This window comes from Coregonus clupeaformis, chromosome 1 (genome assembly GCF_020615455.1).
Source record: "Coregonus clupeaformis isolate EN_2021a chromosome 1, ASM2061545v1, whole genome shotgun sequence".
NCBI lineage: Eukaryota > Metazoa > Chordata > Actinopteri > Salmoniformes > Salmonidae > Coregonus > Coregonus clupeaformis.
Genome location: NC_059192.1, coordinates 40,441,437 through 40,567,155, shown reverse-complemented (window position 1 = coordinate 40,567,155; position 125,719 = coordinate 40,441,437). Strand labels below are relative to the sequence as shown.

General features: G+C 42.3%; 2 protein-coding genes and 1 pseudogene across 2 annotated transcripts; all 3 read left to right on the top strand.

Moving 5' to 3' along the window:
* Window positions 1-31,326: 31,326 nt before the first annotated feature.
* Window positions 31,327-89,853, top strand: oga (O-GlcNAcase). The gene is made up of 18 exons (XM_041879022.2): window positions 31,327-32,031; window positions 41,181-41,232; window positions 43,030-43,127; window positions 43,290-43,420; window positions 43,608-43,779; window positions 43,883-43,981; window positions 45,360-45,644; window positions 46,494-46,652; window positions 51,071-51,258; window positions 51,530-51,784; window positions 52,283-52,486; window positions 72,000-72,174; window positions 81,202-81,287; window positions 82,507-82,611; window positions 82,912-83,003; window positions 83,095-83,287; window positions 83,655-83,814; window positions 84,211-89,853. The coding sequence occupies exons 1-18, from the start codon at window positions 31,860-31,862 to the stop codon at window positions 84,345-84,347; spliced, it is 2,763 nt and encodes a 920-aa protein (XP_041734956.1). The 5' UTR covers window positions 31,327-31,859; the 3' UTR covers window positions 84,348-89,853.
* On the top strand, window positions 47,310-49,470 carry LOC121581298 (annotated as a pseudogene).
* A 1,157-nt stretch (window positions 89,854-91,010) lies between the features above and the next one.
* npm3 (nucleophosmin/nucleoplasmin, 3) lies at window positions 91,011-93,875 on the top strand. Its single transcript, XM_041898519.2, has 5 exons — window positions 91,011-91,191; window positions 91,486-91,571; window positions 91,863-91,982; window positions 92,276-92,369; window positions 92,723-93,875. Exons 1-5 carry the CDS (start codon window positions 91,107-91,109, stop codon window positions 92,818-92,820), a joined length of 483 nt encoding a protein of 160 aa, XP_041754453.1. The 5' UTR covers window positions 91,011-91,106; the 3' UTR covers window positions 92,821-93,875.
* Window positions 93,876-125,719: the final 31,844 nt, after the last annotated feature.

The following is a 125,719-nucleotide window of genomic DNA, read 5'->3' as shown; positions in this document are numbered from 1 at the left end:
GGTTCCCCGAAGGGATGGTGCCAGGTTTCCTCCAAACGTGAAGCTTGGCTTTCAGGCCAAAGAGTTCAATCTTGGTTTCATCAGACCAGAGAATCTTGTTTCTCATGGTCTGAGAGTCCTTTAGGTGCCTTTTTGCAAAAGCCAAGCGGGCTGTCGTGCCTTTTACTAAGGAGTGGCTTCCGTCTGGCCACTCTACCATAAAGGCCTGATTGGTGAAGTGCTGCAGAGATGGTTGTCCATCTGGAAGGTTCTCCTATCTCCACAGAGGAGCTCTGTCAGAGTGACCATCGGGTTCTTGGTCACCTCCCTGACCAACCCCTTCTCCCCCGATTGCTCAGTTTGGCCAGGTGGCCAGCTCTAGGAAGAGTCTTGGTGGTTCCAAACTTCTTCCATTTAAGAATGATGGAGGCCACTGTGTTCTTGGGGACCTTCAATGCTGCAGAAATGTTTTGGTACCCTTTTCCAGATCTGTGCCTCAACACAATCCTGTCTCTGAGCTCTACAAACAATTCATTTGACCTCATGGCTTGGTTTTTGCTCTGACATGCACTGTCAACTGTGGGACCTTTATATAGATAGGTGTGTGCCTTTCCAAATCATGTCCAATCAATTGGATTTACCACAGGTGGACAAGTTGTAGAAACAGGATGCACTTGAGCTCAATTTGAGTCTCATAGCAAAGTGTCTGAATACTTATGTAAATAAGGTATCAGTTTTATTTATTTATACATTTGCTTTGTCATTATTGGGTATTGTGTGTCGATTTGATGATGGTTAACATTTAATCCATTTTTAGAATAAGACTAATGTAACAATGTGGAAAAAGTAAAGGGTTCTGAATACTTTCAGAATGCGCTGTAGCTACCCATCTTTATTTTGGTTTTTGTTTTTGTTTCTGCAAGCTTACACCTTCTATTGAAGTGAAGATTTGTATGAAAATATTAAAAGCAACAAAAAAATGTAAAGGAAATGAGAAATTATGATTTAATAGCAAACGTATTTAAATGTATAATTGGATTTACCACAATGTATGTTTAAAAAATGGAAAAGACGTTGAAGTGAATATTCCCTGATATTTGGGAGACGGTGGAACTACATTGCTGAAATGTACTGCAAACCTAAATAAACCTTATACTCAAAACATTAACCAGTTTATCACTGACTGACGAGACCTGTGAATCAGTGGAGGGTCCTCAGAGGTAGGGGAGGACCATCCTCAGTGAATTTCATAAAAATATTAAAACATTTATCCTTTTTAGATAACTATACTAAATATATTCACGACACAATAATTGATTTAAAATGCTGTTTTTCAATAAAGGCCTACAGTAGCCTCAACAGCACTCAGGAGGGTAGCGCCATGGTGGAGCCGGAGGACAGGTACGTTGACTTAAATACAAAACCTAGGAGGCTCATGGATCTCACCCCCTTCCATAGACTAACACAGTAATTATAACTTCCGGAGGACATCCTCCAACCTATCAGAGGTTTTGCAGCATGATCTGACATGTCCACCCAATCAAAGGATCAGAGAAGGGATCTATACTGAACAAAAATATAAATGCAACAATTTCAGAAGATATTAGAGTTACAGTTCATATAAGGAAATCAGGCAATTGAAATCAATTCATTAGGCCCTAATCTATGAATTTCACATGATTGGGAATACAGATATGAATCTGTTGGTCACAGATACCGTGAAATAAATAAATAGGGGCGTGGATCAGAAAACCAGTCAGTATCTGGTGTAACCACCATTTGCATAGAGTTGATCTGGCTGCCGATTGTTGTCCCACTCCTCTTCAATGGCTTTGCGAAGTGGCTGGATATTGGTGGGAACTGGAACACTGTCATACACGTCGATCCAGAGCATCCCAAACGTGCTCAACGGGTGATGTTTGGTGAGTATGCAGGCCATGGAAGAACTGGGACATTTTTTTAGCTTCCAGGAATTGTGTACAGATCCTTGCGACAAGGGGCCGTGCATTATCATGCTGAAATACGAGTTGGGCCTCAGGATCTCATCACGGTATCTCCTGTTGAATGTTCTGATACAGAGCAGAATTCTTGGTTCCTTAAATTAGGGCATGTCATCCAGGTCCTGAGGCAGCAAAGCGTCCCCAAACCATCACACTACCACCACCATGCTTGACCGTTGGTATGAGGTTCTTACTGTGGAATGCAGTGTTTGGTTTTCGGCAGGCATAATGGGACCCATGTCATCCAAGAAGTTTACTCAAGTTTGCCAAAAAGCACCTGGATGATCATCAAGATTCTTGGAAGAATGTTCTATGGACAGATGATTCAAAAGTATACCTTTTTGGATGACATAGATCCCGAGTGGCACAGTGGTCTAAGGCACTGCATTGCAGTGCTAGCTGTGCTACTAGAGATCCTGGTTCGAATCCAGGCTCTGTCGTAGCCGGCCGCGACCGGGAGACCCATGGGGCGGCACACAATTGGCCCAGCATCGTCCAGGGTAGGGGAGGGAATGGCCAGCAGGGATGTAGCTCAGTTGGTAGAGCATGGCGTTTGCAACGCCAGGGTTGTTGGTTCGATTCCCACGGGTAGCCAGTATGAAAAAAAAAAAAAAAAAAATGTATTCACTCACTAACTGTAAGTCGCTCTGGATAAGAGCGTCTGCTAAATTACTAAAATGTAAAATGACATGGGTCCCATTATGAATCTACATGGAGAGCTAGGCAGTTCAAGCCCCCTTTGGTGCTGCCATAGATTTACGTTAGAAGTGCCCATTCAAGAAGGCTCAAGGTCATTGGCCACAGATAAAATGATGTTATATCTACCGTAGCTGTGATTAGACTGATCATGTCAACATCATACTTTCAAAAGCTTAGCTAGCAAGCTAGACAAGTAGTCCTCATCATGAATCATGTCGACAATCTACTGGCAAATTATTTTCAATCCTTGTCATATGAAGAGAAATTATAGATAGAACGTATCGGTGCTCATCGGCCATTAGACATAAACATTACACAACAAGTTTGGAAATCGCAAATTCAACAATGAGTGGTTTGGAAGGAATCAGTGACTAACTACTATTTTGCTTCCCCTGCCTGCTATTCGGTAGAAAGGGTGTGTGGTCTGGTTTAAGGATTTAAAACATCTGTCTAAAAGGTTCTCTTTTCCAAGCTTAAAAGGATAAACATTCACACGCAACACAATTGGCCAGAAAAGGTCAAATACAGTGGGGAAAAAAGTATTTAGTCAGCCACCAATTGTGCAAGTTCTCCCACTTAAAAAGATGAGAGAGGCCTGCAATTTTCATCATAGGTACACGTCAACTATGACAGACAAAATGAGAAAAAAAAATCCAGAAAATCACATTGTAGGATTTTTTATGAATTTATTTGCAAATTATTACATTTACATTTACGTCATTTAGCAGACGCTCTTATCCAGAGCGACTTACAAATTGGTGCATTCACCCTATAGCTAGTGGGATAACCACTTTACAATGTTTTTTTTTTCTGTTTTTTTTTTAGGGTGGGGGGCGGGTGGGTAGAAGGATTACTTTATCCTATCCCAGGTATTCCTTAAAGAGGTGGGGTTTCAAATGTCTCCGGAAGGTGGTGAGTGACTCCGCTGTCCTGGCGTCGTGAGGGAGCTTGTTCCACCATTGGGGTGCCAGAGCAGCGAACAGTTTTGACTGGGCTGAGCGGGAACTATGCTTCCGCAGAGGAAGGGAGCCAGCAGGCCAGAGGTGGATGAACGCAATGCCCTCGTTTGGGTGTAGGACTGATCAGAGCCTGAAGGTACAGGGGTGCCGTTCCCCTCACAGCTCCATAGGCAAGCACCATGGTCTTGTAACAGATGCGAGCTTCAACTGGAAGCCAGTGGAGTGTGCGGAGGAGCGGGGTGACGTGAGAGAACTTGGGAAGGTTGAACACCAGACGGGCTGCGGCATTCTGGATGAGTTGTAGGGGTTTAATGGCACAGGCAGGGAGCCCAGCCAACAGCGAGTTGCAGTAATCCAGACGGGAGATGACAAGTGCCTGGATTAGGACCTGTGCCGCTTCCTGTGTAAGGCAGGGTCGTACTCTCCGAATGTTGTAGAGCATGAACCTGCAGGATCGGGTCACCGCCTTGATGTTAGCGGAGAACGACAGGGTGTTGTCCAGGGTCACGCCAAGGCTCTTCGCACTTTGGGAGGAGGACACAACGGAGTTGTCAACCGTGATGGCAAGATCATGGAACGGGCAGTCCTTCCCCGGGAGGAAGAGCAGCTCCGTCTTGCCAAGGTTCAGCTTGAGGTGGTGATCCGTCATCCATACTGATATGTCTGCCAGACATGCAGAGATGCGATTCGCCACCTGGTTATCAGAAGGGTGGAAAATAAGTATTTGGTCAATAACAAAAGTTTCTCAATACTTTGTTATATACCCTTTGTTGGCAATGACACAGGTCAAACGTTTTCTGTAAGTCTTCACAAGGTTTTCACACACTGTTGCTGGTATTTTGGCCCATTCCTCACATTTTACATTTTACATTTTAGTCATTTAGCAGACGCTCTTATCCAGAGCGACTTACAGTTAGTGAGTGCATACATTATTTTTTTATTTTTCATACTGGCCCCCCGTGGGCATCGAACCCACAACCCTGGCGTTGCAAACGCCATGCTCTACAAACTGATCTACATCCCTGCCGGCCATTCCCTCCCCTACCCTGGACGACGCTGGGCCAATTGTGCACCGCCCCATGGGAAAAGGTTTGTTGACATGTGGATTGATTTATATCATATTATGCAGTAAATGTGCGGTGATTGGTTGAAATCGTGAGCCCTCTTTTTGTAGTGCGGTGATGGGTCACAATGTTTTTAGTTTTATGCAGAAATAGTGCAGTGATTGGTCAAATTTGCAAGCCCTCGCATAATATGCAGGCAATTGTTGATTTTGCTAAAATTTATGTGATCGCAGAATCCTGGAGGGACTGACTATACCCAAGAAAAAATGAAAGAGTTTGCACCACTCAACACTGGGACTGACCTGGAGGGACAGGAGTCTCTCAACTGTTTGGTGATAACAGACTCCTGGTAGCAGAGGTCCGTAAAGGACTCCATGATTGAGTGGGCGTCCTCCATGCAGATCTCCTCTAGAGCAGTGATGTTTTGGTGCTGTCGCTGGGCAACACAGACTTTCAACTCCCTCCAAAGATTTTCTATGGGGTTGAGATCTGGAGACTGGCTAGGCCACTCCAGGACCTTGAAATGCTTCTTACGAAGCCACTCCTTCGTTGCCCGGGCGGTGTGTTTGGGATCATTGTCATGCTGAAAGACCCAGCCACGTTTCATCTTCAATGCCCTTGCTGATGGAAGGAGGTTTTCACTCAAAATCTCACGATACATGGCCCCATTCATTCTTTCCTTTACACCAGGGGTGTCAAACGTACGGCCCGCGGGCCGGATCAGGCCCGCAAATGGGTTTAATCCGGCCCGCGAGATGATTTAAAAAAATAAAAAAAATAAAAAAAGAAGAAGACATTTGTAAAGTATAAAAATGCGCTGCAATTTTTCAATAAAATAAACTGCTGTTCCAATTGCGTCCACTGGATGGCGCAATAGCAATTGTGTTAAGCAAGCAAACTGTTTATACCGGGGCAGAGCAAGTAGGTCAAGCACGTGCAGCCAATGAGCTACTTTGTTTTGCCCGCGATATTTATTACGGCCTCTACTTTTAACATTATGTGCTTTGGCACCCTCATTGCCCCTGTCAAAAAAGAGAAAAGTGGACGCAGAGTGTTCCAAGAAAAATGGTCATCCTATTTAATCACGGAATTTAATGGGAAAGCTGTATGTTTGGTGTGTTCAGAGCATGTTGCAGTGCTGAAAGAATATAACCTTCGTCGCCACTATGTGAGTCTTCATGCCGACAAATATGACAACTTTCAAGGACAGCGGAGATGAGAGAAGGTGAATGAACTGTTGGCGGGTCTGAAGAAACAGCAGTCTGTGTTTACTCACAGCCGAGACATCAGTGACGCTGCAGTGAAAGCTAGCTACCTCATTGCTAATGAAATCGCAGTGACTTCAAAACCATTTAGTGAGGGTGAATTTGTAAAAACATGCATGATGAAGGCAGCGGAGATTGTGTGCCCTGAAAAGCGGCAGGCTTTTGCAAATATCAGCCTGACAAGAAACACAGTTGCAGACAGGATTTCCGATCTTTCAGTGGATTTGGACAGCCAGTTGAAGCAAAAAGTAAAGTCATTTATTGCGTTTTCGGTTGCAATTGATGAAAGCACGGACATTACAGATGTTGCACAACTGGCCATTTTTTCATCCGCGGAGTTGATGACACATTGACCGTCACCGAGGAGTTTGTGGAGTTGGTGCCGATGACAGATACAACGACAGCAGCTGATATTTTTACCGCACTCGTCGGCGCGCTGGACAGGGTCGGAGTGGACTGGTCCCGCGCTGTCAGCCTGGCTACAGATGGTGCGCCCTCAATGATCGGGAAAAAAGCAGGCGTTGTGACAAAGTTCAGAGAGAAAGTGCAATCTGCAAATGGAGGACGTGATTTTTTGACTTTTCACTGTATTTTGCACCAGGAGGCTTTGTGTTGCAAGTCATTAAAGATGGATAACGTCATGAAGGTGGTCATCCAAACTGTTAATTTCATCCGATCCAGAAGCCTGAATCACTGTCAGTTTGACAGCCTTCTCAGAGAGAAAGACCACATCTATGGCCTGCCATACCACACTGAGGTAAGATGGTTAAGCCGAGGTGCTGTGCTGAGGCGTTTCTTTGATTTACGAGAAGAAATTGAACAGTTCATGGAAGAAAAGGGCAAACCAGTGTTAGAATTTCATTCCGCAGAATGGATGCCGGACCTTGCATTTATGGTGGATGTTACAGAGCACCTGAATAACTTGAACAAACAGCTGCAAGGGCGCAACAAAGTTGTCACGCAGTATTATGACAGCATACGTTCTTTCAAGTTGAAGCTGTCATTGTGGGAGACGCAACTTGCCGGTGGTGATGCAGCTCACTTCCCCTGTCTGAAAAATGTGTGCGCGACCCAACATGTGGCAGACATGAAGCGGTTCAAAGATAAAATAACGGGACTGTTACGGGAGTTTGAGCAACGCTTTCAGATTTATGTTTATATGTTTTTATGTTGATGTGCTATTGTTTTTAATTGATTTTATTTTATTTGTATATTTAACCTATTCTTGACTCTGTGGTTCTTGCACTTGTTTGGGGAACAGGATTTCATTATTTTTATCTACATTTCTGCCTGAGAAATGACACCCTGATATAGTTCTGTGATCTGTGATATACTTCTGTGAATCACTGAGGCATTGTGTGTTTGTGTGTTCTTTGTCCTCAGAACTTTCAAATAACTTGAGGTGTTTTATGATTAATAGTGATGTTGTGCTTTTGGACACTGTCCTCAGGCTCCAGCTTTATGTTTATATGTTTTTATGTTGATGTGCTATTGTTTTTAATTGATTTTATTTTATTTGTATATTTAACCTATTCTTGACTCTGTGGTTCTTGCACTTGTTTGGGGAACAGGATTTCATTATTTGTATCTACATTTCTGCCTGAGAAATGACACCCTGATATAGTTTTGTGATCTGTGAAACAGTTCTGTTAATCACTGAGGCATTGTGTGTTTGTGTGTTCTTTTTCTTTAGAATTTTCAAATAAACTTGACGTGTTGTATGATTAATAGTGATGTTGTGCTTGTACTATTTTGGACACACTGTCCTCAGGCTCCAGCTTTATGTTGTATGTTGATCGTATTAAAACAAAGAAAACAATCTGAAGTTGTTGTTTTTAAGTTATATATACCATGATTTTTCCGGTCCGGCCCACTTGGGAATAGATATTCCTCCATGTGGCCCCTGAGCTAAAATGAGTTTGACACCCCTGCTTTACACGGATCAGTCATCCTGGTCCCTTTGCAGAAAAACTGCCCCAAAGCATGATGTTTCCACCCCCATGCTTCACAGTAGGTATGGTGTTCTTTGGATGCAACTCAGCATTCTTTGTCCTCCAAACACGACGAGTTGAGTTTTTACCAAAAAGTTCTATTTTGGTTTCATCTGACCATATGACATTCTCCCAATCCTCTTCTGGATCATCCAAATGCACTCTAGCAAACTTCAGACGGGCCTGGACATGTACTGGCTTAAGCAGGGGGACACGTCTGGCACTGCAGGATTTGAGTCCCTGGCGGCATAGTGTGTTACTGATGGTAGGCTTTGTTACTTTGGTCCCAGCTCTCTGCAGGTCATTCACTAGGTCCCCCCGTGTGGTTCTGGGATTTTTGCTCATCGTTCTTGTGATCATTTTGACCCCACGGGGTGAGATCTTGCGTGGAGCCCCAGATCGAGGGAGATTATCAGTGGTCTTGTATGTCTTCCATTTCCTAATAATTGCTCCCACAGTTGATTTCTTCAAACCAAGCTGCTTACCTATTGCAGATTCAGTCTTCCCAGCCTGGTGCAGGTCTACAATTTTGTTTCTGGTGTCCTTTGACAGCTCTTTGGTCTTGGCCATAGTGGAGTTTGGAGTGTGACTGTTTGAGGTTGTGGACAGGTGTCTTTTATACTGATAACAAGTTCAAACAGGTGCCATTAATACAGGTAACGAGTGGAGGACAGAGGAGCCTCTTAAAGAAGAAGTTACAGGTCTGTGAGAGCCAGAAATCTTGCTTGTTTGTAGGTGACCAAATACTTATTTTCCACCATAATTTGCAAATAAATTCATTAAAAATCCTACAATGTGATTTTCTGGATTTTCTTTTCTCAATTTGTCTGTCATAGTTGACGTGTACCTATGATGAAAATTACAGGCCTCTCTCATCTTTTTAAGTGGGAGAACTTGCACAATTGGTGGCTGACTAAATACTTTTTTTCCCCACTGTACATTGGCCATGCTGTCAATCCAGCATGACTTCTGCCGCGTTCAAAACAACTGGAAACTCGGAACTGGGAAATCTCAGACTTCAGTGAGTTCAAGACAACTGGGAACTTGGATAAAAACGAGCTCCGACTGGGAAAATACGTTTTGAACGGTCATCGAACACAGAATTCCAAGTCGGGAACTCGGGCCTCTTTCCAGAGCTCCGACCTGAAGATCACTGACGTCATGATTCAACCTTGTTTTTTCAGAGTTCCTAGTTGTCTTGAAAGCACCATAAATCCACTGAATGCCACTTTGATGACAAAGTTTGATGAAAAAATTTGCCCACGAGAAGGACCGCCACGCCACCTTCCTGTTCAAGTGAGCACAGCACAACAACGGTGAGTCCAAAAATGTATGTATTGTATGCTGCTGCTTAAATTATGTAATATGCCAGGGAGATAGCATTACTTTCTTAGCTACAGTATTCATAAGTGTATGTTGTGTAGTAAGCTGTTAGTAGCTTGTAGTAGTAGTGTCTCACCCTAATAATGAGGTTATTTTCCCCCTCAAAACTTAGCCTACTGTTCTGACTTGGAGGTGCACATGTAGCCTATAGCCTGTTTTAGAGAAATGTAATCATAGAATATTGTAAGAGCTTTCTTTGTCTGCTTATATGCCCCCTTTATTTATCCTACGGTTCTGACTTGGTGTACAGGGAGAATACTGTAAGAATGGCCCATGTTCTGAATTCTGTCGCTGTACATTTCAAAAGTGCTGAACAAATAGTTATATTGACTACGTCCATCTTAACTCGCTCATTCATGTCTTAATCAACATTACGGATTGCCTCTTATCATTCCCTTATGCCAGGGGTGTCAAACTCATTTTAGCTCAGGGGCCACATGGAGGAAAATCTATTCCCAAGTGGGCCGGACCGGAAAAATCATGGTATATATAACTTAAAAACAACAACTTCAGATTGTTTTCTTTGTTTTAATACGATCAACATACAACATAAAGCTGGAGCCTGAGGACAGTGTGTCCAAAATAGTACAAGCACAACATCACTATTAATCATAAAACACGTCAAGTTTATTTGAAAATTCTAAAGAAAAAGAACACACAAACAGACAATGCCTCAGTGATTAACAGAACTGTTTCACAGATCACAAAACTATATCAGGGTGTCATTTCTCAGGCAGAAATGTAGATACAAATAATGAAATCCTGTTCCCCAAACAAGTGCAAGAACCACAGAGTCAAGAATAGGTTAAATATACAAATAAAATAAAATCAATTAAAAACAATAGCACATCAACATAAAAACATATAAACATAAAGCTGGAGCCTGAGGACAGTGTCCAAAAGCACAACATCACTATTAATCATAAAACACCTCAAGTTATTTGAAAGTTCTGAGGACAAAGAACACACAAACACACAATGCCTCAGTGATTCACAGAAGTATATCACAGATCACAGAACTATATCAGGGTGTCATTTCTCAGGCAGAAATGTAGATAAAATAATGAAATCCTGTTCCCCAAACAAGTGCAAGAACCACAGAGTCAAGAATAGGTTAAATATACAAATAAAATAAAATCAATTAAAAACAATAGCACATCAACATAAAAACATATAAACATAAATCTGAAAGCGTTGCTCAAACTCCCGTAACAGTCCCGTTATTTTATCTTTGAACCGCTTCATGTCTGCCACATGTTGGGTCGCGCACACATTTTTCAGACAGGGGAAGTGAGCTGCATCACCACCGGCAAGTTGCGTCTCCCACAATGACAGCTTCAACTTGAAAGAACGTATGCTGTCATAATACTGCGTGACAACTTTGTTGCGCCCTTGCAGCTGTTTGTTCAAGTTATTCAGGTGCTCTGTAACATCCACCATAAATGCAAGGTCCGGCATCCATTCTGCGGAATGAAATTCTAACACTGGTTTGCCCTTTTCTTCCATGAACTGTTCAATTTCTTCTCGTAAATCAAAGAAACGCCTCAGCACAGCACCTCGGCTTAACCATCTTACCTCAGTGTGGTATGGCAGGCCATAGATGTGGTCTTTCTCTCTGAGAAGGCTGTCAAACTGACGGTGATTCAGGCTTCTGGATCGGATGAAATTAACAGTTTGGATGACCACCTTCATGACGTTATCCATCTTTAATGACTTGCAACACAAAGCCTCCTGGTGCAAAATACAGTGAAAAGTCAAAAAATCACGTCCTCCATTTGCAGATTGCACTTTCTCTCTGAACTTTGTAACAACGCCTGCTTTTTTCCCGATCATTGAGGGCGCACCATCTGTAGCCAGGCTGACAGCGCGGGACCAGTCCACTCCGACCCTGTCCAGCGCGCCGACGAGTGCGGTAAAAATATCAGCTGCTGTCGTTGTATCTGTCATCGGCACCAACTCCACAAACTCCTCGGTGACGGTCAATGTGTCATCAACTCCGCGGATGAAAAAATGGCCAGTTGTGCAACATCTGTAATGTCCGTGCTTTCATCAATTGCAACCGAAAACGCAATAAATGACTTTACTTTTTGCTTCAACTGGCTGTCCAAATCCACTGAAAGATCGGAAATCCTGTCTGCAACTGTGTTTCTTGTCAGGCTGATATTTGCAAAAGCCTGCCGCTTTTCAGGGCACACAATCTCCGCTGCCTTCATCATGCATGTTTTTACAAATTCACCCTCACTAAATGGTTTTGAAGTCACTGCGATTTCATTAGCAATGAGGTAGCTAGCTTTCACTGCAGCGTCACTGATGTCTCGGCTGTGAGTAAACACAGACTGCTGTTTCTTCAGACCCGCCAACAGTTCATTCACCTTCTCTCATCTCCGCTGTCCTTGAAAGTTGTCATATTTGTCGGCATGAAGACTCACATAGTGGCGACGAAGGTTATATTCTTTCAGCACTGCAACATGCTCTGAACACACCAAACATACAGCTTTCCCATTCAATTCCGTGATTAAATAGGATGACCATTTTTCTTGGAACATTCTGCACTCTGCGTCCACTTTTCTCTTTTTTGACAGGGGCAATGAGGGTGCCAAAGCACATAATGTTAAAAGTAGAGGCCGTAATAAATATCGCGGGCAAAACAAAGTAGCTCATTGGCTGCACGTGCTTGACCTACTTGCTCTGCCCCGGTATAAACAGTTTGCTTGCTTAACACAATTGCTATTGCGCCATCCAGTGGACGCAATTGGAACAGCAGTTTATTTTATTGAAAAATTTCAGCGCATTTTTATACTTTACAAATTTCTTTTTTTCTTTTTTTTTTTTAAAATCATCTCGCGGGCCGGATTAAACCCGTTTGCGGGCCTGATCCGGCCCGCGGGCCGTACGTTTGACACCCCTGCCTTATGCCATAGTTTGTACATCTCAATCAGGAAGTATTTAGACCCCTTCACTTTTTCCACATATTGTTAGGTTATAGCCTTATTCTAAAATGGATTAATTAGTTTTTTTTTCTCATCAATCTACACACAATACCCCATAACCACAAAGCTGGTACATTAGGAGAGGAGTTGGATCTTAAAAGCCCTAAAAAGGCATAGCGCCTCGAGTACAAAGATGTACTTTGCTTAATTATTGTGTGTGTTTTCTGTTATGTCTGCGAAGTCCACATGCCCACACACTCTATATATGTAATGTATACACTAACCATGTACAGTGACTTCAGAGGGTATTCACACCCCTTGACTTTATCCACATTTTGTTTTGTTAAAGCCTGAATTTAAAATTGATTCAATTGAGATGTGTCACTGGCCTACACACAATACCCCATAATGTCAAAATGGAATTATGCTTTTAGACATTTAAAAAAATTCATTAAGAATGAAAAGCTGAAATGTCTTGAGTCAATAAGTATTTAACCCCTTTGTTATGGCAAGCCTAAATAAGTTCAGGAGTAAAAATGTGCTTAACAAGTCACATAATAAGTAGTGTTTAACATGATTTTTGTATGACTACTTCATCTCTGTATCCCACTCGTACAATTATCTGTAAGGTCCGTCAGTCGAGCAGTGAATTTCAAACACAGATTCAACCACAACGACCAGGGAGATTTTCCAATGCCTCGCAAAGAAGGACAACTATTGGTAGATGGGTAAAAAAATTTTTTTTTAAACAGACAGGCATGGTGAGATTATTAACTACACTTTGTCAATGCCAGTCAATGCAAAGATAAAAGAGTCCTTCCTAACTCAGTTGACGGAGAGGAAGGAAACTGCTCAGGGATTTCACCATGAAGCCAATGGTGACTTTAAAACAGTTACAGAGTTTAATCGCTGAGAAAACTGAGGATGTATTAACAACATTGTAGTTACTCCACAATACTAACCTAAATGACAGAGTGAAAAGAAGGAAGCCTTTACAGAATCAAAATATTCCAAAACATGCATCCTATTTGCAATAAGGCACTAAAGTAAAACTGCAAAAAATGTGGCAAAAAAAATAACTTTGTCCTGAATACAAAGCGTTATGTTTGGGGCAAGTCCAACACAACACTGACTAGGATACCACTCTTCATATATTCAAGCGTGGTGGTGGCTGCATCATGTTATGGGTGTTCTTATCGGCAAGGACTAGGGAGTTTTTTAGGCTAAAAAGAAACAGAATAGAGGTAAGCACAGGCAAATTCCTAGAGGAAAACCTGGTTCAGTCTGCTTTTCCAACAGACTCTGAGAGACAAATTCACCTTTCAGCAGGACAATAACCTAAAACACAAGGCCAAACATACACTGGAGTTGCTTAGTAAGACGACATTGAATGTTCCTGAGTGGCCTAATTACAGTTTTGACTTAAATCGGCTTGAAAATCTATGGCAAGACCTGAAAATGGCTGTCTAGCAATGATCAACAATCAACTCGACAGAGAGTAAAGTATTTTATAAATAATAATCCAGGTGTGCAAAGCTCTTAGAGACTTACCCAGAAAGAATCACAGCTGTAATCGCTGCCAAAGTTGATTTTAACATGTATTGACTCAGGGGTGTGAATACTTACGTACATTAGATGATTCGGGTATTTCAGCCCCACCCGTTGCTAACAGGTGTATAAAAATCGAGCACACAGCCATGCAATCTCCATAGACAAACATTGGCAGTAGAATGGCCATACTGAAGAGCTCAGTGACTTTCAACGTGGCATCGTAATAGGATGCCACCTTTCCAACAAGTCAGTTCGTCAAATTTCTGCCCTGCTAGAGCTGCCCCGGTCAACTGTAAGTGCTGTTATTGTGAAGTGGAAACATCTAGGAGCAACAAAGGCTCAGCTGTGAAGTGGTAGGCCACACAAGCTCACAGAACGTGACCGCCGAGTGCTGAAGTAAAACTTGTCTGTCCTCGGCTGCAACACTCAATACCGAGTTCCAAACTGCTTCTGGAAGCAATGTCAGCACAAGAACTGTTCGTCGGGAGCTTGACGGGTTTGGCAGATGCCAGGGGAACGCTACCTGCCCGAATGCATAGTGCCAACTGTAAAGTTTGGTGGAGGAGGAATAATGGTCTGAGGCTGTCTTTCATGGTTCAGGCTAGACCCCTTAGTTACAGTGAAGGGAAATCTTAACTCTACAGCATACAATGACATTCTAGACAATACTGTGCTTCCAACTTTCTGGCAACAGTTTGGGGAATACCCTTTCCTGTTTAAGCATGACAATACCCCCATGCACAAAGCGAGGTCCATACAGAAATAGTTTGTCAAGATCGGTGTGGAAGAATTTGACTGGCCTGCACAGACCCCTGACCTCAACCCCATCAAACACCTTTGGGATGAATTGGAACGCAGACTAATCGCCCAACATCAGTGCCTGACCTCACTAATGCTCTTGTGGGTGAATGGAAACAAGTTCCCGCAGCAATGTTCCAACATCTAGTGGAAAGCCTTCCCAGAAGAGTGGAGGCTGTTATAGCAGCAAAGGAGGGACCAACTCCATATGGTTTTGGAATGAGATGTTCAAGAGATGTTCGTAGTAATATAAAAGGCAAATTTAGAGAGCCTCCAAAGAGGCTGAAAATTGTCATCTCTACATATAATTTACAGGACACTTGGAGATGACTATGCCCAACTACAAAAGTATATTCCTTTTATTCTCAAAGTAAGGAAAGCTATTGAAGAAATTACTACATTTTTATTTCCAAAAATGCAGAACAATTTACTGGATTCAAAAATTCATGATGTAGTGATATCGGATCATTCTCCGCTATGATGATTAATTACACCAATAGAAAATACACTTAGAGACAGAGTTTGAAGAATGAAAGAGCGGATCTTCTGGACCCGAAATGTACTAAATACGTAAACGGGAAAAAAATGAAAACTTTACCATTACAAATGTAGACAAAGGATAGAGAAAAACCGACCCCCGATATAATCTGGGATGCCTTTAAAGGGTACATTAGGGGAATGATAATCTCATACTCGGCAAAAGCTCAATCTGATTTAGAAATTAAAATGGAAAAATACAAATAAATCACCATCTTAGAAAAAGTCCATAAAAAATCTTTACACGGTAAAGAAGAAAATAAAATGTCTGATCGTAAACAGGAATACGATCTTTTACTTTTGAAGAGAGCCAACAATTACAGGTTAATCTCAAATAAAGCATATTCCTTAATGGCCAATAAACCTGGTAAATATCTCGCAGCTCTCACAAAACAATTACACGCTAAACCAGTTATCATTTTAAAAGATAAAGATACAAATGCGTTAATTAAGGGATAATCAACGAGGGGCTATGCGTTCTATGGAAAATAATGAACAACGGAGTGGAACATGGAGTTGCATTATTTTCAAGAAAATGCATAGAGCCCTGAGTTGATTATCCCTTTTATACCATGGCTATAATTTAACACATTTGCCGGTAGAAATGTGCTCAACATCCACTGAAGTTGCTAGCAAGTTTATTAAATAGCTAGCTACAGTAGTTGCTGTGTGTCACGCCCTGGCTCTGGGACTCTGTTATGTTGAGCCAGGGTGTGTTGTTTCTATGTGTTTTTGTGTGCTAGGTTGAGTATCTAGTTAATTTGTTTCTATGTTGGCCGGTGTAGTTCTCAATCAGAGGCAACGTGAATCAGCTGTTGCTTGTTGTCTCTGATTGGGAACCATACTTAGGCAGCCTGTTTTCCACAGTGTTTTGTGGGATCTTGTTCCGTATGGTTTGTGTCTGTGACCAAGGACGTCACGAATCGTTTTGTTGTTTTGTTCGTGTGGTATTAAAATAAATAAGTATGTTCAATCAACACGCTGCGCATTGGTCCACTTCTTCTATCGACGAGCGTGACACTGTGGTAACCAAAACAAACAGACTTGCTAGTTTAGCTAACCAAACCACCAGTCTAGCTTGCTATTATAAAAATCTAATTACACAATACCAATACTTTTTTCAATCGACTTTTGCTTTCAAAAGCAACTCAAACAAAACTTGTAAAAATGTACTAAAGCCGTGGAATTCTACCGTGCAAATATAACATGTGTTATAGGGAAATAATGCACGCTCTAGAATGCCCTTCAAGCCAATCAGAAAGGAGTATTCAACAATGCCATGGTATAATACGAAATAACAGCATGATTAATGACAATTTTTTAAAAGCATATGAAAATGTATGTATTGAAAATGTGCCTTCGGAAAGTATTCAGACCCCTTGACTTTTTCACATTTTGTTACGTTATAGCCTTATTCTAAAATTGATGATTATTCAGCAATCTACACATAATACCCCATAATGACAAAGCAAAAACAGGTTTTTAGAAATGTTTGCACATTTATGAAAATTATACAACAGAAATACCGTATTTACGTAAGTATTCAGACTCTTTGCTATGAGACTCCAAATTGAGCTCCGGTGCATCCTGTTCCATTGCTCATCCTTGAGATATTTCTACAACTTGATTGGAGTCCACCTGTGGTAAGTTCAATTGATTTGACATGATTTGGGAAGGCACACAGCTGTCTAAATAAGGTCCCACAGTTGACAGTGCATGTCAGAGCAAAAACCAAGCCATGAGGTCGAAGGAATTGTCCGTAGCGCTCCGAGACAGGATTGTGTCGAGGCACAGATCTGGGGAAGGGTACCAAAACATTTCTGCAGCATTGAAGGTCCCCAAGAACACAGTGGCATCCATCATTCTTGAACGGAAGAAGTTTAGAACCTGCAATACTCTTCCTAAAGCTGGCCACCCGGCCAAACTGAGCAATCGGGGGAGAAGGGCCTTGGTCAGGGAGGTGACCAAGAACCCGATGGTCACTCTGACAGAGCTCTAAAGTTAATCTGTGGAGATGGGAGAACCTTCCAGAAGGACAACCATTTTTGCAGCACTCTACCAATCAGGCCTTTATGGTAGTGTGGCCAGACGGAAGCCATTCCTCAGTAAAAGGCACATGACAGCCCGCTTGGAGTTTGCCAAAAGGCACCTAAAGACTCTCTGACCATGAGAAACAAGATTCTCTGGTCTGATGAAACCAAGCTTGAACTCTTTGGCCTGAATGCCAAGCGTCATGTCTGGAGGAAACCTGGCACCATCCCTACGGTGAAGCATGGTGGTGGCAGCATCATGCTGTGGGGATGTTTTTCAGCAGCAGGGACTGGGAGACTAGTCAGCATCGAGGCAAAGATGAAAGGAGCAAAGTACAGAGAGATCCTTGATGAAAACCTGCTCCAGAGCGCTCAGGACCTCAGACTGGGGCGAAGGTTCACCTTCCAACAGGACAACGACCCTAAGCACACAGCCAAGACAACGCAGGAGTGGCTTCTGGACAAGTCTCTGAATGTCCTTGAGTGGCCCAGCCAGAGCCCGGACTTGAACCCGATCTAACATCTCTGGAGAGACCTGAAAATAGCTGTGCAGCAACGCTCCCCATCCAACTTGACAGAGCTTGAGAGGATCTGTAGAGAAGAATGGGAGAAACTCCCCAAATACAGATATGCCAAGCTTGTAGCATCATACCCAAGAAGAACCGAGGCTTATGTAAATGTTTTATTCAGTATTGTTTTTGTTATACATTTGCAAAAATTTCTAAAAACCTGTTTTTGCTTTGTCATTATGGGGTATTGTGTGTAGATTGATGAGGAAAAGGCTGTAACGTAACAAAATGTGGAAAAGGGGAACGGGTCTGAATATACTGTAACTAACGAGATTACAGTTAATGAAAATGTACACTTAATCCAGTATAAATTAATGTATATAATTTATTATGCAAGAGACAAAATTCACAAATTCTACAGCACAATGGCAGAGTCATGTCTGAAGTATAAAACAAATAATGACTAAATAATCCATGGCTAGGGCTGTTATGATGACCATATTACCGCCACTCCAGTCACCGCCCCACCAGTGGTCACGAGTCATGACCGTAGTCAAATCCAACGTGACCATTTAGAAAATGGTAACTAGGCTTCTCGAAGCTCTGATGCTGCTGATGGTCATTAGTAGCCTACCAAACTTGCTAAATGCCTGGTACTCAGCACTCTATTGTCCCTCTAATCACTCTGACGTCAATGCAAATGTAATCGAAAATCTAATCAAACACTTCATGAGAGCCTATGAGCTCATGTTGCGCAACATTTCTATAGGCTATGCAATTGTGTGAGAAAACACGAGTTTTGATGGCCTTTATTAAAAAGAGGAGGATCCTATCCACTTTCTACACTGTATATTTATTTCTCAACTTTCCTAATATTAAGCAAATTGCTTCGCTTTACAACAGGAGTATAGCCTACCTGGCTGGCATGAAAATTAATCACGGGAAAAGCATCCTCCATTCGGTATTTAAGTGCATAGATTACATTTATTTTTTCCCCCTGCCCCTGTTTCGAGACAGGTGCATGATAATGGTCCATTCATTTTTAGTATATGTAAAGATTAAATCAAGAATAGTGTGATGGGTGACAATATTAGCCTATCACTTGTGAATGATATATTATCACTTGTGAATGAGGCAAACACAAATGCTTTTTTTTGTGACTTTTTCAAATCATAGTCGCACACCTCATGTAGCCTAGCCCATATGCCTATATGTTTTGATAAGGTTTGTATCACAACTAAAGTGGCCAAATAACTTGTTAAATTAAGAACATTCATCTGCTTTACAACCGGTGTAGAGCCTAACTGGCATACATAGGCGGCACGTGAGTTTCAAGTTTGGGGAAGATCATTTTCACCATAGAAATGCACCTTTATAATAAAGCATTACATGCATAATCGCATTTGCGGTCACTTTTGAGAATGGTGTTTTCCCGCTAACATTATAATGTGAAGAAATAGCTTAATAGTTTATCACCATTTTAAGCTAAACGTTCTGATCTCTTTCATCAGCCTCATTGCTTTTAAAAGGTTTTTTGATGCGAGTGGTTGTATTTGGGATCTATCGCATCCCACAACTGTCCCAGACTATGTTTGCAATATTTATTTTTTGCACAGAAGGACAAGTTGACCAATAGAATAAGTCAACTTTTGTACTATGGGAGATACTAGATTGACATAGGCTAGTGCTTTTTCTGTTCGTTAGGCCTACTCATCTTGTTGGCTGATGAAAAGTAAATGTGGACAGTTCTAACATCTTCAATATGAGCCTAAGAATTCGATAAGAAGGGCACGCGCAGTTGCGTCCTCGATGTGTCGGTCTTCACTTTGGAGCTGAGATGCTTGTGAGAAGAACCCGATCACGTGACAGCATTGGCTAATAAGAATTGAGATATCTGAGAGAGCCATGTGAGTGAGAGGTGCTTCGGAGCACACAGCCAGGAGAAGGGAATTACAATTATTATATTCAGCCCAAGGGCACAATAGCCACTGGCCACAAAAGGCATGGATTCTTTTAGGGTGCATTACTGCCACACAAAGGGGATGCTGCCGGAAAACTTGGGCATTATCAAGTGCTTGTGAAATTGTAAATGAGAGTCTGATGAAGTGTGTGCAGCCTGCACAAGAAACAAAGCAGAGCTCATGCCTTTAATGCTTTTAAAAACAAATCATCATCAGAATGTATTAAAAATCAAAACATATAGTTTAACATTTGTATCATAATTAAAGTTGCATAAATAACTCTAAATTAAGCATATAGGAGGACCTGTTTCTTTGTTAACCGCTCAACACAGAATAGCCGCATGTGCATACTCCCTCAGAAATCGTTTGGAGAAATATCTTTTTTTTTTTTTATTCAGCTATGTTCAATTATATTCTTCATACTATAAAATAATGCCACTGAATTCTAAGCAAATCTTGTCTGCTAAATTTACTAACATAAGGACAACTCATAGTATGCTGTTATGTTCTTCTGAAATAGTCTACATTTTCTTCATATCATGTTTCTTTAGACCTGTAAAATAAATGGATTTATTGTGATGGTGTAGGCTATATTAAATGGATTTATTAGACTTTTTAAAATGTAGATGTTATAAAGGTCTGCATCAGTGGCTTGTAGGCTGTGTGGAAGCCAGGAGATGCTAAATGTGTTTTTGTTAATTAACGGTCAATTACCGTGAGACCGGCAGTTACAGTATTTCCTTGACAATCACCGGCTGACAAAATGTCATGACCGCCACAGCCCTATCCATGCCTTCTGGGAATGTTATAAAGTCCAAAAGTTATGGGCGGAGAAAAAAAGTTAGCTGTCAGAAGTATTACAATGTGAATATACTTTTAATCCGTCTGTCAGCATATTTCAAGACATGGCATATGAGGGTGCAGTGAGATACCCGATGGGTTGGAAGATACTTTTCAAATCAATCATCTTTAAAAAATGGATACTTAACTGGAAATCAACCAATTCTCAGTCGTTAACGCAATGGAAAGGTCAAATGCTTAATCTAAAAATGTTAAGTGAGTTGGCTACGAAGAGAAGCAAAATGGTGCAGTTTGAGGCCATGTGGTGGAACGTGATGCAGGCGTTCGAGATGGGTGTGTGTGCTAGTAGGTCTGGGCAGGTGTGATGTAGTTGATGTTTGTATGAGGTTTTCGTTTTTATGTGTATGTTTTGTTTAGTTATAAAATACAATCTTACAAAAAATTGTAATTAATGATTTTTGTGAATCAAATCAATTTGTTTATGCAAGTTTTCATTTAACAAAATGTTCAACATCCAACGGTTAAACACATTTATTCAAGACTAGGATGGCTTCGAATGGCTTTTAGAATAGTCCACCACAGTGGACGCATCATAATACCCATAAAACCTAGCGTTAAAACAGAAATGGTTCCAATAGTTTTTCCGCCATTCATTTTTCACATCATGGATTTTACAAACACTTCCAATTAAGGGTGTTTGGTGTAGGCTTACCTTGGCGTGACGTTTTGATAACCGTGTAATTCTCCCTCGGACAAGGTTAGTTTTATCAATATGTTCGCCTTAATTTTCTAAAAAATATAAAAAATGCTAAATAGCAACAGAGAAGACCTCAGCAAGACTACACATTCCTGCAGGAAGCTTCTGAACGTCATCTCCAGCCGACACTGTCAGCTACCGTTCACCAGCGCGATCAGAGACCTGTGCCCAATCCATGATGAATGGATTGAAAGTGTTGAACTTCTTCCATCCTCTTTCTCTGTCTTAGCTAGCTCCTGACTACACTTTAGCTAGCTAGTTAGCAGAGCAGTAGATCAAATGATGAGAATGAATTTAAAAAAATCTAATGACATTCAGAATTGACCTGAGACAAATCTTCAAAGGCACAGTCTTGTACATGCATTCACAGTCTTGATTGATAGGATCCTGATAGAACGTTCTGCTGCCTGCAACATCCTCCAGCATGACCGGTTTGGCGGTGGGTCAGTCATGGTGTGGGGTGGCATTTCTTTGGGGGGCCGCACAGCCCTCCATGTGCTCGCCAGAGGTAGCCTGACTGCCATTAGGTACCGAGATGAGATCCTCAGACCCCTTGTGAGACCATATGCTGGTGCGGTTGGCCCTGGGTTCCTCCTAATGTAAGACAATGCTAGACCTCATGTGGCTGGAGTGTGTCAGCAGTTCCTGCAAGAGGAAGGCATTGATGCTATGGACTGGCCCGCCCATTCCCCAGACCTGAATCCAATTGAGCACATCTGGGACATCATGTCTCGCTCCATCCACCAACGCCACGTTGCACCACAGACTGTCCAGGAGTTGGCGGATGCTTTAGTCCAGGTCTCGGAGGAGATCCCTCAGGAGACCATCCGCCACCTCATCAGGAGCATGCCCAGGCATTGTAGGAAGGTCATACAGGCACGTGGAGGCCACACACACTACTGAGCCTCATTTTGACTTGTTTTAAGGACATTACATAAAAGTTGGATCAGCCTGTAGTGTGGTTTTCCACTTTAATTTTGAGTGTGACTCCAAATCCAGACCTCCATGGGTTGATACATTTGATTTCCATTGATAATTTTTGTGTGATTTTGTTGTCAGCACATTCAACTATGTAAAGAAAAAAGTATTTAATAAGATTATTTCGTTCTTTCAGATCTAGGATGTGTTGTTTAAGTGTTCCCTTTATTTTTTTGAGCAGTGTACATACACATATATATATATACATACATACATACATACATACATACATACATACATACATACATACATACATATATATACATATACATACATACACATACAGTGCCTTGCGAAAGTATTCACCCCCCTTGGCATTTTTCCTATTTTGTTGCCTTACAACCTGGAATAAAATTTGATTTTTTGGGGGGGGTTGTATCATTTGATTTACATAACATGCCTACCACTTTGAAGATGCAAAATACTTTTTTTGTGAAACAAACAAGAAATAAGACAAAAAAACAGAAAACTTGAGCGTGCATAACTATTCACCCCCCCAAAGTCAATACTTTGTAGAGCCACCTTTTGAAGCAATTACAGCTGCAAGTCTCTCGAGGTATGTCTCTATAAGCTTGGCACATCTAGTCACTGGGATTTTTGCCCATTCTTCAAGGCAAAACTGCTCCAGCTCCTTCAAGTGTGATGGGTTCCGCTGGTGTACAGCAATCTTTAAGTCATTCCACAGATTCTCAATTGGATTGAGGTCTGGGCTTTGACTAGGCCATTCCAAAACATGTAAATGTTTCCCCTTAAACCACTCGAGTGTTGCTTTAGCAGTATGCTTAGGGTCATTGTCCTGCTGGAAGGTGAACCTCCGTCCCAGTCTCAAATCTCTGGAAGATTGAAAGGTTTCCCTCCAGAATTTCCCTGTATTTAGCGCCATCCATCATTCCTTAAATTCTGACCAGTTTCCCAGTCCCTGCCGATGAAGAACATCCCCACAGCATGATGCTGCCACCACCATGCTTCACTGTGGGGATGGTGTTCTCGGAGTGATGAGAGGTGTTGGGTTTGCGCCAGACATAGCATTTTCCTTGATGGCCAAAAAGCAACTCCTTCAGGGTTATCTTTGGTCTCTTTGTTGCCTGTCTGATTAATGCCCTCCTTGCCTGGTCCGTGAGTTTTGGTGGGCGGCCCACCAGAAGACAGAACAACGCTACCCTCCCTGTCTGTACCGGACATTGTGAAAAAACAAGGGCACCTGGGGCATGCAGGCATTCTGACTGGCATGGTGCTGTCGGTGGAGCAGCACGAGGCTATACGGCAGGCAACAGCTTGACAGCACACCAACCCCAACTGGCACACGATGAGGAGAGGGAGGATGACGGCCAGCAATTATGGAGCAGTGGTTAGGGCCAAGCGCGTTACTCCGTCATTGCTAAAAAGGGTCCTTAGATCAGTCGTTGGATGGGGTGTTGTCTGTAAAGTGGGGCACAGATAATGAAGAGGAGGGCATCAAGGCATTCAAAATGGCTACAGGGATGGATGTGCAGGAGTCAGGACTTTGGATCACTGGGTCTGGGACCCTGGGTGCCTCACCGGAGGGTCTGGTGGCAGTGGCAGAGTCCCTATGGTGCAAGGGACCTTACCATTAAAGAGGCAGTGAAGTCTAAGGATTTCTATATCAAGGAGGGAGGGTCTTACAGCCTCCGTGAAGACCGTCCTTACTGGCACCAGGTCAGCTCCACATCACACACCTGCATCTTCGTTGTGTGGACCACCAAAGCCTCACCATCCCCATCCAGCGTGATGACCTCTGACAGACTCATATTGCTCCTCCTGTCAGTACCTGTTCAGGGAAGCCAATGTCCCAAAAGTATTCTCTCTCACACACACACACACACACACACACTAGGCTCCCAGAATAGGTTATATTACATACAAGTTTTGCTCAAAGCAGCCAAATAAAGTAATGTAGTTAACTTTATCATGGGCACAGTGGGAATTTTTTATATGTGATGTTCAAATGATTTCTTACCCCATGTCTTACTTACTGAAGGCCCCAGTCATTCCTGACTGTACCTGACATCGTTGAAAAACAAGTAAACAATGAATAAAGATCATACACAAACAATAGGCTCCTAGAATAGGTTATATTACATTAAAGTTTTGCTCAAAGCAGCCAAATAAAGTAATTTAGTTAACTTAAGTTCAATCACAATGGCTGGTTTGAGTGCATCTCCTCAGTTTCATTCAGTAGTACAACAATTCACATTGCATTTTATCATGGGCACAGTGGGAATTAATATCTGATGTTTAAATGATGTCTTACCTCCAGAGTGAGAGAGTTCATCACATCCAGAAGATCTCCTTGCTGAGGGTGGCATTGACCGTGCACGGCTTCTCGTGAGGTGAGCCTGATGTTCCGCATATCACGTCTAAAACATGGGGAAAAGGGGACAAAGTCAAAATTGTGTTATGATAACACAAACACACCTTGGGCAATGTGAGAAGTGGTCCCTCAACAGCCAATCTTAAGTCATGAGAACCATACACAAACATACTGCGCAGATATATCTACAAATTAATTGTATCACATTTGATGAGTTACTGACCTTTCCGTCCACAGGCTCGATCTGCTTTAGTCTCTACAACTGGACGCTTGCGCAATGTGACAAGTGGACCCTCAACACCCAATCCTCATGCCTTATTGTTTGTTCTTGTTTCCCAATCAAGTCTTGATCTTCCTCTTCTGCCATGGTGGATGAGCTACTTTTTCTGTTAAATACAGGGCCATCTCTTTCCCACCGGAAAATGGCAGCTAAAGACCAGAGTGTTGTCACTGGGTTTCCGGTCCACCCATCTGAATGACAAAAAAGTTACTTTTACTAGCTAGCTAAGTTGATTACTAATAAAATATCCCCAAAATGTTCCATACACACAAAAAGCTTATTTCTCTCAAATGTTGTGCACAAATGTGTTTACGTCCCTGTTAATGAGCATTTGTCCTTTGCCAAGGTACTCCATCCACCTCACAGGTGTGGCATAACAAGAAGCTGATTAAACAGCATGATCATTACACAGGTGCACCTTGTGCTGGGGACAATAAAAGGCCACAAAAAATGTTTTGTCACACAACACAATGTCACAGATGTCTGAAGTTTTGAGGGAGCGTGCTATTGGCATGCTGACTGCAGGAATGTCCACCAGAGCTGTTGCCAGATAATTGAATGTTCATTTATCTACCATAAGGTCGCCTCCAACTTTGCTTTAGAGAATTTCCCGTTTCCCACAGGGGGCCAGTATGAAAATGTATGCACTCACTAACTGTAAGTCGCTCTGGATGAGAGCGTCTGCTAAATGACTAAAATGTAAATGTAAATGGTGCCGGCCTAACGTTAGCTAGCAAGTCTGACTACACGAACGGTGAGTTAACGTTAACTAGCTAGCTAAATATCCCTTCCCTGATGGGCTAGCATGTCACCACGTGAAAAGGTATGACTACACAAACCGTGAGCTAACGTTAACTAGCTGGCTAACTCATTAAAGACTTGTCAATAAAACAGTCACAAGTCATTATGCTAGCCTATATTGGTTTTCCTTTTACTTGTAAGGAAGGCAACATGTTGTAGTACACATAACTACAGTTGGTGGTTTAGCTAACTTTCAATGCACCTAGCTAACCACAGATCTTTGACCTAACCAAAATAGCTTGTTAGCAGCTAGCAAACAGGGCTTACCTTATCACACGGCTCCAGCGATGCCTCTCGATTACAGAGGTTGGAAAACGATAAAATACACGTGTGCTTATCGGAGTAGTGGTTACATAGCACAGAACCATCGTTGCTTCTGATCGACGGAGAGCCCTAAGGTTAGCTAGTTCACTACAAAGGCCAGAGGGTATTAACAATTATTTGAGAAACTAAAAATGCTATAACATCTATTTGCTAGGTTACTTGCTACTTGTCGATGAGAGTTTGCATGGAGAAATGTGAGTTGAGGGATGACGTCAAAGCTTGCGACAGGATGTGTAGTTCTGAATGATAGCCACATTAGTGGCTAATTAGCATTTACTTTTAGGTGGGTAGTTAAAGACAAATATATTGATAAAAGTTACCTTGTCCGAGAGAGAATTGCGCGGTTATAAAAACGTTACACCAGGGTAAGCCTTCACGAAACACAGACCTTATATGAAGTAATTCTAAAATCCCCAAAGGAAAAATGAATGGTGAAAAAACGATTGGAACCATTTCCTGGTTTTACCGCTAGATTTTATGGGTATTATGACTCACACTGTGGTACTTAATGAGGGCTGAAATTTGTTTTGTGTTAATTGAGTTTTTTGTATCATTTACATTTTAGTCATTTAGCAGACGCTCTTATCCAGAGCGACTTACATGAGCAATTAGGGTTAAGTGCCTTGCTCAAGGGCACATCGACATATTTTTTCACCTAGTTGGCTCGGGGATTAGAACCAGCGACCTTTCGGTTGCTGGCACAACGCTCTTAACCACTAAGCTACCTGTTTTTTATTAATGATCTTTCATTAATAAAAAACATTGTGTGGCCTGAATCATGTTAAGAAACTGTTGATCAGTTGAACTTTTTAAATTTTAAATTTTATTTAACAGTAACATGTAAAACACAAAAAACAGAACAGCCAGAGGGATTACACAAAAAAAATAAAAAAAATAAAAAATGTAATAGAAAATTGGCTTTTTCCTTCATACATTTTGATTTGTGTATGAAATATTTTCCTAATAAAATAAAGACATTTATGACATACTGACATTCAATTGTGGAATCAGTGTAGTAAAATACACTGCTCAAAAAAATAAAGGGAACACTTAAACAACACAATGTAACTCCAAGTCAATCACACTTCTGTGAAATCAAACTGTCCACTTAGGAAGCAACACTGATTGAACATGCTGTTGTGCAAATGGAATAGACAACAGGTGGAAATTATAGGCAATTATAGCAAGACACCCCCAATAAAGGACTGGTTTTGCAGGTGGTGACCACAGACCATTTCTCAGTTCCTATGCTTCCTGGCTGATGTTTTGGTCACTTTTGAATGCTGGCGGTGCTTTCACTCTAGTGGTAGCATGAGACGGAGTCTACAACCCACACAAGTGACTCAGGTAGTGCAGCTCATCCAGGATGGCACATCAATGCGAGCTGTGGCAAGAAGATTTGCTGTGTCTGTCAGCGTAGTGTCCAGAGCATGGAGGCGCTACCAGGAGACAGGCCAGTACATCAGGAGACGTGGAGGAGGCCGTAGGAGGGCAACAACCCAGCAGCAGGACTGCTACCTCCACCTTTGTGCAAGGAGGAGCAGGAGGAGCACTGCCAGAGCCCTGCAAAATGACCTCCAGCAGGCCACAAATGTGCATGTGTCTGCTCAAATGGTCAGAAACAGACTCCATGAGGGTGGTATGGGTCCAATTGAATCCAATTGAGCACATCTGGGACATCATGTCTCGCTCCATCCACCAACGCCACATTGCACCACAGACTGTCCAGGAGTTGGCGGATGCTTTAGTCCAGGTCTGGGAGGAGATCCCTCAGGAGACCATCCGCCACCTCATCAGGAGCATGCCCAGGCATTGTAGGGAGGTCATACAGGCACGTGGAGGCCACACACACTACTGAGCCTAATTTTGACTTGTTTTAAGGACATTACATCAAAGTTGGATCAGCCTGTAGTGTGGTTTTCCACTTTAATTTTGAGGGTGACTCCAAATCCAGACCTCCATGGGTTGATACATTTGATTTCCATTGATAATTTTTTGTGTGATTTTGTTGTCAGCACATTCAACTATGTAAAGAAAGAAGTATTTAATAAGATTATTTCATTCATTCAGATCTAGGATGTGTTATTTTAGTGTTCCCTTTATTTTTTTGAGCAGTGTAATATGTCAAACTTAGATATTTCAATGGTTGTATGCATTTTGTTGCAAAGATATAGTTGAACGTCAGTCCAGAACATCTGACTATGTAAACAATTACAAAATAAGTGTTCAATAGATCGTCTCACACACCCAAATACCTCTCTGCAGCTGCCACCACCACCACCTCAATTTTATTCGATTTGCATTCCATCCCTGCAGTACAATGAATAACCATTGCTATAAACGCTAAAAATCCAATCTTGTTGAACCATATATCACTTTTTGGTTTATCTCTCTGTACTGGTACATCTCTACTACTCACACCATTTCTCTCAGGATCCCTCCCCCTTGACTCATCTTCCTCTACTTTCTTCACTGCCTCCGCATATGACAACTTCTTCTCTACTCTTACCCTGGATACCTCAACCTGCTTCTCTCACACTGGACATGTCTGATCCCCAGCCCCATGTCCACCCCTACAATTAGCACACACCACCACTTTCCCCACTGCTTCACACTTCTTTGTCTCATGCCCTTCTGCACACTTTTCACACCTTGGAATCCCCCTCCTACACACTGCTGCCACATGCCCATAAGTTTGACACCTGTAACATCTTAAGGTATTCGGCACATATGCTCGCACTGGATAACATATATCCTAACCTCACTTTCTCAGGCAAAGACTCAACTTCAAAACTCAAAAGTACAGACAATGACTCTTCTGTTTCCCCACTCTCGCCACCCTGTTTACGTCGCACCAAACGATGAGCATCACACACCGGCAATCTTCCCCTTCAGTTGGTCAACTTTTACATTCACTGCTACTCCAGTAATCACTCCTCTCAATGGCGCCCTTTTCTTAAGAGCGAAACAATTCACAATTCTTTCCCCCATTTGTTTAACTCTGAGCGCCTTCTCCCTCTGCCCAACAGAAACACAAACAATTATCACTAGACCACTTCTGGTTACCCTCACCGATTCCACTTTACCCAACGCTCTTTTCACCCATCTTGAAACCACAATTGGATCAGCCAAAAGGCAAGGATCCATTTTTTCCACAAACTTCACTCCTACTGTCACAGACTAATCTTTATCCTGACCCGCTGTGCAATCCTCGGGCTCTGAGTACTTCACCACACCTTCCACCTCCGAAACATCACCCTCATTCACTTCCATTTCTACTTCTGTCTTCAGCTCACTTTGCTTACATTTCCTACCACTCTTCTTTAACAAACCTTCTCCCTTTTTCCCGCCATTTTTAACTGACTCAAACTCACAATCTTCCTCCATCTCTCTCTTAGACCTCCTCTGCCTCTCTTTTTCCCTCCATTCCTCCTCATTCATCCAAGTATACGTCTCCTTATGATAATACTGCATTTCTCCAAACCTATATCTGTTTCTTGCCTTCTGTAAGGACTCCATTTTCCCCCTCCTTTCCCTTCCGGCGTCTATTTTATCCTCGGCCTTGACCTCTTCATTGCTCTCCTCTTCTGATCCGCTGTCTTTCTCTCCTGAATCACCATCGTCTTCCGATCCCTCATCCGAGCTGTTATCATCGGGACTTACTCCCTTTCCAACTGCTCGTCTTTTCGCTGAAGACGCCATGCTCGACCGCTTGTCTTCTGCTCGGGTAAAACACAGAGTGAACAGTCGCCCGTGCGCGCCAAAATATAATTTATTTGGACGAATCAAAAATGACTTTGGAAAACCACTTTGACTCCGCCTCCTGAAGTGCCACTGTACACAGAAATGCTGATTTTAGGCAGCACTAAAAAGGCAGGGCAGGGCACATGATTAGCACGTCGACTGACCTGTATGGTGGACGGAGAAAATAAATTCACTTCATCCATGCTACTGTTCTTTGATGAAGAGTCTCTCCCTTCTCATGTAAAGTTAGGATTCATGAGATACCCTGTAAGAGCTTTTGTGCACAAGCCCCTTCAGTGTCATAAATGTAAAAGATTTGGTCATGTGTCAAGTGTGTGCAGAAGGGAAAGGTTGCAACTGTGGAGGTGAACATGCGCCTGAATTCTTGGAGTGCCCTGTTAGGGTGAAGGAGAATGAAGTGGCAAGGGTAAGGCGTGTCCAGCATGTCTCCTATCTGGAGGCGGTGAGAAAATTGGAAGGAACCAGTGACGGGGAAGAAGCAATGGTAGTAGAGCCACCACGACCAGTGAAGGTTTCTCATCACCCGAGGGATAGTGAAATGCTACATGTTAAAAAGGTGGACTTTGTATTATTTATTGCAACTGTACAGCACTGTACAGCACAAGCGGAGAAGAAGTCTAAGAAAATTGGAATGATTGTGAATGCTGCTGAACGCTTTTTGGGTCCTCGTGATTTCACAGCCGAGGCCGTGCAAGAAATCCTGGCGGTGAACGTACCCATATCACAGGCCCCTGAGACTGTGTAGGGATGTATTTTGGAGTGGACTTTGATTGAAGGAGTGTGATGGTTTTCTTTTGTATGACGTCGTTTTCCCAAAATGTATTTTTGTTGTTTCTTATTCAACACCCCGTCCAGCTGGTGGCGGTAATGCACCATTAAAATTGGATGCCAAATGCCGTTAAACCCCATCGAAGAAGAACAAGAACAAGAAGAAGGCACATGATTGGAGTATTCATTGCAGTGTGTAATGCAGTGTAGGCTAGTTTGTTTTACACCATCCCAGCAGGGCAAAAGAGTCAAGGCTGAGAAAAAAATCATTCGGGGCTAGAGCCCTGAAAGCCCAGGTCTGGTGACCCCAATGCCCATGGGACTGAAGATCGGAGGTGTCCGATAAGAGAAAGGCAGGTTGAGGTTGCCAGGGTTAGAGTAGTACAGAAGGTGTCGTATCCTGAAGCAGTGAAGAGAGTGGTAGAGAAAGATGGGTACAGGGTGAGGGTGGCGGCAGCTGCAGAGAAGTACTTAGGATTGAGAGGTTTTACTGCAGAAGATTTGCAGGGGGTGTTGAGTGGTAGTGTTCTGTCCTCCCAGACCGTTGATGTAGGATTAGATAGGGTTAAATAGTGGAAATAGCCTAATAGTTGGCAAGGTAATTTTCCTTTTCCTTTTTCCTAATTTTGTTTTACTGGAAGTTAATGTTGGTAGGCCGTGACTGGTCTCACACTCCAGTACAGTAGGTGGCGGTGTATGCACCTAAAAGGAGGATGCGATCCGCCAACCCAACCCCAACGAAGAAGAAGAACTCCACTATCTTGGTTGTGGAACTCTACTCTACTATCTTGGTTATGGAATTGTGTTTTGCCACAAAAGTCCGGTTGTGACTGGTTTGATCCAGTCTTTTGAGCATGCGCAATCGGTGTAAACAGGAAGAAGCTGCGAAAACCAGGGAAAATCTAGAAGACGACTAGATATTCAACGGAAATAATCATAACGTTCATTGATTAATCGTGATTATATTATTTTAGCGCACGAGTATGTCAACAAATACAATATTATATGATATTTATTCTGAATGAAGTATTTTAGCACAGTGGTACACGACGATAGTCAGCATTGCCAGCAACGTTACGTTAGCTAGTCAAATTTTTTTTGACAGATTGGCAACTAACTGAAGCTAGTAGCTGTCGTTTCGTTTTACTAGAAAATTGTTTGCAAGAACCTAATTTGGACAGACAAGTCGAGCAATATTTTTGCACACTGCGGCCTGTGAACAACGCCGGGGATTGTCAGTAAACTAACGTTACACGTTAGTAAACTACACGGTGTATTTCCCCTCTCCTTTCAAGTCCTCGCGATGGCCTGCTAACCTCCTATTGTCGGAGTTTCAGGTCAGACTCCCCTCTTGTTCAAACAAGTTTTTTTTTTTTTACAACAGACAGTCTATAGAAATGGTTCAGAAAGGTAAGCCGGTGGTGGGGACGTCTCAAGTGGAGGTTGAGGCGAGCCCAAACTCGGGGCCGTCTGAGGCTGGTTCCGAAGCCCCTGGCTCAGTGGAAGAAACGAGAAGCATCGGGGTGGAACTATCGGGCCGCAGGAAATTCATCAGTGGAGTCGTGGAGGGTGAGCAGAACATATTATATTGAAAAAAGCACGTTGATTTGCTATAGCTAGTGATTTTCGTGTTATGATTTTGATGCATATAGGATTTGCAGACTAGTCAGATGCAGAAAGAATGCCAGAATAATTAGAGAATGATTGTGATTATGCAGGACTCTTATTAACACTGTATTGTGCTATTAACAACTACTCAAGGTCGATGGCCCATCCTGGATGTTGTTATTTTTAAATCGATCAGGGCCTGGTTTCCCAAAAGCATCTAAAGGCTATCATTAGAAACTTCTTAGGAGCATCTTAAAGCTGCAATATGTAACTTTTTGGGCCACCTGACCAAATTAACATAGAAATGTGAGTTATAGATCTGTCATTCTCATTGAAAGCAAGTCTATAAGAAGCGATCCGTGTGCAACTGCAGCCCACAATTCGGGGTGTTCCGGCATATGGGCATTCCTGCATCTGCAGGAACGCCCCTCTCCCGGAGCATCCCATTGGTTCCTTCATGAACACCCCCCCTCTAGCCTCCCATTGAATGTATTATCAGAGTTTTTGCGCCTCCCGGAGTCCTCCTTGTTAGCGAGCGGGAGCGACACCAGTAGACAGGGTTATTTTCTCCCGCCTGCCGAACACCTGCACTCACTGTCATTAACAGAAATGTGGGAAAACGGTGCCTGATAGGCGGGGGTGAAAGGACACTGTCTACCGGTCGCGCCACACGTCCACCCCCGCTAGCACGGGAGGCTGGGGCGACACCATGTGTTCACTAACTATAGCACACAGTGTCACCCCTGCCTCCCGCCTGCTGTGTACCGGACTAGCTGGCTAAGCTAGCACACAGTGTCCTTTGCTCCCGCCTGCCGAACACCTGCCCACGCGGTCATTAACAGAACTGCGAGAAAACAGTGCCCGACAGGCGAGGACGAAGGACAGGGTCTACTGGAGTATGGCTACCTAGCTACCGTTGTGGCCCCCCCCCTCCTCTCTGTGGTTTATCAGTGGCTGGCATACAATGTTTATTGTACATTAACACCACCTACTGTACTGGATCGCTCCCACCTCCCGCCTGTCCTAGCTTCAAAATGTACCAATAGAGAAGTATAGAGGGGTTCCTGCAGATGCAGGAATGCCCACATGCAGGAACGCCCCGAATTGCAGGCCACAATTGCACCCTTCTCCTAAGAAGTGGTAGATCTGTTCTATGTGAGCAAATATTTTTTTTTAACGTCATTTAGCAGACTTACAGTTAGTGACTGCATACATGTATTTTTTTTATACTGGCCCCCCGTGGGAATCGAACCCACAACCCTGCTCTACCAACTGAGCTACACAGGACTATTTCTTAGCTTCCCTTTTAAGTTTTGTACACCAGCTTCAAACAGCTGAAAATACAATATTTTTGGTTATGGAAAATACATTTCACAGCGCTTTAGATGGTACAATGATTCCCTACACTATACTTGCTTGTTTTGTCACAAACTGAAATTAGGTGAAGCCATTAATGTTGTACTTAAATGCTCGTAATCTAACGCCTGAATCAGACCACTCGTAGAACAGCGAAGTGCGTCGCTAGATGCTTTTTTGCCCTCCTGTGTCACTGTATACACAGAAGATCTCACCTAAACATAGAATCACATGGTTTATCCATCTCTCAGATTTTTTTTGTAATGACAGTAAAACATTGAGTATAACATTTGTTGGCACCTTCAATTCTTGCACATTTTCTAATAACAAGTATTTTTCAACACTCTGCCTACTAAACCAACCAGAACTCCCGTACATACCCCTCGTGATGAAGGCAGCCAATGGCCTGCTTCTATCTACGATGTAAACAGTCTCTTGTGAAAACGCTAGCTACTCTGCGTTAGCACACTCCACCAACCCTGATGTTCTAGCAGTGTCTGAATCAAGGCTTAGGAAGGCCACCAAAAATTCAGAAATGTCCATCCCCAACTACAACATTTTCCATCTAGATTGAACTGCCAAAGGGGGCGGAGTTGCAATCTACTGTAGAGAGAGCATGCAGAGCTCTATCATACTATCCAGGTCTGTGCCCAAACAGTTTGAGCTTCTACTTCTAAAAATCCACCTTTCCAGAAATAAGTCTCTCACTGTTGCCGCTTGCTACAGACCCCCCTCAGCCCCCAGCTGTGCCCTGGACACCGTATGTGAATTGATTGCCCCCCATCTATCCTCAGAGTTCGTACTGCTTGTTGACCTAAACTGGGATATGCTTAACACCCCGGCCATCCTACAATCCAAACTAGATGCCCTCAATCTCACACAAATGATCAAGGAACCTACCAGGTACAATCCTAAAACCGTAAATATGGACATCCTCATAGATATCATCCTGACTAATTTACCCTCTAAATACACATCCGCTGTCTTCAACCAGGATCTCAGCGATCACTGCCTCATTGCCTGCGTCCATAATGGGTCCGCGGTCAAACGACCACCCCTCATCACTGTCAAATGCTCCCTAAAACACTTTAGCGAGCAGGCCTTTCTAATTTACCTGGCCCGGGTATCCTGGATGGATATTGACCTCATTCCGTCAGTAGAGGATGCCTGGTTGTTCTTTAAAAGTGCTTTCCTCTTCATCTTAAATAAGCATGCCCCATTCAAAAAATTCAGAACTAAGAACTGATATAGCCCCTGGTTCACCCCAGAATTGACTGCCCTTGACCAGCACAAAAACATCCTGTGGCGTACTGCATTATCATCGAACAGCCCCCGCGATATGCAACTTTTCAGGGAAGTCAGGAACCAATATACACAATCAGTTAGGAAAGCAAAGGTTAGCTTTTTCAAGCACTAACACCAAAAAGTTTTGGGACACTAAAGTCCATGGAGAATAAGAGCATCTCCTCCCAGCTGCCCACTGCACTGAGGCTAGGAAACACTGTCACCACCGATAAATTTCAATAAGCATTTTGCTACAGCTGGCCATGCTTTCCACCTGGCTACCCCTACCCCGGCCACCAGCTCTGCCCCCCCCCCCTGCTTCTCCTTCACCCAAATTCAGATAGCTGATGTTCAGAAAGAGCTGCAAAATCTGGACCCCTACAAATCAGCTGGGCTAGACAATCTGGACCCTTTCTTTCTAAAATTAGCCGCCGAAATTGTAGCAACCCGTATTACTAGCCTGTTCAACCTCTCTTTCGTATCATCTGAGATCCACAGAGATTGGAAAGCTGCCGCGGTCATCCCCCTCTTCAAAGGGGGTGACACTGTAGATCCAAACTGTTACAGACCTATATCCATCCTGCCCTGCCTTTCGAAAGTATCTCACCTGCCTCAACGACGCACTTAGCGAACGTTCTCTCTGTGTTGTGTTTTGAGAAACATATGTTACATCTTCGGCCGTTGTAGGAATGATGCGTCGTTAAAACACTCGTTAGCCAAAGTTCCATCGCTATCAGGAAACCGGGCCCAGCTTCGATAATGGCTTCTGCAGAAGCTTGAAATGGGACCCTAGCTACAGTTGGAGTCATTAAAAATCGTTTTTTTCAACCACTCCACAAATGTCTTGTTAACAAATAATGGTTTTGGCAAGTCGGTTAGGACATCTACTTTGTGCATGACACAAGTCATTTTTCCAACAATTGTTTACAGACATTATTTCACTTATAATTCACTGTATCACAATTCCAGTGGGTCAGAAGTTTACATACACTAAGTTGACTGTGCCTTTAAACAGCTTGGAAAATTGCAGAAAATGATGTCATAGGCTAATTGACATCATTTGAGTCAATTGGAGGTGTACCTGTGGATGTATGTCAAGGCCTACCTTCAAACTCAGTGCCTCTTTGCTTGACATCATGGGAAAATCAAAAGAAATCAGCCAAGACCTCAGAAGAAAAATTGAGGCTCAGTAGTGCTTGAAGTCTGCGATGCATCGACATCACCAGACGCTGGGTATCTTCCCTGGTGATGCTCTGCCAGGCCTGTACTGCAGCCATCTTCAGTTCCTGCTTGTTTCGGGGACTTATTGCCTTCAGTCTCATTTTACATTTACATTTTAGTCATTTAGCAGACGCTCTTATCCAGAGCGACTTACAGTTAGTGAATACATATTTTTTTTATACTGGCCCCCTGTGGGAATTGAACCCACAACCCTGGCGTTGCAAACACCATGCTCTATCAACTGAGCTACATCCCTGCCGGCCATTCCCTCCCCTACCCTGGACGACGTTGGGCCAATTGTGCGCCGCCCATGAGTCTCCCGGTCGCGGCCGGCTGCGACAGAGCCTGGATTCGAACCAGGATCTCTAGTGGCACAGTTAGCACTGCGATGCAGTGCCTTAGACCACTGCGCCACTCTTCAGCATGTAAAATGCATGTTCAATTGGATTCAGATCCGGTGATTGACTCGGCCAGTTAAGGATTTTCAACTTTTTGGATGAAGACAAGTGAGCCTGTTCCACTGGCAGCCATACAGGCCCAAGCCATAACACCCCCTCCACTATGCTTCACGGATGAGGTGGTATGCTTTGGATCATGGGCATTTCTTTTCTCCACACTTTCCCCTTTCCATCACTCTGGTACATGTTCATCTCTTGGGGCTCTTTTTAGGTGCTTTTTAGCAAACTGTAATCTCGCCTTTCTGTTCTTCAGGCTTATCATTGGTTTGCATCTTGTAGTGTACCCTCTGTAGTCCTGCTGGTGTAGACTTCTACGTACAGTGGGGAGAACAAGTATTTGATACACTGCCGATTTTGCAGGTTTTCCTACTTACAAAGCATGTAGAGGTCTGTAATTTTTTTATCATAGGTACACTTCAACTGTGAGAGATGGAATCTAAAACAAAAATCCAGAAAATCACATAGTATGATTTTTAAGTAAATCATTTGCATTTTATTGCATGACGTAAGTATTTGATCACCTACTAACCAGTAAGAATTCCGGCTCTCACAGACCTGTTAGTTTTTCTTTAAGAAGCCCTCCTGTTCTCCACTCATTACCTGTATTAACTGCACTTGTTTGAACTCGTTACCTGTATAAAAGACACCTGTCCACACACTCAATCAAACAGACTCCAACCTCTCCATGGCCAAGACCAGAGAGCTGTGTAAGGACATCAGGGATAAAATTGTAGACCTGCACAAGGCTGGGATGGGCTACAGGACAATAGGCAAGCAGCTTGGTGAGAAGGCAACAACTGTTGGCGCAATTATTAGAAAATGGAAGAAGTTCAAGATGACGGTCAATCACCCTCGGTCTCCATGCAAGATCTCACCTCGTGGGGCATCAATGATCATGAAGAAGGTGAGGGATCAGCCCAGAACTACACAGCAGGACCTGGTCAATGACCTGAAGAGAGCTGGGACCACAGTCTCAAAGAAAACCATTAGTAACACACTACGCCGTCATGGATTAAAATCCTGCAGCGCACGCAAGGTCCCCCTGCTCAAGCCAGCGCATGTCCAGGCCCATCTGAAGTTTGCCAATGACCATCTGGATGATCCAGAGGAGGAATGGGAGAAGGTCATGTGGTCTGATGAGACAAAAATAGAGCTTTTTGGTCTAAACTCCACTCACCGTGTTTGGAGGAAGAAGAAAGATGAGTACAACCCCAAGAACACCATCCCAACCGTGAAGCATGGAGGTGGAAACATCATTCTTTGGGGATGCTTTTCTGCAAAGCGGATAGGACGACTGCACCGTAATGAAGGGAGGCTGGATGGGGTCATGAATCGCGAGATCTTGCCTCAGTAAGAGCATTGAAGATGGGTCGTGGTTGGGTCTTCCAGCATGACAATGACCTGAAACACACAGCCAGGGCAACTAAGGAGTGACTCCGTAAGAAGCATCTCAAGGTCCTGGAGTGGCCTAGCCAGTCTCCAGACCTGAACCCAATAGAACATCTTTGGAGGGAGCTGAAAGTCCGTATTGCCCAGCGACAGCCCCGAAACCTGAAGGATCTGGAGAAGGTCTGTATGGAGGAGTGGGCCAAAATCCCTGCTGCAGTGTGTGCAAACCTGGTCAAGACCTACAGGAAACGTAATTGCAAACAACGTTTTCTGTACCAAATATTAAGTTCTGCTTTTCTGATGTATCAAATACTTATGTCATGCAATAAAATGCAAATGAATTACTTAAAAATCATACAATGTGATTTTCTGGATTTTTGTTTTAGATTCCGTCTCTCACAGTTGAAGTGTACCTATGATAAAAATTACAGACCTCTACATGCTTTGTAAGTAGGAAAACCTGCAAAATCGGCAGTGTATCAAATACTTGTTCTCCCCACTGTATGGTAGACTTTGACACATCTACACCTGCATCCAGGAGAGTGTTTTTGATCTGTTGGGCTGTTGTCAGGGGGGTTTTCTTCACCATGGAGAGTATTCTCCGGTCATCCACTACAGTGGTCTTCCTCGGTCTACCGGGTCTTTTGACATAATTGAGTTCACCGGTTTTTTTCTTCTTCTTGTTAATGATGAACCAAACTGTTGACTTGGGCATGGCCAGGGTTTTTGCAATGTTCCTGTTTTCATTTCTGAGCGTTATGACGGCCAGCTTCATTTGCATCGACACTGCTGTCTTCCTCATGTTGTCACACCCCAACAACAACCTCCAAAGGCAATAGCAAAGTCTAGAATCAATACTATTCATCAACAGCTCTCCTGCATTGACTAACGACACAAATGAATACCCCTGCCTAACGACACACATCTGTGAAGCCAATTTAACAGATACTTAAAATGGGGGGACCATGTACAAAAGGTGCTGTCATTTCTAAACGGTTCATCCGATATGTATGAAAATACCCTCAAATTAAAGCTGACAGTCTGCACTTCACCCTCATTGTCATTGTATCCTTTCAAACTCAAAGTGCTAGAGTACAGAACCAAAATAACAAAACAATGGTCACTGTCCAATGAATTATGGAGCTCACTTAGATACTTTTGTACCTGTTTCCTCCAGCATCTTTACAAGGTCCTTTGCTGTTGTTCTGGGATTGATTTGCACTTTTCGCAACAAAGTACGTTAATCTCTAGGAGACAGAACTCATCTCCTTCCTGAGCGGTATGACGGCTGCGTGGTCCCATGGTGTTTCCACTTGCATACTATTGTTTGTACAGATGAATGTGGTACCTTCAGGCATTTGGAAATTGCTCCCAAGGATGAACCAGACTTGTGGAGGTCTACAACTTTTTTTCTGAGGTCTTGGCTGATTTCTGTTGATTTTCCCATGATGTCAAGCAAAGAGGCACTGAGTTTGAAGGTAGGCCTTGAAATACATCCACAGGTACACCTCCAATTGACTCAAATGGTGTCAATTAGCCTATCAGAAGCTTCTAAAGGCATGACATCATTTTCTGGAATTTTCCAAGCTGTTTAAAGGCACAGTCAACTTAGTGTATGTAAACTTCTGACCCACTGGAATTGTGATACAGTGAATTATAAGTGAAATAATCTGTCTGTAAACAATTGTTGGAAAAATGACTTGTGTCATGAACAAAGTAGATGTCCTAACCGACTTGCCAAAACCATTGTTTGTTAACAAGACATTTGTGGAGTGGTTGAAAAACTAGTTTTAATGACTCCAACCTAAGTGTATGTAAACTTCCGACTTCAATATGTTTTATGTTTCTGGACAATGCACCATGCTGCCTTGTTGACAACATGACCGAGGTGCGCAGATTACTGTTCATTTGAAAAGGGCGCTCCTTCCGCTTTTGGCTATTTACGTCACAGGCTATAGACCGGTGCACCGCGGCTCAGGTTAATAGAACTCCTTCAATGGCCGTGTTCGAGTGCATCAAAACCTTGATATATCTGGGGTAAATTGTGACTGTCTGATCTACAAGGAATGAGTCGTTATTTATGTTGCAATGTGATTTGTAGATCAGTCAGTCGCCTACACTGTAGGCAGCAATGTCGAACAAGCCCAAAGAGCATCGCATCAAGGCAGTGTTTTTCATTAGCGCTGGCTGTCGGCTAATCAGCCGGTTACAGACACATTTTCAGCCGGATACATTTTACACTTCTTATTAACTAGGCTACTTTTCATTTAAAAGTTTTAATTCGCTAGTCCGTCGAGCCCTCTTCTGCTGGAATGAACGATATGCATCTTCTAGCGATCTATTGATAGGATAGACGCATGTCAGTCACAAAGCGAGTGATGACAGAGAAACGCTGCAGAGAGAAAGAGCGGAAGCGAGAGGTTTCACTCTCGCCTAAATCTGTCCAAAATAAGCCTTTTTGCCGATTTTAACTGACAATTTAAAATAATGAAAACATCAGAAAAAGATGGTCAATCATCACTGCAGGAACAATAAGTAATGGAGAGCTCCTTCTGGTCCAAATATGATAATTGTGACCCTCACGGAATCCTGGCATTAAAACGGAATTCAACAATATAAAAAAATATCTTGACCTTAGTAGGGAATCAACTAAATGTATTGAAAATGAATTAATTTGCCCAATTTTATCATAATACATTAACATAATGCATCAGTGATTCATATTTCCTGCAACTTTCTGAAGAGGCATCGAGAATGCCCCTGCCTGTGTGTGTGTGTGTGCGGTGCGCAAGTCTACCTACTTTGTGTAGCCTTTAGCAATTATGCTAATGTGAACAACCTTCTGGGAGATGGAAAGGCTTTCCCAAAAACCTTCTCAATTAAATTTTAACTACAAAGTAGCCCAATGATATGACCTGGCAGAATGATATCATTATTCTTTTCATCAATCCAGTGTGTTTTTGTTTTGCAAACTCTACCAGCACATGCGCTACAAAAAACACTGCTAAACAACAGCCTCTTGCTATGTGTGGAAAACACTGATCAAGGAGGAGCCCAAAGCAACACCCATACTGTCTTCAGGGCAAACACGTGGCAGCTGAATGTACACTGCCAGGGGAATAGATAAGGGTGGATGTCTGCAGGCCTGGAATGTTTGCTGTGTGTGTTAAGGGATACTGCGAGATTCTTTAATTGAAGATTCTCAAATTTTTCTACTTACCCAGAGTCGGATGAACTCGTGGATACCATTTTTATCCAGTCATTGCGCTCGCTAGTTAGCATTGGCTCGCGAAACTACCGCTAACTTCCTTCATACTGCACGTGGAGACATAGTATCCACAAGCCTCTGGGTAAGTAGAACAAGGGCTTAAATGACAATCTTTCTTATTTTGTTTGCAACAGGCTTCTACGGCCGGCCATGGACAATGGAACAAAGGAAAGAGCTGTTCAGGAGGTAATATAATAGTTATGTCCAGCAGGCTGGCATATGGTGTTGACTAGTGCTCTATCATAATGGAATCAGTGAATGTACTGAAGTTTTCAATATCATCAAATTAGAAGTGGCTTAAATCTATTTTGACATTATATTATATGATAACCAAAGCAAACCATGTCGCACAAAGCATGTGTTAATCACAATACAGTGGGGGGAAAAAGTATTTAGTCAGCCACCAATTGTGCAAGTTCTCCCACTTAAAAAGATGAGAGAGGCCTGTAATTTTCATCATAGGTACACGTCAACTATGACAGACAAAATGAGAAATAAAAATCCAGAAAATCACATTGTAGGATTTTTAATGAATTTATTTGCAAATTATGGTGGAAAATAAGTATTTGGTCACCTACAAACCAGCAAGATTTCTGGCTCTCACAGACCTGTAACTTCTTCTTTAAGAGGCTCCTCTGTCCTCCACTCGTTACCTGTATTAATGGCACCTGTTTGAACTTGTTATCAGTATAAAAGACACCTGTCCACAACCTCAAACAGTCACACTCCAAACTCCACTATGGCCAAGACCAAAGAGCTGTCAAAGGACACCAGAAACAAAATTGTAGACCTGCACCAGGCTGGGAAGACTGAATCTGCAATAGGTAAGCAGCTTGGTTTGAAGAAATCAACTGTGGGAGCAATTATTAGGAAATGGAAGACATACAAGACCACTGATAATCTCCCTCGATCTGGGGCTCCACGCAAGATCTCACCCCGTGGGGTCAAAATGATCACAAGAACGGTGAGCAAAAATCCCAGAACCACACGGGGAGACCTAGTGAATGACCTGCAGAGAGCTGGGACCAAAGTAACAAAGCCTACCATCAGTAACACACTACGCCGCCAGGGACTCAAATCCTGCAGTGCCAGACGTGTCCCCCTGCTTAAGCCAGTACATGTCCAGGCCTGTCTGAAGTTTGCTAGAGTGCATTTGGATGATCCAGAAGAGGATTGGGAGAATGTCATATGGTCAGATGAAACCAAAATAGAACTTTTTTGGTAAAAACTCAACTCGTCGTGTTTGGAGGACAAAGAATGCCGAGTTGCATCCAAAGAACACCATACCTACTGTGAAGCATGGGGGTGGAAACATCATGCTTTGGGGCTGTTTTTTCTGCAAAGGGACCAGGACGACTGATCCGTGTAAAGGAAAGAATGAATGGGGCCATGTATCATGAGATTTTGAGTGAAAACCTCCTTCCATCAGCAAGGGCATTGAAGATGAAATGTGGCTGGGTCTTTCAGCATGACAATGATCCCAAACACACCGCCCGGGCAATGAAGGAGTGGCTTCGTAAGAAGCATTTCAAGGTCCTGGAGTGGCCTAGCTAGTCTCCAGATCTCAACCCCATAGAAAATCTTTGGGGGAGTTGAAAGTCCATGTTGCCCAGCGACAGCCCCAAAACATCACTGCTCTAGAGGAGATCTGCATGGAGGAATGGGCCAAAATACCAGCAACAGTGTGTGAAAACCTTGTGAAGACTTACAGAAAACGTTTGACCTGTGTCATTGCTAACAAGGGTATATAACAAAGTTTTTGTTATTGACCAAATACTTATTTTCCACCATAATTTGCAAATCAATTCATTAAAAATCCTACAATGTGATTTTCTGGATTTTTTTTCCTCATTTTGTCTGTCATAGTTGACGTGTACCTATGATGAAAATTACAGGCCTCTCTCATCTTTTTAAGTGGGAGAACTTGCACAATTGGTGGCTGACTAAATACTTTTTTTCCCCACTGTATGTGTTGTTCCCCAGACAGCAGAAATGGGGCTTGAACACATACCTCTACGCTCCTAAAGATGACTACAAACACAGGATGTTCTGGAGAGAGATGTACTCAGTAGAAGAAGCAGGTGAGGCTGTCTCATCATGGCCATGGGTTGAAATGATTCCTGTCACATATACATACAAATATGTAATAAACAAACCAAGCCTCACATATTTCACATCAATACTGAGTGAGTGTCACACTGATGTGAAATAGTATCTGTAACTAATGCATCTCTCTCTTATAGAACAACTGATGACCCTGATCAGTGCTGCAAAGGAGTATGGGACCGAGTTCATCTATGCCATCTCCCCGGGCCTAGACATCACCTTCTCTAACCAGAAAGAAGTGTCCACACTCAAGAGGAAACTGGACCAGGTAACACAACCTGTTTTTAAAAAATGCATCTCTCCTTCTTCCTTACCTTTCTGCTAATACCAACTGCTAATGTGCTGATTGCGATTTTTAGGATTGTGTTAGAGGAGTACTGTCTTATCTACATCCTTGACTGTCTGCACTCACTCATTTACCGGAGTCGTAACATGAAATTCATTCTCTCCCTTAGGTGACTCACTTTGGCTGCAAGTCATTTGCCTTACTGTTTGACGACATCGACCACAACATGTGCCCCGCCGACAAGGAAGTGTTCAGCTCCTTTGCCCATGCCCAGGTGTCTATCACCAACGAGATCTTTCAGTACCTGGGAGAGCCTGAGACCTTCCTATTCTGCCCCACAGGTAACACATACACCCTGTATGTTGTTACTGAAATTTGGGCTGAATTCAAAGTCGAAGGAAGATAGAGTTCATGTATGTTTTTCTTTGTATTTCCCTAAACCAGAGTACTGTGGAACGTTCTGCTACCCCAATGTGGCCCAGTCCCCCTACCTGCACACAGTGGGCGAGAAGCTGCTGCCTGGTATTGAAGTGCTGTGGACGGGTACAGTAGATCCAAACAAGTTCATATCCCACATGTTTTGGCACTCATTAGATGGAATTAACCTTACTATTATAAGATAAAAACACAGTAACAGACCTTGTAACATATATTTTAATATACTTTATAACTTGCATGACTCCTACATCTACAGTTGAAGTTGGAAGTTTACATACACTTAGGTTGGAGTCATTAAAACTCGTTTTTCAACCACTCCACAAATTTCTTGTTAACAAACTATAGTTTTGGCAAGTCGGTTAGGACATCTACTTTGTGCATGACACAAGTCATTTTTCCAACAATTGTTTACATACAGATTATTTCACTTGTAATTCACTATCACAATTCCAGTGGGTCAGAAGTTTACATACACTAAGTTGACTGTGCCTTTAAACAGCTTGGAAAATTGCAGAAAATGATGTCATGGCTTTAGAAGCTTCTGATAGGCTAATTGACATCATTTGAGTCAGGTGGAGGTGTACCTGTGGAGGTGGAGGTGTACCTGTGGATGTATTTCAAGGCCTACCTTCAAACTCAGTACCTCTTTGCTTGACATCATGGGAAAATCAACAGAAATCAGCCAAGACCTCAGAAAAAAAATTGTAGACCTCCACGTTCATCTGTACAAACAATAGTACGCAAGTATAAACACCATGGGACTACGCAGCCGTCATACCGCTCAGGAAGGAGACGCGTTCTGTCTCCTAGAGATGAACGTACTTTGGTGCGAAAAGTGCAAATCAATCCCAGAACAACAGCAAAGGACCTTGTGAAGATGCTGGAGGAAACAGGTACAGAAGTATTTATATCCACAGTAAAACAAGTCCTATATCGATATAACCTGAAAGGCCGCTCAGCAAAGAAGAATCCACTGCTCCAAAACCGCCATAAAAAAAGCCAGACTACGGTTTGCAAATGCACATGGGGACAAAGATCGTACTTTTTGGAGAAATGTCCTCTGGTCTGATGAAACAATCAAGACATCAGTCAGGAAGTTAAAGCTTGGTCGCAAATGGGTCTTCCAAATGGACAATGACCACAAGCATGCTTCCAAAGTTGTGGTCCAACACCCAACTTATTGTGGGAAACTTGTGGAAGGCTACCCAAGTTAAACAATTTAAAGGAAATGCTACCAAATACTAATTGAGTGTATGTAAACTTCTGACCAACTGGGAATGTGATGAAAGAAATAAAAGCTGAAATAAATCATTCTCTCTACTATTATTCCGACATTTCACATTCTTAAAATAAAGTGGTGATCCTAACATGGCATTTTTACTAGGATTAAATGTCAGGACTTGTGAAAAACGGAGTTTAAATGTATTTGGCTAAGGTGTATGTAAACCTCCGACTTCAACTGTATGTGGCATTATGTTTCAAGGTCCTAAGGTGGTATCCAAAGACATCACAGTGGAGTCCATAGAGGAGGTCTCTAAGATCCTGAAGAGAGCTCCGGTAATCTGGGACAACATCCATGCCAACGACTACGACCAGAAACGTCTGTTCCTGGGGCCGTACAAGGGGCGCTCCACGGAGCTCATCCCCCGCCTCAAGGGGGTTCTCACCAACCCCAACTGTGAGTTTGAGTCCAACTTCGTGGCCATCCACACCCTGGCCACCTGGTACAAGTCCAACATGAATGGAGTGCGCAAGGATGTCGCCATGAGTAAGTCTGATTTCTGGCACATTCGGATTTGGGTACAGTGAAATTACACATAACATCATCGTCATGGGTACGTCTAACCAGGATGGACTTCATTTATTTATTTGTTCACTTACTTTATTAGATGTATTTGTCAGGGACATTTATGTTCTGTAATGTGCCTGATTGATCCAAAAATACACATTTCTTAATGCAGGGATGTACAGCTTTGGTCCTCAACGACTGCTGTGTGTGTTGGTTTTTATAGTTGTCCTGAATCTGAGAGTGGTATTGCCAATTAATGACAATAATTGATCAACATAGAAACCAAGAGCAGCAGGACAGGACTGTAACCCTTGTAGTCATCCCTGTCTTAAAGGCTTAGGGTCTTTAGCAGTGTTATGCATGCTTGTTAATCCATGTGTGAATTCCTCAGGGTATCGTGTTGGAGACACGTGTCTATTTGGACTAGTGAATATGTTTGTTTTGGTATTTATAGAGTAGAGTAGGGTCACACAAGGTACACGAAATGGCTGCCCAAGTCTCGTGTCTGTTGGTTTTTAAGAATGACAGAAAAATATGATATGGTCTCGAAAGAGGACAGCATTGTGTCCATTCAGATTACATGGCTTTCAATTAAATCCAGTCACATTATTGATTACTCCAAACAGGCCTCTACTTATCAGTGTGGCAGCCCCCCGCACCTCTCCAAAACCTCTGTGTCTTTCGGATGGGTTGGGTTAAAAGCAGTATTCAAATTTTGGTTGGATTTTGTGTGCAATTGACCAATTAAAGTAATCTTAATCTTATTCATCTCCCTCTCTTCCTCCTCTTCTCCCTTCCTTCCTCCATCCTCCTCCCTCCTTCTCTCAGCGGATGGAGAGGACAGTACCGTGTCTATCCAGATCAAGCTGGAGAATGAGGGCAGTGATGAGGAGTTAGAGACAGACATGTTGTACAGCCCTCAGCTGGCCCTGAAACTGGCCCTCACAGAGTGGCTGGGGGAGTTTCTAGTGCCTCACCAGTACAACAGTAAGCACCGTCACCTACCTATCATCTATAATTTATACAACGGGTGGGTCTAATCCTGAATGCTGATTGGTTAAAAGCGCATTCCAGCCGGTGTCTATTCCACAAGTTACCACCGGCTAAATCTATGATGTTAAAATGCCTATTTACTCTGTTCCATCTGACTGCGCAATCCACTGTCTCATCAGCCCAGCCAGGCATTTTATAAACTTGATCTCCACTATAAAAAGCATCTAGACATGATCTCACATTTCTTTTAGACTAACATTTCGTTTTCAACTGCGGAGATTTGTATAAACCTTGCTATCGGTCTCGCCGACATTTGCAACATTGTTTCAATATTCAAATTCGATCTCCAGCTGTCCCATAGTAATGAACGTGTAGGGGTCGGGAGTCAGGACTAGACAGAGAGGCAGGCAGCGTTTCTCAGCCAGTCAAAATCATGAATCAGCTGGCATCATTTATATGGATATATACAAAGAAATGTAAATTGAAAAAAGGTCAAACGAAACGAAGTGCAGCTAGTTTGCAGTCTTTCCAGCTTCAGTTTGAAGTTATTGTATTAACTGTGTTGTTGGCTAGCTCCTCTGAACAACCGTGTCCTGACGAGAGAGCACATTTTCTATGCCAGGCGAAATCACCCCTCATTAGCTTATTGTTATGGATGTATCCAAATATATGTCACTAGAAAACAGCTTAAACAAATGCAAATGCAGCTACTGTTGTTATTCTGTCTGCACTGTTTGACGTGACTGTAAGTTAGCCGTAGTTGGCTAGCTAGCAAGCAAGGGATAAGAACGTTGCCAGCCAGTATGGCAATGGAACATTTAGAATGAAAGACTGGGTCGCGTCCATAGATACAGAACAAAAAGACTGAACGACTGGGTCGCGTCTCTGTCAACAGAACCAATAGAACGAACGACCAGCTGGCTTGGTTAGCAACCCTAGATTTGTGTCGGGACTATATCTTGTGGAAGTATGAAATAATATGAATAAATGCATCAAAATAACGTTTTTAATGAAAATACAGTACCATTCAAAAGTTTGGACACACCTACTCATTCAAGGGTGTTTCTTTATTTTTACTATTTTCTACATTGTAGAATAATAGTGAAGACATCAAAACTATGAAATAACACATGGAATCATGTAGTAACCAAAAAAGTGTTAAACAAATATATTTGAGATTCTTCAAAGTAGCCACCCTTTGCCTTGATGACAGCTTTGCACACTCTTGGCATTCTTTCAACCAGCTTCACGTGGAATGCTTTTCCAACAGTCTTGAAGGAGTTCCCACATATGCTGAGCGCTTGTTGGCTGCTTTTCCTTCACTCTGTGGTCCAACTCATCTCAAACCATCTCAATTGGGTCGAGGTCGGGTGATTGTGGAGGCCAGGTCATCTGGCCTGATTGTGGAGGCGAGTTCCTCCACTCCCAGATCGACAAAGCCGAGGTGGACACGGGAGCGCGTATGCCCTGGTCCCCTTCGAGAGCTTCACCTCTAGTAAAGTGTATCAGCTGGAGATGGGGCTGACCAGGCACCCAGAGGAGAAGCCTGTGCGGAAGGACCGCAGGGACGAGCTGGTGGAGGTCATCGAGGCGGCCCTGGACGTCATAAACAACCCTGACGAGGAGGATGGCCAGGAGGATGATGTGCCCATGCAGAGGCAGACTTACACTGAGAGCCACTTTACTGAGGGGCTATACAGAACAGAACGGGACAAAGGCACACTCTACGAGCTCTTCTTTGCAAAAGAGGACTCCGACAATGTCCGCCACGTTACTCTTTTCCGTCCATTCGGTCCTTTAATGAAAGTCAGGAGCACGTCTGTAGAAACGTCCGGAGTCATCATCAATATCATTGTGCCTTTGGCGGGCAGAACAGATGCATTCTCACAGTTCCTACACAACTTCAGGGAAGTTTGCATAAAACACGATAGGGGAGTGCATCTTACGGTGGTCTACTTTGGACAAGAGGGCTTACAAGAGGTGAAGTCTTATTTGGAAAAAATGTCCAGGGAGGAGAGCTTTTCCAACTACACCCTTATCCCAGTGGACGAGGAGTTTTCCAGGGGCAAGGGTCTGGACATCGGAGCCCGCTCCTGGAAGAAGGGTGACGTATTGATGTTCTTCTGTGATGTGGATATCTACTTCACACTGGACTATCTCAACAACTGCCTTCTTCACACCACTCCAAACAAGAGAGTATTTTATCCGGTGGTTTTCAGTTTGTATAATCCTGCCATAGTCTATGGAAATCTGGAGCTGGCTCCCCCCATTGAAAGTCAACTTATTCACAAGAAAGATGCTGGATTCTGGAGAGATTTTGGCTTTGGAATGACTTGTCAGTACCGCTCGGACTTCCTCAATATAGGAGGTTTTGACCTGGAAGTGAAAGGTTGGGGTGTGGAAGATGTCCACTTGTACAGGAAGTACCTGCGGAGCGACCTGATCGTGACGCGTACGCCAGTATCCGGCCTCTTCCACCTGTGGCACGAGAAGCAGTGTGCAGACGAGCTGACTCCAGAACAGTATCGCATGTGCATCCAGTCCAAAGCCATGAATGAGGCGTCCCACTCTCACCTGGGCATACTGGTGTTCCGTGAGGAGATCGAGAATCACCTCCGCAAGCAGGCCTATAAGACCCAGGGCAAAACTGAAGACTGAATTATGCCTTTTCGCTAGGCGGCCATCTTAGGTACTCTCTGCATCAGAACTCCTCGCTTTTTTAAAAGAAACAAATACAAGAACTGAGGTCCTCTGTAGCTCAGCTGGTAGAGCACGGCGCTTGTAACGCCAAGGTAGTGGGTTCGATCCCCGGGACCACCCATACACAAAAATGTATGCATGCATGACTGTAAGTCGCTTTGGATAAAAGCGTCTGCTAAATGGCATATTATATTATATTATTATCTGATGCAGCACTCCATCACTCTCCTTCTTGGTCAAATAGCCCTTACACAGCTTGGAGGTGTGTTTTGGATCATTGTCCTGTTGAAAAACAAATGATAGTCCCACTAAGCACAAACCAGATGGGATGGCGTATCGCTGTGGTAGCCATGCTGGTTAAGGGTACCTTGAATTCGAAATAAATCACAGACAGTGTCACCAGCAAAGCACCATCACACCTCCTCCTCCATGCTTCACGGTGGGAACCACACATGTGGAGATGATCCGTTCACCGACTCTGCATCTCACACGGCGGTTGGAACCAAAAATCTCCAATTTGGACTCATCAGACCAAAGGACAGATTTCCACCGGTCTAATGTCCATTGCTCGTGTTTCCTGGCCCATGCAAGTCTCTTCTTCTTATTGGTGTCCTTTAGTCGTGGTTTCTTTGCAGCAATTCGACCATGAAGGCCTGATTCACGCAGTCTCCTCTGAACAGTTGATGTTTAGATGTGTCTGTTACTTGAACTCTGTGAAGCATTTATTTGGGCTGCAATTTCTGAGGCTGGTAACTCTAATGAACTTATCATCTGCAGCATAGGTGACTCTGGGTCTTCCTTTCCTGTGGCAGTCCTCATGAAAGCCAATTTCATCATAGCGCTTGATGGTTTTTTGACTGACCTTCATGTCTTAAAGTAATGATGGACTGTCGTTTTCTCTTTGCTTATTTTAGCTGTTCTTGCCATAATATGGACTTGGTCTTTTACCAAATAGTGTTATCTTCTGTATACCAACCCTACCTTGTCACAACACAACTGATTGGCTCAAATGCATTAAGATGGAAAGAAATTCCACAAATTAACTTAAGAAGGCACACCTGTTAATTGAAATGCATTCCAGGTGACTACCTCATGAATCTGGTTGAGAGAATGCCAACAGTGTGCACAGCTGTCATCAAGGCAAAGGGTGGCTACTTTGAAGTATCTCAAATATAAAATATATTTTCATTTGTTTAACACTTGTTTTGTTATTACATGATTCCAGATGTGTTATTTCATAGTTTTGATGCCTTCACTATTATTCTACAATGTAGAAATTAGTAAAAATACAGAAAAACCCTGGAATGAGTAGGTGTGTCCAAACTTGTCACTTGTATGTCAATCATTATTTGAATATATTGGTAACCCGTTGTATAAAAGTGATAATGCCCTCAAAGCCGGTGTTTGGAGGATATATTGGCACAGTTTGCCTGCCCTCCAAGGGCCTAACAACTCCTGTGCCAATATATCCTTCAAACCGGCTTCTCGGGCATTATCACTTAAATAACACCTGTGTGTGTTTCCTTAATTCATGCTGTATCATTTGGAGCAATGGTAAATGTCTCTCCAAACATCCATCACTGGATTTTAAACACTCTTATTTCACTCATGCATTAAAGCTAGCCATTATATTTTTGTCTAGTATGTTGATATTTGTTATAAAAGCCTCTTGTATAGCATGTTGACAATGTCTCTGTTCTTGTCTCCTCCAGGTCGCCAGGTACCCCACAGCGGAGCTAAGTGTTCAGCTATTGACGTGTTATCACTAGGTGCCTCCTCCCTCTGCTCTGCTACTACAGTCACTACAGTGTTCCAACAGCCCATCATGGCCCCTACAGGCGCCCCCGACCCCAACAACCACCCCATGGCCAAGAGACTGCAACAACAAGAGGTGGAGGAGGTAGTTACTGATTTAACTTTGATTATTTTATATTAGATAGGGAAGAACATACAGTATGCAGTGCACATCCAATGGCTTTGAGTTTGTTTCCCTGGTTTGTCTCCATTGTGTCAAACAAGTCTCAGTCTACATACAGTACAACAAAACAAAATATTTCATTCCAACTGATCAAGGATAAACACACAATCGAACGTTTAAACATTTTTCCACATGGGATCACCAAGATGGTGAGGCAATAACTTGTTTTCTAAATGTTTATAATGTTGTTCAGGTGGATGTTGAGAAGAAGGAGTCAGACGAAGAGCCCATGGAGATGGTTGTGGAGAAACCAGAGGAGACGGACCCAGAGTCAGACCCTCTAGCAGAGGCTGCAACTGAGACCAAGAGCAGCCTGGTCCTCATAGACAAGATGGCAGAGGATCTGAAGCCCATGGACACAGACAGGGAGGTCCTGGTTCCTGAGTCCAAGTCTCCAGAGGAGGACATTGACATGGCCCCCATGCAGACAGACGAACAGCTCAAACAGGTAAGTTGTTTGTGTGTGTGTCTGACCTGGGTTCAAATACATGTGTATTTTGTTATTTGTTATTTAAATACTTTATGTTCTGTGTATTTTAGTATTTTAAAATAATGCGGCCCTACTTCTATTGGAAGTATTTGAAAGTACTTTCAAAACAGTTCCTACAAATAGCTTAGTATTTGAAACTATTTTCAAATACTTTTTTCCAAACATTATTTCAAATACCAGATCTGGGTCCAAATGCATGGGAGTATTTAAATATTTGTATTTGAAAATACACTTCTGTGTATTTCAGTATCTGCAAATACATGCCAAGTGTATTCCAATATTCAACTACTTGTATTTTCAAACAAAAAATATACAAATTCTTACTTTCAAATGTATTTTGAGAGTAATTGAAATACCTTAAATAGTGTGTGTGTGTGTGTCCGTGACTCAGATTATCCAAAGTGATTTACAATTAAGTGACTTATGTTTAAACAATTACTTTTATTTGTCTTTCAGGATGTCTTTGTGCCTGGTCCCAATGAGAAGGCATTGTACACGGCAGAGCCTCTCTCTCTGGAGGACCTGACCCTACTGGCTGAGCTCTTCTACCTGCCCTATGAATACGGACCCAAGGCCCTGCACATGCTCAAGGAGTTCAACTGGCTACGGGCCAATAGCAGCACCGTCAGCGTCAACTGCGAGGGCAAGGAGCCAGAGAAGGTAGGTGGGAGAGAAGTAGGGGATGGGTAGGGAGGAGGGAGATTGTCCTTAAGTTAGCCTTGTTAGTCATTGAGGTTAGTCATTTGAATTTTATTCTGATATTCAGAGCTATGAAATATTCAGATGTGGTGGTGATCACCACTGCGTTTCAAAATGGTATTTGTGTAGTACCTTTATGCAGCCATTGGGGGTGGGTTTAAAAAAACAAAACTGTATTCATGCAGTGGCACACACACTGTAAAATCTCCTCAAAGAGATGACAGTTTTGTCGTGTCAATACATTTAGTTCTAACTAAGGCTGTGTATGAGGGAGGCAAGATAGCGGCATGAGAGGTTGTAGCGTTTCTAGCTGAAGAGCAATTTTAGGGTTTTCTCACAAAGTTGTTAATTTTAGGCTGCAGTTGCAACAACAAAAATATATATAGCCATACAGTGTAGCTATTTTTAATAATTTTGTAATTAATCCAACGAACAATTAATCCAACGAACAAGCTAGCTAGCTATCAAAAAGTTTCAGCGTGTTTAGCTAACATTAGCTAGCTAACATCTTCATAGATAGCAGCATGGAGTCAGGACGTAACCAAACGGTTGCTGAGATAATGGATGTTGAGACTTCCAAGGAGAAAAGAGGCTTTGCTGAAACTCATTCATATGCTTGTAGTGTAGAAAAGGGGGGTAGGCCTCCCGAGTGGCGCAGCGGTCTAAGGCACTGCATCGCAGTGCTTGAGGCATCACTACAGACCCATGTTTGATTCCGGGCTGTGTTGCAGCCGGCTCCAACCGGGAGACTCATGAGGCGGTGCACAATTGGCCCAGCGTCGTCCAGGTTAGGGGAGGGTTTGGCCGGCCGGGATGTCCTTGTCCCATCGCGCTCTAGTGACTCCTGTGGCGGGCCGGGCGCATGCACGCTGACACGGTCGGCAGTTGTAAGGTGTTTCGTCCGACACGTTGGTGCGGCTGGCTTCCGGGTTAAGCAACCAGTGTGTTAAGAAGCAGTGCGGCTTGGCAGGGTCGTGTTTCGGAGGACTACCGTTCAAAAGTTTGGGGTCACTTAGAAATGTTATTTTTTTAGAAAGAAAATAGTACCCGCAAAACACCAGTCTTAACGCCAACAGTGAAGAGGCAATTCCGGGATGCTGTCCTTCTAGGCAGAGTTGCAAAGAAAAAGCCATATCTCAGACTGGCCAATAAAAATAAAAGATTAAGATGGGCAGTCTGAGATATGGCTTTTTCTTTGCAACTCTGCCTAGAAGGTCAGCATCCTGGAGTTGCCTATTCACTGTTGATGTTGAGACTGGTGTTTTGCAGGTACTATTTAATGAAGCTGCCAGTTGAGGACCTGTGAGGCGCCTGTTTCTCAAACTAGACACTCAAATGTATTTGTCCTCTTGCTCCTCTTTCTATTCTGGTTAGAGCCAGTTTGCACTGTTCTGTGAAGGGAGTAGTACACAGCGTTGTACGAGATCTTCAATTCCTTAGCAGCTTCTCGCATGGAATAGCCTTCATTTCTCAGAACAAGAATAGACTGACGAGTTTCAGAAGAAAGTTATTTGTTTCTGGACATTTTGAGCCTGTAATCGAACCCACAATTGCTGATGCTCCAGATACTCAACTAGTCTCAAGAAGGCCAGTTGTATTGCTTCTTTAATCAGCCCAACAGTTTTCAGCTGTGCTAACATAATTGCAAAAGGGTTTTCTAATGATCAATTATCCTTTTAAAATGATAAACATGGATTAGCAAACACAACGTGCCATTGGAACACAGGACTGATGTTGGCTGATAGTGGGCCTCTGTACGCCTATGTAGATATTCCATTAAAAATCAGCCGTTTCCAGCTACAATAGCCATTTACAACATTAACAATGTCTACACTGTATTTCTGATCAATTTGATGTTATTCTAATGGACAAAAAAAATGCTTTTCTTTCAAAAACAAGGACATTTCTAAGTGACCCCAAACTTTTGAACAGTAGTGTATATACAGTGGGGGAAAAAAGTATTTAGTCAGCCACCAATTGTGCAAGTTCTCCCACTTAAAAAGATGAGAGAGGCCTGTAGTTTTCATCATAGGTACACGTCAACTATGACAGACAAAATGATAATTTTTTTTCCAGAAAATCACATTGTAGGATTTTTTATGAATTTATTTGCAAATTATGGTGGAAAATAAGTATTTGGTCAATAACAAAAGTTTCTCAATACTTTGTTATATACCCTTTGTTGGCAATGACACAGGTCAAACGTTTTCTGTAAGTCTTCACAAGGTTTTCACACACTGTTGCTGGTATTTTGGCCCATTCCTCCATGCAGATCTCCTCTAGAGCAGTGATGTTTTGGGGCTGTCGCTGGGCAACACAGACTTTCAACTCCCTCCAAAGATTTTCTATGGGGTTGAGATCAGGAGACTGGCTAGGCCACTCCAGGACCTTGAAATGCTTCTTACGAAGCCACTCCTTCATTGCCCGGGCGGTGTGTTTGGGATCATTGTCATGCTGAAAGACCCAGCCACGTTTCATCTTCAATGCCCTTGCTGATGGAAGGAGGTTTTCACTCAAAATCTCACGATACATGGCCCCATTCATTCGTTCCTTTACACGGATCAGTCGTCCTGGTCCCTTTGCAGAAAAACAGCCCCAAAGCATGATGTTTCCACCCCCATACTTCACAGTAGGTATGGTGTTCTTTGGATGCAACTCAGCATTCTTTGTCCTCCAAACACGACGAGTTGAGTTTTTACCAAAAAGTTCTATTTTGGTTTCATCTGACCATATGACATTCTCCCAATCCTCTTCTGGATCATCCAAATGCACTCTAGCAAACTTCAGACAGGCCTGGACATTTACTGGCTTAAGCAGGCGGACACGTCTTGCACTGCAGGATTTGAGTCCCTGGCGGCGTAGTGTGTTACTGATGGTAGGCTTTGTTACTTTGGTCCCAGCTCTCTGCAGGTCATTCACTAGGTCCCCCCGTGTGGTTCTGGGATTTTTGCTCACCGTTCTTGTGATCATTTTGACCCTACGGGGTGAGATCTTGCGTGGAGCCCCAGATCGAGGGAGATTATCAGTGGTCTTGTATGTCTTCCATTTCCTAATAATTGCTCCCACAGTTGATTTCTTCAAACCAAGCTGCTTACCTATTGCAGATTCAGTCTTCCCAGCCTGGTGCAGGTCTACAATTTTGTTTCTGGTGTCCTTTGTCAGCTCTTTGGTCTTGGCCACAGTGGAGTTTGGAGAGTGACTGTTTGAGGTTGTGGACAGGTGTCTTTTATACTGATAACAAGTTCAAACAGATGCCATTAATACAGGTAACGAGTGGAGGACAGAGGAGCCTCTTAAAGAAGAAGTTACAGGTCTGTGAGAGCCAGAAATCTTGCTTGTTTGTAGGTGACCAAATACTTATTTTCCACCATAATTTGCAAATAAATTCATAAAAAATCCTACAATGTGATTTTCTGGATTTTTTTTCCTCAATTTGTCATTCATAGTTGACGTGTACCTATGATGAAAATTACAGGCCTCTCTCATCTGTTTAAGTGGGAGAACTTGCACAAATAGTGGCTGACTAAATACTTTTTTGCCCCACTGTACAGTTAAAGTCGGAGTTTACATACACCTTAGCCAAATACATTTAACGTTTTTCACAATTCCTGACATTTTAATCCTAGTAAAAATTCCCTGTCTTAGGTCAGTTAGGATCACCACTTTATTTTAAGAATGTGAAATGTCAGAATAATAGTAGAGAGAGTGATTTATTTCAGCTTATATTTCTTTCATCACATTCCCAGTGGGTCAGAAGTTTACATACACTCAATTAGTATTTGGTAGCATTGCCTTTAAATTGTTTAACTTGGGTCAAACGTTTTCGGGTAGCCTTCCACAAGCTTCCCACAATAAGTTGGGTGAATTTTGGCCCATTCCTTCTGACAGAGCTGGTGTAACTGAGTCAGGTTTGTAGGCCTCCTTGCTCGCACACACTTTTTCAGTTCTGCCCACCAATGTTCTATAGGATTGAGGTCAGGGCTTTGTGATGGCCACTCCAATACCTTGACTTTGTTGTCCTTAAGCCATTTTGCCACAACTTTGGAAGTATGCTTGGGGTCATTGTCCATTTGGAAGACCCATTTGCGACCAAGCTCTAACTTCCTGACTGATGTCTTGAGATGTTGCTTCAATATATCCACATAATTTTCCTTCCTCATGATGCCATCTATTTTGTGAAGTGCACCAGTCCCTCCTGCAGCAAAGCACCCCCACAGCATGATGCTGCCACCTCCGTGCTTCACGGTTGGGATGGTGTTCTTCGGCTTGCAAGCCATCCCCTTTTTCCTCAAAACATAACGATGGTCATTATGGCCAAACAATTCTATTTTTGTTTCATCAGGCCAGAGGACATTTCTCCAAAAAGTACGATCTTTGTACCCATGTGCATTTGCAAACCGTAGTCTGGCTTTTTTATGGCGGTTTTGGAGCAGTGGCTTCTTCCTTGCTGAGCGGCCTTTCAGGTTATGTCGATATAGGACTTGTTTTACTGTGGATATAGATACTTCTGTACCTGTTTCCTCCAGCATCTTCACAAGGTCCTTTGCTGTTGTTCTGGGATTGATTTGCACTTTTCGCACCAAAGTATGTTCATCTCTAGGAGACAGAACGCGTCTCCTTCCTGAGCGGTATGACGGCTGCGTGGTCCCATGGTGTTTATACTTGCATACTATTGTTTGTACAGATTAACATGGTACCTTCAGGCATTTGGATATTGCTCCCAAGGATGAACCAGATTTGTGGAGGTCTACAATTTTTTTTCTGAGGTCTTGGCTGATTTCTTTTGATTTTCCCATGATGTCAAGCAAAGAGGCACTGAGTTTGAAGGTAGGCCTTGAAATGCATGCACAGGTGTTATGATGAGTTTCTAGGGTATCAAGTGATTACGAATATAAGGATGTACTTGGACACTTTTGATGGGGAGTTCATATAATATATTTAATATGGTACCATGGTTAGTTATAACAGACATAGCCCTGTCTCTTCCAACTTCCTAACTCCATAACAAAGAGATCCCTCAGCTTATATACACTCTGTTACAAGTCTCTTCACGAACATCTGGTAAACCTCCATGGGCACTCCCATTCTTTGACGTTATTACTCTTTACCCCTGTCACTATATCCTGTCCATCAATTATTCTAAGATCAACCTCAGTAATCTCCTTTGACATAACGGAATATAGACTGTGTCACCAAACCACTTATCTACTAACTCTAACCTGGTCCACACAACACAATGACATAATTACAATTTTTTTTCTTCTTTTGTGTTAAGTAAGATTACTTAACCCCCAACAATTCGTATAAAATACAATATTCCCAATCAGTAGTGTGTATACAGTGAGGGAAAAAAGTATTTGATCCCCTGCTAATTTTGTACGTTTGCCCACTGACAAAGAAATGATCAGTCTATAATTTTAATGGTAGGTTTATTTGAACAGTGAGAGACAGAATAACAACAAATAAAACCAGAAAAACGCATGTCAAATGTTATGAATTGATTTGCATTTTAATGAGGGAAATAAGTATTTGACCCCCTCTCAATCAGAAAGATTTCTGGCTCCCAGGTGTCTTTTATACAGGTAACGAGCTGAGATTAGGAGCACACTCTTAAAGGGAGTGCTCCTAATCTCATTTTGTTACCTGTATAAAAGACACCTGTCCACAGAAGCAATCAATCAGATTCCAAACTCTCCACCATGGCCAAGACCAAAGAGCTCTCCAAGGATGTCAGGGACAAGATTGTAGACCTACACAAGGCTGGAATGGGCTACAAGACCATCGCCAAGCAGCTTGGTGAGAAGGTGACAACAGTTGGTGCGATTATTCGCAAATGGAAGAAACATCAAATAACTGTCAGTCTCCCTCGGCCTGGGGCTCCATGCATGATCTCACCTCGTGGAGTTGCAATGATCATGGGAACGGTGAGGAATCAGCCCAGATCTACACGGGAGGATCTTGTCAATGATCTCAAGGCAGCTGGGACCATAGTCACCAAGAAAACAATTGGTAACACACTACGCTGTGAAGGACTGAAATCCTGCAGCGCCCGCAAGGTCCCCCTGCTCAAGAAAGCACATATACATGCCCGTCTGAAGTTTGCCAATGAACATCTGAATGATTCAGAGGAGAACTGGGTGAAAGTGTTGTGGTCAGATGAAACCAACATCAAGCTCTTTGGCATCAACTCAACTCGCCGTGTTTGGAGGAGGAGGAATGCTGCCTATGACCCCAAGAACACCATCCCCACCGTCAAACATGGAGGTGGAAACATTATGCTTTGGGGGTGTTTTTCTGTTAAGGGGATAGGACAACTTCACCGCATCAAAGGGACGATGGATGGGGCCATGTACCGTCAAATCTTGGGTGAGAACCTCCTTCCCTCAGCCAGGGCATTGAAAATGGGTCGTGGATGGGTATTCCAGCATGACAATGACCCAAAATACACGGCCAAAACAACAAAGGAGTGGCTCAAGAAGAAGCACATTAAGGTCCTGGAGTGGCCTAGCCAGTCTCCAGACCTTAATCCCATAGAAAATCTGTGGAGGGAGCTGAAGGTTCGAGTTGCCAAACGTCAGCCTCAAAACCTTAATGACTTGGAGAAGATCTGCAAAGGGGAGTGGGACAAAATCCCTCCTGAGATGTGTGCAAACCTGGTGGCCAACTACAAGAAACGTCTGACCTCTGTGATTGCCAACAAGGGTTTTGCCACCAAGTACTAAGTCATGTTTTACATAGGGGTCAAATACTTATTTCCCTCATTAAAATGCAAATCAATTTATAACATTTTTGACATGCATTTTTCTGGATTTTTTGTTGTTATTCTGTCTCTCACTGTTGAAATAAACCTACCATTAACATTATAGACTGATCATGTCTTTGTCAGTGGGCAAACGTACAAAATCAGCAGGGGATCAAATACGTTTTTCCCTCACTGTACCTACTACCCAAATTAGCAAATTGAGATAAATCCAATTTTATTATCAATACAGCTAAGCATCCCCTCTTTCTCCCGGCACTTAAATCTTCTGGCGTCTTTTCATTATGTTCTTCAGACAGCTTCATATATCAAAACGACTTGCCCATGACAATCACAATTACAATGTGTCTTTCGAGTCACCACCTTTTCTACAACCTCATTATCTTGTCCATTTGCCAACCATTATGCCCACATCATTAAAATTTTTGCATTTGAACATATCTTTCTCCATTCTCACTCAATGGTGGACTCCTGTCCCACTCCTTCGAGATAAAAATATGAGAAAATCCTTTGATAGCTTCCATTGTCTGTTGTACACCAGTTGCATGTAAAAGTGGTATTTTACAAAATATCTTCAACGCCTCTGATATTCATCTTCAGCCGGTTCATAGTTTGTTACTTTTATTTAGGTTCACACCCTTCTAGGCCAAATTATCCCTGCTATGCATCAAGACACCATCTGTATTTACCTCACTAGAAGACAAACATAACATTTTAATTGATTTAATTTCTAATCCAATAAATCCATATAAACATTTACCACATGACAAATTATTGTTTTAACAATTATTCTTAATACCAATTTCTAATATACTTCCCAATTTCTGTTCACATCGCTCTGTGTAGGGTGTTCTCCTTTCATCGCACCAATATGGATTCAAGATTCACTGCTGCAACGACACACAGACATAGACACAAAAACAAAAACAATGCTCCACATTAACAGTTCCATCTTCCTCCTCTGATTTTTATTACCTCCTACAGTGGGACAAATAGATGTACAAATCTGTCTCTGCTACTGTCCCCTCCATTGAGGTAGCCAGCGACACCTAGTACTAACCACCACACCTAGATTCTGTCCAGCTCTTACTTCTGTAATCCTCTACTGCCACACAGTCTCCCATGCACAGAAAATGCCCAGATTCTCCTCTTAGTTCTTTCAAGAAACCTTCACCTTTTTGAAAGAAAGTCTGCAGAACATTGTTAGTTGAGACACAATATGCTACTTTACACTGTCTTCTTATCAATCAGTCAGGAAAATCCTCGATTAGGAAGTGCACATTCTTGCATCTTGTTATAGTCACTCTTTCCATAGACATGCCTCCACTACATTCTACCTTATACCACAAATACATTTTCACCGAAAACATTTAATCTAACCCATAACACATTAATTACTACGGCTCATATTCTTACTACAGTATGCACATGTACCAATAAATCCTCATACCATCAGTACTACCCCCTGTTCTGAACACATGAGTCACAACGTGATTCATGCTTTCAAAAACAAAACACTAACTTTGCCTATTAAACCAAAATAATAAATGAAATTAAAATGACAACATTTGATAATACCTCAACTTACTTCTATCCCGTAAAGTAATTCAAGATTAGTACAATTGACTAGCAACAGTTATCCCTCATTCAGGGAAAGCTCTCTCTCTCTCTCTTTTGTTATTTTATGCTTTGAATCATATACACTGCTAAAAAAAATAAAGGGAACACTTAAACAACACAATGTAACTCCAAGTCAATCACACTTCTGTGAAATCAAACTGTCCACTTAGGAAGCAACACTGATTGACAATACATTTCACATGCTGTTGTGCAAATGGAATAGACAACGGGTGGAAATTATAGGCAATTAGCAAGACACCCCCAATAAAGAAGTGGTTCTGCAGGTGGTGACCACAGACCACTTCTCAGTTCCTATGCTTCCTGGCTGATGTTTTGGTCACTTTTGAATGCTGGCGGTGCTTTCACTCTAGTGGTAGCATGAGACGGAGTCTACAACCCACACATGTGGCTCAGGTAGTGCAGCTCGTCCAGGATGGCACAACAATGCGAGCTGTGGCAAGAAGGTTTGCTGTGTCTGTCAGCGTAGTGTCCAGAGCATGGAGGCGCTACCAGGAGACAGGCCAGTACATCAGGAGACGTGGAGGAGGCCGTAGGAGGGCAACAACCCAGCAGCAGGACCGCTACCTCCGCCTTTGTGCAAGGAGGAGTAGGAGGAGCACTGCCAGAGCCCTGCAAAATGACCTCCAGCAGGCCACAAATGTGCATGTGTCTGCTCAAACGGTCAGAAACAGACTCCATGAGAGTGGTATGAGGGCCCGACGTCCACAGGTGGGGGTTGTGCTTACAGCCCAACACCGTGCAGGACGTTTGGCATTTGCCAGAGAACACCAAGATTGGCAAATTCGCCACTGGCGCCCTGTGCTCTTCACAGATGAAAGCAGGTTCACACTGAGCACGTGACAGACGTGACAGAGTCTGGAGACGCCGTGGAGAACGTTCTGCTGCGTGCAACATCCTCCAGCATGACCGGTTTGGCGGTGGGTCAGTCATGGTGTGTGGTGGCATTTCTTTGGGGGGCCGCACAGCCCTCCATGTGCTCGCCAGAGGTAGCCTGACTGCCATTAGGTACCGAGATGAGATCCTCAGACCCCTTGTGAGACCAAATGCTGGTGCGGTTGGCCCTGGGTTCCTCCTAATGCAAGACAATGCTAGACCTCATATGGCTGGAGTGTGTCAGCAGTTCCTGCAAGAGGAAGGCATTGATGCTATGGACTGGCCCGCCCATTCCCCAGACCTGAATCCAATTGAGGACATCTGGGACATCATGTCTCGCTCCATCCACCAACGCCACGTTGCACCACAGACTGTCCAGGAGTTGGCGGATGCTTTAGTCCAGGTCTGGGAGGAGATCTCTCAGGAGACCATCCGCCACCTCATCAGGAGCATGCCCAGGCATTGTAGGGAGGTCATACACCAGAGAAAATCCAAGATGGCGTAGCAGTACGGTCGCTTTTATTTTTCGTCCTGTGTAAATATCCCGTTTCTTGTTTTTTTGTCTATATTTCTAAATTTTTTACTTTCACTCTTTAACTAAATATACTCTCCTGCAACCCGCCTCACCCAACGTGGAAAGGATTCTATTATTTCTTTATAACTTTCATCAAGAACCGTAAGCTGAAACGTGTGTAGCCGCAATCTGAATTGGCTACCTGCTATTAGTTACCGATTAGCGTCTCCACCACTGTCCGTGGCCTACACTATCCACCAGCCAGCTCTAGCTAGCCTGGACAATTGTCGGCCAGTCTGCACAGCGTGCTATCGACCCAGCGTGCTATCGACCCATAGCTTATTGGACTTTCTGCCGAATCACTGGACCCTAGCGCCGGATCATCACAACCAGCTAGCTAGCTGCAACTAAATGGCTACGTGTTATTAGTCACTGTTAGCGTCTTCATCTTTGTCCGTGGCCTACACTATCCACCAGCCAGCTCTAGCTAGCCTGGACAATTCGTCGGCCAGTCTGCACAGCGTGCTATCGACCCAGCGTGCTATCGACCCATAGCTTATTGGACTTTCTGCCGGAATCACTGGACCCTAGCGCCGGATCATCACAACCAGCTAGCTAGCTGCAACCTGTTGCTGGCTGATACCATTGCCATATAGCAAGCACCAGTTAGCCTTGAGCTAGCCTGCTAGCTCCCTGCTAGCTGTGCTGAAGCACCAATTTGAACTGCTCTCGGACTCACATATTGCTGTTCACTGGACCTTATGATCACTCAGCTGCACAGCTGATGCCTGCTGGACTGTTCCTTTACACGGTACTCTGTCCTGTTTTTTCTGTTTAGTCTTAGCCCAAACGTTATCGCTATTTCCAGTTGTGTCTTAGCTCTCTCTAATAACACGTGACTGCTTTATGCCTCTCTCCTATGTCAATTATGCCTTGCCTATTGCTGTTTGGGTTAGTTCTTATTATACAATTTCAATGTAGAACCCCTAGTCCCTCTCAAACTGTCTCATATAGTTCCTTTGTTCCCCCCCATACACGCCGAGACCGGCTCAATCGATGCCTCCAATGATGCTATCTCTTTCATTGTTACCCAACACTTAGGATTACCTGAACTGTACTCATATCCTTCCATATCCTTTTCTGTACATAATGCCCTGAATCTTTTCTACAACGCCCGGAGAACTGCCCCCTTTATTCTATGTACCCAACGCACTAGAAGACCAGTTCTTAAAGCCTTTAGTCGTATCCTTATTCTACTCCTCCTCTGTTCCTCTGGTGATGTAGAGGCTAACCCAGGCCCTGCAGCCCCCAGTATCACTCCTACTCCCCAGGAGCTATCATTTATTGACTTCTGTAACCGTAAAAGTCTTGGTTTTCTGCACATAAATATCAGAAGCCTCCTTCCTAAGTTTGAGTTATTCACTGCGTTAGCACACTCCGCCAACCCTGATGTTCTAGCAGTGTCTGAATCCTGGCTTAGGAAGGCCACCAAAAATTCTGAAATTTCCATCCCCAACTATAACATTTTCCGTCTAGATAGAACTGCCAAAGGGGGTGGAGTTGCAATCTACTGTAGAGATAGCCTGCAGAGCTCCATCATACTATCCAGGTCTGTGCCCAAACAGTTTGAGCTTTTAGTTCTAAAAATCCACCTTTCCAGAAATAAATCTCTCACTGTTGCCGCTTGCTACAGACCCCCTCAGCCCCCAGCTGTGCCCTGGACACCATATGTGAACTGATTGCCCCCATCTATCCTCAGAGTTCGTACTGCTTGGTGACCTAAATTGGGATATGCTTAATACCCCAGCCATCCTACAATCCAAGCTAGATGCCCTCAACCTCACGCAAATTATCAACGAACCTACCAGGTACAACCCTAAATCCGTAAACATGGGTACCCTCACAGATATCATCCTGACTAACTTACCCTCTAAATACACCTCCGCTGTCTTCAACCAGGATCTCAGCGATCACTGCCTTATTGCCTGCGTCCCGTAACGGGTCCGCGGTCAAACGACCACCCCTCATCACTGTCAAACGCTCCCAAAAACACTTCAGCGAGCAGGCCTTCCCTAATTGACCTGGCCCAGGTATCCTGGATGGATATAGATCTCATTCCGTCAGTAGAGGATGCCTGGTTGTTCTTTAAAAGTAATTTCCTCTCAATCTTAAATAGACATGCCCCATTCAAAAAATACAGAACTAAGAACAGATACAGCCCCTGGTTCTCCTCAGACTTGACTGCCCTTGACCAGCACAAAAACATCCTGTGGCGTACTGCATTAGCATCAAATAGCCCCCGTGATATGCAACTTTTCAGGGAAGTTAGGAACCAATATACACAAGCAGTTAGGAAAGCAAAGGCTAACTTTTTCAAACAGAAATTTGCATCCTGTAGCACTAACTCCAAAAAGTTTTGGGACACTGTAAAGTCCATGGAAAATAAGAGCACTTCCTCCCAGCTGCCCACTGCACTGAGGCTAGGAAACACTATCACCACCGATAAATCTACAATAATCGAGAATTTCAACAAGCATTTTGCTACGGCTGGCCATGCTTTCCACCTGGCTACCACTACCCCGGCCACCAGCTCTGCACCCTCCGCTGCAACTTGCCCATGCCCCCCGCTTCTCCTTCACACAAATCCAGACAGCTGATGTTCTAAAAGAGCTGCAAAATCTGGACCCCTACAAATCATCTGGACTAGACAATCTGGACCCTTTCTTTCTAAAACTAGCCGCTCAAATTGTCGCAACCCCTATTACTAGCCTGTTCAACCTCTCTTTCGTAACGTCTGAGATCCCCAGAGATTGGAAAGCTGCCGCGGTCATCCCCCTCTTCAAAGGGGGTGACACTCTAGATCCAAACTGTTACAGACCCATATCCATCCTGCCCTGCCTTTCAAAAGTTTTTGAAAGCCAAGTCAACAAACAGATCACCAACCATTTCGAATCCCACCGTACCTTCTCTGCTATGCAATCCGGTTTCCGAGCTGGTCATGGGTGCACTTCAGCCACGCTCAAGGTCCTAAATGATATTATAACCGCGATCGATAATAGACAGTACTGTGCAGCCGTTTTCATTGACCTGGCCAAGGCTTTCGACTCTGTCAACCACCGCATTCTTATTGGCAGACTAAATAGCCTTGGTTTCTCTAATGACTGCCTCGCCTGGTTCACCAACTACTTCTCAGATAGAGTTCAATGTGTCAAATCGGAGGGCCTGTTGTCTGGACCTATGGCAGTCTCTATGGGGGTGCCACAGGGTTCAATTCTTGGGCCAACTCTTTTCTCTGTGTATATCAATGACGTCGCTCTTGCTGCTGGTGACTCTCAGATCCACCTCTACGCAGACGACACCATTTTGTATACATCTGGCCCTTCATTGGACACTGTGTTAACAAACCTCCAAACGAGCTTCAATTCCATACAACACTCCTTCAGTAGCCTCCAACTGCTCTTAAACACTAGTAAAACAAAATGCATGCTCTTCAACCGAACGCTGCTTGCACCCGCCCACCCGACTAGAATCACTACTCTAGACGGGTCTGACCTAGAGTACGTGGACAACTACAAATATCTAGGTGTCTGGTTAGACTGTAAACTCTCCTTCCAGACTCACATTAAGAATCTCCAATCCAAAGTTAAATCTAGAATCGGTTTCCTATTTCGCAACAAAGCCTCCTTCACTCATGCTGCCAAACATGCCCTTGTAAAACTGACTATCCTACCGATCCTTGACTTCGGCGATGTCATTTACAAAATAGCCTCCAACACTCTACTCAGCAAATTGGATGTTGTCTATCACAGTGCCATCCGTTTTGTCTCCAAAGCCCCATATAATACCCACCACTGTGACCTGTACGCTCTTGTTGGCTGGTCCTCACTACATATTCGTCGCCAAACCCACTGGCTCCAGGCCATCTATAAATCACTGCTAGGCAAATCCCCGCCTTATCTTAGCTCATTGGTCACCATAGCAACACCCACCCGTAGTCTGCGCTCCAGCGAGTATATCTCACTGGTCATCCCCAAAGCCAACACCTCCTTTGGCCGCAATTCCTTCCAGTTCTCTGCTGCCAATGACTGGAACAAACTGCAAAAATCTCTGAAGCTGGAGACGCTTATCTCCCCTCACTAACTTTAGGCATCAGTTGTCAGAGCACCTTACCGATCACTGCACCTGTACACAGCCCATCTGAAATTAGCCCGCCCAACTACCTCATCCCTATATTGTTATTTATTTTGCTCATCTGTACCCCAGTATCTCTATTTGCACATCATCTCTTGCACATCATTCCAGTGTTAATACTAAATTGTAATTATTTTGCACTATAGCCTATTTTATTGCCTTACCTCCATAACTTGCTAAATTTGCACACTGTATATTAATTGTATTTCTGTTGTATTTTTTTGATTTTTGTTTTGTTTTACCCCATATGTAACTCTGTGTTGTTGTTTTTATCGCACTGCTATGCTTTATCTTGGCCAGGTCGCAGTTGTAAATGAGAACTTGTTCTCAACTGGTTTACCTGGTTAAATAAAGGTGAAATAAAAATAAAATAAAAATACAGGCACGTGGAGGCCACACACACTACTGAGCCTCATTTTGACTTGTTTTAAGGACATTACATCAAAGTTGGATCAGCCTGTAGTGTGGTTTTCCACTTTAATTTTGAGGGTGACTCCAAATCCAGACCTCCATGGGTTGATAAATTTGATTTCCATTGATAATTGTTGTGTGATTTTGTTGTCAGCACATTCAACTATGTAAAGAAAAAAGTATTTAATAAGATTTTTTCATTCATTCAGATCTAGGATGTGTTGTTTAAGTGTTCCCTTAATTTTTTTGAGCAGTGTATATTATTATCAAATTATAAACTTTTTCACTATTTTCAGTATTATAAATTACCCTCAACTCGGTAAAATAAACTATCTTAAAGTCCTCATCTCATGCCATTAGAATTACCAGTGTGGGTAATCAATTCACACTAGAAAGTCAGTACAGAGTGCAGAGGTAATTGAAATCATTCAACGAATTGTTCCATTCTATAGGATACTAATCATTACCAACATTCAAAACATTTCATAAATGTTGTGTATCCCAAGTGTACATTAAGTCCTCATGACATTTCTTCTCATAAGAAATCATGTGTATACCCAAAACTCCCTCAAAAAAGAAACTTGATAAAATTCACTGTGTGCTCCTTTAAGACTTATCACCTTTGAACTGTTGAACCCCCCCCTAAAATCAAAATAACAACCCTTTATAAACATCATACTAGGTGTGTTGTGTGCTTTATTTGAAAAACCCAATTGAAAACAACAAATAAAAATAGCCAGGCCCTACTTAATTTGGTAGCTCCCTTTTACGACCTAATACTGCCTAACTTCACTAAACTGCTCCCCCTAGCCCTGGGCAACATTCCAATGAGATAAGGAAATCCCCTTTCTCCTGGAAAATAAATTATACATTTCATTAACATTCAATTACAATCAGTAATCCAAAGATAGTAAGTACACACAAAACATGATACAGATATACACAGTCCTATCTCATCAATAATCATTTGTATCAATCTAATTCCTCATAACTACTCCATAAAAATATTATATAAAATCTCTCAAAAGATGAAAACCACTCAAATTTCTCTTAGTATATAATGAGTATGTTTAATTGATTACTCTTCAGACTTTATCCTCTGTAATTCTCACACTGATCATTGAACCCCTAAATCTGCTCCATGTGATCCCATATCAAATTATCCCTTATCGTTTACTTGATAACAACATAGGAAATACCTGTTTCCCCTTATATTGTTCCTGTCACGCCTATAAATGTCATATTTCATTAATTAGCCAATACAATCACGTACTCTGCGCAAGTAAGCCAGGTGTCGCTATTTTAACAGGCAACTTTAAGGGTCATATACTGAGTCATGAAGCAGATGATGCAGGGAGATGGATTATGCTATTGGTAGATGTCAACCACATTAAATTAATTGTTGTGAATACTTATGCTACCAATAACAAGTCAAGTAACTGTATTTTATTTAGAGACATTGAGAGGAAAATAAGTAAAATTGTCTAAATTTCTGTTTGCCAAAGTAATATGGGGTGAAGATTTTAATACACTATTACATGATAATCTAGATAGATGGCCTCCTAAGGATAGCAACTCAGATTGTGAGATAAGGAATATTTGTTTAAGATTAGGTGTTCTAGATATTTGGAGACATAAGAACACTTATAAGAAGATGTTTACATGGAGTACCAAAGATTTATCTATACAATCCGTATTGATTTCTGGTTAATATCTGAAGTTATGGCTGACAAGGTTGGTACAGTCTCAATTGAACCATCGATTTTAACAGATCTTAAAGGGATTTCAATAATGATAAATATGCATGGTTTGTCAACATAAAAAGTTAAAGGTTACTGGAAACTGAATAAGACTTTACTAGAGAATTAAGTATTTATGAAGGAAGGAGCAGGAATTGTTGATAAATATTGGAACCGTGCGTGTGTTATGAATACGCTTGGAAGTTACTGGGAGCTAATTAAATTTGATATAAGGCTTTTGGCTATTTCAATGGGGAAAGAAATTGCTCGTGCCAAGAGAGAGAAAGAATATAACATCATAAAGGGAATAATGGATTGTACAAAAAAAACCGGATCTAACCAATCAGGAATTACTGACGCTATCATCACTGCAAATGCAGTTAGACTGTATTTACGAGGAAATGGCCCGGGGAGTGTTTGTAAGATCAAGATGAAAATGGATGGAAGAGGGAGAGGAAATACAAAATATTTATTTAATTTAGAGAAAAGGGCAGGCGAAATGACTTCTGATGTAAATTTCAATAGTACTCCCAATGAGAATCCTAAAATAAATCTCTCAGCATGTTGCCCAGTTTTTATCAGAATCTGTATACATCAGCCCAGTCAACTTCCAATATGGATTTTTTTTGGGACACTGTAGCAAACACTTCTAAGAAGATTTAGAATGATTTCAGGGATGTTTGTGATGAGGTATCTGAAATTGAGATAAAATATTGTATTAAAAGCCTTAAGGACAATAGATCCCCTGGAAATTATGGTTTAACAAGTGAGTTCTCTAAAACATTCAATGATCGATTGATTCCGTTCATTCTTACTATGTTCCAAGAATCAATAGAAAAAGGGGAGTTACCGGCTTCCTTAAAGCAAGGTGTAATTACTTTGATTCCCAAACCTAATAAGGATAGTCTTTTTATAGACAACTGGAGGCCCATTAGCCTGTTGAATAATGATGGAAAGTTATTTGCCCTTGTATTTGCTAAGAGGTGGAAACAAGGCTTACATCATATAATTGAAGAACAGTCTGGTTTTATGCATGGTCAACACATTAGTAGTAACATCAGGTTAATCTTAGATATGATTGACTATAATGACCTCATCCTTGATGATAGTTTTCTTAAGTTTGTAGATTTTTATAAAGCTTTTGACACTGTAGAACATGAGTTTATGTTCAAAGCAGTACGTTTTTTGGGGTTTGGTGATAAATAAATAAAAAAGCAATCCAAACTTTATACAGTGGTTGTATTAGCTCACGGGACATCCCAAAGATTTGATGTTGGGCGTGGCATTAGGCAGGGCTGCCTAATTAGTTCATTTTTATTTTTATTGGTTACTCAAATTATGGATTTTCAAGGTATTTCAGTACTTGGCAAGGAATGTAAACTATGTCAACTGGCTGATGATACCACCATATTTTTGAGAGACAGGAATGAGGTTTCTAAAGCAGTTTCCTGTATGGTAGAGCTTTCCTTGGTTTTAGGTTTGCAAATTAATATCACTAAGTCAGTCTTATTTCCACTCAAGGACTGTGTTTTACAGGAGGTACAGTATATGGTATCCCAATGAAAGATAAGGTAACTTATCTTGGAATTGTTATATGCAAGGATGAAAAACAAAGGAGTAATTTAAGCGTTAACCCTATTATTGAGAAAACAAATAAGAAATTGAACCTCTGGTTACTGAGAGATATTTCATTATATGGTCAGGTTTTATTGTCCAAAGCTGATGGTTATCCAGGTCGGTTTATGTCTCGTTATCACTTGACTTATCCCCCTTTATAATTTTATTTGGAGGAACAAGCCTCACTATCTACGGAAAGATATTCTCAGTAATACCAAAGAACAAGGAAATCTTGGGGTTTTAGATTTCAATACTCTAAATAATACTTTGAAAATAAATTGGATTCAGAAGTATATTAAGAACCAGAATAGTATTTGGAATGTCTTCCCTAAGTCATTATTTGACTCTGTTGGTGGTTTCGAATTTCTGCTTCGGTGTAATTTTGATGTTGATAAAATCCCTGTAGGCCAAATTCCATAAGCAGGCACTTTTAGCTTGGATGTTAGCATAGAAACACAATTTTCTCCCTCACAGATACTTTCTATGGAATAACAAAGATATACGATTTAAAAATAAGTATTTTTTTCGTAACTGGTTTGAGAATAACATTATTTTCTTTGGTCCGTTACTGAATGAGGATGGATATCTACTCTCATATGGGGAATTTCTTGATAAGTTTAGAATTCCAATAACCCCGAAAGAATATGCAATTGTTTTTGATGCGATTCCAAGTAAAGAAAAAATATATTCCTCTGTGGTTGATGTAAGTACCATCGATTTACATGAAAATATATTCATTGGCAATATTAACATCCTCAAAGATAAATGTAGTAATAAACAGATTAGGAATATTGTTTATGATACTATATTTTCCTCACCAAGATTGTTTTGGTCAAATATCTATAGTATATACAAAGGGGCAAAGCATGGAAAAGATTGTATCAGTAACAAGGTAAAGGAAGTTTCATTTAAAATGTTACATAGAATTTATCCTGTGAAACAACATGTTTTAGAAAGATTCAAGCTGAATATTGACTATAATTGTGATTTCTATGGAATGGAGAAGGTGACCATTTTTCATTTGTTTTCTACCTGTATTAAGTTTTAAAAAATTGGATTGATATACAGAACTTTGTTACAAAGAAAACAGGACAGGTTGTAATATTTAATGGTTTTGATGTAATTATTTGTTTTAGAAATTCTGACATTGATAAGGATGTAGTATATTTAATTAATATTAGGTACGTTTCATATTCACAAATGCAAATAGTCTAATTCAAAACCTAACTTGTTTCACATTATAAATGAATTTAAATAATATGGCACTACTCTAACTAAAATGAACAACAAAACGGCAATTAAAACTTGTATTATTAATGAATATGATTTGTTTGTTTAGGTTTTCCTGGCAATGTAAAAAGTTTGCATGGTACTATTCTTCTTTTGTTTGTTTAATTGTTTGTTAATAAAACATATATTTTTTAAAGGCTGTGGATGAGTTCTGTCAGTGACCATGGTACTGTTGGAGATGTTTTCTTTAAACAAGTCTCAACTGGGTCATGTTCATTAAGCACCAAATGGAAGAAAATTGACAAACAGGGAGAGACTACATGGATTTTAGACATTGAGCAGATGCTCTTATCCAGAGCGACTTACAGTTAGTGCATTGATCTTAAGATAGCTAGGTGGGACAACCACATATCACAGGCATAGAAAGGGGGATTATTTAAGATTCTGTTTGAAGAGGTTGGGTGCCCTAAAGAACACCACGCTGTTGTCTGCCCCCAGGTTGCGGAGTGGAAGTCCCGGGCGGAGAAGTTTGAGGAGATGTGTTGCTCGGTCATCCAGATGTTCACCAGGCTGTCTAACTCAGCCAACCGCACCATCCTCTACGATCTCTACCCCTACATCTGGGACATCAAGAGCATCACTTCCATGGTCAAGTCCTTTGTCCAGTGGCTAGGTACGCATGGACACACACACGCTCACACAAACACACTCATAGGCAGGGCAAACCCGTTTCCGTGATTTTCTGGTATATCATCTAAATCAGGGGTGTCAAACTCATTTTAGCTCAGGGGCCACATGGAGGAAAATCTATTCCCAAGTGGGCCGGACCGGAAAAATCATGGTATATATAACTTAAAAACAACAACTTCAGATTGTTTTCTTTGTTTTAATACGATCAACATACAACATAAAGCTGGAGCCTGAGGACAGTGTGTCCAAAATAGTACAAGCACAACATCATTATTAATCATAAAACACGTCAAGTTTATTTGAAAATTCTAAAGAAAAAGAACACACAAACACACAATGCCTCAGTGATTAACAGAACTGTTTCACAGATCACATAACTATATCAGGGTGTCATTTCTCAGGCAGAAATGTAGATAAAAATAATGAAATCCTGTTCCCCAAACAAGTGCAAGAACCACAGAGTCAAGAATAGGTTAAATATACAAATAAAATAAAATCTATTAAAAACAATAGCACATCAACATAAAAACATAAACATAAAGCTGGAGCCTGAGGACAGTGTCCAAAAGCACAACATCACTATTAATCATAAAACACCTCAAGTTATTTGAAAGTTCTGAGGACAAAGAACACACAAACACACAATGCCTCAGTGATTCACAGAAGTATATCACAGATCACAGAACTATATCAGGGTGTCATTTCTCAGGCAGAAATGTAGATAAAAATAATGAAATCCTGTTCCCCAAACAAGTGCAAGAACCACAGAGTCAAGAATAGGTTAAATATACAAATAAAATCAATTAAAAACAATAGCACATCAACATAAAACATAAACATAAATCTGAAAGCGTTGCTCAAACTCCCGTAACAGTCCCGTTATTTTATCTTTGAACCGCTTCATGTCTGCCACATGTTGGGTCGCGCACACATTTTTCAGACAGGGGAAGTGAGCTGCATCACCACCGGCAAGTTGCGTCTCCCACAATGACAGCTTCAACTTGAAAGAACGTATGCTGTCATAATACTGCGTGACAACTTTGTTGCGCCCTTGCAGCTGTTTGTTCAAGTTATTCAGGTGCTCTGTAACATCCACCATAAATGCAAGGTCCTGCATCCATTCTGCGGAATGAAATTCTAACACTGGTTTGCCCTTTTCTTCCATGAACTGTTCAATTTCTTCTCGTAAATCAAAGAAACGCCTCAGCACAGCACCTCGGCTTAACCATCTTACCTCAGTGTGGTATGGCAGGCCATAGATGTGGTCTTTCTCTCTGAGAAGGCTGTCAAACTGACGGTGATTCAGGCTTCTGGATCGGATGAAATTAACAGTTTGGATGACCACCTTCATGACGTTATCCATCTTTAATGACTTGCAACACAAAGCCTCCTGGTGCAAAATACAGTGAAAAGTCAAAAAATCACGTCCTCCATTTGCAGATTGCACTTTCTCTCTGAACTTTGTCACAACGCCTGCTTTTTTCCCGATCATTGAGGGCGCACCATCTGTAGCCAGGCTGATAGCGCGGGACCAGTCCACTCCGACCCTGTCCAGCGCGCCGACGAGTGCGGTAAAAATATCAGCTGCTGTCGTTGTATCTGTCATCGGCACCAACTCCACGAACTCCTCGGTGACGGTCAATGTGTCATCAACTGATGAAAATGGCCAGTTGTGCAACATCTGTAATGTCCGTGCTTTCATCAATTGCAACCGAAAACGCAATAAATGACTTTACTTTTTGCTTCAACTGGCTGTCCAAATCCACTGAAAGATCGGAAATCCTGTCTGCAACTGTGTTTCTTGTCAGGCTGATATTTGCAAAAGCCTGCCGCTTTTCAGGGCACACAATCTCCGCTGCCTTCATCATGCATGTTTTTACAAATTCACCCTCACTAAATGGTTTTGAAGCCACTTCGATTTCATTAGCAATGAGGTAGCTAGCTTTCACTGCAGCGTCACTGATGTCTCGGCTGTGAGTAAACACAGACTGCTGTTTCTTCAGACCCGCCAACAGTTCATTCACCTTCTCTCATCCCCGCTGTCCTTGAAAGTTGTCATATTTGTCGGCATGAAGACTCACATAGTGGCGACGAAGGTTATATTCTTTCAGCACTGCTACATGCTCTGAACACACCAAACATACAGCTTTCCCATTCAATTCCGTGAATAAATAGGATGACCATTTTTCTTCGAACACTCTGCACTCTGCGTCCACTTTTCTCTTTTTTGACAGAGACATATTGGGGCAATGAGGGTGCCAAAGCACATAATGTTAAAAGTAGAAGCCGTAATAAATATAGCGGGCAAAACAAAGTAGCTCATTGGCTGCACGTGCTTGACCTACTTGCTCTGCCCCGGTATAAACAGTTTGCTTGCTTAACACAATTGCTATTGCGCCATCCAGTGGACGCAATTGGAAAAGCAGTTTATTTTATTGAAAAATTGCAGCGCATTTTTATACTTTCCCAAAAAATAAAAAATAAAACTTTTTTTTTTTTTTTATCATCTCGCGGGCCGGATTAAACCTGTTTGCGGGCCTGATCCGGCCCGCGGGCCGTACGTTTGACACCCCTGATCTAAATAAATCAATCGCTGCACATTTTTGGAATCATTCAGCAGTTTTTACCTGATTTTAAGTATAATACCATTGGAAATGAAATGTCTTGTCAAGTTGAAAATTATGCTGATGCTGCCTCCTGTTGACAAGACATTTTCATAAATAGCCCAATGTCAAAACAGTTTTAACGTGTCCAAATCAACAACTAGTATGCAGAAACAGTTTGTGATACATTGAAAACAGAAACATAAAATGTTCTATCTACACATACATGTACAGCGATAGTAATCATATAAGCCCCTTATAAACTGCACATGCACCAAAAATCCAGTTGTTTTGACAAGTGGCAATAAATCACTGATATAGCGGGGAAATCAGGTTGTACATACTTTTGAAACTAACACAACAACAAAAAACACATGGAAACTGAGATTTTTTACATCACTGGTTAGACAACCTGCAAAAGACAGTCTGTTACATTTTGGAGTGATGCATTTTGATTTGGGGGTCGCCGAAACGGAAAGAGAAATGCAACACTTATTTGTCAACCACTCATATCGATATCACGTTGAAATCAATTGCGCGAGAGGAGGGAGATGAGGTTGCACTTCCTGTTATAACTAACACAGCTCAAAAAACACACTGAATCTGGGAATAATGTGTACCTCACTGGTTATAGGACAATTTGTAGAAGACAGCTAGCTACATTTTGAAGTGTTGCTTTTTGATTCAAGTGGGTTGCCAACGCTGTCAGTGTAACGCAAACATTTTTTAGTTAATCACTTCCATCGATAAAACGCTGAAATAAATAGAACAGGAGGCAAACATTTGGGGTGTAGCGCTGTTCAAACTAACACTATTCAAAGGCCACACTAAAACTTGGAATAACCTATACATGGTTGGTTAGATGAGAACTTGTAGAAGGCTTATATCTATATTTTGGAATATTGGATGTTGATTTCGGGAGGCTGCCTTCATGGAAACGGGAATAGACCTAGTTTTCTGTTAGTTATTGTAAACGAATCACGACGTGGCATAGGACATCAACAGTGACAATTGTTGGCTGCTATTTAAGTGAAAGTTTGAATGTCAGATCCATGGATTGGTGTGTGGCCAGCGACTTTGATAGAGAGACCGTGTTACGTGTTACAAAATCAACGGTACACAACCAAAGATATTGATCTGTTTTAAGCAATCAATCTTATGTCATCATGATGACTATAAACTTTTATACTAACATCACCAATCTGAGGTAAAAAGGATGTGTAATTCCACTTAATTTTATGGGGTGAAAATGCAAGCTTGTGTAAGGTAGTAACACAAACTGTCCACATTAGGGAAATTAGTGCAATATACAATAATTTCATATGAAATACTAAATATTCAACATGTCAATTTAAGATGATAGTACATGTTGCCCACTCACAAACTATTGCAACAAGGACATCTATTTCTAACTTATTTAAGCGTTTAGAGAGTTTAAAAATGCTATAGACTAGAGCCTCCATAGTGTCTGTGCAGCAGCCTGAATGTTTGACGTCCCTACTCATACACACCAACTAGGTACGTATGGTATGGACACCTGGAACGATTCAGCATGACTCCGACTCCTCAGAGCAGCAGAACAGTTAGTACAGTGAGGGAAAAAAGTTTTTGATCCCCTGCTGATTTTGTACGTTTGCCCACTGACAAAGACATGATCAGTCTATAATTTTAATGGTAGGTTTATTTGAACAGTGAGAGACAGAATAACAATACAAAAATCCAGAAAAACGCATGTCAAAAATGTTATAAATTGATTTGCATTTTAATGAGGGAAATAAGTATTTGACCCCTCTGCAAAACATAACTTAGTACTTGGTGGCAAAACCCTTGTTGGCAATCACAGAGGTCATACGTTTCTTGTAGTTGGCCACCAGGTTTGCACACATCTCAGGAGGGATTTTGTCCCACTCCCCTTTGCAGATCTTCTCCAAGTCATTAAGGTTTCGAGGCTGACGTTTGGCAACTCGAACCTTCAACTCCCTCCACAGATTATCTATGGGATTAATGTCTGGAGACTGGCTAGGCCACTCCAGGACCTTAATGTTCTTCTTCTTGAGCCACTCCTTTGTGGCCTTGGCTGTGTGTTTTGGGTCATAGTCATGCTGGAATACCCATCCACGACCCATTTTCAATGCCCTGGCTGAGGGAAGGAGGTTCTCACCCAAGATTAGACGGTACATGGCCCCGTCAATTGTCCCTTTGATGCGGTGAATTTGTCCTATCCCCTTAGCAGAAAAACACCCCCAAAGCATAATGTTTCAACCTCCATGTTTGACGGTGGGGATGGTGTTCTTGGGGTCATAGGCAGCATTCCTCCTCCTCCAAACACGGCGAGTTGAGTTGATGCCAAAGAGCTCCATTTTGGTCTCATCTGACCACAATACTTTCACCCAGTTCTCCTCTGAATCATTCAGATGTTCATTGGCAAACTTCAGACGGGCCTGTATAAGTGCTTTCTTGAGCAGGGGGACCTTGCGGGCGCTGCAGGATTTCAGTCCTTCACGGCGTAGTGTGTTACCAATAGTTTTCTTGGTGACTATGGTCCCAGCTGCCTTGAGATCATTGACAAGATCCTCCCGTGTAGTTCTGGGCTGATTCCTCACCGTTCTCATGATCATTGCAACTCCACGAGGTGAGATCTTGCATGGAGCCCCAGGCCGAGGGAGATTTACATTTATTTTGTGTTTCTTCCATTTGCGAATAATCACACCAACTGTTGTCACCTTCTCACCAAGCTGCTTGGCAATGGTCTTGTAGCCCATTCCAGCCTTGTGTAGGTCTACAATCTTTTCCCTGACATCCTTGGAGAGCTCTTTGGTCTTGGCCATGGTGGAGAGTTTGGAATCTGATTGATTGATTGCTTCTGTGGACAGGTGTATTTTATACAGGTAACAAGCTGAGATTAGGAGCACTCCCTTTAAGAGTGTGCTCCTAATCTTAGCTCATTACCTGTATAAAAGACACCTGGGAGCCAGAAATCTTTCTGATTGAGAGGGGGTCAAAAACGTATTTCCCTCATTAAAATGCAAATCAATTTATAACATTTTTGACATGCACTTTTCTGGATTTTTTTGTTGTTATTCTGTGTCTCACTGTTCAAATAAACCTACCATTAAAATTATAGACTGATCATGTCTTTGTCAGTGGGCAAACGTACAAAATCAGCAGGGGATCAAATACTTTTTTCCCTCACTGTAAGTGTAGGACATTACACGCATATACTGTAGGCATGAAAAAAATAAATGTCACGTCTTTAAGCTTTGTGGTGAAGTTATTAATCCAGTGAAAATGCAGCTAGTCTCATGGCTAGTTTTATATAAGCTCAAAACATACACAAAGGTGAATATCATTGAGGTAAGCTTCTGTATGAGCATTATAGATATGTTTATGCAGTTTCTCCATGATAAAGATTGATAGTGCAGCTGTATGATCTTTCATCTGCCATCCCAGTCTTAGCTAGTTTAGTCATGCACATATTAATCATCTGCACATGTACTGTAACTATAGTGCCCACTGCCCAGTCTGCTTAACAGATGGCTAAAGCATATTTGTAGACTTGGCAATGCAACATTTCACCTCTTGGCTTTCACCTGTGTTCAAGGTGAGTCTAGAGCACTCTTGTTGTCAGCTCTTACAACTAGTATTAGGATAATTTAGGCTTATCTTATATATCCACAAGTGACAGACAGGCATCTGCTACATTGCTTTTCAATCGTTGTTTTGATTCTGTTTTATTGCACTTTTTGATTAGTTGATTTTACTTTTTGACTGACTGAATGCCGCTTGCACTGCTAGCCCCCTACATAAATTGGTCCACCACAACTAAGTGAATTGTCAGTATCAGTGGTGACAGGTCCAGATATGGGGTATTGCTGCTTGCTATGTGTCTAGTAACTGGCTTCTGCGTTCACACACACACCTGCTGCCAGCCCTCTGTCTGGGGGGTGGGACACAAGGGGAACCGCGCCACTCCCACCCCCAAGCGTGCCAACGAGCTTGGAGAGCAAGGTGACTAACTGTGGAAGGCCATTCTAGTGCATAAACAAAGATAACGATGAAATCTCTGAGCCAATGTATTACTGGTACAAAATGTTACCATATTGAAACTCACTAATACAGTAACTGCAGAGGTCTACAAGGTCAGTGCAGAGCCTATTCTCAACACATGCTCTGTGTACCAGTGTTATTGCTGGCTCCGAGTGCCTGGCCTCTCCTGAATAGTTTCTTCTAGCTGTATCAGAGCCAATTCTCTTTGGAATTAAAAACACTCCCGTCTTACACACACACGCACACACCTCACCTACATGTTACATGTCTTGATAATGAGTCAACCAGTCGGGGATCCCAAATGCACTCTTATACAGTTAGAACAACTTTTCTGTGAGAGGTCGTCTGCAGCCATAGGAAGCTGTTTTGATCAATCCTGAAGCACTAGCATGGCCTGTAGGTTACACAGTAACCATGTTTCATTCACAGGTTTCTGTCCAGAGCAGAAGACTAACCTATACAGTAAACAGCAGGCAGCAAACCCACACTGACAGAACCACTGCTAAATCATAGCTATAACGGCATTATAAACCAGTATAACATTTTAGACGGTAGAGAACCATTTTGTAGGTCTTTATGAATCATTTAGTGGAGGTCTCTGTCTTTCTAAAGCAGCACCAGCTGTGGGCTAGCTAAACAGAACATAAAGCAACATAAAGGATTTTCCTCATCAGGTCAACCAGTTGTTGTGTAGACAACAGCTTCTCTTTTATAACTAAACCGCCCTCAAGGCCCAATCTAAGAGCTCTATTCTATGTATCATCCCCTTACTGGTCTGTAGTTGTGCAGCCGGCAGTCAGTCTTACCTTCTCCTCCCTGGTGTTGTTACTGAGACACATTTACTAACGACTATCTTCTACTGTTCTCTCCTTTCACCGTGTGCAGATGGACAAATCCTCAGTACCAGTTTCTACTGCTATTGGATCGCCACTGGCCGACGTATGCTCACTGCAGGCCTTGTCACCTTTTTGATTGGTTTTTGTTTTGATTGATTTACATATCCGATTAAGAGATTTGATTTGGGTGATGGAAGGAAAGCAGCCCTCCGGATGAAGTCACAGTCACATTTTGCGCAGCGAGCTGTAGTAGCGAGCGATAAGCGTTAACGTGTTTGAATCTTTTTTCTCTGACAGCGTTCGTTTCTCTCTAACATGTTTGTTTTTACCAGTAGGCCTTTTCATAGATGTGTCTTGGACCGGCACTGGATGCACCTACACACTGGGGTTCACACCTGGCTTTCAGAATGTTAGTCTGTCTACCATCCTCCGTAGTCTGGGGGTACTAACTACAGTATACACCATATTTTTCAGTCTTTAATATGCTTTGAAAGTGACTAGTCGTTCGTTCACGACTAGCAACTTACATTGCAACATGACACACTGAGGTAAGCAGAACAAAACTGAAATAACAGTTGTTTTATTAAGATAGAGATACGTGTCTCCAGTGTGGTGGTGCTTCACTCCCAAGCAGCTAAAAGCTAGCTGTGAGTTCCTGTCTGTGGGTGCATCTGTGTGATGAGTGGAGCCAGCCTCGTCAGAGGAAGTGTTCTAGTCAGGGTGAGGTTGTTACTGTATGTTATAGCAGCGTCTGTCTCTTCACATGACAGGAGACCTCATCACCAGGTGTGGCATCGTCTATCAATCTGATCTATATAGCACTTTCTTGTCACAAAGTGCTTCACAGGCACAACAACCAATGATGGCAGTCACTCATATGTTTGAAAGGTGTGACTGACAATACAATTTTCAAGGCTGCTCTCGTAAGAATGCCAACACCACAGTAGGTACTCCCCAGTCAAGCGAGCACTTGAGGTGCACTGAAACTTTGCAACCTTTTTAGTGTGTGTGTTTTTTAAGCCTTCTCTCGCTCTTCCTGGTTTGAGTCCTGCTCCCTGGTCAGGTGCTGAGGCAGGTTAGATGAGAATGTGACTTCAGATGAGGTGCTGGGATCAGTGGGGCGACGGCAGCTGAAGCTTACACAGTAGGACGAGTTCCCGCTAAACACTGATCGAAGGTCAGTTAAGCTAGTTAGAGCATGGATGACTTGGAAGTTCTCACTGCAAGTGAATCAGAATCCGACTGTCGATTGAGTCTAATTGATTCAGGCTTTATAACCTCAATCATTCCTCCCAGTGAGACACACCAAAGTAAGCTTTAGTTGCTCGAGCCCCAAGTCCAACCAAACCCATTTTATTATTTAAAAAAGCTTTTTATTTTCTTTAGAGTGATTGGAAAATAATGATAACCTAAGACCCTCCTCGAACCCCCCACCACCACGACCACCATCTGTCAGCAAGTCCCGTCTTATCTCTGGTCCCCATGGTAACACTGTGTCCCTCCGCCGCTGTGTGCTCCTAACAGGGTGCCGTAGTCAGGCCACTGCACAGTTCCTTAGTGGAGACCAAGAGCCTTGGGCCTTTAGGGGCGGTCTAGCAGGAGAGTTCCAGGTATATACCTATGCACTGACTTCACAGATCATAAATGTGGTGTAATGCTAGTAAAGAAAATACGAGTTTTGTGTTGAAGAGAAAGTGGTTGTTGCGCACAGCAGACGCGAAAGGGTTTGGTCTGTCTAAGGTGGGCTGATCATGACTAGGTCTGAATCTCTTAAAAGGTGTATACCTCCGAATCCTTATATAATAAGTCCATGTCTTGGACAGAGAGTGCCTGTGAGTTTCTAAAGGTATTGGTCCAACCAGCATCTGGTATGGTCCAACCAGTCTAAAAAGGGAAAGGGTGAACTGACATCATAAAAAGCTAAAGCAGTCACACTGTGGTTTTCTCAAATTTGAATTTCTTTCAGCCGACTGCCCAAAGGAGATGCTGCTTTTCCTTGGCGCACGCGTTCTGCCATCTCTCCTGAACGTGTGGCATGGCTAGGGTTGGATTTCCATGACATCTCATTTCTTTGCAGGAAAAGCTCAGTGCAAAAATCCCCCCTTTGCACACGCAAGCTCATGCATCGCAGCGCCAGCGAGAACGCAAGCGAGTCCGCCCGCACAACAAACTCCATGAGCAAACACGATACTCCTAGACTAGAATAGACTGTTGAACGATACTCCTAGACTGTTGGAAACAGGGTTTTTTTCAACTCTGTAGTAGTTGATCTTTAAAAGACTTGGTGTATCTAATGTTTAATTTAATGTTCGAATAATGTTTTACTTCTGGAGTTTTGCTCCTGGAGTTTTGTCTCTGTGTCAGCGCCAGCATCATGACTTCTCTCTACAGGAGGGCCCGGCCCTGCCCAGCGCAGCGACTCGAAGCGATGCCTTAGACCAGACACGGGGAATGGAGCAGCAGCATCTCCTTTAGCCAGCAGCACCTTTCTCAGACCAAGCCTCTGCTCCTCCCATTTACACCTGTAACTCATATTCCGCTGTCTTTAAAAAGAAAACATGCTGTATGTGCTATGCTCTCATAAAAACAGATGTGATGATTTGCTACTGCTGTTCACTGTCTAGCCAAAAGTGCCACAGAAGCCATTTTTAGTAACGTTACTTCCATGTCTTGGACCATTGGCTGGTTTAACCTTCCTTTGACACTGCTGTTGTTGGTGCCACAGTGTCTTAGCAGTAGCAAAGGAGCTCTGAGTCTGAGACAGTGAATGCAGAGACCCAGTGCCTGATGTCGGTTATACTGAACCTGTCTGTTTTGATCCCTCGACAGAGATTGTTGCCAATCGACGGGGCAAACGATCTTTTCTTCCAGCCTCCTCCCGCACTGCCAACATCCAAAATCTATTCCATCAGGCCCTACTATGCTAAAGATGAGGTGAGGAGAGTTTTTATGGCACCTTTGCCTTACATCAGTAGGTGTGTCTGTCTGTGTGTGGGAATGGGTGGGTGTCATTTCCCTTCTGGAGCAATGATTCCTGTATGCAGTCAGTGATTAGCTGAACAGACTGGGTGTAACTGCATACTGTTGGTATCTGAGCTGTCCTAGTTTTAAACACTGCTTTGAGGTTCTTTTGCAGGACTGTTTATCCATTCTGCACTGTCAGCAGTCTCCTCCATTCCTGTGTGTGTGCGTGCGCGGTGTGCTGAGTCCTCTATCTGCTCGTGTGTGTTCCAGCATGCGGTTTATAAGATCTGCAGAGAGATGTACTCTGAAGGAGTGGAGGAACTGCCCTTCTCTGGAGAGGAGCCAGACCTCATAGGAGACAGGTAAGAACTTTTTTATTTTAGTTGTCATCTAACATTATTTTGAAAACTATGGAAGTGGAGACAATTCACCCTAATGTAAATTGTTCTCCAGGTTAGTAGGAGGGTTTCTGAACCTGAGTCCAGACTATGGGTTTGTCCTGGAGGACGAGGAGGGGATATGTGGTTACGCTCTGGGCACTGTGGACGTCAAGCCCTTTGTCAAGAAGTGTAAGATGAGCTGGATACCCTCCATGCAGGAGAAATACAACAAGCCCGACTGCCAGAAGGACCTCTCTGAAGCCGAGGTAGGAGACTGGGTTGACTTTGAGTCTCTTTCAATTGACTGTTTTTATTCTAGTGCTGTGATACTTTTTTTTATTTTCATAAGTTGCGCAATGAACATGATATCTGGTTGTCTTACCTACTTCGGTCGAATTCACAATACCTCTTTCACACTACTGAACTGAGCCGAACCAAGCCGAGCTGTACTGGGCTGGCCTGGTTATGCATGCACCATAGTTGCTGGAAAGTACAATGTCAAAGGAAAATAACCGAGACCGTACAGTTCAGGTGGGCATGATAGTGTGAAAGGGTTATTATTGTACGTTGCTCTGGATGAGAGCGTCTGTTAAATTACTAAAATGTCAAACGATCTCTCTCCCCCTCATGTAGAAGATGATGTTGAGTTTCCATGAGGAGGAGGAGGGCCTCCCAGAGTCGTTCCTCTCCAACTTCCCGTCCCTCATCAAAGTGGACATCCATGCCAAGGTCACCGACCCCAGCGTGGCCAAGAGCATGATGGGGTGCCTGCTCTCCTCCCTCAAGGCCAATGGTAGGTGGAGTCTACAGAACCTGTCTTAATCAATCAAGCACATTTGCTGGGGGGGGAACTCATCTATTAATCGTCCCTAACAAACATCTATGATCCATTATCGAAAACTTCAGTCATCCACATCCCATTTATAATGCATAAGGATGCTTGTCATGAAATTGTATGATCCACTTATGTTGTATCATCATCTCGTAATGGTCCTAGCTAAATACCAGCCATTTTGAGTCAGTTGAAAAAGTCCTACATAGAGAGACGTAACATTATTAGCCGTATAGTAGTACATTAAGGCTCATACGTGCTTATAACAAATTATCAAGCATATCTGCATGTTTTAAGTAGTGTTATCGTAACTGTTACTTACTTATGTTGCTAAGCTGTTTACTCTTTCTCCCCCAGGTTCCATTGGTGCGTTCTGTGAGGTGCGTCAGGCAGACAAGAGGATGATAGACTTCTACAGTAAGCTTGGCTGCTTCGAGGTCGCCAAGATGGAAGGCTTCCCCAAAGACATCATCATCATGGGCCGCAGCCTCTAAGAACAACTACGACATCATCAACACGGGACGCATCTTCTGAGACAGTTAGCCTGGCTAACCAAGCAACCATGGAGCTGTATAGAGAGCTTAAGTCAGCCAGGCTAAGGATCACTGTCTGACTGTCTGTTACCTTTACAAAACAACCAATACTTGACGATTTTATACTTCAACCACCTGGACTAGACAAGGCTAGAGGCAGCCTGTTTTTAGACAGTGTTCAGAAACATGGCATCTTGTACAGATTCACTGTGCTGCCCTTAGAGGCCCAGAGCTCTGCCGGATTGAAACAGAATCCGAAACTGTAAGAGCCACAGAGGTCATCTGCAGCCCTGTAAAGCCCTGTGTGTGTTGATTTGAGCCAAGATGGCGGACGGTTTCCTTCTGTATTTGGTCTCCAGAGTGGAGTCGGTGGTGACTGTTCCCCGTACGGCTGCAGGAAGTAGGAGCTGGTCAGGTGCCATCCACTTCCATTAGCCTTTCAGACCATTCGACTTGACTGTCAGTAGCCCCGAGTGGGGGTCTGTCTGCGTCTCACACAGACACAGTCAGGGGGTGTATTTAGATATTACTTCATCTGAAATGGCACCCTATTCCCCATGTAACACATTACTTTTGTCTGAAAAAGGTAGTGCAGTGTAGAGAGAATAGGGAGTGATTTGAGACTTGGTAGTAGGTCCTGACACTGCACCCTAGTATAGGCCTAGCTGACAGGGGTGCTGGTTGGGGAAAAGGGGCCTTTTAAAGTATATTACCGTTTTCTCGTGCACCACCTCTTCAAACAGGTGGTCCTCCTAGCTAACAGAGTGGAGAGTGGTTTATGATTCCACCTATACTGTAGAGTTTTCCAGTGCATCCATTTCACTCTTGAGTTTGAAAAACCAATTGTCTCATTGTGGTGTGTTACAGATTCCTCAATAGTTTACCTAAACGGTGACAAACATGCAGAGGAAATCATATGTTTGAGTGTTCGAGGAAACTTCTGAAGACTAGTAGTAACAAGAGTTGTTTTCTGGAAACCCACCTGAGTAGGAATGGATAACCTTGAAGAGAGAGAAAGGAATATGTGGAAGTGGTCACTTCTGTTATGGTTCTCAGTCTATTCCCTTAACCCTTTGCTTTTGGCCATGCTTTTTTACTAGGGATGTAGCGATTTACCGATACGCATTGGTCTCCATTTAAAATGTTTGAAGATATAAGTGCACCGGTCCGCGGACCCCAAACCGATCCAAATGTAGCATACATCGGTCAGAAAATCAATTTAAATGTTACGAATCGCCGGTTCACCAACATCTTTTGCTCATATTACATTATTTCTACCTTCCAAAAATACTTCTAAACTTTTGTGACAACTGATGCGTCCTCTTTCCTTCCGTGTCGAACTGCATGTAACTGTTGACAGTCATTGATCTACAAGTCATTTTGCATGCCGAACAACCCCAGGCAATATCAGTAGCCTAGTCAAACTGATACACTTTACAGACAGACTTTACGGTATGTTGCCTGTAAAAAAAAAAAAAAAAAAATACAGGCAATGTTTTTTAGAGCCCAATTCATACAGTCACATTTTTACCACATTCTTGCCAGGATAAGCCTTTTTTTAATATCTCCCGTGCACATGTCTGCAAGTGTAGGAGTGAGAGTAGACGTGGGCCAATGTGGGTAATAAATCAATTGAATATACACCATCACAAATAAATCCATTATTAATTAGTTTTAGGCACGATCTAAGAAACATAAGACTCATTTTGTCCCCCAAAATAATAGAATGCCATATTTTGAGATCAATTATGTTACTGGTCTCTGCAGCCTATATGGCTGCGGCATCCACATGAAATACATTTTTATTTTGTTAATTAAACAGACAGGACATACTTAGGCTACCCGGATCAGTCGACACACATTTTATAGTAGGCTAAGAATATAATTAAATATAACAGAATAAAATACAACAAATATATTTCCCACACAACTTGCGTCACGGCAATGTGTGGAACCGATGTCATATAAAAAAGTGATATTTTGAAACAGCCCAGGGCAAGCCCATGTTTTTTTGATCCACGTTTCATCTCTTTCCTACCCTCACTCTGCTTTGTTAGGGAGCAGGCATAGGGTCTTACATTGAGAGTATCTTCATCATGATACCGATAGAAAATAATAGGAATCTATATTATTTTCTATAGGAATCGAAACGGTGCTGAAATAGTTGACCACACGCAGGTAGGCTATTGCGTCAATCAAATGTATTATAACAATTGGATGACTTTGGGAGTTTCAGTAAGCAACAATTTGATGCCTTCAATTGGATTAGCCTACTTTATTCCAATATTTGTGTCATTCAGTGATATTTACTCCCACGGTAATTCTTTTTGGATCCATCCAGTAGTAGTTAAGAAAACAGTGCATGTGGTGGGCTATTCGAAGATGGGTGAAGTGACATGTCTCGCAAAGTTTAGAACTGCCAGGATGAGAGTAGTAACGGGCGCTGCCTAGCAACCATCAATAACTTAAGAGCGTGCCAATGCCGCCTCAGCATTACGGCTACATTTCATACTAAGCTGTAGGCAGAACTTTACCACAATCAAGTCTCCGGGAATACCTTTCATATATAAAGAGAAGTCTGCAAAAAGTTGGCGGGATGCTAAAGTTAGCTGAAAAAACGTATTGGTTTGAAAGGTGTATGAGAAGGGTGCAATTGCGGCCCGCAATTCGAGGCGTTCCTGCATGTGGGCATTCCTGCATCTGCATATTCAGGAAAGGAATGCCCACATTCAGGAAAGCCCGGAATTGCGGGCCGCATTCACACACTGCGCACAGTGTCCAGCTTCGCGCGCTGACCAACACAAGGTAGGCGGCCTGTTCCTGCACTTGCATATCTGTGCGGCACCTTCAGCATTTAAATGCTAAAATGGCTTGCTTGATATTAGGCTTTATTAGTTGAGTGACAACCTATGTAATTTGCTAGGTTATTGTTATCTATGTGCTGTTGAAAATTGTGTTTTACTGGAGGAGACAACTCTCTTCTGCCTATACCTGCAGAACAGGGTTTACAATATGTTTTGATTGTTCAGGTTCACCATCAGCAATAGTTTGGTAGTTTTACTTTAAGCAATCAGTGTATATGGTCATTTTTAGATATACAGGGTAAAGTTGATCATTTCATAACGAGGACACCAATCACCTTTGGGAGGCGCACTGCATGGTCGAAGCGAGAGGATAACATCACTCCATAACTTCCGAACAGTAAAAACTATTCAATTTTGAAAAAGGTTGTGCTATATATTCATTGCCTATGTCATAGCTAATTTGTAAACAATTAGCTATGACTAATTTTGTAAACAATAAATATTGATACATTACTAGCACTAACACTTAATCTGCATTAGTGGGTGTTGGTGATTTCAGAATCAAAGTGGGGGGACAAAAAACATATGCTACATTGCCCCCCCAATCTGATAGTTGTAGTAGGGTGGTAGATGCCTAGTCTCCCTTATGGCTCAGCTCAGGTGCCTGCATAGTACATACACCGCATAGAAATACATCATTTACACGAACACACACACACGGAGAAGTCAGCTCGGACAGTTCCAGCTCAGAGAGGCCCAGCTCATGAGCTCCATCAGCAGCAGATTTTAATTCAGAATGGAAAATGAATGTGTTTATGCAACAAATGTTAGTGCATCGCATCGAACCGAATCGCATCGATTCGTTCTCTAATCAAACCGAATCGCACCGAATCGTTTCAAACTAAAACGTATCGTTCCTGTATCGTATCTAGATACGTATAGAATCGTTTTGGAAAGGAAAGATGTACGTCCCTATTCTTTACAGTATGTTTATATATTGCTTTTATATTGCGTTTTGGTTCATTGCCTTTCTATATGATTTTTCTACCTGTGGATATCTCCAAGGGGCCTATTGCCCTGTACTGTAGATCACAGGTGATTCTCATGCACTCTTGTCTACTGTCAATCCACCTTCCACCTGACAAATACACAAGGGGACTTGAGAATGGGTGGGTTCATTTTAGCTTGCTTGGTGCCCAGGGTGGGCTGTTTTGACATTTTATTTAGCATGGAATAGTCTAAAAAGGCAAACTCCGACCTCCCAGTACCCCAGGAGAGCTAAAAACGAACGCACCTTAACTCAAGGGTGGGCCATCTGCTCTGAAATGTCTCTAGATTCAGTCAAAAATCCAGTGCTCTGGCTATTAAACCAAGAGAGATTAACCTTATCTTAATGTTAGAAAACGTGAAAATACGACAAAATAGTTTGCAGATGCTTCAGCACTCCCGCTATAATACAGCTGCTCTATTTCTCAACTTCCCGCAATGTGCTGAGGAATGCTAACCACTAACCTGAATCTTATCCAGGACAGAACGTTCAGTTAGAAATATACTGTGTAGGACAGACGCAATTACCTGCCAAGCAGAATGAGGAACCATGTCGGCTCTGTACCCCACATTTCTATCTGCAACGTCCTACAACATTGCACCCACTTGAATACCATTGCTGCCCTTCTCCCGGTTAGGGTTGTTAAGCTAGAGTGGCACTAACTGACTACCTTCACTGGCCCTGGCCGTGCCAAGAGAGAAATGGAGGGGGCGATATACTATACCTAGGCCTTTTGTATCTACGTATGTGTTAAATGTTTTATACTCCAAACGTGTTTCTCATTTTGCTGTTTTTGTTAATGTAAAGCGAGTAAAAAAAATCACTTTGATCCTAACATGAAGCCTTCTCTTTGTAACATGAGGAGCAGCCGTAGCTCATGTTGTTGCTTTGTCCTAGCTGCCTGCCAATGTGATGGTTTGATACATACAGTACATCTGTGCTGTGCATGATGCTTATTAGATTTGTTTGGTTTAGCAAACATAAAATTAAAAAAGATACATCCATATTACAGTCTAGTTCATCGGGGGAGTTGATAGCTTGATTCCCGTCCTCAACCTATGACGTCGCCGCAGACACGACCTACATAGACAAGTCAATTAAAACATGTAAAGGAGTAGGGAAAAAAGAAGACAAGTATTTGGTTTGCTAATTTTTGTTTTCTGACTTTTGTCATTTCTCAATGAGCACAAGCCTGAATCAGTTTAAATATTTTAAACACTAGTTAGATTGCAGTCATTTTAGTCTGCTCTATTCAACACGTCACCCTCCGGACTATATTATTCTGTGATGGTCAAGTCAATTTCCCAGAGAGAATAGCAACATGTATCCTCCCAGTTCTCCACTGGTATTGAAGGATTCACTTTTCCATAACGTCAGACATTTTGTCATTGCTTGTGCTATTGTGACGATTGCTTTTCTTCTGCCTCCTGATTTTGAAAGTATAGCTGCAGTTGAAAGAGATTATTGTAGGCCTGCATTTGGTGATACATACATGGGGAAAAATTTTGTGTTTGTTGCGGGGGACGTTTATTGATAATGTAACTATAATTTCTGTAAAATTTGTATGTAAAAGGAAAATTATGGTTCATAATATTAATAAACAATGTAAAACGTGTTTTGAGTAGTGTATTATTGTATGATCTCGTGAAAAAGGTGTTATGATTACACAACTCAACACCCAGTCATATCAGTAAACAGCTGCAACTATGTAACAGGTATTATGTAGACTACTGTATTTATTAGGATCCCCACTAGTTATATAGCCTAAGCAGTCGACAGTGCATGTTCGCTATATCTGCACTAGGCTGGATGTGCCCAGTAACACATTCGTGTTCCCCATGGACCGGCTCATACAGAAAGCATCCTCCATTCAGGCTGCAAAGGCATAATTTCCCTCCTTAACTAGCTTTAATGACGAGAAGGTGGGTGAAATATGTGTAGGTCTACTTTCTTTATGCACCACCATTTTGTAACCACGTTTCCATCCACAGTTTTTATTCGCGGAAAGTCATACCCAAAGATAGACCAGAGCCTGTCGTTTCCAATAGGAGCAAGTTAATCATAGTGGGCAGAACAAGCAAGGAGGTGGACATAGCCAAGCACGAGCTAGTGAGATCCTATTGGCGTGTTCTAGCATTTATTTGCATATTTCCGTTAGGGAACGCCTACTCAAGTGCGCAGGTGCAATAACTCAATTTTCCCTTGCACTCCTAAACTAAACATGATTTGAAACTTTGGCAAAGGGTAAAGTCTAAAAAACGCAGTTCACTCTGTTTGTTACAGATTCTAGTTTTGAAAACAGAAAACTGTATGGAGATCAAATGTTTAATGATAAGAAAATGTGCAGAATGTCGCTCCATCTTCTCCCACTGCCGGCCACTGGGCTTCCTCATCACTATCGGTAGAGTTAAATGCGATGGAAACATATTAACTTTTTATTTTTATTTGGTGCATGAAAACTTCAGTGAAAAAGTACATTGTGTGTGAACTATGTCATAACGCACTGATTTTTAGCCACAAGTCCATTTGGTGGAAACACCACTGGTGGGAAAATGCGCATATTTTCGTTATGCGGATTCTACAATATTCGCATGAAATTCTGTCGCCAATTGGATGGAAACCTAGTTTATGATAAGGAATTCGTTTTTCTAACTTCTTATCTTGATAGACAAACAATAACTGATGCTGTAGACTCCAGACTCAAACCAAAGCCCAAACCTTTGGCCCCTTCCCTTCAAACACATGTCGATGACGTATTTACCCCTGCGACGCGATTTGTTTTGGCGTCATATGTTGTATCTCTTGAAAGCAAGAGTGATCTTCCATCGAGCTAGCTAATACATTTACTTTATTTTCACACAATCAATTATGTCGCACAGTCACGGAGAAGACGATTGCTGCTCAGAAGACCACGGGAGTGTTGGCCAATCGAGATTGGAGAGTTATGTATTCAGTAAGGATCGCCTTTTCCAAAGCAAAGTGTTGTATAAAGTCCGTGGTAGCAGCACACGTGGGGATGCCATCATGCTGTATTTTGGATCGTGTTTGATTGCACTTTTTAAAATGTATTTTTTTTTTACAATGAGAGTAACCGATTTAGAGAGAAATGTATTATAAGAAAGACTGCTAAAATATATTTACATTTTATCATAATTATTATACACCACAGCTGTACGCGCTAATGTTACATCCGCCTCTGAACCACACTTGTAATGTTAGCTAAAATTGCAACATTGTATCTTCGTAGGTTGTGAATTATCCTCCAAAGTACCGTTCTACACTTTCCAAGGGGACGAAGAGGAGGATTTGGAACACTTTCTCGAGCTACGGACGGTAGGTCTTACTTTAAGCTAGCTAACTATATCACTTCACTCTCTTTTGTACAGTTAGACTAACTTTTTTCTGAGACATGATAACGTTACTCATGACATTGGAACCAATTGTTCTCAGATGTGCCAGGGTCTAGAGTTCTGTTGCTGTAGCATAGCGTACATGCCTCTGATACAGAAAAGTTAGCGAATCAATGTTGTAATGCCTCTTCAAATCCACTGTATGATTTTATTTAGAGGGAGCGAAGTCCCTGCTGTACAAATACTGGATAAATCTGTTGTCTTCTATCTCTAGGTTTGCCTAGGAGAGGGAGCGAAGGAGGAGAGTAATGTGGTGGAGGTGACCGCTATGAACCACCAGGGGAAAACTATCTCTGTACCCGTCGCCAACCTCCATATCAACTGCCTGCCCATGGTGAGTGGCACACATACACCACCACCTAGTTCAGACTGGGAGGGGAAGGAATTCAAAAGAAGACGCTTCTACAATCTCCTACACGCTGCTTATTTGTAAAGTTTCTGACTTTCCACATGTGGGAAATGAAACAATCTCATAATGCACTGGCCACCTGTAACACTTGGAGGTTTCAGATGTTTGTCTAGTTCTTAGGCATTTGTGTGGATCTGAAAGGGCTAGGGATCGATTTTAGATTAAATGTCTGTCTTGCGGTGTGTGTGGTTGGCAATCTCAATTGTTCTCTTCCTCAGGTGAGTCTTGGGGAGTTTGAGTTGAAGGCCCCCGTCACCATCAGACTGAAGTCGGGTACCGGACCAGTGACCGTTAGCGGTCTACACCTCATTGGTAAGATGATTGATTGATTGAATAATTGGCCTGTAAGGACATGATCTTGACCACATATACATTAAAGGAAAGATTCACCCGTCATATGATGCAAAACTCGTCATACCGGCTGTATTTCTACCTGCTTGAACGGCAATAGCTCAGATACACATGAAAACATGAAATGACCCTGGGAATTGATAAAACATCACTTAGAGATGCACAAAAACTATATAACATTCAAAATGGGTGAATCTTTCCTTTAAAGGGACAGTCTGTAAGTTCTCTGACCTGTTGGCAGTGAGAGAGTAAACGGTCCTAACCGAGGACCCCTTTTTTCCTAGTGATTGATAACTTGTCCTCTTCTCTACCAGCCTCTGACAATGCTGACACTGACATGTCTAGCGAAGAAGAAGACTTTGACGAGGAGATAATCCCCATCAAACCAGCCAAAAAGAAACAGAAGTTGTAAAGGGACTGGATCTCGTGTCCTGGATATAAGATTAATAAATGGGTTTTTAGGGAATAAAGGCAAGATCTTCTTGTACCTATAGGAAATTCAAATATTCTCTATCCCACTGCAAAGTTGTTTAGGAATGTGGGAAGAAAAATACTGGGGGGAAATTATGGATGAAAGGTGCGCGAATGTGGACCTCATGTTTGATCTTTGACTGTAGCCATGTTTGGGTTGTGGTTACTGAACCATGTCCAAGGGGTAAGTCTACTCTCTGGCCTGTTGGAAAGAGCTCTTGGTCTGCAGTGTTTTCAGCTGCAGAAATGTTTTGTTTCATTGCAATTGATTCTTTAAAATGTATTAAATACAATTAAGATCCTAAGATGTTTTTTTTAGTATTATTATAACAAGTGTTTGGTTGAGTGGAGATGGATAACTAAGCTTTTAGGAAATATCAGGCCGGGATTCAATCCGATTGGCCCTTTTCGGCTATGTGGAAACCACATTGACGGTGAACGGTGCATATGTCGGTTCAATCGGAAATGACCTTTTCAATGTCAATGATCTAAAGCTGATCGGAATGAATCCCTGCTATAGTTTCCTAAATACTTTTTCATGGTTACAGCACCAGCAATTGACTGAATTTTTTACTCCTGGCTTTCAGGAAAGTTACCTTTTTGTGGGTGAAAGTGGAATATACATTCATGTTTGCATGCTATCGTTTATTTGGAAAACATATTAAACCTAATTGTAAATGGGGTTTCCAGGTTGGTGGGGAAGGGGGTTGGAGAGGTGGGTGTTAATGTATTGGTGTTTTCCTTGCTCTTCTGGCTGGGTTGGATTTGAACAAATCTGGATAAATAAGTTAAGTCAGGTAACTTTGAGAAACACTCACTCTAACATTGAACATAGGTTATAAAAATTAGCCACACACAAAAATTACGATCCGTTTCGTACTATTTAGGGAAATGAAAGCTGGCAAATTTATTGATCCTTTGTAATATTACCTTTAATTTTTTTGTGTGTGTAAATTTTCAGATTGTATAAATAAAAACAGTTTTGGTTATTATTAAGAAGTCTCATTTATTGGCTTTTTAACAAATCAATTGAACCGGGAAGTCTCAAGGTTTTGCTCGCCTGAGGTAGAGTATCTCATAATAAGCTGTAGACCACACTATTTACCAAGAGAGTTTTCTTCTATATTTTTCATAGCTGTCTATTTACCACCAAAAACCAATGCTAAGATTGCACTCAATGAGCTGTATAAGGCCATAAGCAAACAGGAAAATGCTCATCCAGCGGCAGCGCTCCTAGTGGCTGGGGACTTTAATGCAGGAAAACTTACATCCGTTCTACCTAATTTTTACCAGCATGTTAAATGTGCAACCAGAGGGGAAAAAACTATAGAAAACCTTTACTCCACACACAGAGATGCGTACAAAGCTCGCCCTCGATTTGGCAAATCTGACCATAATTCTATCCTCCTGATTTTAAGCAAAAACTAAAGCAGGAAGCACTGGTGACTCGGTTAATAAGGAAGTGGTCAGATGACGCAGATGCTAAGCAACAGGACTGTTTTGCTAGCACAGACTGGAATATGTTCCGGGATTCTTCCGATGCCATTGAGGAGTACACCACATCAGTCACTGGCTTCATCAATGCATCGATGACGTCGTCCCCACAGTGACCGTACGTACATACCCCAACCAGAAGCCATGGATTACAGGCAACATCCGCACTGACCTAAAGGGTAGAGCTGCCTCTTTCAAGGAGCGGGACTCTAACCCGGACGCTTATAAGAAATCCCGCTATGCCCTCTGATGAACCATCAAACAGGCAAAGAGTCAATACAGGACTAAGATTGAGTCGTACTACACCGGCTCCAACGCTCGTTGGATGTGGCAGGGCATGCAAACTATTACACACTACAAAGGGAAGCACAGCCACGAGCTGCCCAGTGACACAAGCCTACCAGACGAGCTAAATCACTTCTATGCTCGCTTCGAGGCAAGCAACACTGAAGCATGCATGAGAGCATCAGCTGTTCCAGATGACTATGTGATCAGATTTTTAAGCAGGTCAACATTCACAAGGCCGCAGGACCAGACGAATTACCAGGACGTGTACTCCGAGCATGCGCTGACCAACTGGCAAGTGTCTTCACTGACATTTTCAACATGTCCCTGACTGAGTCTGTAATACCAACATGTTTCAAGCAGACCACCATAGTCCCTGTACCCAAGAACACTAAGATAACCTGCCTAAATGACTACCGACCCATAGCACTCACGAGAGCATCCTGACTGGTTGCATCACCGCCTGGTATGGCAACTGCTCGGCCTCCGACCGCAAGGCACAACAGAGGGTAGTGCTTACGGCCCAGTACATCACTGGGGCCAAGCTTCCTGCCATCCAGGACCTCTATACCAGGCGGTGTCAGATGAAGGCCCTAAAAATTGTCAAAGACTACAGCCACCCTAGTCATAGGCTGTTCTCTCTGCTACCGCACGGCAAGCGGTACCGGAGCACCAAGTCTAGGTCCAAAAGGCTTCTTAACAGCTTCTACCACCAAGCCATAAGACTCCTGAACAGCTAATCATGGCTACCCGGACTATTTGCATTGTCCAAATGTTATTGCGGGTGTAGCGAAATGCTTGTGTTCCTAGCTCCAACAGTGCAGTAGTATCTAACAATTCACAACAATACACAAATCTAAAAGTAAAATAATGGAATTAATCTAAATATTAGGACGAGCAATGTCGGAGTGGCATTGACTAAAATACAGTAGAATAGAATACAGTATATACATATGAGATGAGTAAAGCAGTATGTAAACATTATTAAAGTGACTAGTGTTCCATTATTAAAGTGGCCATGTCTATGTATATAGGGCAGCAGCCTCTAAGGTGCAGGGTGGAGTAACTGGGTGGTAGCCGGCTAGTGATGGCTATTTAACAGTCTGATGGCCTTGAGATAGAAGCTGTTTTTCAGTCTCTCTGTCCCAGCTTTGATGCACCTGTACTGATCTCACCTTCTGGATGATAGCGGGGTGAACAGGCCGTGGGTCGGGTGGTTGATGTCCTTGATGATCTTTTTGGCCTTCCTGTGACATCGGGTGCTGTAGGTGTCCTGGAGGGCAGGCAGTGTGATGCATTGGGCAGACTGCACCACCCTCTGGAGAGTCCTGCAGCACACTGTCTGTGTGGGTGGACCATTTCAGTGATTGTCAGTGGTGTATGCCGAGGAACTTGAAGCTTTTCCACCTTCTCCACTGTGGTCCCGTCGATGTGGATAGGGGCGTGCTCCCTGTGCTGTTTCCTGAGTCCACGATCAGCTCCTTTGTTTTGTTGACAGAGAGATTATTTTCCTGGCACCACTCCGCCAGGGCCCTCAACTCCTCCCTGTAGGCTGTCTCGTCATTGTTGGTAATCAGGCCTACTACTGTTGTGTCGTCTGCAAACTTGATTGATTGAGTGGCCACGCAGTCATGGGTGAACAGGGAGTACAGGAGGGGGCTGAGCACGCACCCTTGTGGGGCCCCAGTGTTGAGGATCAGCGAAGTGGAGGTGTTGTTTCCTACTTTCACCATCAGGAAGTCCAGGACCCAGTTGCACAGGGCGGGGTTCAGACCCAGGGCCCCAAGCTTAATGATGAGCTTGGAGGGTACTATGGTGTTGAAGGCTGAGCTATATTCAATGAACAGCATTCTGACGTAGGTATTCCTCTTGTACAGATGGGATACGGCAGTGTGCAGTGCGATGGTAATTGCATCGTCTGTGGATCTATTGGGGCGGTAAGCAAATTGAAGTGGGTCTAGGGTGTCAGGTAAGGTAGAGGTGATATGATCTTTAACTAGCCTCTCAAAGCACTACAGGGCGATAGTCATTTAGTTCAGTTACCTTTGCTTTCTTGGGTACAGGAACAATGGTGGACATCTTGAAGCAAGTGGGGACAACAGACTGAGATTGAATATGTCCGTAAACACTCCAGCCAGCCGTTCTGCACATGCTCTGAGGACACGCGTCCTCTGGTCCGGCAGCCTTGCGAGGGATAATACGCTTAAATGTCTTACTCACATCGGCCACGGAGAACGAGAGCTGTGTTTGAAATTGAATCTGTGTTTGAAATTCACTGCTCGACTGTGGGACCTTACAGATAATTGTATGTGTGGGGTACAGAGATGAGGTAGTCATTCAAAAAAATAATGTTAAGCACTATTATTGCACAAAGAGTGAGTCCATGCAACTTATTAAATGACTTGTTATGCACATTTTTACTCCTGAACTTATTTAGGCTTGCCATAACAAAGGGGTTGAATACTTATTGACTCAAGACAATTCAGGTTTTCATTTTTTATTAATTTGTAAACATTTCAAAAAACATAATTCCACTTTAAAATTATGGGTTATTGTGTGTAGGCCAGTGACACAAAATATGAATTTAATCTATTTTAAATTCAGGCTGTAACACATAAAATGTGGAAAAAGTCAAGCATGAATACTTTCTGAAGGCACTGTAGCTCAGTATTTGTATTATTTATCTTATACAGACTTTTTTGCTAATCTTTATCAAGGGTGCCAATAATTTGGACCTGAATGTATGTGAAGACATTGAGTCCTTGCAGAAGGCAAAGGAGGTGGTGGCAGAGATAAGACAAGTTGAGACATTTTTTACATTCATTATCACTCCATCAAGGGAAATACAGTATTCTTTCTAACAAATATATCTACATATATTTCAGGATTTTCTGTATCCCTAGGAAATAATCAGAATTCATGTAAACATTACAGTTTTGAAAACATAGCTTGTCCAAAAAAAGTGGTCTCTTGGCACAACTTACCCCGGGTATAATAATAATAGTAATAATAATTTGGGGGGTGCTAATATTTGTACTGTTATATACAAGTGTGTAATGGAAATGTGTTTTTTCATATTCCAACTCCCCCTGAGACACCCACAGGGAGTGGGATCACGGCCGGGGTCGCCCTGGAGCAATTAGGGCACTTGCTCAAGAGCACAGCAACAGATATTTTTTCACCTTGTCGGCTGGGGTAAGTTGAGCCGTGGGTCAGGGAAAGTTAAGCCACCTACACATTTCTGTACTTACTGAAATATTACCACTACCTTTTAAAAACCATATCTATCTTTATTTCCCAAACATAATTCAACACAATCACTATTGCTTTTTTGTCTTTTAATCATTTGAAGCATGTTTTAACACAGGTTTAACACCTAACAAACACTTTAAAAAAAAAATACACTTTTAACATAGGTCCTGTTGTTACCTCATATCCCAGTGATAATGCCTGGGAAGAAAACACTTCAATTTGCTCAACTTGCCATTGGCTCAACTTACCCAATCTTGACTATATTAGCCCACACAGCTACAAGGATGCACTTTCATGCTAGGTGTAGGACGTCATATTGAAGCTTATAGAAATCCCAACTGATGAATAGAACAATCTTAAAATCATTTACTTTGGTTTAGATACAAGCATCATCAAACCTCTAACACAAATTCATTTGACTTGGTGAAGATATTTTGGAGGGAATTAACTTGCTTACCACTTTTTTAATGTGGTTTCTTCCTTCACAGACTTCATGAAATGATGACCGCTTCCTAAATATTTGGTCAAATTATACATTTTGTGTATGGTTTCCTAGAAACAAGGGAGGCTCAACTAACCCCACTCTCCTGTACAAAAGAGAATGGCCTTCAAATCCAATCCAATCAAATTGTATTTGTCACACGCGCCGAATATGTAGACTTAACCGTGAAATGCTTGCTTACGTGCCCTCCCCAACGATGCTGCGTAAAAAAATTAAAATAGTAACACAAGAGGAATAAAGTACACAAGAATGAAGCTATACTGAACAAAAATATAAACGCAACCTGTAAAGTGTTGGTCCCATGTTTCATTAGCTGAAATAAAAGATCACAGAAATGTTCCATACGCACAAAAATGTAGCTCAAATTTTGTGCACAAATTTCTTTACATCCCTGTTATTGAGCATTTCTCCTTTTCCAAGATAATCCATCCAGCTGACAGGTGTGACATATCAAGAAGCTGATTAAACAGCATGATCATTACACAGGTGCACCTTATGCTAGGTACAATAAAAGGCCACTCTAAAATGTACATTTTTGCCACACAACACAATGCCAGAGATGTCTCAAGTTTTGAGGGAGAGTGCAATTGGTACGCTGACTACAGGAATGTTCACCAGAGCTGTTGCCATAGAATTGACGGCTCCAACGTATTTTTAGAGAACTTGGCAGTACGTCCAACCGGCCTCACAACTGCAGACTACCTGTATGGTGCCGTGTGGGCGAGCTGTTTGCTGATGTCAATGTTGTGAACAGAGTGCCCCATGTTGGTGGAGGGGTTATAGTATTGGCAGGCAGAAGCTACGGACAACGAACAAAATTGCATTTTATCAATGGCAATTTGAATGCACAGAGATACCGTGACGAGATCCTGCGGCCCATTGTCGTGCCATTCATCCGGCGCCATCACCTCATGTTTCAGCATGATAATGTCGCAAGGATCTGTACACAATTCCTGGAAGTTCAAAATGTCCCAGTTCTTCCATGGCCTGCATACTCACCAGACATCACCCATTGAGCATGTTTGGGATGCTCTGGATCGACGTGTATGACAGGTGTTCCAGTTCCCGCAAATATCCAGCAACTTCGCACAGCCATTGAAGAGCAGTGGGACAACATTCCACAGGCCACAATCAAGAGCCTGATCAACTCCATGCGAAGGAGATGTGTCACGCTGCATGAGGCAAATAGTGGTCACACCAGACACTGACTGGTTTTCTGATCCACACCCCTACCTTAAAAAAAAAAAAAGGTATCTGTGACCAACAGATGCATATCTGTATTACCAGTCATGTGAAATCCATAGATTAGGGCCAATTGAATTTACTGATATACTTATATGAACTATAACTTAGTATAATCTTTGAAATTGTTGCATGTTGTGTTTATATTTTTGTTCAGAATATATACAGGGAGTACCAGTACCAAAACAATATGCAGGGGTATGAGGTATTTGAGGTAGATATTTACATAAATCCAGGGTAAAGTGACTAGGTATCAGAATAGATAATAATAAGAGTAAGAATAACAGAGTAAGTAGCAGCAGCATATGATGAGTGTGAAAGTTGATGTATGTGTGTGTTATGTGTGTGCGTATGTTGTGTATGTGAATGTGTGTGGACTTTGTGTGAGTGTCTGTGTAGTGTGTGTGTATACACTGAGTGTACAAAACATTAGGAACACCTGCTCTTTCCATGACATAGACTGACCAGGTGAATCCAAGTGAAAGCTATGATCCCTTATTGATGTCACCTGTTAAATCCACTTCAATCAGTGTAGATGAAGAGGAGAAGACAGGTTAAAGAAGGATTTTTAAGCCTTGAGACATGGATTGTGTATGTATGCCATTCAAAGGGTGAATGGGCAAGACAAAATATTTAAGTATCTTTGAACGGGGTATGGTAGTAGGTGCCAGGTGCACCGGTTTGTGTCAAGAACTGCAACACTGCTAGGTTTTTTTTTTTTCTTCCACGCTCATTTGAAATAATACAATGACTATGAGGTTTAAAGTGCAGACTGTCAGCTTTAATTTGAGGGTATTTTCATTCATATCCGGAAAACAGTTTAGAAATTACAGCACATCTTTTACATAGTCACCCCCATTTTAGGGGACCAAAAGTATTGGGACAAATTTACTTATCTGTATTGTAGTAGTGAAAAGTTTAGTATTTGGTCCCATATTCCTAGCACACAATGACTACGTCAAGCTTGTGCCTCTACAAACTTGTTGGATGCGTTTGCTGTTTGTTTTGGTTGTGTTTCAGATTATTTAGTGCCTAATAGAAATTAATGGTAAATAATGTATTGTGTAATTTTGGAGTCACTTTTATTATAAATAAGAATATAATATGTTTCTAAACACTTCTACATTTATGTGGATTCTACCATGATTACGGACAGTCCTGAATGAATCCTGAATAATGATAAGTGAGAAAGTTAGATGCACAAATATCATACACCCCCCAAGACATGCTAACCTGTCACCATTACAATAACGGGAGGTTAGCATTTTTTTTTTGGGGGGGTACGATATTTGTGTGATACATAGACTGGACTGGGTTATGTGTTTATATGATTTATTGTTGAGCAAAAAATAGAGCAGAGATCAGTGGTGGAAAACGTACCCAATTGTCATACTTGAGTAAAACAGTGGCTTGCGAAAGTATTCACTCCCCTTGGCATTCTTCCTATTTTGTTGCCTTACAACCTGGAATTAAAATGGATTTTGGGGGGGGTTGTATCATTTGATTTAAACAACATGCCTACCACTTTGAAGATTCAAAATATTTTGTATTGTGAAACAAACAAGAAATAAGACAAAAAAACTGAAAACTTGAGCGTGCATAACTATTCACCCCCCCAAAGTCAATACTTTGTAGAGCCACCTTTTGCAGCAATTACAGCTGCAAGTCTCTTGGGATATATCTCTATAAGCTTGGCACATCTAGCCACTGGGATTTTTGCCCATTCTTCAAGGCAAAACTGCTCCAGCTCCTTCAAGTTGGATGGGTTCCGCTGGTGTACAGCCATTTTTAAGTCATACCACATATTCTCAATTGGATTGAGGTCTGGGCTTTGACTAGGCCATTCCAAGACATTTAAATGTTTCCCCTTAAAGCAATCAAGTGTTGCTTTAGCAGTATGCTTAGGGTCATTGTCCTACTGGAAGGTGAACCTCCGTCCCAGTCTCAAATCTCTGGAAGACTGAAACAGGTTTCCCTCAACAATTTCCCTGTATTTAGCGCCATCAATCATTCCTTCAATTCTGACCAGTTTTCCAGTCCCTGCCGATGAAAAACAAAAAAAGATGGTGTTCTTGGGGTGATGAAAGGTGTTGGGTTTGCGCCAGACATAGCGTTTTCCTTGATGGTCAAAAAGCTCAATTTTAGTCTCATCTGACCAGAGTACCTTCTTCCATGTGTTTGGGGAGTCTCCCACATGCCTTTTGGCGAACATCAAACGTGTTTGCTTATTGTTTTCTTTAAGCAATGGCTTTTTTTCCTGGTCACTCTTCCATAAAGCCCAGCTCTGTGGAGAGTATGGCTTTAAGTGGTCCTATGGACAGATACTCCAATCTCCGTTGTGAAGCTTTGCAGCTCCTTCAGGGTTATCTTTGGTCTCTTTGTTGCCTCGCTGATTAATGCCCTCCTTGCCTGGTCCGTGAGTTTTGGTGGGCGGCCCTCTCTTGACAGGTTTGTTGTGGTGCCATATTCTTTCAATTTTTTTATAATGGATTTAATGGTGCTCCGTGGGATGTTCAAAGTTTCAGATATTTCTTTATAACCCAACCCTGATCTGTACTTCTCCACAACTTTGTCCCTGACCTGTTCGGAGAGCTCCTTGGTCTTCGTGGTGCCGCTTGCTTGGTGGTGCTTCTTGATTAGTGGTGTTGCAGACTCTGGGGCTTTTCAGAACAGGTGTATACAGTTGAAGTCGGATGTTTACATACACCTTACCCAAATACATTTAAACTCAGTTTTTCACAATTCCTGACATTTAGTCCTCGTAAAACATCCCTGTCTTAGGTCAGTTAGGATCACCACTTTATTTTAAGAATGTGAAATGTCAGAATAATAGTAGAGAGAATGATTTATTTCAGATTTGATTTGTTTCATCACATTCCCAGTGGGTCAGAAGTTTACATACACTCAATTAGTATTTGGTAGCATTGCCTTTAAATTGTTTAACTTGGGTCAAACGTTTCGGGTAGCCTTCCACAAGCTTCCCACAATAAGTTGGGTGAATGTTGGCCCATTCCTCCTGACAGAGCTGGTGTAACTGAGTCAGGTTTGTAGGCCTCCTTGCTCGCACACGCTTTTTCAGTTCTGCCCACACATTTTCTATAGGATTGAGGTCAGGGATTTGTGATGGCCACTCCAATACCTTGACTTTGTTGTCCTTATGCCATTTTGCCACAACTTTGGAAGTATGCTTTTGGGTCATTGTCCATTTGGAAGACCAGTCCCTCCTGCAGTAAAGCACCCCCACAGCATGATGCTACCACCCCCGTGCTTCACGGTTGGGATGGTGTTCTTCGACTTGCAAGCCGTCCCCCTTTTTCCTCCAAACATAACGATGGTCATTATGGCCAAACAGTTATATTTTAGTTTCTTCAGACCAGAGGACATTTCTCCAAAAAGTATGATCTTTGTCCCCATGTGCATTTGCAAACCGTAGTCTGGCTTTTTTTATGGCGGTTTTGGAGCAGTGGCTTCTTCCTTGCTGAGCGGCCTTTCAGGTTATGTCGATATACAACTCGTTTTACTGTGGCTATAGATACTTTTGTACCAGTTTCCTCCAGCATCTTCACAAGGTCCTTTGATGTTGTTCTGGGATTGATTTGCACTTTTCGCACCAAAGTATATTCATCTCTAGGAGACAGAACACGTCTCCTTCCTGAGCTGTATGACGGCTGCGTGGTCCCATGGTGTTTATACTTGCGTACTATTGTTTGTACAGATGAACGTGCTACCTTCAGGCATTTGGAAATTGATCCCAAGAATGAACCAGATTTGTGGAGGTCTACAATTTTTTTTCTGAGGTCTTGGCTGATTTCTTTTCATTTTCCCATGATGTCAAGCAAGGAGGCACTGAGTTTGAAGGTAGGCCTTGAAATACATCCACAGGTACACCTCCAATTGACTCAAATGATGTCAATTAGCCTATCAGAAGCTTCTAAAGCCATGACATCATTTTCTTGAATTTTCCAAGCTGTTTAAAGGCACAGTCAACTTAGTGTATGTCAACTTCTGACCCACTGGAATTGTGATACAGTGAATTATAAGTGAAATAATCTGTCTGTAAACAATTGTTGGAAAAATTATTTGTGTCATGCACAAAGTAGATGTCCTAACCGACTTGCCATAACTATAGTTTGTTAACAAGACATTTGTGGAGTGGTTGAAAAACAAGTTTTAATGACTCCAACCTAAGTGTATGTAAACTTCCGACTTCAACTGTCACATGATCATGTGACAGATCATGTGACACTTAAATAAAGTCCACCTGTGTGCAATCTAACTAATTATGTGACTTCTGAAGGTAATTGGTTGCACCAGATCTTATTTAGGGACTTCATAGCAAAGGGGGTGAATACATATGCACGCACCACCGTTATTTTGTTTTTTGAATTTTTTGAAACAAGTAATATTTTTCATTTTACTTCACAAATGTTGACTATTTTGTGTATGTCCATTACATGAAATCCAAATAAAAATCCATTTAAATTACAGGTTGTAATGCAACAAAATAGGAAAAATACCAAGGGGGATGAATACTTTTGCAAGGCACTGTATGTAAAAGTAAGACACCCAGTAAAATACTGCTTCAGTAAAAGTCTAAAAGTATTTGGGTTTTAAATATAGTATAAAAAGTAAATGTAATTACTCAAATATACTTAAATATCAAAAGTGAAAGTATTAATCATTTCAAATTGCTTATATTAAGTAAACCAGACCGCACCATTTTCTATTTTTTTTTTTTTACGGATAACCAGAGGCACACTCCAACAATCAGACATAATTTACAAATGAAGCACTTGTGTTTAGTGAGTCTGCCAGATCAGAAGCAGTAGGGATGACCAAGGATGTTCTCTTGATAAGTGCGTGAATTGGACAATTTTCCTGTCCTGCTAAGCATACTTTTTTTTTTTACTTGTACTTTTGGGTGTCAGGGAAAATGTATGGAGTAAAAAGTACATTATTTTCTTTAGGAATGTAGTGAAGTAAAAGTAGCCAAAAATATAAATAGTAAAGTACAGATACCCCAAAAAATGACTAAAGTAAAAATACTTCAAAGTACTACTTAAGTACTTTAAACCATTGGCAGAGATCAATAAACATAATTTCATAGACCGTTCCCTTTGATGCGTGTGCCTATGTGCGTGTTACAGTGTAAACTGGTGGGACAGGCCTGGAATCACTGCTTTCTATCATTGTTAAGACCTTTGTCGGGTGGCAGACAGCATATTGCTCCTGGAAACAGAGACGGACTCTAGTTTATTCCAAAGTAGCCTCTCTGCTTACAGCTGGCCATGCTTACAGCACTTTACCTGGATACCCAAACTCCTTGCTCCGGCCAAACGCTACGCCACGCCACGCACATGGACGTAGAGCAGTGGAAGAATTCAGTTTGAGTCGTCAGGCAATACAGCACTATGGCTGGGAACCAGACTAGTGCTAGTATACCAGAACCAACATCATCTCGCCATCTCCAACTGTAACAGCAGCCAGGCAGTCTGAACATGTCTCAGTCATGTTTTTGTTTTTTTACCCCCTGTTTCTCCCCAATTTCGTGATATCAAATTGTGATCTTGTCTCATCGCTGCAACTCCCCAACGGGCTCTGGAGAGGCGAAGGTCGAGTCATGCTTCCTCCGAAACATGACCAGCTAAACTGCGCTCCTTAATACGTTAACCCAATTAATCAACATATTCATGATTTCATTCACAATCCTCACATTAACTTCCATGTTTGAAACAGTATGATTCAACAATGTCTACTCAAAATAAATCATATAAGTGTATCCTAAGACATTACCATAATGTATCACTGTTTTAACCCATAATATTTATATAAAATTTAACAATCAATATCCTTCATTTTGAAAATAATTATACTAATACATACGAGTCACTTAAATCACTCATTCATGTTATAAATTATAACCAACCAAATTACTTAACTCAACCAAATTTAAAATTACAATTGTTATTGATTCACTTTATCCTTATCAATGAAAAATAAAACCCTCAACCTTATCACCAATTACAACTGTCATAATTTACACTTATATTAACATACATTATAAACATCCATAATTATATTATGACTTTCCTCATCTTGATAATAAATACAGATCATTATCTCAATGCATTCTTAATACTATTAATTTAGCAGTGTATATACAGTGGGGAGAACAAGTATTTGATACACTGCCGATTTTGTAGGTTTTCCTACTTACAAAGCATGTAGAGGTCTGTAATTTTTATCATAGGTACACTTCAACTGTGAGAGACGGAATCTAAAACAAAAATCCAGAAAATCACATTGTATGATTTTTAAGTAATTAATTTAAAAATCTGTTTCCCCTTCTATTGTTCCTGTCACCCCTGTAAATATCATATTTCATTCATTAGCCAATACAATCACGTACTCCGGTTAAGTAAGACGTGATATTTTATCCCATGCATCTATTTAAAAATAGTTTGATACGTTGTCTCCTACTCTCCACTCAACATAATGCTATAGGAGACTTCCATCAATCCTGGAAAACAAAACAAAAACTCCCACTCACAAAAAACTAGATAATACCACGTTTCATTAAGTTCACTACACCTTCTAATATAAACCTATAACCCCTTTCTAGTAATTTAATCAATGCAAACTGTCTCCACTCTGATGTTATTAAAATGTTGTTTGCTTATTTAGACTTTTGGTGCTATAATACAAATGGTTTACTTATCTCTGCTCTGGTTCTTTCTGTCGTATGACTTATTGCTTTCTCTTCCTCCTTCCTGTTTGGAGCAACTTCACACGCCTTATTCTCTTGTTACTACAGCACTCTACCTCTCAGAAGGTTGACCCTCCTTAATTTGTACTTCTCCTCTATATTGCTCTTACTCCCGTAAAGAATTACGGCTTATTTTAATTGTAACCTTCTACCAGGGATTTTAACCTTTATCCCTAACCTCGCTGAGGACTTGAACCTCGCACCTTTCTACGTTCGTCTACCAAGACGTTATCACTGAGGACCTGAACCTCGCATCTTTCTACGTTCGTCTACCAAAGACGTTTATCGCTGAGGACTTGAACCTCGCATCTTTCTACGTTCGTCTACCAAAGACGTTTATCGCTGAGGACTTGAACCTCGCATCTTTCTACGTTCGTCTACCAAAGACGTTTATCGCTGAGGACTCGAACCTCGCATCTTTCTACGTTCGTCTACCAAAGACGTTTATCGCTGAGGACTCGAACCTCGCATCTTTCTACGTTCGTCTACCAAAGACGTTTATCGCTGAGGACTCGAACCTCGCATCTAATAATGTCTATCCTGTCGTCACAGGACTGACATTACCCATCTATCTTACTTCAGGACACAAATCTAACTTATCATAATAAAAGAGCCTACACCCAATGTTGTTAAAACCCACTCTCCTACTTCTGTGTTTGGTCCTTTACACAGACCAAACCCTGTTTAGAATAATAGCACCCTATTATCGTCAAATTTAATTAACTCCTTACATCTCATTACATAACTCAATACAACTCATCTTCCCCCTCTTAAAATATAGAATTGTAACGTTCTTTACAGCTCAGCCTTACCACAGATAAGCAGAGTTTGACATAATCAAAAAAAATGAAAGTCTGCTTACCTGTTAGTTTGGCTGTGAACTGCATCCTGTTCGTTTAGACGCCAATCTGTTATGATGAGTTTCTGGTATTGAGGAGTTCAAGATGCAAGAATTTACTTAGACATTCTGTAGAGATTTTACCAAGTATTTATTTGATCACGAGCCCGTGGGTTCATCTAACAAAAGGACATAGCCTTGCCCCCTTGTCAGGTGAACTCCCACACACACACACAAATCTCACATATTTTATGCTCTTGGTTAAACATTTCCTCAACCACATCTGGCCATCGTCAATGAGCACTACCCCTTCTATGTCATGACCTCTTACCTCCAAGCAGGACGTTCCCTCCGTACATCATTCTAATATAAACCCCACTATCTTCCTTGGACAGATTGGAATTTACTACCCCAGACTTAAGAGTCACCCAGAACCACTTCTCTCTACTAACTTTAAACTAGTTACACACTCATATGAAATGGCCCCATATCCTCATCATATCAGGTGGCTACATTGAAGAATCTCAAATATAAAATATATTTGGATTTGTTGAACACTTAATTTTTTTTTGTCATTTATCAGACGCTCTTATCCAGAGCGACTTACATGAGCAATTAGGGTTAAGTGCCTTGCTCAAGGGCACAGACAGATTTTTCACCTAGTAGGCTCGGGGATTAGAACCAGCGACCTTTCGGTTACTGGCACAACGCTCTTAACCACTAAGCTACCTGCCGCCCCACCTATTTGGTTACTACATGATTCCATATGTGTTATTTCATAGTTTTGATGTCTTCACTATTATTCTACAATGTAGAAAATAGTAAAAATAAAGAAAAACCCTGGAATAAGTAGGTGTGTCCAAACTTTTGACTGGTACTGTACACAGGGGCGGTGTGTTCATTAGGGCGATATGGGCGACGCACTGCCAAACGGGAAAAGGAAGGGATTTTTTTTCTAATCAATTATATCACGGCAACAGTAGTTATCAGTGTTCTAATCTAGACGTCTGATCTGCCACTAAATGTCCAATCAGGCTAAAGTCGTGCTTCAAATGGCCCCGCCCCTTTTGGGGCGATTTCAGTGAGGTTGAAAATCGCCCCAGAAGTCTCTCATAGACTCTCATGTAAAATCTTTTTTTTTCAAATATCAGAGCTTTCAATTCAATCTCTATGGGTTCCGGGAGGGCTTGCACTTACGCGCTTTCGTCATACGTAACATAACCATGAACGTAACTAAGAAAAGAGCGGGTAGCAGCGTCAATCAATTCACGTACTACTGTCAAGATGGCTAGCGTTCAGTGCAACTCGATTGTCTCTTTGAAAGAAGTTCCTTTTTGTCGGCGAACAAATCAAGATAAATTGGCAACGAAACAATTAGGACCTCCCAGACCAAATTTAATAATTCAACAGGTTTCTACTAAAGGGGGAAAGTCCTACACCCGAGGATTTTCCAAAAATTGGTACGAACGAAAAACCTGGCTAGCAGGCTGCGATGTAGCTAATGCAGTCTTCTGCTACCCCTGCTTACTCTTTCACCCTGAAGGCGGCACGGCAGACAGCACCGCTTGGACAGCGACTGGTGTAACGGACATGCACCATCTTTCAGAAAAGATTAAGAAACATGAGCTGTCAAAGACCCACATGGATAGCTGTTTGAGATTGTCTGCTTTGGGGAGAGTGAACATTGCCACTCAACTGGATGAGGGATACAGGCTAGCTGTCCGCCGCCACAACGATGAGGTTAGCAAGAACCGCCACATCCTCAGCCGGCTAATCCAGTGTGTGAAGTTTTGCGGAGTGTTTGAGTTAGCTTTGCGAGGCAAAGATGAAACTGAGGGCTCCACCAACCCTGGTATTTTTCTTGGACTTGTCAACTTTGTGGCACAATTAGATGAGGTGTTTTATGGAAATGCATATTGTTTATGCAGTGTTGAGGAATGTGAAAGAACACCCTTGATTATTTTTACTGTGATAACTTATTTTGCTTTTGTAAGCCAACACTTTTGAGATCAGTCAATAAATGCTTCTGGTATTGACTTATATGCTGCCCCTGTCTTCATGTTGTTGCTGGACATATCTTTTTTAAAATGTGTGTAGGTCACCTAAATCATCAGAAAAATTGCCCCCCCTGAGAATTTTTTCAGGAGCCGCCACTGACTGTACATACAAAAAAAATTTTTTTCTTATCAAACACAAACTTGGTTACACATGTCATGACTGTCCATGAGAATCCAAATAGGTCAGATCAGGTTTGCAATGAATAACTTCAATCAGACCCCCTCTCACCCGTAGAGGGGGGGTTAACAGCTCACACCCTGTTGTAAATCAACAAAGGCGGCCAGGCTCTCCCTTTCAAGATCCCCCAAAGGAATGTCTTTGTGCCAACATACTTTTTCCAGCTGAAACTCTAACACGTTCAAAAGCAAATACTGGAAAAATATTTCTAACATAGAACGTGGGGAATGGTCGGAGGCGATCTATAGAACACTAATGACATTTGGTTTGTTATTTTGTGATGTCATTAAAAATGTTATAAAGGAAATACTGTAACTTGGAAAGTATACCCACTACATGTACTAAGTGTCCATCCTATGCGTTGGGCATATAATATGAAAAATTATGAAAGTGTTTTTGTTAAGAAAGGGATGTGATTTGAGAGGTTATAAGAGATAATTGTTTTACATAGATTTGCACAGTGAGTAATCGCCGCCCAAAGTGAGGTCAGTGAGCGTGTCAGCCTGCCGAAAACGCCCCTTTTGACCAAAGTGTATAAATGATGAATAAAGAAATTAACATACCAGACTAGAAAGATGTGAAGCAGCCGCTACATGTTTAAAATAGTTGGAACTTTGAATCTCAACACGAGGTGGAGAGAATAAACTCACCTCCCCGGACAATCACTGGTACGGCTGGTTAGCTGTCCTAAGTAAAGTATCTTCGAAAGCGAATTTAAGTAGGCCCATCCTATTACTCTGCTCAAGCCATCCTGTTACGCGACGCCCATCACCCCACTGGGAATCATCAATGCTGCTGGCTAGCCTATCTTCAAAGAAGCATCTTCAAGAGCGAATGGAAGGAAAATCTACTCTGTAGTTCTGTTCAGGACTACACGACAGGTAATCGGAGACCGGACAACTACGAAGAAGAGAACAACAGTAGAAGACCTGTTGGAACCTTTTTGGAGAATCAGAGACTTACAAGCGTGCCGCGGGAAGGACCAACTCCCTTTCCAGGGTGGTCCTGTCCACCGAGAGAGATACACGGAGATCCAGGCATTTCACGATTTCTTACTCAAAGAGGGCGGCAGTTCGTGTGCCATGTTTGTAATTACTGTAGGTGAGAGTAGTTTCTGAATGTATCAAGGTTAAGTGTCTCTGTCCCTCTCTTTCCTCCTCTCCCTCTCTTCTTTAACAAGCCATGCTGTTGTCATTCCACTAGGGACCTGTTTTCTCCAGTCGATAACCGGTGCAGAGTGTGTATGTTTATCCTGTGTTCCCATTTAATTAGCTAGTTCATAAATAATTAATTTGTGAGGTACTGAATCATAAGTAAGGCTCGGGTTTTTGCAGATGCAAGGAGGTTACGACTTTCAGAATGATGATATGATACGAGGTTATGATTGATAAGTTGACTGTTTATAGATGTGATAGGTAAAGACCTTTTAGAGTTCCGGAGATGGTGCCCCAAATCCTAATGAGTTAATTGTTACATGATTAATTTAAAATTGGGTAACAATTAAACATAGTTAGTTGATAAGATAAATAACAGTCCTCAGATTCATGTTAAAGTCACGTCACGACACACGTGTCCTTCACAAAAAAAAGGTGCAAAAATAGAAATAAGTTGAACTATTTACAAATGGTATTCGTGTTAGTTTTACATCCCAGGTGTAGATGATTAGATTTCACTTTCACCGTATATTGTGCATGTCGTGATAGTCTTTGAAGCAGTCCCTCTCAACCAGGAAACAAAAAGCGAACTGGCATTTCGGACAGAAGATCTGTCATTTCCCCCTTTCCCCCCCAGTGTTTTGTGCAATGCTTGCAGTTCTTCCTTTTGTCTTTTGGCATGTGTGTTAGATAGTGGCGCTCAGCTTGAGTGGGGGATATTGCGATGGTTGTGAGGTTGCTTTGGGCCCACAATTCAGCCATTTCCAACACCAGGTGCTCTCTGAATGCCAACTGGGAGAGAGGGGTTTGACATTTTGCTTTGGCCATCTGCTTGTGGAGAATGAAAGCATTTACTGTAGCAATGTCCACAAAGTGGTAAAAAAAAGTATTATACCACTTCCTGGTCTTGTGGAGGACCTGGTAGTAGCCTATCAGAGCATCAGATAGGTCAACATCCCCCATGCTGGCATTGTAGTCCTTCACAGAAACGGGGACATTCTTCCTTTTTCACCCTCCCTGAGACATGGTCGTTATTGAATGCCTTATGCTGTGTGGTGAGTATGGTTACTTCCCTAGTGTCCTTCCATTTCACAAAAAGCAGCTTGTTAGTCCTGATCCAACATATGGTCCCCCTCTCCGCTGTCTTTGTCATGTGGTTTCCCTTGGTCTTGGGGAAACCGATTCTGTTAGGACGAATGGTGCCACAAGCCCCTATTTTATTTTTCAAGAGGTCTATGAAAAGTGGATGTAGAACCATCAGACGGGGTGATTGACATAGCAGTGGGGGGTGAAGACCTTGACCGGCGGGGGCGCTTGCTGGGGAGGGGTGGCTCCCTAACGTCATCATCCAAATCATCTGCATCCTCCACTCTGTGGTGAATAAAATAAAGGGATATATTGTTTAACACACACAGAATTACAGTTGACTAAATTTACAAAATTACATTACTGTAAAGTAAAAACACCAAACCTAAACTTTATCTGTACAGTGACTCACATAGAAGGTGTGCAGCACACACACACACACACACAACGCAAACAGTAACACTTTGGAGACAAAGGCAGAGGTGAGAACCACAAAAAGAACAACGGCCATGAGAGTTTAGTGGCCTCCAAAGTTACAAGGATGAAACTTAGAACAGCAAACAGTGAACTAACTAACTAACAACTACTTTGGAATTATATAACATTGAAATTACTTGTTACATAGGCCTATGTTGTCCCGATCGTCGTATGGAGTAGACCAATGCGCAGCGTTATTTGCAAACATACTTTACTTTATTAAATTAAAGCACGAACAAAACAAGAAACGATACGTGACGTCCTACGGTAAACACAACCCAAACGGAACAAACCAAACGGAAACAAGATCCCACAAACACAAAGGGAAAACAGACAGTTTAAATATGGCTCCCAATCAGAGACAACCAGCCACAGCTGACACTCGTTGCCTCTGATTGGGAATCACTCAGGCCAACATAGAAATAAACAAACTAGAACTCCCAACATAGAAATACAACACATAGAATGAACACACCCTGGCTCAACATATAGAGTCCCAGAGCCAGGGTGTGACAGTACCCCCCCCTAAAGGCGCGGACTGCGACCGCGCCTCCACTAGAACAAAACAGGGAGGGCTGGGTGGGCATTCCTCCTCGGCGGCGGTTCTGGCTCCGGGGCTTGCCCACCACCCTCCAATAAACCCCCCATAGCGCCCCTGGTCCGGTCTGGCCCCGCTGGCTGGAGCTGAACTGGACGTAGTAGGAGCGGATAGCTTCAGCTCCGTTGTGGAGCAGCTGACCGGTACCTGATTAGGCACCGGTGACCCAGGCACGGGTTGTGCCGGACTGACGACGCCGCACCCCTGGCTTGGTGCGTGAGGCAGGAACGGACCGGACCGGGCTGACGATGCGCACCCCTGGCTTGTGCGTGGAGCAGCAACGGGCCGGACCGGGCTGACGATCGCACCCCGGCTTGGTGCGTGGAGCCGGAACGGGCCTCACCGGACTGACGACTCGCACCCCTGGCTTGTGCGTGGAGCAGCAATGGGCCGGACCGGGCTGACGATGCGCACCTCTGGCTGGATGCGTGGAGCCGGAACGGGCCTTACCGGGCTGACGACTCGCACCCCTGGCTGGGTGCGTGGAGCCGGAACGGGCTTTACCGGGCTGACGACTCGCACCCCTGGCTTGGTGCGAGTAGCAGGAACGGGCTGGACCAGGCTGACGACTCGCACCCCTGGCTTGGTGCGAGTGGCAGGAACGGGCTGGACCAGGCTGACGACGCACACCGTAGGCTTGGTGCGAGTGGCAGGAACAGGCCGGGCCGGGCTGGCGACGCACACCGTAGGCTTGGTGCGAGTGGCAGGAACAGGCCGGGCCGGGCTGGCGACGCGCACCGTAGGCTTGGTGGGAGTGGCATGAACAGGCCGGGCCGGGCTGGCGACGCACACCGTAGGCTTGGTGCGAGTGGCAGGAACAGGCCGGGCCGGGCTGGCGACGCGCACCGTAGGCTTGGTGCGAGGGGCAGGAACAGGCCGGGCCGGGCTGGCAACGCGCACCGTAGTCTTGGTGCGAGGGGCAGGAACAGGCCGGGCCGGGCTGGCGACGCGCACCGTACACTTGGTGCGAGGGGCCGGAACAGGCCGGACCGGGCTGGCGACGCGCACCGTACACTTGGTGCGAGGGGCCGGAACAGGCCGGACCGGGATGGCGACGCGCACCGTACACTTGGTGCGAGGGGCCGGAACAGGCCGGACCATACTGGGGACACACACCACTGGCTCTACACCGGGATCTGGAACGGGCCGGACCGGAATGGTAACACACCCCAGTACCTCTCGCCGTGTCTCCACACCTTCCTTCCCTACTTTGGCCAGTGGCCCCCTTAACCTGGTGGCCTTCTGAATACGCCCCTTTTCTGCCTCCGTCAACCCCGTCCTCCATGCCCTGTGCCCCCCCCTAAAAAATGTTTGGGGTTGCCTCTCGACCGTCCGACGACGACACTGATCACGCCGTTGCTCCTCTCTCCGTCGCGCCTCTACCGTCTCACTCCATGGCCGGCGATCCATCCCGGCCAGGATTTCCTCCCAGGTCCAGGACCCCTGCCCGTCTAAGATCTGCTCCCACGTCCAGGCTGCCTGCTCCTGGACACGCTGCTTGGTCCTGGTATGGTGGGATCTTCTGTCACGATCGTCGTATGGAGTAGACCAATGCGCAGCGTTATTTGCAAACATACTGTCACGGTCGTCTATGTCGTCCAAGTATGACCAAGGCGCAACGTGTCCAAGAAACATGACTTTATTTAGCAAAGTAACCAAAATCCAAAACAAAAAGACTGACTCAATGAAGTCCACGGTACACGACCGAAAACGGAACAAAAACCCACAAAACCAAGGAGAAACCACACAGTATAATATGGCTCCCAATCAGAGATAACGAGCCGACAGCTGACACTCGTTACCTCCGATTGGGAGTCATATGACTAATCAAGCACAATCACCAAACATAGAAATCAACAACCTAGACACCCCAACATAGAAATACACCCAAACAAATGAAAATGAACAACCCTGGCTCAAATATCAAAGTCCATGGAGCCAGAGTGTCACACATACTTTACTTTATTAAATTAAAGCACGAACAAAACAAGAAACGATACGTGACGTCCTACGGTAAACACAACCCAAACGGAACAAACCAAACGGAAACAAGATCCCACAAACACAAAGGGAAAACAGACAGTTTAAATATGGCTCCCAATCAGAGACAACCAGCCACAGCTGACACTCGTTGCCTCTGATTGGGAGTCACTCAGGCCAACATAGAAATAAACAAACTAGAACTCCCAACATAGAAATACAACACATAGAATGAACACACCCTGGCTCAACATATAGAGTCCCAGAGCCAGGGTGTGACATATGTAAACTAAATCCAAAGCACAAAAGCCAGACAACTTTTAAAAAATGAAAACATATAGTAAATTAGCTTAATAAAGTCAGGAAAATAATTTACTTACAGATCTAAAAGTGGATACAATCCTTCTAGAAAGCAATCTTCGTCGGCTGAGTCGAAATCCTCATCCAAATCGCTCCCCTGATCCGAGTCCGACCAGTATTTTATGTCGGTATACTTATTCATAGCTGCCTTCTTTTTAACTTCCTGTTCGATATTCTTAGTTTTCCCCTTTTTATCTCTTGAGAAGCCATCTTTTATGCTAAAGCTATGAAATTTGTTTACAATGTAATGTAGCGTGCTCAGTGCGTCTCGTCTCTGAGCCAGGTAGCAATAGTTTGCATTAGTGTTGTGTCGAGAAAACGTTGCTAATTAAGCTGTGTGACCAAGGAGAACCGCTGACGCTGTATTTTCATCATAAAGGTTTATTCATAACAAAGGGTTACAGCGTCGATTTACAGATACCTGCAGATATCTGGAGAATAATCGCCCCATCTCAAATATGATTATTCTGTCTTCCTTTGTCCTAAGTGTGGTATATATCCTATGTAATCTGATATGGGTGTTCCCCTACAGACCAATCACCTGTCTCCACACAACAGACTTCCTCTGTTCTATGGGGTGTCCCCCTAAAACTGCTCCCCAGATGCTCCCTCTAAGCTGAATAAACCTCCTCTCAGGTTCCATTTGAAAGCGTTAGCAAAGTCATAATTCCTCAGATACTACATTAGCATAAAAGGTTCTAGGCCTTGCATTGTCCCACCCAGGTCAACTGCATATCCCTGGAAAGCTCATCTGATTGGCTACAAGACTGTCAAGGTGCCATAGTAGCCAATCCCCTTTGTAATGGATGCCTACGGCACGTAAGCATGCAACGTCATATTTTTCATGCCAAGATATAGTCACTCGGTGGACATTCGATGTTGCCATTAAGTCATACATCATCAGATAACATTGGCAATGGGCCAGATATGTTCCTACCAACCTAAGGATTAATTTCATACCTCCCATGTAGCTATAGCTCAAACACAGACCAAATCAAAGCTTACCTTGTAAGATGTTTGCTGTTTGGTGAAAACGTTGTGTAAAATAAATATTTTGACTCTCAGGGATGGTGATCAATAACGGTAGGTCACAGGCAGACAAATAAGACATCCTCATGATCTGTGGAGTCCCGGCTTTCGGTGTGTATCAACGTATTCCATGTTTATTTCGTTTATGCTTCACAACGCTAACTGGAACGTAGGTAGCAGCCATCTTGAAATGAGGTCATCCGCACGGCCTGCCCTTACACATTCGTATGCCCATATATAGTAGTAAGTCACACCAAAGATTTTAAGGCACTGATCAATAGCCAAGATACTCAGCTTTCCGCAGACACCCTGCTTTTGCAGATAGGGGCTACAGACTGAATTGAATAAAACTAATTTAATAGGGTCCCCAAATATGGGGAATTTACATTTATGAGGTTAAACCACATCAATCTGATTGGGTGTGCCTGGCTCCCCAGTTGGTGGGCCTCTGTCCACCCAGGCCCATCCATGTCTACGCCCCTGATGCAAACTGCTCATGATGACAATTGCGCATCTCAAATAGCCTACTAACAAACACATCAGACGAAACTTTTTCAATACCTGGTTTGCATACCAATGGTTGCCTTAGTTAGCATTTACTGGTAGATATAAGTTAAAACGTCTTTCCTACCCTACCGGCTACCGATGTCATTCTTCTGTGAGCTGCTCCATGCAATAACCAGTTGAGAGCTGCACACACTTGCTGCCTGCAGATGATATTCCGCTGAAACTAGGCTATGTGTGCGGCGCACATGTGAATTTATTTCACGTGCTTTACGATTGTGTAGGCTACATTGGGCATGATTTCTCTATTGTACTACATAATTGATAAATCGTATACCTCCACTACACTACTTTGATATGCATCAGTAGGGATTAAGAAGTGAGTATAAGCAATGCCCACTGAAAAAAAAGTAGGTACACGGTTACCTGCGTATGCAACACAATTTCACACTCAATTCGTGCAAATATGTACAAAAAGTATTTAAGCAGATTTGTGTTTTTGTGTTTCTTAATTTGTGTGAAAATACGCATTTTTGTGCGACTTAATTCATAGCTATTAGAGCAATGCATGATGGGCAATGGTGTTTTACACTGCCTTTTTTTGTGTCCCACATTTATTTATATATATATATTTTTAAACGTGTTAACACCACAATATTGTTAATCAACCAGGTTGTCACCAAAAATAATTATAATATAATAGTAGCCTTAACTTTAGTTTTTTGTTAATGCCAATACTGTTTTCTATGCTTGTTTTCATTTAATACTTTGGGATACTGGTGCACTTGGGAGTCAGAAAAGCCCAATTTTCGTGAAGGCAACAGTAGGCCTACATGATTTTCTTCATAACTCATTTCATATTTCGTGGAGCCTATATTACACAATTTTATTCATAATGCATTTAATACAAGGCTCCACTTTTCGTGTACATTACACCATTTCTTTCATAATGCATTTTATACAAGGCTATGCCAGATTGGAGATGTTATATATTTTTTATTGATGAAGGTATTTGGGGAATGGGGATACATTTTTATGATGGGACATTATAATGGTCCTCTGTAGCTCAGCTGGTAGAGCACGGCGCTTATAACGCCAAGGTAGTGGGTTCGATCCCCGGGACCACCCATACACAAAAAAAAATTATGCACGCATGACTGTAAGTCGCTTTGGATAAAAGCGTCTGCTAAATGGCATATTATTTTATTATTATAATACACACCATAATACACACACACAAACACTTACACACACTCACATTTGTTTGTACTCATGTTATAGCCAACTCTTGACTTTTGCGTGAATTATTTTTAATACAATATTTTTATCTAGTTGTCATGTATTCATTATCTTTAACTGGTTAAATGTTTGTAGTTTGCATGTTTCGGTTAATTAACATGGTTAATAGTCTTAAATCTCTGCTTGATTTAACTTTTGGTATATTTGGCATTTTTATACATATTCTGTATTCCACTGAAGAAAGCAATAATTAATCAACACACTACCCGTTATAAAATGGAAATTGCTCTCTGTAAATAAATGGTGAGAAATGCTCAGTCTGAAGCCATTCGGCTATGGGTTTCACAGCCCTATAATAATGATACAAGTTATATCAGCTTAAAAATGATTCATATACAACCTATGGAGTATAAGATGTTGGGAATAGTGGCATAGGAGAATCAGAAATGTATTAAATACCCTAAACCTAAACTATGTTCAATGTCAGCAGCAATTTCCAGTGAGAAATGCTCAGTCTGAAGCCATTCAGGTATGGGTTTCACAGCCCTATAATAATACAAGTTATATCACCTTAAAAAGGGTTTATTTACAACCTCTGGGGTATAACATGTTGGGCAAAGTGGTATAGAAGAGTCTGACATAACCCCTAACTTTAGTTTAGCCTTTGCCAATGAGAACCAATAGGGGCCTAGCGTCGCCCTTCATGACTGGGAAAGGCCTCGATTTTAGGCCATGGAAAATCCTACATCCATCTCATTAGATCAGAACAGGATGGCTCAATAGTGATTCATATTACTGGTTTGCATCCTAAAAAAGGATAGTTGTGTTTTGCTGCATAACACACATTATTTGTCTACCCACATGATGTGGATCATTGTCAAGTTATGTGATGTATAAGTGTCACGTGAATTTCTATCTCTAATTCAACCTAAGCTTGAATCATTACCAGAGGTTGTAAAGCTCTGGTTTTAATCATCAATGATTCAAGGTCCACAATCCACAAGTAATTATCGGTAAATTTTATTCAAGGAGAGCTCTGGTCAAAAACACAAACATACTGTTTTTATACCCCTTGACAAACAAAGGCACTATGCTCCTCCCACCTTTAGGTGGCTTTCATAAACAGTTCCCGCCTTCCCCCTTGAATGGTTAGTACCGCCCCCTCTGTTAGTGGGTTGACACTACATGATAATTCTAACATTTATACTGTGTTTGGGGTGAAATTCTTTAGTCATTATTCTTAAAATCCAAATTAATCTAACAATCCACCCCTTTGACTAAATATTCCCACATTCAGGATAAATGTATTTTACAAGCATGATTAATCTCAGAGATCACATCAGAACTAATAAACATTTCATCCAATTGCGGTCTTTCAGGGTCCAAATCCTCGTCATCCACCAAGCCTGGAGGATTGTTTTTCACATTCCCCTGGTCAGAGTCCGGAGTCAGTCCATCTCTCATCATTGTTTAGATACTGCATTTCACCAACGCCTGACTCACCAATCCTCGGACACAGGGAACAAGACAACAACCACATAATACAAGAATACCCATACAAACACTGATCGCTCCTAAGATGGTGGCTGCTAGGGTTTTCCATTTACCAAATATTTCATCAAACCATCTATCCACAATGTACTAACTTCTGAGTTCAGTTCATCCTTCACTTAGTGCAGTTAATTCTGTAAGAGCTCTGGTGACTGTCCCATCCAGTGTGGTGTTGTTAGGGATAAATATGCAACAATGGCTTATCTTTCTATAGACACCGGCCCTTTCTGCCTGATCTAGAACCAACCTCTACTAAGTTATGAGCGGGATGGCGGATAATCGCTCAGAGATCCCCTTTACTGCATCTCTAGTCTGGTCAATAACTCGTTGTTGGTTGTAATAGATATAATTTATCCAATCCATATTTTTGTTTATTGTCACCCACCAGAAAACTGTTGTAGTAAAACTCTCCCATATTTGATTTATAGCTTTGTATTCGTCTGGAACACCCCTGGGGATGCCTATACCATCTATCCAAATTGGGCTATTTCCTTCCTGACTTATTTCTTTTTCTCCTAATTATTCTTCCTGTCACTGGTCTTTGATGACCAATTCTTACAGGTTGGACCAACAATACTGGTGCACAAGTACCCACCCATCCCTCTGGTAATGTCTGCCGAATGCTCCCCTTGTTAGTGCATGCCCACCACACATCAGTCAGAGGGATGGTTAGGCTCCTAATTTTTTCCCCTCCCTTCCTTATCTAAATCAGTCACATTAATTATCTCCTTACAGCCATCAAAATCACCCAAGTTACGGGTGCCATTTCTATGTCTGTAACACTGGTATTCGCCAGGAGTTAAAGTGAATCTAGTTGGGCTGGCCCAGTATGTCAATTTTGCCAGCCCAATCCCTGTGCAATTTGGCTCTTTTTGATTGGACCCCAGGTCTAATACACAGGGAAACATTGCCGTTGGCATTGGGGCGGTCAACATTGTCGGTCGCCCAATGGAGCATGCATAACAATTGGTCTCCCCCAAGGCCCTAGCGGTGTATTTCATCCACTTTAACCAGAGATTCTCATCAGGGACCCCCTCCACTTCCCCATTGTTCCATTCTTGGAGGAGAAAATCTTTCATAGTGGACGGGTTAGTTGAATTGACTCCGTCATCCCTTGACTGATCTACTCGGTCTATTGCTGTTAGTGGATTAATGACAGTACCTGCTCCCTCTATATCTTTTGACTCCATCAAATGTAATCTTAGACAAGTATCCCGTCCGTATACGTCCGCGCAAGCCCAGTAAGTTATTTTCATGTCCTCTTTAGTGACTTTTACTATTGTTACTACCATTTCCGTGGAGATGTCGTTATACCTTTTTATCCTCCATCTTGACGTCCAGCCCCCCCCGTCTCATCTCTCCGTCCCCCAGTATATCTAAATACCTGAGCCCAGGAACAATCTGCCGAGGGAGCTGAACATAAATACAACGGGATCTTATAATCCCCTGTTTCTTGCTTATCCGCTCTGATAAGATCCCTAATCCTAATTTTGAATCTTACTCCCCACCCCTCTCTGACTCCTATTTTGTAGATCACTCGCCCTTGACAGTCAGTATGTCGGGTCGCTTCCCTTTTATTTCTTAATAATGGTAAGGCCATAGCGTAATTGGTGCGAGGTGGTGGTGGATCTTAACCTACCACGACTATTGCCGAGACTATGATGCAGCTCAGGGTCACCCATATTCCCAAAAACCGCCAACCCTCTCCTGTCTTGAGTCCTTCTGCTCGGTACCACCCCATACTCACACCCTAGGAACACACTACAGTGATGATAGGTCTGGGTAGGAGATCTTCGTTGACAGAGGTGACCCCCGGACCCTGTGGCCCAGTTCCGCTCGTCAACTCTGCGTGTGCTAAGCGGTGCTTGTATGTGGTCTTACCTTCTTGCAGTGGGTAACATGGACCCAGGTTCCTCTCTCTGCTATTCTAATGGCCAAGGTGGTGACCAACATAACCTGATAGGGCCCTTCCCAACAGGCCTGCTTCCAGTTTTCCTTCTAGTGACTGGATGCTCACCAGTCACCTGGTTAGATAGTGGGTCACCTGCTCCTTTAGTTCACCTGTGGGGCACAAAACCTCTGACATACGGGAGTGGTTAATAAACTATCTTCACACATGTTCAGATTAATCTAACAATTTCTGACTGCATTCTCTTTTTAGACTGTATCTAAAAAAATGTTTTTTTAAAAAAGTATTTTGTCCTCTCCTTCGTATATTATTTAATACAATTAGCCTCTTCCCCCCTCTTGACACATAGTTCTGCTTATGTGTCAATTTTTTCCACCTTCCTAAACATTCCCTTAGGTTATTTATCAACCAATTGCCATGCCTTTCATTTTTTAGATTGTTTTTTGCTTCTTTATTGCTCCTCCCACTTCCTTTGTCTTTATGGTGGCTAAATTCGACTTTCATTCAGTTCAGAATCAATTAGTAATCCAATCAAACAATCTCTTATCTTGTAAAAACACTTATGTTTAGTTCAACCTCTGTTCTACCCCGGCTCTCCCGGGCATGACCTGAAGACTGATTGTTGGACATGACAAGTCCATTTTTTAGGTCACCTAAGTATTCTGCCTAGCAACAAAGAATAAAAACCTCTATGTTCGTGATTAACCCAGTTATCTCTAATAGCCCACCAAAAAAAAAAACACATCATCTTTAAACCACGACCAATGTCACCCCTCTTTACTCTCTACCATTTGGGTAACATCCCTGATATATTTATCAAAAGCTAAGACTGTTTGGGAAGAGAGCAACAACATAACCTGTTCTTCCTCCTCAGAGTTCCAAATGATTTTACCATGGGCTGCCATTGCCTTCCCATAGATAAGATCACTTAATTTACCCGTATGCAGTACATAATGAGTACCCAAGCTTTACAGCAGTCTATCCTTACCAAAAAGCTCATCATTCTTCATCTAATTATTAATTTTTTTTTTCTAGTCCTTATCTACCTGATCCTATTGCTAAATCAATGATCTAGGCAATAGTTGTCTCGCCTTAGATTGTACATTCTTCTGATTACTGTAGCTTATTCCATTAATTTAGTTTCAAATATCACCCAATAAACCGTTCCATCCCACAGCATAGTAAACACCACCTATGAACTGTTGAAAATTCCCTAAATTCAACATAACAACCCTTTATAAACATCATGCTGGGTGTGTTTTTATTTTATTTAAAAAACCCAATTGAAAAATAACAATCAAAGATAGTTAGGCTCAACTTAATTTGGTAGCTCCCTCTTATGACCTAAATACTGCCTAACTTCATAAAATCCCTCAAAATTCCTCGAGTATACAATGATTATTTAATTGATTACTCTAAATCTGCTACATGTGATCTCATTCAAATGATCCATTATCAATTATTTGATCCACCCCCTAGTAAAATCTCTCTCCCCTTCTATTCTGGAGTTCTACATCTCCCAGCTATTTCCCCTAGTGGCCATTAAATACTCTGCTCTCGTCTGTTCCTTTTCTTACTCTGTTAGTCTCTGCTTTTCAAGCTCCAGAAACTGTTATCTCTGTCTCTCAGCCTGCTTGTTTTTCAAACCTAAACAGTTTCCTTCTCTCTTTTTCTTTTATTCTCTCCCTCTCTAACTTCCTCTGTCTCTCTAAGTCTGTCTCTGCCTCTCCTTTTTCCCGCCAACCAGAGCCACTAATCATTCTCCTTGTCCTCAACTCAACCCTCACAGCTCTATCGCTACTTCTCTCCTATCATTACTGAATCAATGATAATACATTTACATTCTAGTCACCCAGCAGACGCTCCTATCCAGAGCAACCTAGTGAATACATTTTAATTATTTTTATCTTTATTTTTTTTTACTGGCCTCCCCCCGTGGGAATCAAACCCATAACCCTGGCGTTGCAAACACCATGCTCTATCAACTGAGCTCCATCCCTGCCGGCCATTTTCCCCCCTACCCTGGACGACGCTGGGCCAATTGTGCGCCGCCCATGAGTCTCCCGGTCGCTGCCGGCTGCGACAGAGCCTGGATCCGAACCAGGATCTCTAGTGGCACAGTTAGCCCTGCGATGCAGTGCCTTAGACCACTGCGCCACTCAGGATAATAATAACTGCAATAACTATCAATAATAATTATAATAACTATTACGAATTATATTGTCCTTTTTCTGATGTTCTAATTGTAGTCTATTCCATCACTTTAGTTTAAAATATAAAGTTATTAATAACAAATCCAGAACCCACCACAGGCTGGCGCTATTCCCCCAGCACAACAGCCAATGCCACTTGCTTTCCTGTAACGAAAATAAATTATTGTTTTAAAATTTTCCAATTATTTGTATTTTCCCGCTAACCCATTTCAGTTCGCTATTCAATATCTTTAACAGTTTTCTCTGATTCGGCCCCAATCAATAAAACAAATGCTTGATATTGTTCATCAGCATACACTTATTGACATTCCTACCATTTGAACTATGTCCTGTCTCTCACTCCCCCCCCTCTCCTGCTCCTTCCTACATTATGGGGGAGGCGCGGGAAACTTCCCTACAATCTTCCTTCTTAGGAAATAATGTAATTCGTACTCATAACATATTTTCATAGACCTATCTAATGCAACTTTTAATACACGTAAAAAAACTCTCTCTCTCCACCCATTCCTTATTGAATAAGTGCGTCTTCCTAGTTACCCCATAACCACGCCTCAAATCTTTTATTTAGCATTTAACCAACCAAATACTAAGTAGTATCCGGTTATCATTTATACCCGCCGTTGAATTCCCTCATACACACATATTTCACCTTATGCCATTCAAATGCCCAACACAACAGAATAGTTCCATGCAATTCTCTATTGGTTCTTACAAGTCGCTCCGGACCAGAGCGTCCGCCAACTGACCAAAAATGCAAATATTCTCTACTTTCTCACTCATTACGTACGTCTACGTTTGAGTGCGAAAGTTCATACACATGCATTTAAAAAATTTTACATTTTAGTGATTTTGCAGACGCTCCTATCCAGAGCGACTTACATGAGCAACTAGGGTTAAGTGCCTTGCTTAAGGGCACATCGACAGATTTTTTCCCCTAGTCGGTTCGGGGATTAGAACCAGCGACCTTTCGGTTACTGGCACAACGCTCTTACCCACTAAGCTACCTGCCGCCCATCGTTGGACTTTATAGGTACCTCTCAAATAATCGCTTTGTGGTGTTTTTAGCCAATTCTTAATTGAGACGAATCATTTTTTCAACCATTTTACCCGTTGAACCAAAACATTGACTGTCCTATTCCTTTTCCCCTGCAGTCACGATGGTTAAATATTCCTTTGTCCCCGTTAAAGCATTTTCGCGCTTAAAAAAAAAACACACTCGCTGTCTCTAGCCCCTCCTTTCGCTGTTTTTTCAAATTAGTTCCAGTCTACATGCATCTGTTTGATCATAAATTCTAATTTTTCTACTTCGAGATGCCCAATAAATTCATACCTCTTCTCCCAAATGGATCCATAAAACATATTTCTTTCATCTCCCGTTAATTCTCGGACTTGTTTAGAAGATGTCTTTCCCATGGTGGAACAATAAGAAATCCCCCCCCCCTTTTTTGTTTTTTAAATAATTCACTCCCGAATTATTTTCGTAGGAGCTATTATCTTAGTGTGCCTCTTGCTTTTGTAATTAACCATTTAAAATGATTTAACCCCTAACCCAGAGTTTCTATTTAAAACTCCGGTTTCATGAAAAGAGTAAGTTACCCAATTTCTCACGCGACTTATTTTTTCTCCACCCCTGAAATAATGATCACGTCTCCCGATGGATTAAGTCTCACACATATACGACCTTATCATTTGCCAAACTTGTTTGCAAAGTTCTAGCAAATGCCCAGTTTCACATGCTACTCCCGACACATCCATCTCATACGATGATAATTATTTCCCTGTTTATACTGAACATTGCAATTCGTACAATGACAATATTAACTAGTTTACAATTGTGATTGCAATTCACTCCATGTCATTTCGGACTAGTTTTTTTTTGTAATAGCTATTTACCTAGGATCAATTGCGGACCCTTCCTGTCGTAATAATTATTACCTTCTTTGAGATTTTGGTAACCTGTCTGCCCTTCACAAGAATTCCTATTCTTATACAAGTTCAAATCATTTCACCATAATCCATGAATAAAATTACTGACCTTTTCCTTGTAGTTTGGATTCAAATCATTTTTCAAACTCGTTAACGTCTTTATCGTTCATAAAGAGTAATCACCGGCCTGTTTATTAACC

Excerpts from the sequence above, each read along its gene's own strand:
- oga (XM_041879022.2), top strand. The coding sequence starts at position 31,860 with ATGGTTCAGAAAGGTAAGCCGGTGGTGGGGACGTCTCAAGTGGAGGTT. Across the intron at positions 43,780-43,882 it reads CTTCCTATTCTGCCCCACAG|AGTACTGTGGAACGTTCTGC; the intron begins GTAACACATACA and ends TCCCTAAACCAG. Across the intron at positions 46,653-51,070 it reads AGTGCCTCACCAGTACAACA|GTCGCCAGGTACCCCACAGC; the intron begins GTAAGCACCGTC and ends TGTCTCCTCCAG.
- npm3 (XM_041898519.2), top strand. The coding sequence starts at position 91,107 with ATGTCGCACAGTCACGGAGAAGACGATTGCTGCTCAGAAGACCACGGG. Across the intron at positions 91,572-91,862 it reads ACTTTCTCGAGCTACGGACG|GTTTGCCTAGGAGAGGGAGC; the intron begins GTAGGTCTTACT and ends TTCTATCTCTAG. Across the intron at positions 91,983-92,275 it reads ATATCAACTGCCTGCCCATG|GTGAGTCTTGGGGAGTTTGA; the intron begins GTGAGTGGCACA and ends TCTCTTCCTCAG.